The following is a 137,089-nucleotide window of genomic DNA, read 5'->3' on the forward strand; positions in this document are numbered from 1 at the left end:
ACTTTTAAAAGTTCCGATTTTGTGCTCTGTGGTTCTATCACTGCCAGAAGGGGCTGACGGGGGCCCCTCCCCCACCGTCTATCCTCCCGAATATCGCCTCGGATTCACTTCTCCGCATGTCCTACCTTCCAGAAAGTGGTCGCTTTTCTGATGAGAGAGTTGTTGCTCTTCTTTTCTTCGATCTCCTGTTGAGTTTGTAGGTGTTCCGAATGGTTTGATCCCTATCCAGCTGAATTCCTGAGAGGAGACGAAATCCAGGTCTCCTACTCCTCCGCCATCTTGCTCTGCCCCCTATTCGTTTGTTTTTTTACCTCCTTAATCCAAACCTTTCAAAAGGATGGGAATTTGTTATCACTTAGGATATGTGGGAAAATAGCAGTGATACAGGATCTGGGGGAAGTTATGAAATAGGACATTGTTAAATGCTTTCTTTAAAGGTGGCATTTGGGAACACATCTACAGCTTTCTAGACAACTACTCAGGGTTTAGTTCAATTCAACTAACTTTTATTGAGCATTTACCCTGGACCAGGCACTGTGAATGGGCCTGGGGATATAAAGATGAATGGGTTGTAGTTGTGGGCTTCAGATATTTATAGCAGAATGTGATATGAACAACACTGTGTATATATATCTAAGTTCCATTACAGAGGAGAGAATTAGTTCCATCTCTAGATATTAAGGAGTGACCTCTGGGCGTCTTACCAGGATAAATTGGTGTTCCTCAGCTGACAAGCTTGGGGGCAGCAAATGTCCAAGTACGGTATTAAGGAGCTAGGCACATTTGGGGAATTGGATGTGGCTTGGCATTACTGGAGCATAAAGTTTAAGGTAGAGAGATGAGAGGTAAGAGGGGTGAGCTAAGAAGGACTTGGCCCCTTGAGGACCTAGGGAGGATTGCCTCCTATTGTTCCCGTAACAAATCACCACAAATTTAGTGGCTGAAAGCAACAAATATATTCTCTTAGAGTCTGGGGGTCAGAAGTCTAAAATGGGTTGGCTGGCCACCACATTCCTTCTGGAGGCTCCAGGGAAGAATCTGTGTCCTTGCCTTTTCCAGCTTCTAGAAGCTGCCTGCACTCCTTGGCTTGTGCGCTGTCCTCAACCCTCATCATTCCAATGCCTGGTTCAGCTGTCCTGTTGTTACCTTCTCTGACTCTGAGCCTTCTGCTTCCCTCTTCTAATAACCCTTGTGATTACCTTGGGCTTACCTGGGTAATTCAGGATAATAATCTCCCCATCTCAAGATTCTTAACTTAATCGCATCTGCAAAGTCCCTTTTGCCTCGTGAAGTGACATATTCACAGGTATCAGAGACTGGGATGTGGGCATCTTTGGGAGGCTGCTCCTCAGCCTGCCACAAATAATATATCATAGTTTCTGGAAAACTGTCTGAAGATTGTGAACAGATGATATACTGATCTAAGTGATTTTCAAATTTTAGTGTTTATTAAAAATGTAGGTGATTCTGATTCAGTATCTCCGGGGTGGTCTGGCAGCTGCATTCCTAACAGGCATCCAGGTGATTCTGATGCAAATGGTTTCAGAATTACTCCTTGGGAGATGCTGTTCTGATGGCTGGTTGGATAATGGACTAGAGGGGAAAAGGACAACAAGACCTGCAGATAGACTACTGCAGTAGCACACAGTAGAAGGTGAATACATTGTTAATGATTAACAAAATCCTTTCCAAACCCCCAGGAGACAGTATAATATGTTCATTAAGGGCATATGTGATGGCGTCAGACAGATCGAGTTCTAGCACTTATACCCGTCACCTTGGCAAGTTGGTTCATTTCTTAAGTCTCAATTTCTTTACCTGAAAATGGAAATAATAATATCTTTCTTTATGGTGGTTTTGAGGATTAAATATGATGTGTCAGAAAAGCAGTCGGCATAGTGCCTGGCAAACAGTAAGCACTCACAAATAACGGCTATTGTTTTAAGGATCATTATATCTAAAGGACAGATGTTATTTTTTAGCAAAATGCTCAATTTAATTCTAAAGTGAATGTCGACTATCTATGGGTTATTCATCACCTTTACCTAAAGTTCTACGGAAAACAGAACAAAAACAATAACAAAAAACCGGGAAGAACCCCTCTGAACACAGAGTCAGCCCATCTTGCTTTTAAATTTATAAGCCATTCCTCAGGACATATTCCTCTCTGGTTCTGCAGATCCTGTTTTCTAGCACTTAGTGGGGCCAAAGGTGATGATCAGTCTAAAGGCAGAGGATGTAGAAACAGCAGAGGCAAAGCATCAAATGCAACAGAGATGGAGTAGCCCTTAGGAGAGACCACTCGTTAGAACACACGTGTGGAAATAATGGAAAATTCCACCTGCCAAAATACTGGAAACAAGGAAATTGGACAATATAGGACTCGGAGTTCAGACACTTCTCTCCTTACAAACTTGTAGAGAATTTTAGGAACTTTTGGAGAAATGAGAACACAATTTATCTCAGAAGAAAGATGTTCCAGCTTTGCCGGCTAGGTGATTTTACTGGTCACACTTAGGCATTACAAAAATGGGATGTAGAACGTTCCTCTGTGTTTATGAATAAATGGATTTAGGAGTAAGATTTTCAGCACTAATCTGTGATCAGCTAGAGGAGCTTCTGTTTTCCGATTCAAATGGAGTCCCTGATTTATTAATTAAGTGATGACAAATTGTCCGTAAGAGAGTTTTTGTATAATGAGGTAAACACATTTGCCTGCTAAAGAAGGCGGTTGGGGGCTCAGATTGTGTCAGGGAATGGAAGGGGAGATAGGAGCAAACTGAAGCCACTGGTGGCAGATGGTAAAACCCCTGTCCCTTCCTTCCTGCAGTCAACTCTACACATCATGCATATTGGGCATCACTGGGGCAGAATGGGTAAGAATGGGAGAATGTGCAAGAAAACCCTGTAGATGAATGCGCTTCGACTGGGCTAACGTTGGTAGCCCAGTTGGCAGAAAGTTATCTGTTAGAAGAACAAAGCGATCACCTATACCAAAGTCCAAGGGAATGTTTAATTTCCTTAAAATAAGAAATTGCTTTCAGGTGTGAACTATCTGCTACCATTTGAATAATTGCTATACATTGCCTATTGACAACCATGCTTCGCTATTCACTAAAGTTAGTCCTTAAAGGGCCAGCACTTGACAATTTTTGTTAATGCAGTTATGAGCCTGAATTTTGAACCATATTAAAACTGAATTTTGGGAAAATATCTCACGGTTCCATTTGAAATAATGTGATTGTATTGAATTATCCCATTTTATGGGTGAAAATGTTGAAGAACTGACAATTAACCTGCTCAAGATCCGATTTTAAGTTTGAGACTGGTAGTACCCTAGACAGGGAAAGGGAGACAATCCAAACAATGTGTTTTCTAGCAGTGAGAGTGTCAGAACTTCAGCAGGGAACGTGCATGAGTTAACCTCATTAAACCATAGCAGAAAAGTGACCATACCTGTCTTTAATTGACCAGTAAATGCGCCTCAAAGACTTTAAGATACATTTATGGTCTTGAGCGTAGGCAAGAAATCCAGAAAGAGAACATTCAGCAAGATGTGTCCTCAGTGAAAGGGGGGTACATGTCAGTTTGGCAAATCTGACCAACTGGCTCCTCGAGATTTCTGTCTCTGGTGAGTGGATTATCTCAGCCTTTAAGCAACCTCCTCTCTACTGCTACTCTTGCTTTTTGGTATTTCTCTGTTCATTTACACCCCACCACATGGCAGAGAAGGAAGGTAAGGTGGCAATCAGTACTGGTCATGGGTTAAACGTCTAATTGCAGCTCCTAGGGGGACTGGAGGAAGGAGGGTAAAACGAGGTGTGGGAGTTATCTGTTGCTCTGTGTCCCTGCCCCTGGCCCTCGTGCTATCCATCAAGTGTCCCTGGGTTGGCAAGGCCCCTGCAGGTGTAGCTGAGCTGATCTGAAATATAAGTCAGACGAAGAGGAGATGTCTCTCTTTAGCTCAAAAGTATTTTCCACTGGAAAACTGAATTCACATTGTAAGGGAAAAAAAATGTTTTAGACAGACGTAATAATATTGTTTTATCTTGGCAAATGTTCTTGTGCCTGTATATGTACACACTTGTAACATGTTCTCTAAATATATTTGTAGTGATTTATGGGAACAGATGGGAGGTGTGATCCACATAGTCTTTTGTTTGGATAAATTGGTGTTAAGACTTCAGTTTTGGCCATCACTGCCCAATGCTGCTTTTCTCCCTAATTAAGACAGAGATGGGAGTCAAGACGTAGATGAACAATATTCTTACTCCTAGAACTGGGAGATACCTGCTGATCTAGACTTTGGTAAAGTCTCGCCTGCCTGTATCATTTTCCGTGGACAGATGATGCTAAACGAAAGTAGTTAACAGTTTAAGTTGTTTGACAGTACTCTTTTGAGGGGTTTGTTGAGAAAAACGAGTTCCTGATCTGGAAAATAGCCCTCTCTTCTTTCCTTCTGCTGGTCCCTCCCTCTTCCCCTTCTTTCTTCCACAGACATTTGTTAAGTACCTACTAAATGCCAAACAGATGTACTATGCACTGATGATGCAGCAATAAATAAGATAAATACAATTTGCAGAAATTAATTATTTTAGGTATGTATGAGATTAGTTAAATGAAATTATGATATATGTTATCAGGAAAGTTTGGAATTCTGGGGGCAATATAAGACGGCAGAGCAGGGTCTCCTATCTGGTCTTGGGGAGTCCTAAGAGACTTAACGGTGTCACTAAGGAAGTGACATTTAAACTAGGTCTGAACGGAAGAGAAAGAACCTAGGTGAAGTGCTGGGTGGGTGGGCAGACAGGTTGTGTGCAAGGAAGAAAGAGGTCCATGGGTAAAGAATGGCACATGCAGTCTCTGAGGTGGGAGAAAGTTTGAGTCGTCCAAGGAATGGAAATGGCGCAAAGATAGCAAGTGGGAGAGGAGTGGCTGTATGGACTGGGTGGTCAGGGGGGCATGATCACCACGGCTCTCTGCTGGGGTCCGGTACGCAGGTGTGCGGTATCTCAGGAGCTTGGGGGAGTCATGGAGGCCTCACCCTTGACAGTGACAGGACCAGCTGGATATACCCTGGACTTGCTGCTCTGTGGGGAATGAATTAGGGGACAGGCAGAAGAGAATTTAGGGGACCAGACAGGAGGCTCTTTAATTGCAGAGGGTGAGAGGGCATTGGCCAACGAGGGTGATGGTGAAGGTGGATAAAAAGTGGGTGACTATATGCAAAATCCAGCTGGGCCCTGTGATTGCTCGGGTGGGTGGGCTAGGCACAGATTGTGTGCCCAGGACAACTCCGGCCTTTGTCCGGCATCCTGTCTTCGGACCTGAATGATCTCAGAGAACATCTGTGTCATTGTCTCCTGCCTTACCTTCCTCCTTCTTTGTGGAAATAAGGAGCGGGGCGCCTTAGAGTTCTTTGGACAACCCCCTGTTCTGGCCACCTTCCTTGCTTTGAGAGTGAGGGGACAGATGCCATCACGGCCTCTTCATCTGGGATTTCAAGCCATCCCTGGCCACCTTCCTTGGCATCAGCTCCTCTGTCACTTTCCCTTCTACCCTTTTGCCTGCTGTGTCCCCCTCTTCAGTCTGGAGGCATCTATTACTTAGCTCTTCAATTTGGGTCATTGAAGTTGTGAATCTTCCAGAGATCACACATGCCTATTTGAGCCCTTGCCTTGGGTCAGGCCCTTAGATTTCTTTCCTCCCCTTTCTCTGTGTCCTCCCCACAGGGACACATCTGATGCTTACAAAAGAGTGCGTGTGTGTATCCTACTTTAGGCCATGGTCACAGCCTCTCGGCAAAGCTGTGTGGAAAGTACTCTCGTCAATCAAATCTTTTAGAAATATCTATTTTTGAGGTATCCTTGTAAGGAATCATTTTGTAGAATGAATAATCCTTCTGCCCTAATTGTCGGATTTCCCACTCTACCCTGCCTCGCCTCTTCCTTTATCTCGATTGTGAAGGCTCCACGCTCCATGTTGGGCTGTGTGGAAGAATCGTTCACGGTCTGCGTCCACAAGAAGCTGAGGGCCTAGTGCTGGCTTTGGTAGGGCAGCCCCACCATGTCCTGCACCTCTGCGTTGGTAAGCGTGGCCCAGCGTCCGAGGCATCAGGATGGGACTGTCCCCAGCAGTTGCTGGTGGCATGCTCGTCAGCTTGGTGTTGGCGGAGAATAAAGATGGCCACAGAATGGGAGAGGGGGAGAATAGTGGATATCAGACTTGAGGATGCGAGACACATGCAGGGAAATCCCAGGACCATCGGGGGGGAATTTGAGGGGTAAGTGAGAGTGGGTGGGGGCCAGGTCAAAGAGATACCGTTTGCTGACTGATGCTACCCAATTGTACTGCCGGGCTGATGGGTCCAGGAAACGTGGTTTGTGGAAGACAAAATTAACAGTGGAAGAATAGGAAACACAGCTTAGATTATGCTCTAAACACTTTCCAGGGTGGCGTGTGTCCAGCGGGATTCTGTGCTAAGTGTGGGTTCTGACTCCGTTGAGCTGGTGGTGGTTGGGCAGGGGTGCTGCAATGTTGCGTTTCTGATGAGCTGCCAGATGATGTCAGTGCTGCTGGTCCTTAGGCCTCACTTTGAGTAGCAAGGCTCTAGTTAAAGAATATAAATGGCATGTAGGGAGATTTGGTGGAAATCTTTGATCGGAAGCCCGGGATAGTGGAAACATGAAGAGATTGTTTCTCATTTTGTAGTGCTGTAGGATACCCGACGTGTTTAACTTTGGAGTTAGTCTGAACTTCAGCTCTACCATTTAGTGGCTGTATGACCTTCGGGAGTTCTCTAACCCTGTCTGGCCTTGGTCTCATCCTCTGTAAAATGACAACCTCATAATACTTATCTCATAGGGGTTGCTAGTTATATTACTCAGTTTGAAGAATCTAGGTTAAATAAAGTGAAGTTGGTGTCTTTACTGCAGGACTTTTCAGGACCCTTAATTTGTAAAAGTGATGCTCCAAGAAGAAGATAGGATAAGTGACATTTCCTAAACTGATTTGACCACTGAATTTCTGATTTTCTTGGAGCATTTGGTGGGCCTCTGGGACCCCTGTTTTAGGAGAATTGATCTGGTGGCAGGCAGAAAGATGAGTTCATTTGGGGAAGGCTGTGGCTGGGGAAATTCTCCAGGACCCGAGTCTGGAGGGAAGGCGTGTGGCAAAATGTCCAGGTGTTGAGCCATTGAGGTGGTAGTGTGGGGTGGAGGGAAGAAGTGGTCAGGAAAAACCACTCTGAGGCTGAAGCAGGCTGGAGACTTGACAGAAATGAGGGCTAGGAAGAAGGAGGAGTCATGTAAGATTCTTTCCCACCTAGAGAGAAACAGAAGGCCAGGGGAGAGTGCCATGTGTTTAATTTTCCATCCTGATTTAAATTCGGCTGCTTGTTGCCCACAAACTGACAGCATGCCTCTTGAGTCTCTAGGGCATTTTACAGTAAAGCCACATATTTTCTGAAGCTGGGTCAAGATTGAGCATATGAAATTCCTCAAGTGTAAAATTCCACTTAACCCCATTAATGCTTATAACCCTGAGTAGGTATTGTTTATAATTCACTTCTAGTTAACCAGCAGATATTTACATTTGCCAAATCTCTTCAGTTCTATCTCAAACTAAGTTTATTTTAGGGGAGAAAATTAGCCTTCCTGTCAAAAAGCTGAGAAGAACCAGCCTCCCCCCAACCCACTCCTATGGTTTGCACATTTGGCTGTAACTCGTGTGTGTGTGTGTGTGTGTGTGTGAGAGAGAGAGAGATGGTATTCTGCATTTCATAATACTTAGGATAGTCAAACTTTCATTTATAAGAGCCTCTACAGTTTATCAAAGGTTTTGACATAATGATCTCATTTTATTCTGACAAACCATGAAATGGATATTATTTAGCACATCTGTTTTTTTCCCTTGCAAGGTGAAGAAAGTGGGGATGGTATATAGTTTCATAGGCCTATCGATAGATACTTTCCCTCCCCTGGGAATTTTCTACAACTTTTATACAGAGCTTTCATACCTGGTTGGTACTGAAAATACCAAAGCAATTATTTGAATTACAAGGATAAACCCATTTACGTGTAAGTGCAGTTACTGAACCATGCTCACAGTGTAAATGCAGCTAGAATCATGTTAGCCCCCTCAGTCCTGCTCCCAAATCAAACTGTTATACTGTAGCTTCATTTACAAACCTCCAACGCACACATACAAACACATGCTGATAATAAAGTCACACGAATCAGCATTCACTTTAGGGTTAAAAATTTTTTAATGGCCTTTGACTTTCTCTAAAGTAATTACCCTAGTTAATATTTTAGAATCACTTGATAAAAGTCCAAGATATAAATCTTTTTGAGTGGCCATTCAAGTGCACTCTAGGATGAATGTGAAGCTCTAAATTTGCTGCAGATAGGGGACTCTGTTCTGGCCACCACCTAGATTTTGATTAGTTAAAGTCTCCTATCCCACTCTACGACACTGGTTTAGAATTCAAGCTTTCAGATTCTGTTCAACAGTTAGCAGTAAAGGTTACCACTGGTGGCACATTGACTTTGTGTTGAATCTTCTGAACTCTTCTGTGAGGCCAAGATTTGTGTCCCATTTTCAGAAGAAGAAACGGTGGCTTGGAAAGACTAAGAGGAGGAGTTCATTTGCACCTACCCCACAGACTGCTTCTCCCACTCACTCGCCTGTGGGTCTGACAAATGCAGTTTGAGATCTTGTTTAGAGAGTTCATGTTACCTAGAAACTCGGAAATATTACAGAACATCCCATTGAACTTCCACTGTTTATAGTCTGTCTTTTGGTCTCATACAAAGGGAATGAGAAAAAAAAAATCAAGTGATGAATTATTAATGATAATTAAATCTTTTAGTTTTAATGAGGAAATTGGCTGTGGCTTTTGATCTGTAAACATAGTGGACGAATATTCACATTTAACAGCCAGGATGTGGAATTGAAGGAAACTGTCGCTGCTGAGGTGTCCTGCCCAGATCACCCCGGAGGCTGGTGAGCCCATCCTCCACTTTTGAGAATGGGCTTCTAATGCTTGCAGCATCCCCTTCCTGGGAGAAGTGCTGTCTACCTCACCCTGACGTCTCTCTCTCATCTCCGGGTTGGAGCCGATATTCAGTGTCTCGTAAGTGACGCAAATCCTTGTTTGCTCTGGACTGCCCCACTTTCTACATTTAATGCCAAATGTCCCGTGTCTCCGGAAACCCCTCAATCCAAGGCAAACCAGGGTGACCGGTCAGCCCCTTGTCCCAAGGGGCCCCCAACTCTGTGATATAGTGAGGGGGCCAGGGCCCAGCTGATCTCCAAGCATGACCCCTCACCCTCTCAGCCATGCGTGGGAAGTCACAATGAGAAGGTGGCTGCCTCTGAACCAGGAAGTGGCTTTCCACCACACGTCCCGTCTGCTGGCCTTGATCTGACACCTCCCGGCCTCCAGAAATGGGGGAAATAGATGTCTGTTGTTTAGAAGCCACCCAGCTTATGGTATTTTTGGTATTTTTGTTATGGCAGCCCAAACAAACATGCCAAACCAGTAACATTTTTATTTGAATTCTCTGCTGATGCTCAAGGGTGAAGTGAAAAATGGAGGTATGTGTCCATGTATTTTCAAACCTGGCTCGGTTTTATAATAATCTAATTAAACCATGGTTCCTGCTGAGGAGTATTCTGACTTGCAGAATATAATCTAAAATCTCTGCAGGTGGGTGCCTGGGTGGCTCAGTCGTTAAGTGTCTGCCTTCGGCTCAGGTCATGATCCCGGGGTCCTGGGATCGAGTCCCTGTCGGGCTCCCTGCTCAGCGGGGAGTCTGCTTCTCCCTCTCCCGCTCCCCCTGCTTGTGTTCCTGCTCTCACACTCTCTCTCTGTCAAATAAATATCTTTAAATATAAAATAAAAATCTTTAAATAAAATAAAATAAAATCTCTGCAGGTATGAGAGGGTGTGGCGTGTGTGTTTGGGTATGTGCTCTCACAGTTTGGCTCCTTTTGTCCTCCCCGTTCTGGAGATGAGCAGGGTAATTCTGGTAATGAGCTGGGGAGAACAAAGTGCCTGCAGCATTATGGAGGCAGCATGACAGGCTAACACCATGGCTGGGAATCATGTTTGCATTCAAACTCAGATCCTGGCTCTGCTGCATGATGATCCAGAGCTGCATGATCTTGGGGAAGTTGCTTAACTTTTTGGAACCTCTTGGCTCATCTGTAAAATGGGACTAAATGCAGTGTTTAGGTTTGTTGATAGTGAGTAACTCCATAAATATTTGCTGTGATGATTTTTCTCATGGTAGGATAGTTGACTGAATTAGTTTTAAGCCCAGTTTTGGAGTATTTTATGTAGATAACCTTACCAAGCACACCGCTACTTTCTCCACCTTATACTTACATAGGGCTTTTGTTTCTCATCAGGCTTTATATGAGGTATCTCATCTGAAGTTTATAGCCACTCTATAAAGTCATCAAAAAGGCATTTTAATCCCCTTGGTCAAGGCTACAGAGGTGACTTTCAGAAGTTCATATCTTCCACTCACTGGTGTTGCTTCCTAACATAAAATGGGCTTGTCTAATAGAAGGAATATTTCTTTTTCATCTGAGGACAATGAGTACAGCAATTTCTCAGGTTTTTCAGAACCTTCTGAACCCAAATTAATCCACACTATTCCTCTGAAAGGAACAAAGGCGAAAAATACATGCTCTCTTGTTCATAAGGATTGCCAGTGCTCTTTTTTTTTTTTAATTAAATGAGGATGGATACCTTCAGTCATCCACCCTCTTTTTAATTTCCTATGTTCAATTTGATTAAGATGTGTTTCTTGAAGATATGTGCTATCTGGTTCTTGTTGTATAAAAAGTTTAATATCTTTCCCCCTTTTATTGGACTAGTAAGGCATTTGACATTAAAAATAATAGCTTTGAATTTTCCTGTTGCTGTCTGCATTCAGTAGGGGGAATATTAAGAATAGATGGGAAAATTCCTTTTGTTCTTTTTCTGAAGGGTCCTTTCAAAGCATTATACTTAACATGATCTACTCTATAATCCACAGATGCATAGAATAAATAAAATAGAATGATAACATAAGTCCCTTAGTGTCTAATCCAGGAAATGAATGTCTGTTAAAGAAATATGGCTAGCAATCTTTTAAAAAGTCACTGAAAACTTATTTCTTCCCTTTGTGTTTAGCTGAAGTGAGCATGTGAATTTATTTTCAAGGAGGGGAATTGCAAGGGAACTTAAAAAAACAACATTCTGTTTTACTGTTTAAACCTCCCAAATTAGTACAATCTCTGAATTGTGTTTTATGCTCCAATACCAAGTCTTTGTCCAAGAACTTTGGACTTTGGACAAAGACTTGGTACTGGACAGAACTTCTACTATCTAGACACTGGGGGAAGGAAGAAGAATAAGCAAATAGGGTCCTGCACTAAAGTACACCAGGGTGCTGCTAAGAGTTCCAGCCATGCTGGAGTCAAATGCATTTGAGTAGAAACTCTCAGGTTGAGGCCAGTAGGTGGTGGGCTTTCAAACAAGAAGAGTGGTCCACTAAGTCTGCATGTTTTCATCCATATTGGCTCCATAATAGCTCCGTGGTTCTAAAGGACTTAGGGCTCCAAACAGAATAACAACCTCTGGGTTTAAATCTTGATTCCTTGGGGCACCTGGGTGGCTCAGTCGTGAAGTGTCTGCCTTCGGCTCAAGGTCCTGGGATCAAGCCCCACATTGGGCTCCCTGCTTAGCGGGGAGCCTGCTTCTCCCTCTCACACTCCCCCTGCTTGTGTTCCTCTCTTGCTGTGTCTCTCTCTGTCAAATAAATAAATAATATCTTTAAAAAAATAAATCTTGGTTTCTCTAGTACTAACTTTACCCTTTGTGCATCAATTTTTGTGATAGTCAGCTTCCGAGATCCCCTCCAAAGATTCCCACCTTCTCATACTGACACCCTCATGTAATCACCTCTCATATTTACCAGTTGGTCTGTGTCACTAATAAGCTATGACTAATAAAATATGCAGAGATGATTGTATGTCACTTCTGAGATTAGGTTATAGAATACCAAAACCTCCATCTTGGTGGCTCTTGCACTTTTAGAACACTTGTTCTGGGGGAAGCCAGCAGCTGTGTTGTGAGCTAACCTCACTCACATGGGAAAGACCTGAGGTCCTCTGCTTAAAGCCAAGTGAGTGAGCTTGGAAGTGGATCCTCTAGCCTCAGTCTTATTGGCAAGATGGGTATAATAGTAGTCCTAGTACCTGCCGAAGTACTAAGTGACACAGCATATATAAAAGGCCCAGAGTTAAATGTTCAATAAGTAGTGGTTGCTGTTATTACTAGCACCTTTGAGTTGACCAGTTGACTCTTCTCTCAGATCTAGAATAGCCTATATAACTGTTTAGTGCTGGGACTTTTGCTAGTGCCAATATTTGGACCTCCCTTTAGCAAATACTCGTCTTCTCTCTCTCAGCCAGCCCTGCCCTGCCTCATCACTGCTTCCAGGGGAAGGATAGGATTCAGCCAACTTATCAAATAGCGAGTGTTGAGTTGCTGCCTTGGTGTGTCCCAGACACTGGGTCCAATCAGCCTGGAAAATCAGAAAAAGAAGGATGCTTTGGAGTGAGAGTTTTGAAATTAACTTTTCTTTTTTCACAATTTTTTCCATTTTGACAGAAGACGGAGAATAAGTTGGACAATGGAAGGGATATGAGTGTTGAATGGAGTCGAGGAAGTGATTCTAAATTTATTTTTTAGTAAAAATGTAAGAAAGCTCTTTGACCCTTTTATACTTTATTTTAATTTGTTTTAGTGTGAGTTATCAGTATATAATTTATAATCCAGTGGTTATACAGTATTGATTTTCTTCTCCTAGAGAAGGAAAACGCAGCTACTCTCAAGTATTTATCAGAGAGGCACTCCTGCTCTTGTGGGAAAGTCTTCTTGGCTCTAACTTATCGCTCCAGGAATTGTATGAGAGGAAAGGGGCACCTACCTAGTTGGCCAGTATGGGAGAATCGATCTTGGCAATCAGTGGGAGAAACAGATGTCACATGTGGATGTCATAGACTCTTCTCACAGCCTGGTTCTTTTAGCATTCACAGCTGCGTATCCTATGGATGGGTCAATACCCTTTGATAGATGTGTTATTTTCCTCCATAGTTAAAGATTTTGGTCAAAAATGGTCTTTGCTATGAGGGATAGGGAAGATAAAATAACTTCTTTCATAGTGGGGTAAACTGATCCACTGAACAATTATGTTATTTATCTCAAGATAGATAAAACCAAAAGCCAAGTACTTAACTTCCACAGTAATCTACAAATTGATACTGTTTCATTGTTATCAGTGCTATTATTTTTAAATCAATGCAGCCAACATACAACAAATGCCATGGGTTGTGTAGATAGTAGATTTGTTTTTGTGAAGTGGCACCATTTTAAATTTATTTACTTCAATTAACTATATTCACATGAATCACTTAGATGTCTATGAATCTTTTTTTTTTTTTAAAGATTTTATTTATTTGACAGAGAGAGAGAGAGGGAACACAAGCAGGGGGAACAGCAGAGGGAGAGGGAGAAGCAGGCTCTCCGCTGAGCAAGGAGCCCGATGCGGGGCTTGATCCCAGGACCCCGGGATCATGACCTGAGCCGAAGGCAGACGCTTAACCGACTGAGCCACCCAGGCGCCCCTAGATGTCTATGAATCTTTTAATTCCCTTTAGTCACCAAATTTTTGGATACCAAAGGTTCACTGGAATTGTCTATAGGTAAAAGAGAGCAGCAGATTTATCAAGGCTAGACCTAGAGGGAAGAGATGTAAAATAGTAATCTGAGGAAGCAGGGTGGTTCTCTAACCTTTGTGTGGAACTGTTGATGAACCGAGGGCTTGATTGCTTGTTCTTGGCACAGTCTCAGCTATGTTTCAGTACAGCCTGAAGCCTCCTGTTTCCTTTCTCTTTTTCTGAGTCACTGCCCAGTTATTAGCAAGGAAATATTTGCCCTGGGGCCTTGGGCAAACAGGGATGAGTATGAACCTTTCACTTGTGTTAAGCAGAGAACTGTAAATTGTTCTTAAATCATGCTGTGCTATAGCATATTGATTTGCTAACTTTAAGTTGAACATTATTTGAGAAACGGTTCTTGTTCTGTTTCTATCAATATATTTCCAGGTTATTCTAATTAATCAATTCTTTCATTTAATGCAGTGGGCCACACTTTTCCAAGCATATTTGCATATAATGCTTGACTGAATCTCACATAACATCTCTGTCTATATAGGTATGCATGTACCTTAGGATATTTCTGAAAGGTCCTCTGTCATTGTGATGATGCATTTAAATTTCTTGTTGGGGACTTTCACGTGAAATGATCTGGCAAACAGGCTTGTATTCTCAAATAAATTGCCAAGACTGCTACCTCAAGTGGTTCCTAGACAGGGCAGCTATAGGGCAAATGTGCTTTATAGAATAACTAGCAACTTCTAGAAATAACTGATGAAATAACTGAAATAAAATCAGAAGTGGAAGAGAAGACATTGCAACTGACACCACAGAAATACGAAGGATCATAAGAGAGTATTATGAACAGTTATACACCAGCAAATTGGACAACCTGTAAGAAATGGATAGATTCCTAGGAACATACAACCTACCAAGACTGAATTATGAATAAATAGAAAATCTGAACAGACCAATGACTAGTAAGGAGCTTACATGAATAATCAAAACCGTCCCAACAAAGTCCAGAACCAAATGGCCTCATTGGCAAAATCTTACAAAATTTTAAAGAAGAATTATTTGCAATATTTCTCAAACTTCCAAAAAATAGAAGAGGAGGGAGTCCCAAACTCAATTTAGAAGGCCAGCATTACCTTGATATTGAAACCAGACAAAGGCACTACAAGAAAAAAAAAAATACAGGCCAATATCCGTGATGAACACAGATTCAAAAATCCTCAGCAAAATATTAGCAAACTGAACTCCACAATACATTAAAAGGATCACACATCATGATAAGTGGGATTTATTCCAGAGATGCAAAGATGGTCCAATATCCACAAATCAGTTAGTCTGGTACACCACATTAACAAAATGAAGGATAAAAATCATATGATTATGTCGATAGATGTAGAAAAGCATTGGACAAAAATCAACATCCTTTCATGATAAAAACCCTCATCATGATAAAAACTCTCAACAAAGTGGGTATAGAGAGAACATACCTCGACATAATAAAGGATGTAACATACTTTATTATGTATGTAACAAGCCCACAGCTAACATCATACTCAGTGGTGAAAAATTGAAAGCCTTTCCTCTAATATCAGGAGCAAGACAAGGTTGTCAACTCTTGCCACTTTTATTTAACATAGAACTGAAAATCCTAGCCAGAGCTATTAGACAAGAAATAGAGCATCCAGATTGGAAAAGAAGAAATAAAGTTGACTCTATTTGTAGATGGTACAATATTAAATATAGAAAACCTGAAGGACTCTGCCAAAAACAAAACAAAACAAAACAAAACTGTTAAGAACCAAACAAATGCAGTAAAGTTGCAGGATATGAAATCAGTACACAAATCAGTTGCATTTCCATACACTGACAACAAACTATAAAAAAGAGAAAGTAAGTAAATAATACCATTTACAATTGCATTAAAAAGAATAAAATACCTAGGAATAAATTTAACCAAGGAGATAACTGACCTGTATACTGAAAACTGAAAGACATTGATGAATGAAATTGAAGAAGACATGAATAAATGGAAAAATAATATGTGCTCATGGATTGGAATAATTAATATTGTTAAAGTGTCCATACTACTTAAAGCAACCTATAGATTTAATGCAATCCTTATTAAAATTCCAATGGCATTTTTCACAGTTCTAAAATATTTATGGAACCACAAAAGATCCCAAATAGCCAAAGCAATCTTGAGAACGAACAAAGCTGGAGGCATCACATGTCCTGATTTCAAACTATATTACAAAATTATGGTAATCAAAACAGTGTGGTACTGACATAAAAATAGACACTTAGATCAATGGAACAGAATAGAGAGCCCAGAAATAAACTCATGCATCTATGGTCAATTAATTTATTATCAAGGTGCCAAGAATATACAATGGGAAAAGGATAGTCTCTTCAATAAATGGAGTTGGGAAAACTGGACAGCCATATGCAAAAATATTGGACCACTATCTTATACTGTATACAAAAATCAACTCAAAATGGTTTACAGATTTGAAGATAAGACCTGAAATAATAGATCTCCTAGAAGAAAACATAGGGGTTAAGCTCCTTAGCATTGTCTGCTTTAAAAAAATTGATTAATAGAATCTCTTTAATTACTGTGGATATGAAACTTTTATTGGTTAAATGTGTTGCAAAAATCTCTTATTACTTGTCTATTCACTTTTGTAATGGTGTATTTGATAACAAAGTTCTTAATTTTAAGCGGTCAAATTTAACATTTTTTATGGTTAATGACTTTTGTATCTTACTTAAGGAGTATTTATCTACCTGAAGGTCATGGAGATATTCTTTACTTTTTCCTTCTATTATTTTGCCTTTTCATTTTTACCTCTATTATAAATCTAGAATTTTTTTTGTGTGTATGGTATATAGTAGGGCTTAAGTATTTCCAAAGTGGATTTTAGTTGACCCAGTGTAATTTACTAAAAAGAATATACTTATCCTACTGTGCCTTTGGTACCAAACTTGGTTGTAAATTAGGTGACCTTATATGTATGGTTAGATTTCTAGACTCTCTGTTCTGTTCCATTACTCTGTTTTTCTATTTTTGTGCCAATACCACACTGTCTTAGTGTAGCCTTAAGAATAAGTCCTGGTATCTGGGAGAACAGGTACTCCTAACTTTTCTTCTCTCCTTTTTTTTTTTTTTTTGAAGATTTCATTTAGTTATTTGACAGAGAGAGAGAAGGAGGACAAGCAGGGGGAGTGGCAGGCAGAGGCAGAGGGAGAAGCAGTCTTCCCGCTGAGCAAGGAGACCAATGCATAACTTGATCCCAGAACCCTAGGATCATGACCTGAGCTGAGGGCAGATGCTTAACCGACTGAGTCACCCAGGAGTCCCTTTACTGTCAGCTTTAATAAGATTAAGGAAGTTCCCTTCTTTGTCTAAGAATTTTTTTTAAAGATTTTATTTATTTGAGAGAGAGAGAGAGATTGAGAGAGCACGAGTTGAGGGAGGGAGGCAAAGGGAGAAGCAGACTCCCTGCTGAGCAGGGAGCCCGACATGGGACTTGATCCCAGGACCCTGAGATCATGACCTGAGCCAAAGGCACACCCAGCCACCCAGATGCCCCAAAGACCTATTTAAGAATAATTATGAATGGATGTTAAATTTTATAAAATATTTTTCTGCATCTATCAAGTAATCTTATAATTTTCTCCTTTATTTCATTAATTTGGTTAATCACATTATTTTACATATATTGTAAACAGCATATACTTAAAAAAAAATTTAGTCTGACTACTTTGTTCTTCAATTGGAACATTTAGTCCCTTAACATATGATGTAATTTTCCAATATACTAAATTTTCTTTCTTTTCTTTTTTAGAGAGAGAGAGAGCATACGTGCATGAGCAGGGGGAGGGGCAGAGGGAGAGGGAGAGAGAGAATCTTAAGCAGGCTCCATGGAGGAAAATATGACAATGCAAAATGTTCATCCCTGTGGTAATTTCCCCACTGGGGGCTGTGAGGAAAGCCATGAGAAATCTCTTAAAAAGGAATCTTGATATTGTTCCTGGGGGACATATATGTGTACATTGCATGTGGTCTAAACAAAAAGAAAATTGATTAGGTCACACACCTGGAAGTGGAGAGGTAGGGGAGGGATTTCAATGTTATTAATTGATGACCTGATAAAATCCATATTCTCTCTGCATCTCTGCTCTTTTGTCCTGTGCTGGCTTCACCCTGGGGCAGGAGCTCCTTGTGGTTACAGAACATAGTACTTGGGCTACACGCTTTGTCTTTCCCATCCGACTGTGTGTGTGTGTGTGTGTGTGTGAGAGAGAGAGAGAGAGAGAGAGAGAAAGGGAGAGAAAGAGCGCACCTCTTCTGCAGCCATTTAACAAAAGGCCTTTTCTTTCCTTTTAGTTGGGTTGGACTAAATTGAGTCACATGCCCATGTCTGAACCAATAATTCCCTCTGGCCTTTATTCAAATATCATCTTCTCCGTCAGACCTTCCCTGACCATTCTGTCTAAAAGCACAAACCAACTTTGCAGCTTCATCTCTGTCTAACTCACTTATTATCATCTAATAGCTATGCCTTTTACTTAGCTTTTCCTTTGTTTGCTTATTGTTCATAATCTCCATAAGTGCAGAGATTTTGTATATTCTATTTCCTGTGGTATCTCCTTTGTCTAGGATAGTATATGACTTAGAAATCATCTAATAAATATTTTTTGATTGAATTAGTAAATGAATGTGGCCAGGGGGATTTCAAAGGACTGTTGGCTTTGGCCTTTTTCTCTTTTTAACAGCTTAATTGAAATATGATTCCTGTATCATACAATTCACCCATCGGAAGGGAACAATTCAATGGCATTTAGTATATTCACAGAGTTGTGCATCCATCACCACAATCACTTTTGGAACATTTTCATTACCCCCCATAGAGACTCCTATTCCTTTAGCCATTATTCCCCACCTCCTTCATTCCCCTCAGTCCTAGGTAGCCACAAATCTACCCTGTCTCTCTAGATTTGCCTATTCTGGATATTTCATGTACATGGAATCATACAGTATGTGGTCCTCTGTGACCAGAGCCTTTCACTTAGCATGTTTTTAGATTTCATCCATGTTGTGGCCAATATCAGTATTTTTTTTCTTTTTGTTGCTGAATAACATTCCAGAGCATGGATATATTGCATTTTACTTATTCATCTATCAGTTGATGGACTAGCCTTGGTTCTTAAACCAGTCACTATGAAGGGGGATGGGTTTGCCGTGATTGATTTATGACAATCCCAGCCCCTCTTCCTTGTCTCAGTGCTTCCAACCAAAGCGCTGCCTCACATAAGGGGAGGGACATAATGGATGTTAGCGGTCAGCCATCAGCAGATCAGTATCGTGTCATAGAAAGGTTCTTCTTTTTTCCTTCTATCTTTGCATTGTCATATTTTCCTCCTTCCAGTCATTATTATTGTTTTATATTGGAGGGTCAATGGCTTGTGGCATCAAAACCATAATAAGACAAAAGGTAAGCTAGCAACAGAGTGAATCATATTAGCTCTGCCTTCAGTTTAATTTCTTCTTAAAAAAATCTCTCATTTTTCAATGGACACTGAGGTGTTACTCTGGAGGACTGCAATAAAAAATATCACCATTCACCTAGGATGTAAAATATTTTCCCAAGGCAGTCTCTTCTTAATTTCCTGTGTTCTGTCTGTTGGAAGGCTCACTGGTGCAAAGCCAATATGAGCTATGCTATATTTCAAACAAATGCCTTTTTGTTCTGGAGGACTGGGTATTCTTTTTTCTTTTCCAAGTAATTAACCCAGTCAGGAAAAATATCAAAAGTCATTTTGTCCATTTTTGTTTCCCTTTTCCTCTCTGGTCGAGGTTGGAACATTCTTCTCATCAAGAATATTTCCAAAGACAACTTTGTGTAGCCAGTGAGGACATTGTCCACACTTTTTAATTCAGTGGCAGAGGCTTTGGGAAAACAGCATGCTACTTGTAGTCCAAGCAAAAAGGTGTAAATGGTTTTATTGAAAATCAATATGCTCTTGTGAAGTGCTGCTCATTTCTGAGTTCTTCACCATTTGTCGTTTTGCACCGATGAGAGTTGGAAGGAGGTTTACAGCTGTGGGTCTCCGAGTTTGAGGTTTTATTTTTTTTCCCTGTGTTTTCTACCATGAACATAAGGTTAAAGGATCATTTAGTGTTTTATTTGTTTGCTCTTTGGAAGAAGAGATGTGTGGCTTTTTTTTCCTCTTTGATAACTGGTGTTGAATTCCCTCCCACTAAAGGATAGAGCTATCATTCACAATGTGGTCTCCTAAGTGAGGTCAAATTTGGGCAGACTTTGGAAGGGTGTTTGGGGTTTCTCAAAAATTCCCTCAGGATGCTGTAGAAACTCTCCTTAATCCCAGAGAATGAGAAGGTGAGACATCGGGGTGTTGAGTTCAGTCAGTGTAGGAAGGCAAATGTCTTGATACTCTGTAATGAGTGCTCAGTGCCTAAATTAGGTCTAGTTCTGACCATTATTGTAAGAACACAAATTGGTTTTAATTGGTCACAGTTTTGGTGAAAGATTAGCTGTGGGATTAGATTTATCAAAATTTATGTGCTAGGTGCTGTTAATATGGCAGCATCAGAGGAAGATCAGGGTCATTTGTAATGACTTCATTTGATTTGTACAGATTTCGAGGAATTACAACATTTTCCCTGTGCTGAGAAACTAGATATTTCCTCATAAATTTCCATCGACCCTTTAAAAAGTTTAACCTTCATTTTAAGCCTAGAGATAACATAAATCTGAACAGTGAGGTATGGGGTGATGGTAGCTGTGTCACAGCAAGGTCTTAATGAAATAGAGCCTAAGAGGGGGCCATAGGAGAGAGAGGACTGGGAAGTATGCCCTTGGAGAATTTCTTAATGAATCAATGTCTAAGGGTCACTTCATTTATTTATTTATTTGGCGCCTTGCAAATACATGGTATTCAATGCATTTTGTTGACCTGAACTGAATGGGATCTACAGAGAGAATGATAGGTGACCCCAAATAATTTTAACTCTTGATTGAGAACAAAGTGTTTTACTTTTTAGTGTTTTGAGCCAGGAAGGGGGGTGAGGACAAGCTCAGGGGTAGTTAAATAGTCTTATTTCTTAGCTTCACATTTTTTCCCTGTAAAATTCCTACCTACACCTAAGCAAATAATACTCATCTTTGGCCTCATTTACCACATCCTTTCCCCAGACTGGTGCCTTCGTTTCTTTTCAGTAACTTCTGATCCTGTCCTGAGACCTTTAAGCAATCCCAACAAGGCTTGATAAGTCCCTAGAGAGGGGCTCTTACGACAAAGTATTATTAATATTCCATACTGTAACTTAAACATTGCCTGCTGTACAATTTGATTACTAGTTAATTAGGATTCTGTTTAATTTGATCAGAACCTCTGGAATTAAATCACTTTATATTAAAAAAATTATAAAACTTGATTGTTCTACGAAAAGATTATTAGAATGCCAATCAGTTGGTTAGAAAAAATTGTCATCAAATAGTAAGACTAATTTTATAAACGAATTGGAAAACAGCCAGAAAAGCCAGCCTAAGCTTGTTCTCAAAGTGTGCCTCCAGGGAACTGAGAGCTGGCAAAAATCTTCCTAACAGCTCTATGGGTTGACCTCTTGTAGCTCAGATGTTTGTAATAAAACAGTGGCTACAAGTTTGTCATTGCATGGTTTGAAAAATTTACTTGTGATATTTAGTAAAAAGCCTAGGCGTCACCATCATTGTTTTGACTCATTCAATGATATTATTCATTTACTTACTTGTATGTGCTAACCTTTATTTATCTTTGATGATTCTTCAGGTGACATAAACGATATCACTCCTGAAAGGTGTTTGGGAATATATTGTGCAAAGTTGAATCATTTATCTGGTAGTATTTGGGCCACCAGATCATACATTTCTTTTCTTCTTGTATGTGCTACTGTTTGTCAGATTGTAGGTGAGAGTTGATGCCATTTATTTAAAGTGTATTGAGAGGAAATGGCCTTGCAGGCAACGGTTAGCAAGGTTTTAAAATAGTTTCCTGGGACATTGGACTCACCTCAGTCTGGCCTGACCAGGTTAGAAAAGGCAAAAGGATGGCTAGCACTGGCCAGCAGCTTTGCTTGCCCCAGGCACTCATAACTGGACGTCTCCATGTTGAGGTGACGTAATTGTGAATTAACCTTTTGTTTCCACAAGATATGATAATTTGGGGACATTTAAATACATAGTACATGCTATTAAATAAATGAGGAATACCATATGGAGTTTTAAAAAAATAATGAAGAAACTTCTAACTACTCAATAGTTTGAGCATGTGATCTAATATGCTATGTTCAGTTGCCTTATGGAATTTTACAGTTCGCCAGTTTTGCTTATTCTCTACTGTATTGTGTTTTTGTTTGTTTGATTGGTTAGTTGTTCTTATAAACAAACCTTTTATCTCAGATAAAGGCCCCTATTAATCTAACTTTCTTTCAGACAGATATTTTTATATTGCTTCAGTTCTCTCGGCAAAACCTGATAGGTTCCCCCCACCTCTCAAAAACGATGTTTTGTTTCCTTTGTTATTTTTTGCCAAAATTTCACTTAAGGAAAAGAAAAATGAAGTAGATATTTTTTCACAGATGTAAAACGAGATCTTGGAAATTCTATAGTTCATTATTCTTAAGAAATATCGTTACTAGAATGTGTAATATTATGGCTTTTGGGGAGATTGTATCTGTCCCACTGGTCAGGTCCTGGAGATTACAAGAAAAAACACTCACTTACTGCCTCAGTAGAGGAAGATTACTGGAAGGATATATCAAGAACTTGAGTATAAAAAAAGTTCTCTCCTGTATCAATTTTCCTGGACTCTGTAATATGCAGTTTCTTAAATAATAATAATATATCAGTAACAATGATAAAATGTTAATAGCTAACATTTATTGAAAAGTTACTAGGTGGCACAGACATTACAGGGATTACATAATTAAATCTTCAAAGTGGCTCTGTAAGTTAGGTATATTATCTTCATTTTACAGAGGAAATGGTGACTTGGAGAAGTTAAATAATTGTCTAAGGTCAAATTACTTTTAAGTGGGAATGGGACTCCAGATAGAATCCAGACCTTCAGCTATATTGTGTGTTGGGTACATATACATTTTTAAATGGTTAAAATCACATCTCCTGGCTCAAAAACCTACAAGTAAAGATCCCTTTTTCCATCCTTACCTCTTCTGTGACTCCCAACCCCTCCAAACTGGTTAAGTCCTCTTACTAGTTTCTTTATAGTCACCTGGAGTTTTCTTAATGCACATATGAACAAATATAGGAGTATATATTCCCTCACTCTTTAAAACACAAATTGTAGCACTTATATACACTAGACTGTGCGTGCTTGTCTGTATCTTGTAGAGCCTGGCCCTTAACTCCCTTATTCCACCTTTCATAGACCATCTTTGAACTGTTTAACTCTGTATAGACCAACCACCCTAGTTGGGTGGTTTAAGCACATTCAAAAGTGGAAAGCCTGGTAGGGCAGAGTTTATGCCAGCCTTCTCAAAAGTGGCTGCCCCTCCTAATGTCCAGTCCATATATGATTATCTTACAATGCATAAACTGAATCCTCCAATGAGGCTGAGTCTGGCTCCATCTAGCATGGGTGAGGAGCAGTGAGTTGGAAACGCTGCTCAAAAATTAAATGCAAATGAGGTAGGTGCAGACTTCCTTGGATATATCAAGAACTTGAGTATAAAAAAAGGTGTCCGTATGTCCTTTTAAGGATTTAAAGATATATATATTTTTTATACTAAAGATATATATATCTTTTTATACTAAAGATATATATATCTTTATGTATATATATGTGTATATATATATAAATCTATTTTTTAGAGAAGTTTTAAGTTCACAGAAAACATTGAGCAGAATGTCCTGAGGGTTCCTATAAACCCTCATCCCCATTGAAGCATAACGTCCCCCACTATCAACATCCTACACCACAGTGGTACATTTTTTACATTAAGTTTTTTTTTTTTTGCTTGCTTTTATAATATACTAACTCCAATGTAAGACTTATATTTAGTTGACAATATATTGAGAGCATCTAGTTTGCTCAGGGATCCACGTAGCCCAGGCTCAGTAGTGAGTGAGGGGAGGGTGAACGGAGGGCCTAAAGGCAAATAAAACGTGGTGTGGTTGCTCTCAGAAGCCCAAGTCCAGTTGGGAAATCAGACCACATACATAAACTGACTGGGGAATTCATTTCCTGAGAAATAATACACTAATCAGTGGAAAATAATACCCTCATAAAAGGCACATTTACTACTTCAGCAATATAGATCTTGAGGTCATGTGAGCAAGGATGGGGTTGAAATTTCTTTCTATGCCACTTCAGGTAAAAAGTAGCACCAAGGGTGTAAATCAGTTTATGGAGGCCACACTTAGTCTATTTAAGGCAGTGAATCATTTTCTAGTATTTCCCAAACCACTTTAGCATCAGCCACTTCAATGGCAACAATGTGCTAGTAATTATTATAAATGGTTCTTAGTCATTTATTAAAACAAATCCAACGAGAGCTTTACTTGACAATATTTGGACTTTATTCAACATTTTTTGAGTCACTTCTCTGTGACCACAAGAGGCAGCATTGTGCCATGAAAAGAGCCTGGGTTCTGGTGCCAGAGACTGGCATTTTGTGTGTGTGTGTGTGTGTGTGTGTGTGTGTACCTTAACCATATACTAGCCTGTGACCTTGACCACATGACTTTGCCTTTCAAAGCTTCAGCACTTTGTAATGGCGATGTGAGGATGGACGAGGCAACCCATTTCAAGTGCCCTGCATGGTGACCAGCACATGGTGGTTTCAGCATAAATATATAACCTCTTTGTTCAAAAAGTTGGAGAAACCAGGGCGCCTGGGTGGCTCAGTCATTGAGGGTCTGCCTTCGGCTCAGGTCATGATCCCGGGGTCCTGGGATCGAGTCCCGCATCGGGCTCCCTGCTTGGCGGGAGGCCTGCTTCTCCCTCTCCTACTCCCCCTGCTTATGTTCCTGCTCTCACTGTCTCTCTCTCTCTCTGTCAAATAAATAAACAAAATCTTAAAAAAAAAAAAAAAAGTTGGAGAAACCAGACTCTATTTATAGAGCAAGACTGCCAAATATAACAAAATGATTTTAAAAATATGCATATTATAATTGCTGTTGACCTACCCTCCAGTTCTTGTAAACCACTGAGATTTTACCGTGGAGTTGAGTTCAATGAGGTTGGTGGAAGGAGCAATTAACTAGTGAGTGTGACATGTGGCTGCATTTCAGGGTGTGTGGCCACTTAGAAAGACCCTGGGCTTGCAGGTAGGAAGGCCTTAAGAACCTACCACATTGCGAAGGCCTCAGATGGCTCCTCAGGTCCACATATTCCCCATTTAAACATGCTAAGCTGTTGTCACTGGCTTAGGCACTGTAGGCCTGCCACATAGCCGTCCTGGTTGGGAGGCAACCTGTGGGCCACCTGACTCTTGGATGGTGTGGGTGTCTTTCAGCAAACAGGCAGTGGGGCCACTTATTGATTACCCCCCTCCCCTCATGAAAGAAAGATATTTGTCCAGGAGGCAGTTGCCAAATTGCTAGCCAAGCTTATCTGTACTCTGGAACATTTTATCCACACGCTGCTTCCAATGTAGCCTATCTTCTAAAGAAGTTTCCATCATTAGTTTTGGAGAGAGGATTTCATTCTACCCTGTGGTCCCATTTTTTGACTGGTGGTCTTAAGTGGGTTATTACTTTGTTGGCTAAAGAGCACTAAAATTTTATGACATGCCATATGGAACTAAAGAATTAAGGAGGTGACCTCCTTTGTATGGTATTATTAATTCTGATTACCACCCATCTCCTGCCTTCAGCCATTGCTCTGGCCTCTGGATGAGGTCTGTACCAGTGGTCTGAAATAATACTGTTTTGGCTTCCAAGAGCTGTAATTTCCCTGAGATGGCAGTTGTGGTAGAGCACTTTGTCTCTCTTTCCAATTTCCTGGATACATCCACACATGGGATTGAAATGGCCTCTTTCTACCTGCTGTGTGCATAGGACCTCCACACCTGTTCAGCCATGAAACCACTAATGAGGCCTCTCCTGTCCTATTCAGGATTTTGACGGAATATGGAATCTCATCAGCCAGAGTCAACGAATGACATCTGTTCCCCATCCACCCTCCCGACACCATCATTTCAGCTGCTCCATGCTGTGAAAGACATGTGCACTCAGAGAGAGCAGTAGAGTCCAGAAAAGAAGGTGTTCCTCCTCTGCCTAGCAAGAGGGCAGATAGAACTTTCTAGTGTTCTGGTTCCTATTTAGACCTTCGTCCTGAAAGAATGAGCATAAAAGAAAATGTCATTATTACTGGCTTTCAAAAAAAATTCTGACTATTTGCTTCTGAAACAAATCAAAACCTGGCAACATGGGGTTTTCTTGATAAGAAGACAGGGAAACTCTTAAACTGAAAACATCCAGCTAAATGGGTAAATGATTAAATTGATTAAAGGTTAAGTCAATTTAAAATGGATATGAATACAAAGGTTATTGATATAGTTTGGCCTCTCTCAGATCCTTCTTTTGGGAAGAAGAGGGCTATAAATAAATATATATGAATATAAAAAGTAAATCTATACCATAAAATTTTTTATTTGGGGACTATTCATGCATAGTGACATATGTAATACAAAATCAGTATCAAATACTGTACAGTTAATTTATCCAAAACATTTCATTGTTTTCATTCATTATTTATTTGTGGAAATGGCCACTAAATAAGTATTTATTGAACATCTACTATGTGTCAGGCATTCTAATTGCTGCTTGGATACAAAGATGAATAAGAGCTCAATGTTAGAAAAGGAGACATGATAAAGTAAATCATAGGCTTTGTGGGGTGAGTCCTACAGCTGATGGATTGGAGGAGTAGGATCATTCCTCTCTGAGGCGTGAGGCCTAAGAGGGGTATGGAATTGCTAGCTGGGTATTGGGGTGGCCAGGAGGACACAGGCAGGAAGCCAGTCAAGGCAGAGGGAGCATGTGTATGTATGAAGGCAAGGAGGAAGGAAAAGGCATCTCAGGTTTGGAGTCTTACAAGTACCTCAACCTGTGGGAGAATATGCTCTGAGAAGAGAAATGGGATTGGACAGGTTCTTCTGGGTCTCATCTCGCAAGACCCTTTAGACCAGTAGAAAGTTTGGGCTTTTTGCTGCAAGAGGAATTTTGTTCTTCTTTGTCAGGAGTAGACTCTCAATAAAAGTTTATTGAGCAAAGCTGCATTGCACTGAAGATTTTTTAATTTTTTATTTGTTTTGCGAAACTGTTATGTGCACATGGTAACAACTGCACTGTAATTGATTGTTTTATCATGAAAACAAGCCTGCAATTCTACTCCTTCCCACCCAGATAAGGTCTCGCTCCCCAGAGGCAAGCTCGCTCTCTTCTCGTCCTCCCCCTCCTCCTTCAGGTGGTTTTTTTTGCCATACTTTAAATGTTTAGCTTTTATTTCTTGTATTATCAATCTTAGGTAACATTTAGTGACGCCAGAGGTAAAGGATGATGATTTAATTCACTTTTTTTCTGTCCCTTACTCCTTCCCTTCTTCTCTGAGCTAGATTCTCAAAGTTGTGATTATTGTTATTTCTTCCAGTAATTACCGTCGTAACTTTTAATAACATGCTTACATCTCTAGCTCTTGTTCAGGCAGATTTGGTGTGTCTTTTGATTCACCACGTTATACAATGTCTACCTTTCCCCTATGCTTTCCTCCCCGCTTCTTCCCACTTTGGCTCGGCCCATCTTTGTTAGCTGCTCCTCTTTTATGTTTGCTTTGTCAAGGTGGTCAAGGTTTATGTCTTGTACTGTGAGGACCTGCAAATGTTGGTCACGTTAGTCAATAATGACAGGTCACTGTGTGCTAGGACACTACTTTGATCTCTGCGAGCCCCGTGTTGTAAATTAAGCAGGCAAAGCAGACTATTCTTAGCGTTAAGATCAAAGGCAAATGGATTCTCTTGCTTTCATTCCATGAATTGCTTGTTGAAAATGATTCATTTTACTTCATAGTTGGAGTCTCACTTCTGTGTGCACTTTCTGTTGTTTTCCTGGCATTCTATTGGCTTTCCGTTGTTCTTGTACGATTTTCTCTGAAGATAGCTTCGATTTCTTCTTTAAATTCTTAACGTTGCCTTCTAACCTATTGAAGGCTCATTCTAATATTTCTGGACTCCTCCCTCCTACAAGTCTCCTCTGTTCTACTGGAGCCTGAAGAGGTAGCTTCCTGGGTGCCCTGCACAGCTGCCATGCTGGAAGCCCTCGGTATTGCTCTTCTGTGGTGCACCACTGTTTCCTGGTTCCTGTGTCATCCTTTTTTGTTTGTCTCCTTGCTTTGCTGGAGTCTCTCCTTAGGGAAATTCTCCCCCAAATAACCTTTCTCTTATTTTTCAAATCCCTTCAATCTTTATCCTCCAATCCCTTTCCGTTCCCTTTCTTCTACTAAGGCAACAATTTTAATGTACTCACGGTGCATCTTTTTTGCACGTATATGTTCTTGCAAAATGTTCTTTTGTTTGCATACATTTTTTTCATTCAAGTAAATGGAATTGTATTACTGTGCTGGTCATTGTTTCCTCTCCGATCCATTCCCTGAATTTTTCTTGCTGGGTTCTGTATCGCACACCAGGGCATGACCCGTGCAAAGTGCGTTTCCCACGCATCCCCCATCCCTGGCTTCTGGTTGGGTTTTGAAGAAAGCACTGGTGTGAGATCAGAGGAAAGGAGGAGGGGAGAGGATGGTGTTCCCCCCACCCCCCTGCCCCCAACTGCCCCGTGGTGACTTAGACAGCGGCTGCATCACCACTATGCTGCCAGGACCAACCAGGTGGCCCTGGCTTCTAAGCTCTAGTAACGTCCCCCTACCATCTTTTCCCTTTATGCCTCCAACACATGCATCTCTGTGGGGGAAATTTTGCCTCCAAGGAAGCTAAAATGGATCTTGGGGGAGGGGAATCTTACTTTTTTTACGTACAGTGCATAAAGATACACGGTGTATTATGGTGGGGGGATGATTAGGGAAAATCTACCTAAGAAGTCTTCTCAGAGGAATGGTAATGAAAAAGAAACACCACAGCAGTTGTTGATTTGTGCTTTTGCCTTATATTCCTCTGCCTTTTCTTTCAGCCCTTCTAAAATCTTTTTAGTTTTCCATATTAACTGCCCTCTATTTAACTCCCTGGCTTAAGTTCTGCTTTCTTGGAAGATCCTTACTGACATAATTACATATTTAGTTTTGTTCCTTACATTCCCCCCCACACACACTAAGCATTGTATTTGGTAGATCCATCTGTGTTGCTATGTACATCTAACCCATTGCTTCTGGCTGCTCTACAGTATTCTGTGGTGTACCTCTGCCGTAGTTAACATTATAAATGTACAGATTGCCTCCAATTCCCCACTCGACAGAAAAGCTGCACCAAGCATCTGCATATATGAACCCCTAAGGACCTGTGAGAACTACTTGGAGGTAAGGATGCATGAGGGGAACTGTTGAGTCATGAGTACAATCATTTTGATTGCCAGATTGTTTTCCAGACAGTCTGCATCATTGTATATTCTCACGCACTTTGTAATTCTTGCCAGTCTAATAGATATAAAATGGTATCGCCTTAGTATCTTAGTTTGAATTTCTCTGTTTGCTATTTTTTTTTTTTTAAAGATTTTATTTATTTGACACAGAGAGAGAAAGCACAAGTAGGCAGAGAGGCAGGCAGAGAGAGAGGGAGAAGCAGGCTCTCCACTGAGCAGGGAGCCGGACGTGGGGCTCGATCCCAGGACCCTGGGATCATGACCTGAGCCGAAGGCAGCCGCTTAACCGACTGAGCCACCGAGGCGCCCCTGTTTGCTATTTTTTAAAAAATAACTCTTCATATATTTGTTGCTCTTTTGGGTTCTCTCTTTTGCAAATTGCCTATTTGTATTTACCTATTTTTCTTACTGTATTTGTTGTTCTTTTCCGTATTGTTTTGTAGGTGTTCCTTAAATATTCTAAGTAGTGACTGGTTTAGACATAGATATGTATTCTCAATCTTTCATGTGTCTGTTGACTTTGTCAGTGGTTTCAAATGGTAAGTTGAACAGGGAGCAGGGAGCCCGACGCAGGGCTCGATCCCCCAGGACCCTGGGAACATGACCTGAGCCAAAGGCAGATGCTTAACTGACTGAGCCACCCAGGCACCCCTTTCTCTTTCATTTTTAAGCCTTTAATTCATCTGGAGCATATCTTTGTATGGAGTTTTAAGTAGGGACCAACAATTGTGTTTTGTATAATGCGGTCATTGCCCCAGCATCATCATAGATGTGTTCATGCTTCCTGTTGTGTTTAATTCACTTATTAGTCTCTTCTTACGTGAATACAACATGATTTTGATTATTATGATTTCATAGTATCCCTTAGGGAAACTTTCCCCTCTTTACGTCTCCTTTTGTTAAGGCTGATTTAGTTACTCATGGATGTTTATTCTTTCTTGTAAATGTTTGAGTGTATCTATCAAGTTCCTCATAAAAATCCAAATTGGCATTTTTATTGGAATTACATTGAAGAAAGATAAATTTTTAAGTCTTCTCATGCCTAAAATATCTTTACCTGCCCTCAAACTTAATTGATAATTTGGCTAGGTACAGAACTCTTGGTTGAAGATGATTGTCCCTGAGAACGTGGGAAGCATCAGTCCATTGGCTTCTAGTATCTGCTGTGTTGGTGAAAAGACATCCCTTGCAGGCAATTGGTTTTGCTCTCTGGAAGCTTTTAAAGTCTTTTTGTTATATTCAGGGTTTTGATATTTCACAATGATGTGTTTAGGCATAGGTTTTTTAAAAATTCATCATGCTAGGCATTTGGTTTGTACTTTTAATCTGGAAACACATGTCTTGCTTTAGCACTGGGAAATTTTCTTATATAATTTCTTCAGTAATTTCCTCCCTTTTAATTTTTTTGTTTTCTCATTAAGGAATGTTTATTAATTGGATGTTGGTACTCTGAAATATTTTTCATGTCTTTGTCCTTTTGCTTAAATTTTAGGAAATTTCTTTGACTTTATTTTCTAGTTTTCTTCTAATAATTTTATTTAAAGAATGATTTTAAATGTCCAATATCTTAAATTGTAGTTTTCACTACTTATTCCTTTGTCATAGCGCCCTGGTTTTGTTTTATGAGTGTGATAGCTTTTTTACTCTTTTTGTCTACAGTAGTTAGACTTTAAAAACTATCTTCTTTTCCCTGGCTTATTTTTGAGGTCAGTTTTTCTATTTCTCCTTCATACTTTTGCTTCTCCTCAGCCTCTGGTCATTAATGGTTATCTCTTCATCTATAAGAAAGTAAGATTGGACACTGGAATGGATTTCCTTTCCCATCGTAGAGGTAGGAGTATTTCCCCTAAGGTCTCTTCTCTGGATGGAAATTCTCAGAGAAGCTCAGTGTGGGCTGGGTAGGGCAGGTCATGTCATTATTTACTTCATGATGGACCAGGGGGAAGCACCTCAGAACAAAGGGCTCCCAAATGCCAGATAAGAAGGTCTTTTCTTGGGGAAATCAGAAGACATGCTGTAAGTATTTGCTAGTACCATCTGTTCACTTTCTTTAGAGAAGATCTATTGGCTTTTGATCTAGGAGTAAATGGTCTCTGCCTACATTCTTCCTTAGCCACGGAGGTGATAGCTTGTATTTTTATGGATAGAATTTGCCTTGTACATGGTTTTAGAAGCTCTCAGTCAAGAATGTGTGTCTGTCCATGTTCATGGGAAACAGATGGCACCCTCACTATAAAATAATTAGAGGAGGTTTACTTACCAAGGGACTGTATATGATGATATGGGTATAAGGAAACCATAAGAAAAGGTGCAATAACTTGGTGTCTTGGTAGCACTTGAGCAGTTCCCATGATGAGACCCAAAGGTACCAAGAAGTGGGGGAAGTTTTTGTAGAGTCAGCCTTGAATAGGGCAATGACTTTTGGTAGACAGACTCAACCATCTGTCAGAGACCCTGTAGGGAAAGATTCACCACCTTCCTCCTTTCCATCTCTTACAAGTGCTCTACATTAGCTCAACCCAGGTGAAAGCAAGAGGGCATGGGAACCAGTTGATATGTTCCGTCCAGATGTTCTCCCAGGGCTGAGAATAGGGTGAAGAAGGCCAGAGAAGGGTCTGGCAGGGCAAGTGAAAAATAGCATAATAGGTCTGCATTGTTCGAAGCTTACCTGTGGCTTCCATATATTTTGAGAAGGCTTAATACCTGAAGCTGCTTTTGTTTGTGTACTAGAGATAGAAATGAATTAAGGGGCCTGCTAGCTTTGAGTGAATTCAATGCCACTATTTATTAATATGCCACAGAGGTAATCTGTAGTGAGGGTTTACCAGGGTGAACCTAGTTGGACTTCAGATTTTAAGTCCTGAAGTTGAACAAATATAGTTACTTAACCTGGTGAGATACATGACAGAAGTAGGGGTGAGATATTTCTAGACACTAAAATGAAAATCGCTAGTGACTTTCTTTATTTAAGTAATCAGTAAGGAAATTTTAGGAAGTTGTGATGAGGAGAGACATGGGCATTTGAAACATTTTAGCATTTAGAGTTTTCCGAGTTCCTAAGTCCGGTTCTGCTTTGAGTTCTCTTGCCCAGAAAGCAGAGCTTTAATGGACCTCCTTCATCTCAGCCCTGGTCTTGGTGCAGAGTCTATGGATTTGGGGCCCAGAGGCTTTCTGGAGTTTGTCAGTTCAATGTTTGGAACTTTGTTGGTTCACTTCACTCTTCTGGGTGCAGGTGGCAACTTCTCAGATCAGTGGGAAGTGGGAAATGTTTTGTACCCTAATTCCTTGACCCTGGGAGTAACACAGGGCTGAGGATGGAATCCTTTTGAACCTGATTGTCCTGGTTTTCTTACACTCTAAAATGATGGAGTATGCAAAAACAAAAATCTAAACACATACTTCTGCCAGGATTTTTTTTCTCCACATCACTTAAAGGGCTTTGTTTAATAGAGTGCAATAAACCATTGCTACCTTTACCTCTTTTCAATACCTTAGACTTCCTACGTCATTTTCTTAGAGTTGTAATCTCCATGTGGCTATAAAGAGATATTGCTCTGGCTACTCTGCACGCTCAAAAGCAACCATGCTTTAGAAAGTCAGTGGCTTAGTTTTCATGTGGGTACAGACCCTCCATTTCTGAGCTTGACGTTAGCAGACTGTGGGGAAAAAATGAAGCACTTTCCTAATTTCTTTCAGGCCATCAGGGGTGCTCTGTTGGTAAGCCGTAGTGAGTTTTTTTTTCTCCTAGAAAATTATCCATTATGTGAAATTGGGAAAAAAAATAGTCTGTTATGATTCTTCAAATTTTCTTTGGATCTGAGGTATTTTTCTCCTTTTTTTTCTTATTTTGTATATTTATTTGCTTTTACTCTGTTTTCTTTCTTAGAATTGATATGATTTGTCTGCTTTTTGGTGTTTTTAACTAGTTTAACATTTTTTCCTCTTTAAATTCATTCATTTTTCCTTATTTTTATTCTTTATATTGTTCTGCTTTTTAAAGGCTTTTATTGCATTTTTAAAGTTGAAGGCATAATTTCCACATTTCCTTTTTTTCTTTTTGTATTCAGTGAAGTATTTGAGGCTGTTATTTTCCCTCTGAATTCTGTTTTAGCTATTTTCCATAGGTTATCATGTGTATTTTTATTATAGTTTCTAGACATTCTTGAGTTTCTGTTTGAATTTTCTCTAGCATCATCAAGAATACTTAAAAATTTTTTTTCTAATTTTTTTTTTTAAACTTATCTCTACATCCAGCGTGGGGCTTGAACTCACGACCCCAAGATCAAGAGTCACATGCTCTTCTGACTGAGTCAGCCAGGCACCCCAAGAATACTTTATTGAAAGATTGGAAAAGACAACATAAGGGAATTGTTTTAAATTATAATATTCTAAATAATCAAACTTAAGAAAATACAGTTCTTAGTGATGAAAGTCAATGGCATTGTGTGAAAGAGTGGAAGGGATTTCTCCAAATCAGTAGCAAACTGCCTTTCCATGTGGACTTAGAGCCAGCTAAGGCTGGAAGAATTTATTGGGACAACTAAAAGAAGAACCAGAGGGCAAGTTTAGGGAAAACTAAAGAGTAAAACCTTGTTGATGTGTCAGCACCTGAAGCACATTCACAAAGAGCACTATCCCATCTCCTCAAGCACTTAGTGATTTCTTAATGTCTGACCCACACAGTGCAGCTCTTGATTACATCGTGAGATTATAACTGCTCATGCATTGCACTGCAAATTCCCTGAGGCCAGAGACTGTCCGTTGCAGTAATAATCCCTAGTGTTCACTTGACTTAATTGTACTGTGGCTGATCATGGTTGGTGAGACCAAAGTTTTACCAACACTAAACAATTGAAATGTCATTAAATGCATTTTAAAAGTAAATAAAACTTATAGAAGGCATCTGTTTCGGATCTAACTTAGATTTGTTGGCGTACAAATCTGCTCTTTATCAATCACCGGTTTTAACTGTGGGAAATACTACTGCCCTGTTATATACGCTGATGCAGATTTTTCTCAAATGTCACAGTATTCAGAAAGTGAGTCTTTAAAAAGTTTTCAAAGTGTCCCTTACTTTGAAATTTTATGTCTTCTGCCCTTGTATATCCTTTGTTTGGTCTCAGCAGGTCTCAGCAAAATGCTTTTGTTATTGTCTGACCTTTTCACAAATTATGGCAGTGCTTAACGGTACACTTTTCTGGGCTCGTCTTCTCTCAATATATAGATATCTGTATCACAGCTCAGAATACTTCCTTGATCTGCCTGCTTGGGCTATAGAAGTAGGGTCAGTCATTGCTTTGGGTGTTTATTTTATTTTATTCATTTATTTGGGAGAGGGGAGGGGCAGAGGGAGAGGGAGAAGCAGACTCTCCACCAAGCAGGGAGCCCAATGTGGGGCTCGATCCCGAGACCCTGGGATCATGACCTGAGCCGAAGGCAGATGCTTAACCGACTGAGTGACCCATGTGTCCCTCCTCTGGGTGTTTAGAATGCAGTGCAAGTGCAGACTGAATGCACCACAAGCACATAAAAAGATAATTTATTGCAAATTCATTTATATGAAGACACAGGCATGATATTTAAAAATCCATAGTGGATAAAACCACTGTATTTAGTGATTATTGCATCTCTTCTCAATCAATAGTAATAATAATAATAATAATAATTAATAATAGCAACAACACAAAAAAATAAAAATAGCAGTTATTATATCGAGTACTTGCATCAGATATTGTTCTTAGCACTTTCTGTGGATTGACTCACTAAATCTTCACAATCATTGTATGACATAGCAACTATTACTTTCCTTGTTTTGCAGATAAGGGAACTGATAGAGAGAGGTTAAATTTCCCAGTTCCCTGAACCAGTAAGTGGCAACTATGGAATTTAGACCCCAAGCGGTACACTTTTATAGCCCTCAAATGTTATGGTTACATATTGCTGCTCTTTTTTGGGGGGAAAACTAATTTAATTTATTTCCACTATAGTTGACATAGAGTGTTATATTAGTTTCAGGTATACAATATAGTGATTCAACAATTCTATACATTATTCAATGCTCATCGTGACAAATGTACTCTTTTTTTAAATTTATTTTTTATTTATTTATTTTTTATTATGTTATGCTAATCACCATACATTACATCATTAGTTTTTGATGTAGTGTTCCATGATTCATTGTTTGCGTCTAACACCCAGTGCTCCATGCAGTACGTGCCCTCTTTAATACCCATCACCAGGCTAACCCAGCTCCCCAGCCCCCTCCCCTCTAGAACCCTCCGTTTGTTTCTCAGAGTCCATAGTCTCTTATGGTTCGTCTCCCCCTCTGATTCCCCCCCGTTCATTCTTCCCTTCCTGCTATCTTCTTCTTCTTCTTTTTTTTTAACATATAATGTATTATTTGTTTCAGAGGTACAGGTCTGTGATTCAACAGTCTTACACAATTCACAGCACTCACCATAGCACATACCCTCCCCAGTGTCTATCACCCAGCCACCCCATGCCTCCCACCCCCCACCACTCTAGCAACCCTCAGTTTGTTTCCTGAGATTAAGAATTCCTCATATCAGTGTCCACAATAGCCAAACTATGGAAAGAGCTAAGATGTCCATCGACAGATGAATGGATAAAGATGTGGTATATATATACAATGGAATATTATGCAGCCATCAAAAGGAATGAAATCTTGCCATTTGCAATGACGTGGATGGAACTGGAGGGTATTACGACAAGTGTACTCTTAATTCCCTTCACCTATTTCACCCAGCTCCTCTCTGTTAACCATCAGTTTGTTCCTTGTAGTTAAGAGTCTGGTTTTGGTTTGTCTCTGTTTTTCTTTATTCATTTGTTTTGTTTCTTAAATTCCACATATCAGTGATATCATATGGTATTTGTCTTTCTCTGACTGACTTACTTCACTTAGCACTATGCCCTCTAGATCCATCCATGTTGCTACAATGGTCAGATTTCATTCATTTTTTATGGTTCACTAATATTCCACCATATATATTAATATATATAGTAATATATAAATATGTAAATAGATATGTAAAATTAGAAGTAATACATATTTTTATAGCTAATATTCTACCATGTATATTAATATATACAGTAATATATATATTACATGTAATATATTCTCTATCCATTAATCTATCAGTGGACACTTAGGTTGCTTCCATATCTTGGCTATTGTGAATAATGCTGCAATAAATATAGGGATACATGTATCTTTTCGAATTAGTGTCTTTGTTTTCTTTGGGTATAAACTCAGTAGTGGAATTACTGGATCATATGGTAGTCCTCTTTTTAATTTTTTGAGGCAACTGGATGCTGTTTTTCACAGTGGGTGCACTAGTTTGCACTCCCACCAATAGTGCACAGGATTCCTTTTCCTTCACATCCCTGTCAACACTTGTTGTTTCTTGTCTTTTTGATTTTGGCCATCCGGACAAGTGTGAGGTGATATCTTATCATGATTTTGATTTGAATTTCCTTGATAATTAGTGATGTTGAGTATCATTTTATGTGTCTGTTGTCCATCTGTATGCCTTCTTTGGAGAAATGTCTGTTCATGTCTTCTGCCCATTTTTAAATTGGATTATTTGTTGTCTTGGTGTTGGGTTATAAATTATTTATATTTTGGATATTAACCCTTTATTGGACATGTCATTTGTAAATATCTCCTCCCATTCAATTGGTTGTCTTTTAGTTTTGCTGATTGTTTCCTTTGCTGTGCAGAAACTTTTTATTTTAATGTAGTTCTAATAGTTTAGTTTTGCTTTTGTGTTCTTTGCCTTAGGAGACATATCTAGAAACATGTTGCTATAGCTGATGTCAGAGAAATTATTGCCTATGCTTTTTTCTGGGATCTTTATGGTTTCAGGTCTTACATTTAGGTCTTTAATCCATTTTTAGCTTATTTTTGTGTAAGGTGTAAAAAAATGGTTCAGTTTCATTCTTTTGCATGTAGCTGACCAGTTTTCCCAACACCATTTGTTGAAGAGATTGTCTTTTTCCCATTTCATATTCTTGCCTCCTTTGTCAAAGATTAATTGACCATATAAGCATGGGTTTATTTCTGGGTTCTCTATTTGATTCCATTGATCTATGTGTTTATTTTTGGGCCAGTACCGTACTGTTCTGATTACTACAGCTTTGTTGTATATCTTGAAATCTGGGATTGTGATACCACCAGTTTTGTTCTTCTTTTTTAAAATTGCTTTGGCCATTTGAGGTCTTTTGTGGTTCCACACAAATTTTTGGATGGTTTGTTCTAGTCCTGTGAAAAATGCTAGTGGTATTTTGATAGGGATTGCATTAAATCTCTAGATTGCTTTGGGTAGTATGGACATTTTAATAATATTAGTTCTCCCAATCCATGAGCATAGAATATCTTTCTGTTTGTTTATGTCATCTTTAATTACTTTCATCACTGTTTTATAATTTTCAAAGTACAGGTCTTTTGCCTCCTTGAATAAGTTTATTCCTAGGTATTTTACTATTTTGGGTGTAATTATAAATGGGATTGTTTTCTTAATTTCTCTTTCTGCTTCATTATTAGTGTATAGAAATGGAACATATTTCTGTATATTGATTCTGTATCCTGTGACCTTACTGAATTGGTTTATCAGTTCTAGGATTTTTTTTTTTTTTTTTTGGTGGACTCTATGGTTTTCTATATTTAGTGTCATGTCATCTGCAAATAGTGAAAGTTTTACTTCTTCCTTACCAATTTGGATGCCTTTTATTTCTTTTTCTTGTCTGATTGCTGTGGCTAGGACTTTCTGTACTATATTGACTAAAAGTGATGAGAGTGGACATCCTTATCTTGTTCCTAACCTTAAGGAAAAAACTCTCAGTTTTTCCCCATTGAGTATGATGTTAGCTGTGGGTTTTTCATAAATGACCTTTATTATGTTGAGGTATAGTCCCTCTAAATCTACTTTGTTGAGGATTTTTATCATGAGTGGATGTTGGATTTGTTAAATGCTTTTTCTGCATCTATTGAAATGATCATATGGTTTTTATCCTTTCTCTTGTTGGTGTGATGTATCACATTGAGTGATTTGCATATATTGAACCACCCTTGTATCCCAGGAATAAATCCCATTTGATCATAGTGAATAATTTTTTTAATGTATTGTTGGATTCAGTTTGCTAATATTTTGTTGAGGGTTTTTGCCTCTATGCTTATCTATATATTGCTGCTTTTAACACAGAAGTGTTGGACTTTAAGTAAATACCTCTTTAGTGGCTTAGACATTACTAACAGTAACAACTTTCAGTGAAATAAAACAATAGGGGTCAACTATCTAGTCCAATATCTTTGGTTTTCAGATGAGAAATTCAAGGCCCAGAGAGTTGGAGGAGCAGAACCACAGAAGTAGAAATGGAGAGAGCCAGGTGGTGAATTCAGGTCTTCTGCCTCCCAGGGCAGATTGTCTTTTTAATGATGTTATGTTGTCTCTTGTTTTTTTTTTTTTTTTTTCCCCCACACATTACCTTATATTGAAAGTGTGAAATTTTGCTATTCTTATTTTTAATCTCTAGTTGTGCAAAAAAGGATTAGAGACATAGTATTTGTTGAGCACCTGTTATGTGCTGGCTCTGTAATAATTCTGGGATGCAGATGCTACTATTCTCTTTATCCAACTGAGGAAGCTGAGGCTCAGTGATGTTAAAAAACATGCCCCAAATCCTAGAAATAGTAAGTGCTATTTTGGATTCTTATTCATTTGGCTCTGAAACTGACAGTCTCTATGCTCACTAGGCTGCCCCCTGGTTAAGGACTTCAGAGTACAAAGACTTCATCAACTATGTATGTATTTTTAGCTCTAGCTATTTATCCCTTTTTTCCTGTTGCAAAGATCCTTGTGGCTTCTGGAGATGTACTCTTATCCAATTTTGCAAATATGCCTGCTTCAGCTATCAGTGATGTGGTGAAAGGAGAGGTTTATAGATCTCTCTGCCTTTTGGTGAAAAACTTTCTGACTGACGTGCCTCCTAAAAAAAATCCTCCACTAGTGAGAAGCCCTTTCATTTGTAATTGCTTCTTAGGTAAGACTATCAGAGATCTCTCCCTAGCTGCAATATCTGGGTTATAAATTGTCTGCACTTTGTCTTGCTGGGATTTTGTGGTTTAATTTTTCCATGCTACTTAACAGGAGGCTACATTTATAGGCACAAGAGCAGTTGACTAATGTTTAGCTGTCTTGCACCAGTTTGTGCTCTTGATTATCTAGTATCCCAGAAAAAGGGTTTATATCCAAGATAATTTTTCCTCTGGACTTGTTTTCTTTCTGTGTTTTGACGTCCCCTAAAGCAGGAGAGAATCACCTTACATCATAGAAAAAGCAGAAAAGGGGAAGGATTTTTGAATTGCCAGGTTGGATGGTATCTCTCCCTCAACATTTTTCCTGTTCTGCACAAGAATTCTTCTCACTACAATCTTTGTTGGTGGATCACAGACTTCAAATGCATGGGTTCTCATATCTGACAGTCTCAAAGTTAACCCAGTACATCAGATAGTTTAATAAAAATGAGGTAGAGGGGCTGTGAAATATCTGTAAAAGTTTGGTGAGAAATTTTGTTCTTTTTGTTGTAGTTGTTGCTCCAGCCATTAAAATTCCAGGTGGGGCTAATAGTGTTTGTTCTTCATCTTTACTGATACTGTATCTTTGACTCTTTATGAAACCTGTTCCAGAAATCTGATGCAAAAAAGCACAAGGACCTCCTTTTTAACTCTAATGGTTGTGGTGGCAGTGGTGAGCTTGAGTAGGGAATGCTTAACTGCTGAGGCAAGGGTGAAAGCGTAGACCGAGGCCATTGATTTCCTTGTTTCTCTCGTTTATCCATTATCCTTAAGGCCAGTGGTAGTCAATCAAGCAACAAGAGGGGGTCCCAGTCTCTTTTCTTGCCTTCCTCATAAAAGCAGTCGCAAGAGATGGGTAAGTAGCAGAGCTTATATGTTGTCCCTGGGTTCTATAGCCTCGGTCTGGCCTCAGCACCAAAAGACCATTTCCACCTGAAGGACCCAAGCAGTTGTTTACAACGTACCGTTATAGCAGAACTGCTTCCCTACTGCATGACAACCCAAATTAACATAATCATATCCTAATAGGCCATACCACTTTCAACTTGCCAGATATATTTAAAGTACATTTCTCAACAGCACTGTCATACCCAGTCAATCAAGTAATCCATTTACCCACTTGCTCCTGGCTGAAGGAAAGGTCATATGTCTGTCTTGTAAAGCAAGAGAGAATTGTTACAGGCTGAGGCCAGTTCTAGCATGTTTCAAATGCCTTTGGCTACTTGAGTAGCCTAAACTTGACTAATCTCATGGTAGGGGCAAGACTACAAAAAACAGACAAAACACAAACCAAAACCTTTCCACTCTTTGATGAAGGGCATTACTTCAGCTTTTGTTTAGAAAAAGAATGATTGTTATCCATGTTCAGGAAGTCTCTGTGAGTTGTTCAAATGTGACATGGCAATAATCAAGAATGCCAACATGAAGGAATATTGGAAAAGTAATTAGATTTTCCTCAGTTCATTGTCTAATTAGAGGGCAGGTTAAAGTCCAAAGTAATGAAATTAAAATCTAACCATGGTTAAGACTGATGTTTTTTGCTGAGTGCCACCAGAGTACTTGGCACCAGGATGTAGGAGGACTCATAGGCCCTGAGGCTGAGGAGTGTAAGGCTTTAGGTAGGATTTGACAGGGTTTGATTTGAAACAGAGAGGCTGAGAATGAATCTGCAAGATGCCAGAACATAAATATAAATCCTTTGTAGAAAAAAGAATATTAATGTATAGAAGTCTCAATTTGCTTAGCTTCCAGGTTATTCAAATCATGTTGATAGAACTAATGAATGGTTACTTTTCCTTTGTTAACATAGTTTTGTGGGAGATGGGCCCCTTCATGGGAAATATGAACTTGTTAGTCACAGCAGTAGCTATGGCACCATTGGCAAATAATGAAATGTGTGTATATTAGAGAAAAGCCACAGGGTCGGCACGACAACCCTCAGTAGTCCCTGGACTGAGTCCATTATGTTCTTAACAGGAGAAGAATAAACAACAGAAGAAATACACTCTCACACGCACACATGCACAGGCATGAACATACCATAGGATGGAGAGCCATAAATTATTGGCCTCCTTCCTGCCTGGATACAAAGAAATGGCACATTTAAAGAGCAAAGCCTCCGAGGCAACCTTCCCACTCTCCCCTGGGTGGGCTCCCTTGATCTGGCAGTGGCCAGCCAATGCTGGAGGCCCGAGAGAGCTCTTGTCTCCCTGGGAGGAAGTGGGCTTCAATATTTGGCTTCTTACCAGAGAAGAACTATATACAAAAGGAATAGCTACATTGTCCTGAGGGGGCCAAAGTAGACAGCACATAGTTTTATGTTTCCAATATGGTCTGGGGTTGTTTACTCAAGTGTCCACTTTTCCTTCTCCCATAGGTTTACCCTCTTATAAAGATACAGGAAGGAAGAGGGGTTGTTTCATACTTGCCCCCAAATTGCCCACCCCATCATCATGTACTCCTTCCATCCCTCCCAGGTCCCCAGGCCCACCCACTCCTGCAGTTCCCCTGCCTGAAATTCCTGCTCGTGGTGTCTCCGCCATGCCTCCCTCCACAAGATGTTAACTCCCTCGGCACAGACACCAGAAGAGTGAGTATGTGGCCAACCACACTTCCTTTGGCTGCCCATCTCTTGTTTCTGCAGGACCGTTTCACAGGGTTGTAAGGTTGATTAACTACAAGGAATTTTAAGGTAGGAGAGATATTTAAGCTGTGCCTATTTATGACTTTTCCATACCATATTTCATGGAAAACCCATCTTTAAATGGGAATTCTCCTGCTGATCCCCTTGTTATTAATTTTGCACTATTTCCAAGTCAGTCTTTCCAGCAAGAGCATGTTCTTTTCCCTAATCTCCACCACGTGACTCTCTATGCATCTTCCATCCACAGAGGTGGATCTTAATCTCCATCCTTAGTTCTTAAATGTGAGTAACTCAGTTTGGACTAATAGCCCCCAGAAAGACCCCTTGGCTGTCACCCACAGCTCTGTAACTATAGAACTCTGAGTCTGGGTAGACAATCCAGAGTAGACCTGAACACCCAACCTCGTCACCTCAGAGGCTGGTCCGTGGGTGGAGATGGAAACATATGTCTTTATTTTTCTCAAAATTCAAACTTGAGTAAACAACCCACAGTTGAAATGTGTGTACGTATAGACAGACAGACAGATACGCACACATACACACTTCCCAAGGACAACTATTGATTCTCAGAGACCGTATGGTTGAAACTCATAGCAAGAAACACTTTCCCACCTGCCCCAGTTTGCACCAACTAGTTGGGGTGTTTTGACGATGGTACCCCTTGCTTTTTTGTATGGCATAATGGGAGTTTAGCTCCTCTTCTTTTTTCTCTTCTCTCACATTCAAATTGTGTTTCTTTTGGTCCAAAAGAAATAGAAAAAGAGCCTGCCCTGAGCCACGTATGTCTTGTGGATGCTCGCTAGCTGCAGGTAGAGCAAGGACCCATCAGGAGCCTCCTAAGGGCTCATTAAATGCTTAGCCTAAGTCATCTCCCATCCCAGGCTCTGCCCAGGAGGTGGAGAAGGGGTGTGCTCACATGGAGATGTGCTCTTCCAGTTTCTTGAGTAAATGTTGACATCATTTCTTAAAGCATATGACACAAAGCATATCACATTTTAACCTCTGTCAGCTCACTTTCCATTTAAAGCACATTTTACAAGATCAGTGGCAAATCTGCTATTTTACTTGATTTTTTAAAATCTACTTCTTGGTTGGCTGACTTGCTTCTTCCCACACTTCCTGAGCTTAAATGTCACCTTTTCAGAGAGATCTTCTCTGACTGCACATCTGAAAGTAGTCCTGTGTGTACCTTCCACCATAGTACCCTGTTTATTTCTTTCATTGTCCTTGTATTTATGTATTTACCTGTTTGTTATTTGTTTATCCTTTCTGGAATGTAAATTCCTTCAGGACAGAGCAGTTTGATAATTTGAGAGAGCAGAACGGGATGGAGGTAAAGAGAATGTCTCCGAGACATGTTACCTGGGTATGAATCCTGGCTCTCCCCCTTCCTCGCTGCTTCTGGAAAGTCAGTGTCTAGTGGAGCCCCCAATTCATAGATCCTGTTTCTGGGGTACTTCTCTCTGCCTCAATTTTAATGAATTTCATTCATTAAACAGATAATAATAGTGCCCACATCAATGATGGAGCTATTGTAAGCAGTCAGTGAAACATGAAAGTACATGACAAGGGAAGCAGATTAAATACTATATGAGTTTGCTAGTATTTTATTTTTTTACTTTTTTATTGTTATGTTAATCACCACACATTACATCATTAGTTTTTGATGTAGTGTTCCACGATTCATTGTTTGCACACAACACCCAGTGCTCCATGCAGAACGTGCCCTCTTTAATACCCATCACCAGGCTAACCCATCCTCCCACCCAGTTTGCTAGTATTTTAAAATGATTTTATTTACATTGATCGAAAAGTGTATTGAATGTCCTGTATCTTATGCTAGTATAACCAATATGCCGAACAAGCATGTCTTATGAGATGTAATCAGTAGGCGCCTCTAGTTTTCCTGCTACTATTCCTTGAAATTTTTTAGATATGGATGTTGTTTTCCTGCTAATAAAAACTGGCAAACTCCATGACTTTTGTAATCTTAGTTCCATAACTAGAATGCTTGGTCCAATATAAAACCTACCTCAGTTTTGAATTAAACATTCTCCTTTGCCCCAGCTTCTGGTGGTTAGTGACTGCCTCGTTAAGAGCTACAGTATACTTCCTTCTTTTTCTTTTGTCTTTTTTTCCTTTCCCAGGTTGCTAGTTCGGGTTCTGGCCCTTTGCTCTTGGAGCACAAAGGGGCAGGTGGGAAAACTGAGAATGGAAAGTTCTTACTTGACTGGTACTATCATAAGATAGTCTTGCATTTTCTGGGCTCATTTTCTGGCTCAGCCATTCCAAGCTGAGTCCCTTGCACTGGTTTCCATGGATTTTTAGGAGCCTCTCTGCTGGGACCCTGGAAGTATAACCTTGAGAAGCACATTTTCTTCTGCTAGCCAATATCTCCTTTAGCCCCTAGTTTTCCAGGGGTTCAGTGTAGACAAGACTCTCTCTATTGGCATCCTTTACCCTTCCAGGTGGTCCTCTTGGGCAGCACTTAAACTTGCTCTAGGTTGTTTCCCCCCATGTGGGAGACACTCATGTATTCTTTGCCTTGCTGTTGGTGGGGATACAATCTCAAACACAGCTGTTTCCTGCACCGTAGGCTGATAAGCACAGCCTCTCATTTCCAGATTCTTCAGATATGCATCAAGACCAGTCTCCTGGGCCTCACACTGGAAATACAGGGTACACACATCAAGGCCTCCATCTTTCAATGGTTGAGTTAAAGCCCCTCTCACTAGGCTTGAGCTGAGAGGTTAGGCAGCCCCTCTATCACCTTTGGAGGCAGAGAGTATATCGCCTCCAGAGTTTTCCTAAAGAATACCTTCTCATACATCTTTTCATCTCCACTTTCTTAATGCATTGATATTCTCCTTGAGAGTTTTAGAGCCATCTAACTGGTTTTTGGCATGTGTTGTGGCCTGAATTGTGTCCTCTCCACTGCCCCAAATTCATGTTGAAGCCCTAACCCCCAAGGTGACTCTATTTGGAGATAGGGCCTTTAAGGAGATAATTAAGGTTAAATAAGGTCATAAGGATGGGGCCCTAATCCAACAGAACTGGTGTCCTTATGAAAAGAGAAAGAGATACCAGGACTCTTTCCCTCTTTCCTCATGTCCATAGAGGAAAGGCTTTGTGAGGACACAGTGAAAAGGTGGCCATCTACAGGACAGGAGGAGCGGTCTCACCAGAAACTAACGTGATGGCACCTTGATCTTGAACCTCTAGCCTCCAGAACTGTGAGAAAATAAATTTCTCTTGTTTAAGCCACCTAGTCTGTGGTATTTTGTTATGGCAGCTTGAGCCGATTAATACAGCACCGCTTTGAAATTTCTGTGAGCTGCTATCTCAGTTTGCAATCTTCCATCATATCATAGAACCTCAGTAAAAACTTCCAACTTAACAATTGCTACAGTAGGAGCTGGGAACACAAAGTAAGTTGCAGCCCAGGCCTTTGGAAAGCTTGTGGTCTAGTGGGACTTCCAACTCATGCGCACAGTTTCTGTCTGATATTCATCAGACATGATGGTCTCCCCAGCCTCTATATCTCTGATTATTGATGCACATTCATTTTATTTTTCCTTATGTCTTCTTCTCCATGCTACTCTTGTCTTCTCCTTTCTTTCATCTTTCTTTTTATTTTCCATCCTTTTCTTTCTCCCTTTCTTTCTCCCTCTTTTCTTTCCTTTCCTTCTTTCACACATGTGCCGTGTATATCATTACCAGGCTCAAAAATATCTCTGTTGATTTTATTACATTTGTCCTTCTTATTCTTCCTTCTCAGTTTCTAAACAGATGGGTTACTTTGTTTCTACAGCAATTTTATTTTCTATAATAATTATCTCTTGATTATTCCAGTCTGACTTTCATCCTCAATATTTGAAAGCTGCCTAATTCTTCAACCTCAACCTGCCTATTTTTTTTCAGCTCTGTAAATACCTACAGATAATTATTTGATGTCATAAAAACAAAGATCTGTACACTTTCCTTCTAGTTTATCTATTTCCCTTGGCTTTTCTTTGGTAGTTTTTGATGAATTTGGTTTTGGGGATGCCCCTCCTCAAGGGCAGAGGAACACTCGCTTATTTTTATATCCAACTTGAACATCACAACAAAGCACCTTATAAATATTTGGAATGGTTAAATAAATGGATGCAAAGCTCGCATTTGCACTATCTTTGTTATTCATTATTTATTAACTCTTCTCACCCATTTTATTGGGTTCTTACTATGTGCCAAATATTCTTCTGTGTAGTAGGGATCCAGAGTTGCTGTGCTTCTTGTTTTCATGGAGTGTATATTCTAATGGGGGGGTAGAGAATAGACAAATAATTAAAAAAATTCTAATTTCAGTTATAAATGTTATGAAGGAAAGAAAGTAGGAGGTTGTTACAGGGAGTGACCAAAAGAGATACGATTGGTAGGCTATTTTAGGTAGGTAGTCAGAGGAGTTACTCTGCAGTAGATTACACTTAACCCAAGATCCATTATGACCAGAGAAACCAGACATGGGAAGATTCAGAGAAAGAAAATTCTAGGTAGAATACATTGTGCAACATTTGAAGTGAGATAAAGCTCAGTGTATTCAAGGACTAGAAAAAGAGCCAGCATGACTGGATTGTAATGAGTGAGAGAGATAAGCTCATTCAAGTCAGGGGCCAGATCATGCAGGGCATTGAAGGCAGTGTAAGAAGTTTGGATATTGCTCTAAGAAGGATAGAGAACCATGGGAAAATTTCAGACAAGGGAGGAGCATGATCTGATTAATATTTTAAAAGATTTCCTTGGTAGCCAGAGAGAACAATTAGGAGGCTATTGTGTAAGGTCAGGTGAGAGATAAATGTGTCTTGGGCTAGGGTAGAGGGAATGGTAATGGAGATAAATGGATGCATTTGAGATATTCTATGGGATTAGATTGTTGGATTTGATAATTTGATATAAGAGGTGATGAGAGAAAGAGGTTAAGGATGAATTGTAGGTTTTGGCTTAGAAACTGGGTTCATGATAATGCCATTTCTGAAACAAGGAAGCCTGGAAGAGGAGCAAGTTTGGGGGACAAAATTGGAGCTTAGACACATTAAGTTTGAGATCTCTATTAGGCATTGATGTGGAAATGTCATCTAGGCCTTTGGATAGCTGCCTAGAGATTAAGGGAGATACTTGTACCAGAGATCTCCCTTGGAAGGCATCAGTATATGGATGGTATTTGGAGCCATAGGACTGGATGAGATCCCAAGGGAGTGAAGAAAGATAGAAAGGAGAGTCTGCACTCAGTATGGGACATGCCAGGGTTTAGAGAGAAGCAGAGGATGATGAATTGCAAATGAGACCAAGAAGGAGATACCTGTGTTTAGTAGGAGAACCAAGATACCATAATTTCATAAATGACAGAGAGTTTTTCTTTTTCTTTTTCTTTCTTTTAAAATTTCATTTATTTATTTGTCAGAGAGAGCACAAGCAGGGGGAGCGGCAGGCAGAGGGAGAAGCACGCTTCCTGCTGAGCAAGGAGCACAATGCGGGACTCAAACCCAGGACCCTGAGATCATGACCTAAGCCGAAGGCAGATGCTTAACGACTGAGCCACCCAGGCACCCCTAAGATTTTTATTTACTTGTCAGAGAGAGAGAGAGCACAAGCAGGGGGAACAGTAGAGGCCGAGGGAGAAGCAGGCTCCCTGCAGAGCAAGGGGCCCGATGCGGGACTCGATCCCAGGATCCTGGGATCAGGACCTGAGCCAAAGGCAGAAGCTTCACCGACTGAGCCACCCAGGTGCCCTGCCACAGGACTTTTCAAGGAAATATTTTCCTGCACTGTTGGTTCATTTCTTCATAGCCAGCTCTTGGGCCATGGAGCTTTGGACAGAAAGATGTGATTCCATGTCCTGTTGGGACTTAGTTTACATTTGAGGCTGGAAGAATATTTTGATAGTTGAATGCTGTTGGTTTCTGACCATAAAATCCTGCTGGGCTAGTCATTATTGTGTCCAGCAACTCTGGGTTACAAAAGGGGAGACCGTTGTATGATTTTTTTTTTTTAAATGTAGGGATGTGCAAAGAATGGAATGCAATGGTACGATTTTCACAGCATCCGTGGCTTGAGTGAGAGAAGTGTCTTAAAATTCTATTTTTTAAAAGAGGAACCTAATTTGAAGACGACTTAGGGTTGGTGAGTTTTTCATATATTTGGAATAAGAGAAATGTACTAATGGACTGGTGAGTAGTACCATGGTTTATCCTGAACAAGCCAAGGTGAACAGGTACTAATCTATTCTCTGCAGAGCTGGGTTTTGTGCAGCAAATTGGAATTACCCAGGTTCCTCTATACAGTCTGTGCAACATGAAAAGTCAGTATAGAAAATCCTTATTGACTTGATGATATGGCTATGTGATGAAAGCAGTAATCATGTTTAGAACAGCTATGAAACAAAATGCAATCCTCACGCTCGCTCACTGCCCGTGATAGGATTATATTCTGATTGACTGAAAATGTGGTCAGCAGGAGGATCATTTGGCAGCAGAAGAGGCCGATTTTTCTGATGATCCAGAAATCAGATTTTGATTCTGATGATTAGATATTTGGCTTATAGTCTTCTCACTCCTAAAAAATGCTGCCAAGGTCAGTCTGTCTTATATACTTTGGAGAATGAATGAATAATGGTTTATTATAACAACAAATAAGTCAACTTAAGCCTTGTGACTCACTGCTGTTATCCTTCACCAAGCAAATTCAGCCCTCCTGTCTGGATGGGTAGTGTGAGATTTACAGATGCTAGAGAACTGCTCTTTGGTTTTATTATTTGAGGAAAGAGTATAGACATTTATTCTGAGGGGAATTTAATTTGAGAATATGACAAATATTGAAGTACTCATGGAATAGTCTTTTAAAATCAATTTCTGATATGATTCTTTAACTTGAAATTTAAATTGAGAGTATTTTATTGTAAAAGTAATATGTTTAAGTTGAAGAAAATCAAACAGTATAGAAAAGTATAAAATAAAATCCCGTGTAAACTCCAAGCCCAGCCCCACTTCCCAGAGAGAACCACTGTGAATAGTTTCTTGGGCAAAGTGCTAACTATATGTTCAGGATTGTGCTAAGCAATTTACATGCCTATTTCTTTCTTTCTTTTTTTTTTTTTTAAAGATTTTATTTATTTATTTGACAGAGAGAGATACAGTGAGAGAGGGAACACAAGCAGGGGGAGTAGAAGAGGGAGAAGCAGGCTTCCTGCTGAGCAGTTTGCCCAATGTGGGGCTCGATCCCAGCACCCTGGGATCGTGACCTGAGCTGAAGGCAGACTCTTAACGACTGAGCCACCCAGGCGCCCCCATGCCTGTTTCAGTCTTCACAACAACCCTATAAAGTACATAGTGTTATTCCTATTTTAAGTATGTGGAAAGTGAGGTACAGAGTGGTTGAGTATTTCACTTAAGGTCATATAGTTCATTAGTTGGAAATCTGGTTGCAAATTAGGCAGTGTATTTTCAGATGTCATGCCTTTAATCAGGATTATACTATATATCCTGCTCTGAAATGAGCGGCCCCTGACCATTTAATATTTCTTAGTCATCTTTTTACACCTTGTTCCTTCTCACATTTGCATAATAGTCTATGGTATAGATGTGCTATAATGCATTTATCAGATTCTCTATTGAAGGTTGTTTTCAGTTTTTTGCTATTACAGATCCCTTCTACAGGTACCTTTACACATATCAACTATTTTTGTAGGATAAATCCCTATAGGTGAAATTCATCAGTGAAAGAGTAGAGCATTTTTTTTTTTTTAAGATTTTATTTATTTATTTGACAGAGAGAGACACAGCGAGAGAGGGAACACAAGCGGGGGGAGTGGGAAAGGGAGAAGCAGGCTTCCCGCCGAGCAGGGAGCCCGATATGGGGCTCTATCCCAGGACCCTGGGATCATGACCTGAGCTAAAGGCAGACGCTTAACGACTGAGCCACCCAGGTGCCCTGAGTAGAGCATTTCTAACTTGGATTAATATTGCCATAGTGGCCCCCAAAAAGTTTGTACTCATTTGTAATCTTTGTGCCAACAATGTATGAGATTCAAGAAAAAGTATTATAAAACTATTAAAATCATTGTTAATCTGTAAAATATGGTATCTCATTTTTGTTTTAATTTGCATTTATTAATTATTAGTGATATTGAACATCTTTTCATATATTTACTGACCATTTATATTTCTTTTAATATAAGTTGTTGACTTATGTCATTTCTCAAGTCTTCTGTTGGATTATTTTCTTTTTCATAGAATTAGTCTATTATATGTGTTACAATGTTTTTCCAAGTTTAAAGTTTTTATTTTAGCTTTTGTCAAAAAGAACTTTTCAGAATTTATGCATTCAAATTTTTGCAACATTTTATGGCTACTGGGTTTTATTTCATGTTTAGGGGATGGTCTTCCTTTTCTTGAATAATAATAAAAAAAGATTATTCATGTAGGTATTATCTTAATATTTTTGTGCTTTCTTATTTATATATTTGAGTTTTTGCTCCATCTGCAATTTATTTTTGTATAAGCAGCAGTTTAATTTTACAGTTGGTTATTCAACTGGTTCAATACTATTAAATATTTGCACGATATTTATTTATTCAGTTTATCCAATAAATATACTATTTAGTACACTATTATTTACCTTATAATATACCAAATATCTATATTTATTAGGTCTGATTATACTAGTGTCAATGGCAAACTTTAGTACACTATTATTTACCTTATAATATACCAAATATCTATATTTATTAGGTCTGATTATACTAGTGTCAATGGCAAACTTTCTACTTTACAATATATTTTCATATCTGATAAAGCTATAACTCCTCATTCTCTCCTGACTCTTCTCATATGTTTATTTTTGCACATGAACCTCTGTATCATTTTATCAACTTGAAAAAATATTTCTAGATTAATTAAAGGAGAACTGATATGTTGAATACTCTTTTCCTATCCAAGAATAATTTCTATTTATTCAAATCTTCTTTAAAGTCTCTCAGGAGTATTTTAAGGTTGCTTCAAACAGGTCCTGCTTATTTCATATTACTGGAATTCTAATTTTTTTTAAAAAGATTTTATTTATTTATTTGAGAGAGAGAGAGCCAGAGAGAGAGACCACAAGCAGGGGGACCAGGAGAGGAAGAAGCAGGCTCCCTGAGCAGGACTCTGGGGATCATGACCTGAGCCGAAGGCAGACGCTTTAACAGACTGAGCCACCCAGGCGCCCCTGGAATTCTAATTTTCTTTTAAATTTAATTATGTTATGTTAATCACCATGTATTACATCATTAGTTTTTGTGGAATTCTAATTTTTAATGACAGTCGTAATATGGATCTTGTGGCAATGATGCGTTTTGTTTCCCTTCGCTCTCCTGTGTTCTCCACCTCTCTTCTGTTTTCCCACTCTTCTGGCTCCTTATTTCTTGGTCTTCCTGTCTGCTCTTTCTATTGCTTGTTTAGCTCAGAAGGAGGACATATGCCATGGTAGAGAGGCAGAAATAGACATTGATAGTTTGTTTTTCTCTGACCGTTGGCTTCCTATGAAAGAATGAAACTATTCCTTTCTATGTTTCCTTTCCTTACTCTTTCAAATATGCAGAAGAATAAGAAATTGTTTTTACCAGTGTTGAGGGAAATTTGGGATATGGGATATTTTGCTAAGTGCGGTCCAGGAAACTCCAGAATAAAAATGACCAGAGATGCTTGGTAAAATATCTCTCCCTGAGTCCATCCTCAGACCTGCAGAATCAGAATCTTTAGATGCAATGCCTAGAAATTTGCATCTTAAAAAAATACCTCAAGTTGGGCGTCTTAAACTGTAATGTGCACATGAATCACATGGGTATCATGTTACAATGCAGATGCTGATTCAGTAGGGTTGGGGTAGAGCTGAAATTCTGCATTTCTGACCAGCTCTCAGGTGCAACTGGTCTGGCCATAACTTGAGTAGCAAGGCTATAGAAATTTTTTGCTCCCTAAATGTGAGAACCATTGAACTACCTGGAATAGGGTGCTAAGGAAAGAAAGAAGCCTTTCTTTTTTAAAAAAAGGCCTTTAGAATGTGCATTCCCCTGTGTTGAATGTAGAACCCTGCCCCTGCTACTCCTTTCTTTGCTTCATGAAGTTTAACCTATTCGTCGTGTCCACATTGCTTAGTCTACCCTGATTCTTGAGCAAGTTCTGACAAAGGCAAGGGCTGGAGTAAAAGCCTCTTCCAAGCCCTTCCTGGGAAGGGCCAGCCATGACTCGTGGCATGATGGACTTCAGCAGTGCCCTTTTACTGAAGTGTAATCCGAGGTTTGCAAAACACAAAAGACTCCTTCATAGGATATCGGTGATGGTGGAAGTTCTGGTGCCCATTTCTCTTCCATCTGGATAGACTGAGCTGGTGTGGTACATGCAGTGTGATTAGAGGGGCCCCTGGCATTGGGATATGACTAGAATGTTATATAGACTACTCCCAATAAGCAGAATCACTGAATGAAGACTAAGATTCTCTTTTCACCTCTACTACTGACCATGAGGATAAGAAACTGAATGACCCATGAAACTTTCTCTGCTCATGGCTTTTGCCAACCTTCAACGCTCCTCATCCTCCCACAGGCCTTGCCAGCACTGTTTTGCTAATGTGATGACTGGCCCATAATGAGATGGCTGGCCCATCCTACTGGGTTAGTAAATCTACATATATATTTTAAAGATTTATTTATTTTAGAGAAAGAGAGAGAGAGAGAGCATGAGCAGGGGTAAGAGTAGAGGGAGAGAGAGAACCTGAAACAGACTCCATGATGAGCAGGGAGCCCAACGCGGGGCTCGATCCCAGGACCCTGAGATCATGACCTGAGCCAAAGGCAGCTGCTTAACCCACTGAGCCACCCAGGCACCCCTATAACTTTTTGTTCTTTTACACCACATTGGTTTGTTTGGAGACCACGTTCGCCACTTTGCCCTCCATAAACTGTATGCTAACGTTGCTAAGTAAACAAGCCAGTCATGCTCTCTTCAGCATTAAATCCATACTGGGTATCAGCAGGGCTGCTGAATATGACTATGTATTGTGCAACTCCAGAGGATGTGATTCACATTTGCAAATGGCACTCCTGAGCTTCTGCAGTGTGGTGGCTCTGATTCTAAGACACTTGTAAAAATCATGGAATTGGGAAGCTAATCTTGGTAGCAGGGGAATATTGGTCAGAGGAAGGACAATGGGAAGGAAAGGAACATACTGAGGCTACTCAAGTTTTTGTGCAAAAGAGAGTGTGTCCTCCCTTACAAATGGCCAAAGAATTGAGAACAAATGATAAGATTGTATTAGGACTCTTACACAAACAACAGAAACTTACATCAAGCCAATTTAGATAAAAGGGGAATTTACTGGCCTCTATAATCCAAGAAGGGATTGAGCAATGAAACAGTGATACAGCTAGACCCAGAAACTACTAGAACCAGGGATTCAAGTGCTTTCAGCATTCTTCTTTTGTCTCTGAATGTTGGCTTCATTCTCTCTCAGCAGGCTGCCTTCTGTGGGGTAGAAAACACGGCCTGCTGATAGCTCCTGAGTTTTATGTTTTCAATCTTCCATTCCTAGACACTGGTTCTCTTTCTTCGTTTCAGTGTGCAAAATCCCAAGGGAAGGCTCTGGTTGGCCTGGCTTGGACCAATTGGCTGTGGCCAGATAGGCAGGCTCATGGAGAAAAATGGTAGCTCTCCCATAAGAATCATGTAGTTAAAATGGAGTTAGGTTTGGAAAAATCCCGAGAAGAAGGAAAATCTGCCGGGCAGGCCAAATAGTACATGTCCACTCTGAAGCTCATTTGCGCTTCTATATACACTGTAATCTCAGGGGATTGCTGTAGACCCCATGAAATCCCATCCATATTCAGCGAGAATGCGGCCCTCTTCCGGCCTGTGGTGCCACTAAAGGCTTTACCCTAACGTTGTTAGAAGGGGCAGCTGTATCTCAGCAATAGTTGCTTATTTATTCATTGTAGTGACGGTTACATTTCATGGAGCAGCTGTTGAAGCCAAAAATGTTCAGCAAGGGCAAAATGTGATAGAAGCTCAATGCAATTTGCTTGTGCATTATTAAGTTTTAATTTTTGGTTCAGGAATAAATTTTGTTTTCTGTAGCTATTTTCAACTTGTTTGTGCAGTTGAAAAAGAAATGAATTACTCCCATTCCACCAATTAAGCTAGCTAGAAAACCCTCTTGGATTTAAGACCTGAATTAACTTTGAGTTGAAACACAGGCAGAGTAGAGTTTATTTGGGGGTAGAAGTAGGCTCCCACTTGTGCTAGGCAATGAGTTTGCAATGGAGTTCACTCTTCTGCATTACTATTTCTTTACCTGTAAGATGAGAATAGAATTAACACTTTGCTATGTGGATCAAATGAATTAATGGACGGCACTTTGGATGTGTAGCCTTAAATGTTAGCTAATGTTACTATACTGTTAATGCAATATTTTATGTTAAATGAGCAATTTTTTTGGTTAATAATTTTACTTACAAATTTAAAAAGTAGGGTTTATCATAAAGCTACATTAGACAATGTCATGGGCAAAAAGGGCCCAAGATTAAGTATAGGCAAGCCTCAAATAGACAGGAGTCAGGAATGGAGATCATCTCTCTTTCCCCAGGTCTATATGCTTTCTCACCCCCATTCTCTATGTTTCTTTCCCATTCTCTTCTCCTCAGATCACCTTCTCTCTATTCATACTTGCTGCTCTCATGGCCCATAGTAGAACTTACTCATGGCTTTGGTTTGGCACGAACTCCAACCTCATGCCTACATGGTTCTTAGTTCCAGAGCCCATCACAACTTGATGCATTTTCAGAGTCTTAGTTGGATTCTTGTTAGAAAATAACTGGCCAGCATGTGGCCTTGGATGAAATGTTCCATCCTGGGATATCCCCTGAGCTGTGATCAAAGGGCAGAGGTGTTGAGTAAAACTACCTGGGCCTGCCCCTTCAGCAAGGCAATTGCCAGAGAGAAGACTGTGGGCAAGAAAGATGTCTGAGACCATGTACACTACAAATGGTCATGGGTGAAATGATGAGTTCCTAAGGTCCTTTTGATGATAAATCTTAAGGATGGGATCGTTGAGTGCCCCGGGGCTACCATGCTGGCAGGACACCAAACACAGTGGTCTAGAGGTTGGTACCAAGCCAGTTTCTAGACATCAACAACCTAGGGTAGTTAAATTAAAAGATGATCGTTCAGGAGAACAGCTCTTTAACTATGTTTGAGCCTCAGTTTCTTCTATAAGAAGGTGACAATGTCTACCTTATAGGGTATTAGGATTAAGTGAGGACAGACATCTTGTATCTAATCCAGGACACTTGGCACCTAGTAGGTGCTCAGTAAATGTTATCGCCTTCTTTTTTCTTTCCTTCCTGCTTATGCATTGCCCACTGTGGAAATACATCCATCTAAAAGAGGCAATTGAAATGATTTTCCTATTTTGTTGTACTTGAAAATAAATTTAATTATTTGCAGGTAATTGATTTAAGTAATGTCTATCCAAACAGCTTACTAGATTTTTCCTGTTTCTGATGGTAAAAGGAAAATCAGAGCCACTTAATAGTTCTTATTGATTTCTTGAGATACATGCTGGTGTGACTTTGCAAATGCTGTTTGTGTATTGAATTTGTAATAACAGACTATTTCAGGATTCTCTCCTGGTATGCAGCTCTCTCTTCATAAGACAGTGGTGATGTCTCTCAGATGCAGCCCACCTGGAGGGGCAAACGTTTCCTAGGGCTGCTTCCTGACCTCATTCAATATTTAGATAAAAGCACCTAGTTCTTATACCTTTCTAGCCCCCTGACAATGCACTGTCTGCTGGGCAAAGCATTCTAACTTTTCTCTTCAAGGCTCATGTGTGCAACTCTCCTCTTAATCCTCTCTTCTCTTTCCTCTGTGCCCTTTCCTCTTCTGAATTTAAGCCATGAAGCACTTAAACTTGCCCTCATCTTAGGAAAATCTCTCAAACCTGCTTCCTTTTCCAGCTACCCCCATTTCTTTCCTTCTCTGCCAGACTTCCACAAAGCATGGTATGGGTTGATTTTCCTTACTTTCTCATGCCTCGGGCACTCTCGAACTGACTGAGCACAATTTTCTATCCCATCCACTCTACAGATTCTGCTTTCCAAAGCCATTAATGGCCATCTAGTGCTAACTCATATAACCTTCTAATGTCTGATACTGGTTACCATCTCTTTCGTGCTGAGATTTGCCACTTCCTTGGATTCTATGACACAAGACTTCACTGCTTATTTTCCTACCACTAAGTAGACCTCTTTTCTTCCTTGCCACCTCATATTCTATCTATTGATATTTCTTCTAGAACTTGACATAATTATTTATTTTTATTTTTTTTAAAGATTTTATTTATTTATTTGACAGAGAGACAGCGAGTGCAGGAACACAAACGGGGGAGTGGGAGAGGCAGAAGCAGGCTTCCCGTGGAGCAGGGAGCCAGATGCGGGGCTCAATCCCAGGACCCTGGGATCATGACCTGAGCTGAAGGTAGATGCTTAACCGACTGAGCCACCCAGGTGCCCCTGACATAATTTTTTACCTTATTTAGCCAGTGTGTGTCTCCACTGGACTACAAGCTGCAGGAAGGCAAGGCCCATGGCTATCTTGTTCACCACTGCAACCCACTGATACTACCTTTCTCCTGTTCTCTGAAAATATGTTTGTGTCCTCTCCCTTGCCCCCTCTGTCTAATGAGGCACAGAGGCCAATTTTACCTCCAAGGTATCTCTCAGCTTGATCTGTACATTCCCATTTGTACCACACAGCTTGAAGCCCTCATGATGGCTCAGCAGAGGTGGCTCAGGGATGAGCTGACAAGTTGATATCCCTGCTTCCAGCCTGTCCCCATGCCACTCTGTCCCTTGCACTGCTATCAAATTGACCTTCCTAACACATAGCTTGGGTCACCTCACACCCTGCTGTGGACTTCCAATTCTTCATAATCGGTTACTGAATCAAGTCTGTATTCCCTTCCTTTCTTAGGCTGCTCCCAGTTTGCCTTTGATGCTTCTCTCCTGCTGCTTCCCATCCTGCTGACTTGTGTGCACATGAGAAACTGGGCTGCTGTGAGGCTGCCAGGGAGGGGTGATGGAGCCACCCTGTTTCTCTGCACTGACATCTGTGCCCCTCTAGAGCTCCAGGCTGCACCTACTCAGTTGGGAAGGTGAGACAAACTTAAACAATAATATCTGTAGGACAAACTAGAGAAAAACAGTAGCTAAGCACAGCAATATACTGTTTTACTCAACTTGACTCTGGTGGCAGGATTAAACCTAAATGTGTCAAGATGGAAAGAGACAGTAAAGAACAGTGGCTGAGCACGTGGACTCTGAGCAAGACACTTAAGCCATCTGTGACTCAGTTTCCCCATCTATTATATGGGGATGATGGAATTGTGAAAATTACATGAGTGAATACCTGTAAGACGTTTAGAAGACTGTCTGACACACAGAGGCCTTTTTAACTTTTAGGTATTAGTGGTGTTGTTTCAACAAATATTCATCAAATATATATGATGGACAAGGCATTATATAACTAACTATTGGTTAAGGTATGAGGAAGAATAGGGAGAAGGAGAAAGTGAAAGTGGCAAAAAAAAAGTCTACAGGACAGTTCTCATTTTCCTGGCTTGCATGGACACTCAGCGAAATGGATACCATTCACTAAGGGAAACATAGAAAGAGTTGCTGAGAGTGGAACCCTATGCGCTCGAGCTTTATGTTACAATTTCATTGGTTTATTCTTAGACCTTTTCAACTAGCCATTACTTTTCCAAATGGGGAACATACAAATGTATATTATTTTAAAATAGCTTTAAGGACCAAGAAGAGCATATCTTTAGGTAGATTAGAAAAAGTTCAGAAATGGGAAGAAGAAAAGGCTTGGGGCCCATATTCCTATCCTAAACAATCCCTAAGAGAAATCTTTGGTGAGATCAGAAAATGCTGCCAGAAGAGGATGTGATAATGGGTCGCTCACTCTACTTCCTAGAAGTAAGGTACGGATGTGAGTACCCGCTTTCCCCATTTTCCCACCAGCCTAACCAGGTCACGGTCTAGGTCTGAGCTGCCCAGTCTTTGCTTTTCTAAGTTAAGGCAGCTGGTGTTTAAAGAACATTGATACAACAATAGCAACAGACATGGGAAGTTTATATTGTTATCCATAATGAGAACCATCACTTCCTCAGCACTTATGTGCAAGATATTGTACTAAGTACATGTGTTAGTTAAGTAGGTGGAATTTCATGTATTCATAGAATATCAGCGCAAGTTGGGGCCTCCCCTCTCATTTTACAAGTCAGCAAACTGGGGCCACCGAAGAGATGCGGTAGCTCGCCTAAGATCTCACAGAGCGGCATTGTGACTAACAGGTTGGCAGTGTGACAAGGCTGACGAATATCCGACTGGACACTACGAAATCACTCCGATTCCTCACTCTTTCTTCAGATACCGACAGAAACAAGTAATTTCTACGCCATGTGTCTTTGCCTCACAACTTCACTAACTCTGTACCTGACAATCTTTTAAAAAGACAAAGTATAATTTTCAGAAACAGTAGCGTGTCCTTTTGAACCCAACCCATTTAGGTTTTTGAAACACGTGAACATTGCATTGTGCTGAATTATTCCTTTTTTTTTTTTCATTTGATCCTCACTTATGTCTCTTTTTAATACCCTCTTTAAAATAATTCAGATAGGAAGATTTTGAGAGCATTTTCTCTGTGTGTGTGTGTGTGTGTGTGTGTGTTGAAGAAAGGAATTTACCTAAAATTTCTCCCTCCTGAAATAATCCACTTACTGTGCTCTGTGAGCCCACACCTTTCCTTCCCACTAAAGTTAAAGAAAGAAGAATCCCACGGCTCGGGGCTTATTCTCCCGCTGGCTAAAATGGCCTGGTAAATACCCTGAGCAATCTCTCTCCTCTGTGCTCTCTGGGTCCTCTCACATGCTCTGCGCTCTGCGTTCTTGAAAACCCAGATGCTCTGGGCTCCGGCTTGGTCTCTGCCTAACATCTGATTTGAAACACTGCACTGAAGCCATCTGCTGTATTTGGGGAATAAAGGCGCGGGAGCAAGTGATGCTTTTTACAAATGTGTCCAAATAGGGCAATCAGGAGAAGGATAATAAGACGGGGATGCCTGTTTGGTGCCGAGCCCTGCGATCGGCTCCCCGGCGACTTCTCACGGTATTTGTGTTCTCTGCCTCACACCAAGCTCACCCCGGCTTGTGCCTCTTCCCGCTCCTTGGCAGTAAGAGATCTGTTATACCCTCTGACAAAACTGAACATTTTTAATGGCGCAGTGAGAATTCTGAAGTTCAGAAACAGACTGTGATGGATTGGAAAGTTGCTATTCTTGAAGGATGCGCTTGAGCGCCTCAGCATCCTTTGTGACACGCATATCTGGAACAGCTATGATTCTCGTTTCCTTCCCTCACTGTGGACCCATTTCCAACCGAGCTGGACGCGTGCCCTTTCCAGCTCTGTGCAGGGATTTTGGTGGGCTGTTTGCAGGTTTTATTGAACATCTGGAAATCCTCAGCTCAGGTATGCTTCCAGCTACTCCTTTAATCTGTTCCTGGGATACGGCGCTCTAGGTTTTTAGCGAGGGGGGCTGGGGAGACATCTGTTCTCTGCTGCGAGTAGAAGATCGAATGGTGAACTCCGTTTCCCATGTGCTAGGGAGCATGATGAGGAGCCCCGATGAGACCTCAGTTACCTTCTTTAGCGCAATATGCTCTCTTTTTCCAGAGAAGTGAAATCTTGGAGAATCATATTCTTGAAGTTATCGCACATGAAGCACACAGGGCTGCATGGGGCAGGGAAACCATACATAGATTTTTTTCAAAGATTCTTTCTGAGAGAGGAGTTGGAGGGGAGGGAGGCATCCGTGGGGCCCACGCAGACACCCAGTGGAGACATGGCGAGTGAGTAGAGAGAGAATGGGAAGGCGGCTGGCACGGACCTGGGGCGGAGGAGAGTGCAGGCGGATTGGGGCAGGTGGGCGCAACAGGAAACCACGCCAAGCAACATCTGTGCTGTGCTCTCCGTGCCAACCCTTGGTGCTCGCCTCCTTCGTGGAGGCTGGGTCTGTGTGCAGCCAAGACCTGTTGAATTGCTGGCTTGTGTGTCAATTTTCCAAGGCTTTGGCTCACGTATTCTTCAGCCTCTCCAAGGAGCACACTGGTTCCACTCACAAGAAAAGCGACTCACTCAGAACCTGCTCTCCCAGCGTTTCTCCTGGAAGCTGGCTGTGTCTCTGGACTGTGGCGGGTGTGTTGATTTCAACCCAACGTTTCAGCACGTTTCTGTCAGTCTGTGGGGAGCACATTTTTGCTGAGGTTTTTTTTTTTTTTTTTTTTTAAACCATTCTACAGACATGTGAAATACTCCCACAGTTTTTCACGCAATCTGGGAAGTTCAAATATTCTTCTCTAATCTTTGAAGACATCGATAGTCAATTTAGAACTTTAAAATCCCCAAATCACAAGTCAAGAAAAAAGTTTTTCTTCTAAAAAAAAACCTGTTAATCAAACTCTTAGGACATTTAAGCCTTCCCACCTCCCTCCATCCGCTAAGAAAGGACACCACAAGAGTAAACTGGAGCTACTTTGTGCCAACCCTGGAGTTTTCTTGCTATCGTCTGAATAGTTTAAGAATGCATATGTTAATGGTTTTACATTGAGGGCTTCCTCCTCTGGTTGGAGTGCCCTGAGGAATTGTCCTTTTTTTGTAAGTGGAAAAAAATCATTCCTCTCCTTCCAAGATTCCTACAGCGATGGTTCAACTTAAATGAAAATAATAACACTAATGCATATCATTTACTGACTACCACTGTGGGCCAGACCCTTTATGAATGCTGCCTTCAGTCCCACAGCATCCCTTCAAGCCATCAGTATCATCCCCATTTTGAAAAATAGAAACTTGAGGCTCCAGGTTACGTGAATTGATTAAGCTCATACAGCTGATGCGTGATGGGGTTGGAATTTGAATTCAGCTCTCTCTGAATCCCAAACTCATGATCTTTATTAATGTCTTTCTCTAGCATTAATTACGTTCTCTGCAAGGACTAAGAATGCCAAGGAAATTGTAGTTGGGAGACATCAGTAATTAAGGCAATAGAGGTAGTAATCACAACATTTGCTTATTAATTACGGAACAGCGGCTCACTAATAGCAAGAGCCATTACATGCATTATCATACTTAGTTCTCATGACGGCTCTAGAGCCTGTCTTCCTCGACCTTTAAGTCACCCTAGCACAGTGATACACCTTGGAGTCCCTGATAAGTATCAGGACAAAGCACAATCATCTATCATTGTTGCCCAAGACCCAGGTAGCAGGACACACCTCCTTCCTGCCTGACCTGTTTCTGCTTGGTTCTAGTCGCTCAGTCTCAGCTCCAGAGAATATCCTTTTTCACTTTCAATCCTGCTTTCGTCTTTTTGATTTATTAACTGCTATTGTTTGTCTCAGCTGGACCCCCAACACCAAAGACTTTGGTTGCCACTCACTCTGATGTTATTTGATGGATCTGCTAGGACAGCCCACCCAGAATCAAATTAAATTGGAAGGTCAGCTCAGCTGGGAAGTTGTCAGGGAGGAGGCCCTACCCAGACTCAGCTTAAATTGGGAGGTCACCTGGGTCATTTCCTACATTGTCAATAATTTAGAGCACTAGAATATCCTTGGGGTCTGAACTATCCCTGGAAATTTGAAAAGATGGAGAAAAATGATATTTCTGGAACTCCTCTCAGGGACAGTACTGTATATATTGTAAGAAAAACACAGAGAAGCTGCTTTGGAGGGAAGGTGATAAGACACCCAAGGTAAATTCTTGAGTAGTAATAGTGGGCAAGATAGAATTTGATAGATAGAAGTTGTTCTTTCTCATCTTAGCCCCCAACATCTCCTGTAGATAATGTTGAAAGATATTAAAAAAAAAATAACAATACCTAGCTTGCTAGGTATCCAGTATGTCTTGGTCTGAGGCTGACCCTACCAGTCCCAGAACCTAGGTGGTAGAACTAGGCTCCTTGGCTAGTACTCAAGTTCCAGCTCCTTTCTACTCTTGTGAAGTAGATTTAGACTGGATGTAGGCATCATCATCATCATCATCATCACATTTTCAGGTGAGGGATTCTGAAAAGTTGAGTAAAATACTCAAGGTTTTTCATCCAGGAAAAAGTGATGGCTTCTAAAACTAACTTCTAAGGCAAACTAACACTATTCCAAAACTCAAACATTGGTCATGGAGGATTGGAACTGGTCTTACATGTTTCCTATGAAATGAACTACTTCTGCAACTCTCCTACTATATTTGGAATGCTTATTTCTTGAAAGCATCCTAATTTTTGCCCAGGGAAAGTGAATTATATTACTGCTTGTTCTAGAACATGTTCTCAAGGAACAATAATAAGCACATATGTATCTATAGTGACCACATTTAAAGGGTGTTTTTATATTCTTTCTCAATAGGCCACTGCCATCATGCTTCCATCTGGGTTCCCTTGGTTCAGGAGCATTTCCTTTAAAGTATCTGCAGAGTTCTTTCGTTTAGGACTAAACAGTTGAGGGGGGAGGAAATCAAGATACCCTAGGAAATAAGGCATACCTATTACGTCAAGAGTGAACTTAAGTTCAAATGTATTTTAAAAATTCAAACCATATACAGGCATCCCTGCAGTATGAGATTTCTGATGCATTCTCACAAGAGCATTCTTGAAGCTCTAAATCGGAGGTGGTTTGGGGGTGGTGATGCCCTTCTTCAGCCACTTCTTTCTTTTCCCTCCATGGCTATGTCTAATTCATGACACACTCAATGGCTGCGTGGGCTGGAGGCAGCATCCTGGGACCTCCTCTGGGAGTGCTGCTCCTGGTTGTTAGCTGAGTTCTGCCCCCCGAAATAATTATGGGAGAAGTCTATGGTCCACATGGACTGTGGAGCTGGTTGCAGAGTCACAGACCCACTGAGGCAATGTAACTCATAGCTTGTCTTTCTTTACCCAGAAAGTAAAGCGTGTTTGGATCTGGTAGAACTGGAGGTGATGGGTGTCTCTCATTGTTCTACTTGTTTAAAATGAACAAACAATAATAATCTGGGGGAAGACTCTTGAAAAAAATAAAAGAAAGAAAAAGAAAAAGAAGAAAAAAGTCAGTAGGAAGCTGAGAACACAGACCCAGACCTTTGACCCTTGTTTCATCCAGATGTGCTCTGTCGCTATCTCGTTTTATGTACTGAAGTTCTTCTGAATAAGATTTTGATTGAAAAAAGGAGTTATGACAAAGATAAAAAAATTAAAAAACCATTCATCTCGTTCAGTCCCTTCATTACACAGATGAGTAAATGTGCAATAAGCAGGTTGTAGTAACTAGGAAATATCAGAAATACCACGTATTGTCTTTTCTTTTTTTGGATTAGTAAAATATATTGCGGGTTATAATGATGACCTGTTATGACTAGCTACATTAAGGTTAGATACAACCTGTATCCATACAGTCTTTCCAGAAAATATTACTCCCATCCTGTGGCAGGAGTGCCCAATTCCCTTGTGCGGGTGAGAAAAATTTCTTGGGAATAATAATATCTTCTCCCTTAGAAGTGTTTCCTGTATTGCAAAGTTGCTGCCATATGGTTCCTATAAAGGTTCTGCCAAAATTCCCGTGGTTCTCACAAGAGCTTCTACCTCCTCTGTTCTTTTAATCTCCTGCTGCGGGCGGCAGACGTGGGAGAGACAGACGAGCTGCAAAGAGAAGTCGATGAAATGAAATTAAAGCCCTACAACTGTGTTTGTGTCCATGTAGATGGGGCTCCCCCCCTCCTTGGTTTGCTCACAGAGGTGGGTGTGAGAACCTATAGGAGTGTCTGGAAGAGATCCTGTGGAAGTCATTTTGCCCAGAGCTGGAGGAGAAGCAAAAGGCAAGTGTCAAGTCTCTGGAAGGCCTGGGTGGGGAGATGGGGGTGTGGAAGTTGGGGGTGGCATTTCAAGGGAGAGAAGCTTCCTGGAATTTTTACTTTCTAGAGGAAAGAGAACGGTAGCTGGAGGCTGGTCTGCATTTGTAAAACAACATAACAACATAGAGAAAGACTACCATTCCTGACTCTGTTCTGGCAGACACGGGAGAAACAGGCTTGATGCCCATGTGGGGACTGGTTTTTTCCTCCTTACGTGATTGCTCTGAGTCCCTTCTGTTTCTTGGTGAGCTGTATTATGCTCGATAAGTTGGGTGTGGATTCATTTGTATACCCGTGTGTGCATTGGTTTTCTTTTTTTTCTCTTTAATAATAACTTAGGTGGATCACCTGTTTCTGTTTTGCTATCACTGTTCAAAGTAGGCGAGATAAAAACGGAATTTTGGTATCTCCAACTCATTCCGAAAATTATACTAAAGCAACAAAATCTCTAGTCCAGGCTGGCTGAGCCCAGCAAGCCCAATGGGGCTTATGTCTCGGACCTAATGTCACTTCTTTCCCAGTTGTGTTGTGGACTCATCAAGAGAAGGTTTGCCACACATGTTGGGGAGCAGAGAGGTGAAACAAAGATCACCGTGGAATAGTGTGCGTGCGGGTCTTCCGTTCTAGCCAGAGGTCCGGGTGCGTAAGTCCCGTGGGTGATCCTCCCTTGCCTTGGCGGGTGTTTTCCACTGCGCTCGTTTCCATGGACCCCGTTCGGGCACCGGCTCCGAGTGGTGTGCCTGTGATGTTGCTGGTGGGCCCGGGGCTTCTGCTGGGCTTGACTGAGAAGGCGACTGGCTCTCACTCCCCCTGTCTTCCTCTCCCCTATTTGAATGGTCTCCGCGTGCTTGAAGATGAGGTAATTAAATACATCCTTGAAGGGTACAGAAAGCAATAACACTCCTCTCCTTGCCTGATTCTGGGGGAGCGCAATCCCTTAAACGACCAGGTTGGCTTGTCAAATGAGTTATTGTTTTTCAAAATATAGCCTGAACGGCGTCCTTTATAATTAAGGCTTCTGGCTTTCAGTTTAAAGTGATATTTGCCAGTAAAAGCCTGCCAAAAAATAAATAAATAAAAGCAGGCTTACCGTTAAATATTGATTTAAGCTCGGAAACTGGCTCCAAATTTTGTTATACCAGTCTTGATCTCCGTGGCCTCTGGGCATCTGTTTCAATTTGGTCAAATTGAAATGGGGAGGGACAGTGCCAGGCTAACAGCAAGGTGATCCAATATAGTAGGATGAGTTGTATTTGATGAAAAAGAGCCAAGCAGAGTCTTCTGCAAGATCCTGGGGACAGGTGAACTGAGCTCAGATAAAATAAGAGCTGATGGGCATCTTAACTCATCCCATGGGCTAACCTGAGCCAGTGATGAATTTTCTGAAATGTAAAAAATGTGGAGTACCCTTTGGTCAGGGAGGAGCAGTATGTGTTTTTTTTGTTTTTTGGTGTTGTTTTGCCTGTCTGCATATCCTGCTAAACGCAGGCTTCTCCTCCAACTGGGCACTTTCCTCATGATCCTTTCATGTCACTGGCAGGGATGTTCAAAAGCCCAAACACAAAACTTTTTCCTCTGAACTGAATTTCTCACTCCCTAACTGGGTTTTTTTTCTCCTATCCAGGAAAAAGGTAAGGTTCTCAGAAGAATCTTTTCCTCAGGAATGTATTTACTCAAGATTTGTTATTATCCACCTCCGTCTCTGAAAAGTGAAGGCAAACAGGAAACAAACTGAGGGTTGCTGGAGTGGGGGGTGGGGTGGGAGGGATGGGGTGACTGGGTGATAGACACTGGGGAGGGTATGTGCTCTGGTAAGCGCTGTGAATTGTGCAAGACTGTTGAATCTCAGATCTGTACCTCTGAAACAAATAATGCAATATATGTTAAGAAAAAAAAGAAGAAGAAGAAGAAGAAGGTAGCAGGAGGGGAAGAATGAAGGGGGGGAAATCGGAGGGGTAGACGAACCATGAGAGACGATGGACTCGGAAAAACAAACTGAGGGTTCTAGAGGGGAGGGGGGTGGGAGGATGGGTTAACCTGGTGAGGGGTATTGAGGAGGGCACGTTCTGCATGGAGCACTGGGTGTTATGCACAAACAATGAATCATGGAACACGACATCTAAAACTAATGATGTAATGTATGGGGATTAACATAACAATAGAAAAAAAATTCCTGAAAAAAGGGACTTTTGATGAAACTGAGCTCCATGGGTGCAAAGTGCCTGAGATCCATTCGTTTTGACAACCTCGGTTATCCTGGTGCCTCTCATCATCTGTGAAGTTAACAAGGGCTGATAAGACATGATGAGGCAGGGTACTGGTTTGTATTTCCAGCCTCATAAATATTTCACAATACCATTTTCTTACAATCAGATACATTAGTTTGCCAAGTGTGGATGCTGCTGGATGTTCACTCAGCGCCAGTGTTGAACAAAAGCCTCGCTTTGAAACCAGCACATCTAGGGCCTTGAGTGCACAGCGCTTGCCACTGTACCTGGCTTTCAAATGCGTGTTCTAATTCGGGTGAGACAGTTGGTATTTGACCTCTGGAAACTGCTGCTGTCTACCTTGAAAAATATATTGTTATGCTCTACAGGCAAAAAATCATCCATCTTAGCCAGTTTCTCATATTCTTTCTCCTTCTCCAGCCCTGAGATGCCCTTGCGTTTCTTTGTACTTCACACTGTGGACAGTAGAATCAGGAGCCAAAGGGTGAATTTAATTTGGAACAGACCTCTGTCTTGATAGAACCGCCTTTACTCAGGCTCCAGCACAGCAACCTGCAATTTCCTGAGGCCGAGCCTCAGCCGGGGCTCTCACAGGCTCTCAAAATTAAGTCCAGACTCAGCACCTCTCAGAGCTCACCCAACTCCCACCAACAACACCGAGTGAGTGGCGTGGACGCCCGAGTCAGCCGAGTAGCAACGGTTTTCTCCCTGATGTAATCAAACGGAGTGCACGGATATCACTTGATTAACAGCTGCGGTATTAATTTCCCTTTTTGGTTGCTTGACTCACAGCGAGAATCATGTCAAGGCAGCAGAGAAGCAATTAAATTGATTTTAATCTTTGTCAGAGAAGATAACATGCCTCTTTCTCTTCTCATTTAAATAATTAAAGTTTCAGTAGGTATTATTTCTGGCTTTAAAGAAATTGGTATCTTAATGTAATAGAATCCTTGTAATTATATACTTAATGGTTCTTAATAAGTTAATCATGGTTTTTCATTTAAAATGTATTTTTTACTTATTAAATTTTTTGTTATAGTATCTTTGCTTTTAAGGAGAGGGGGGAAACACAAAGAGCGATAGATATAAAACAGTTCTGTCATTTCTCATTATTAATTCTTTCAACAGCTATCTCCTCCTCCTTTTGTGGTGTGTTGGACTTAAGTTTGAAGTAATATTTTTACATTTCAGTGCATTTAAAAGAAGCCCACTTCTTTTAATGACAACATATTTAATTTTAATGACGATGGAGTTTTTGGCTTCTGTGAAAATTTCCTTATAGGAGATCCTATGTATTTCAATTGTGTGGAGCGCCTTGAAACTTAAAATTTCATTAAGGTCTTAGAGAAATGTTGAAAAAATATTGCAAGTGGTTTCATTCCTCTTTAGTATTCAGTCAAACATTATACGGTTACTTTATTCCTCACCCCAATATTGTGAAATGTAAATGTTTCAGAGCAAAGAAAATAGGGGTAGAATTCACAGATCGAGTGGCCCTCCTAATTAGATGCTACGTTTTAGCTGTAATGCATGTGTAGCCCCCAGGATATTGAGCATTACATAATTTAACTGTCATCAACCCCCATCACTACCACTGGGATGAGTGACTTCTGAAACAGAGGAAGTGTTATCCCAGAGAGAGAAGAGTTCTCAGTTCAGACCCCAATCAAGAAATGAACGTTTCACCAAAAGGTTAAAGAAATGCCTCCTCTTTCAGGATGGTGAACACTGATCAAGAAGAGAGAGACCATGGGCCCTGGACCAGAAGCATCGAGTTTAGGGAGAGGCAAAGACAGCATCCTAGAGCTGGCCCCTTTACCCAGAGTTTTGGAGGGATGCATTCTTCTGTAGAAATTAACTGATGAAGACTGAGTTCTTCACTTGGTATTTTGAAAGAGAGCTTCTACAAGCTTATATACTATAAATTGCCAAATGTTGCTGCTTCTAGGGGGACAGAGTACAAAAGGTACCTCTTCTTCCTGGTATGGCTAGCACAGAACAGTCTGGATTTCAGCCCTTACTCCTACCACTCCCCCACTCCCACCAAGCTGGGTGCTTCTTTGCAGTGCACAATCTGCACAACTGTACTTGCTTTGAAAACATGCATAAGCAACACCTAACAGCTTCTGAAACAAACTCTAAAGCAAGGAGTGAATATATTAATGCCGATGGCAAAGAAGATGAGCAGTATGGGCAGACAGAAGTATCACAGAGACTGCAAAAAGAATGCTCTAGACCAGCTCATAGTAGACATTTCTTGGTCATGCTGATTAAGAATTATCACTAGTTTCTTAGGACTTGGAAACTTGGAAACGCACTGAATGTCCTTTCTAGTTTGTTATAGCGTGTATGTATGTGGTTCCTGTTACAGAGTATATCTTCAGTCATTCCTATTTAATCTTGAAGCTGTTAATCCCTATATGACTGTTACATTGAAGATTCTAAAGCTCAGAATATTCAAAACCAGCATTCCTTAGAGTGAAAGGGTGTTTATGCAAACATTGACACATGGAAGGGAGTTAGGGGGGAAAGGGAAGGCAAGTGTCATTCCAGGCAGAAGAAATCAGTTAGGCAAGAGTATGGAGGTGCATTAAGAGTATGGATTCTTTCAGGAAGTGTTTTGCACCTGATTAAATCTGGGTGTCCCTAGAGATACTGAGTTGATTACAGCACATTCCCTGCCCCGGAGGAGCTAGAAGTATTTTGACATCTACCCTATTTGATCCTCACACAAATTCCATAAATTGAGTAGCAAAGATTTTATCAACTGAAAATCACTGGGGAAGAAATTGGAGCCTAAAAAAGTACACAACACTTAAGGTTACACAGCTAATTCTAGGTAAGCTGGGACTGAAACCCAGCCTCCCAGTGGCCAGTGTGGGTCTTTCAACTAGATCATAAGAGGGGGATAGCTTTTTCCTCCCTCCTTCGGGTAGGGCAGCAGACGTTTTCTAAAAAGCATTGTGATTATGATTATCATTATGATTTATCAGTTAGACGTGGAGGAAGAGAGTATAATCAGGTCTATTCACTTCTCTTTGCTAGTAGTGATAAACGTAAAAAAAAATCTCAATAAGGTGAGTTAGCAAGAATGAAATGCAATGAAAAGTGTATTTGTGAACAGAATAAAGTTGACTAAAGGAATCCTGAATATTGCATATCTTTGAGGCAGTTCATTTAAAAGTAAAGAGTTAAAAATTAACTGTACACTGACATGTTGAGCACTGAATAATGTATAGAATTGTTGAATCAATATATTGTACACCTGGTACTAATATAACACTGTATGTTAACTATACTGGAATTAAAATGAAGAAATTGGGTGCCTGGGTGGCTCAGTCGGTTAAGCGCCTGCCTTTGGCTTGGGTCATGATCCCAGGGTCCTGGGATCGAGTCCCACATCAGGCTCCCTGCTCAGCGGGGAGTCTGCTTCTCCCTCTCTCTCTGCCTCCCCCCCCTTGTGTTCTCTCTCTCTCTCTCTCTCAAATAAGTAAATAAAATATTTAAAAAAACTTAATAACGAAAAAATGAATTCATCCTGCCAAATGAATCTCCTACAAACAAACATATCTCCTCCAGGAACAGTGACCACAAGGGATATTTTTAATGGGACACTACCCTTGTTCAGGGATCTGTCTTATTTACTCTTTTGCCCCCAGTCCCTAGCATAATGTCTGGGCTAGAGAATTCATTCATTCATTCAACAGATATTTATTGAGCACCTACTATATGGCATGTTCCTATTCTAGGAACTTGGGATACAGCAGTGAACAAAATAGATAACTAATGGATACACTAATAGAGCTTTTATTCCAGTGCAATAATTTAGTATTTATACAAGTAAATAAACAACCAAGATGTGTTATGAGGAAAATCAAACAAGTAATGTGATAATGACTAGATGTGATTCAGATGGGTGTCAGGGGGGCCTCTTTGAGGAAGTAATATTTGAACTGATATCTGAATATCAAGATTCAAATCTAAGAAAAGGCTTAATGTGTCTACGAGATGGAAGGAAGGACAGTGTGACTTGAGGCGAATGGGCAAGAAGAGGGAAGGGCTGTGGGGATGAACAGGAGGAATTCAGAGGTGGTCATGTCAAAGAGGGGGCTGAGGGAGGTCGGCAATGTCAAAAGCTGATCCATGCTGCTGAGTTGTTGAAAACACCGTGCTACAAAGTTTCTTTAAAACTTCATCAACATTAAAAATGTTTGTGATCCAAAGGACAACATCAAGAAAGTGAAAAGAGAGTCTAATGGGAAAAACTATTGGCAAATCATATATCCAATAAGGGACTTATATCCAGAGTATATAAAGAATGCTTACAACTCAATGATAAAAGGACAAATAACCCAATTAAAAAATAGGCAAAGGATCTCTATAGGCATTTCTCCAAGAAAAATATACAAATGACCAATAAGCAAGTGAAAAGATGGTTGGCATCATTAATCATCAGAGAAATGTAAATCAGAATCGTGAAATAGCCCTTCATATCTATTAGGATGGCTCAAATAAAAAAAGTCAGATAATAACAAGTGTCTGCAAGAATGTTGAAAAAATCGGTATCCTCATAAACTTCTGAGAATGTAAGTGGGAACATTAAATGGTACAGCCACTTTGATAAACAGTCTGGCAGTTCTTCAAATGATGAAACCTAGAGTTACCATATAGCTTAACAATTTTATTCCTAGGTATATAGCCAAAAGAAATGAAAGCATATGTCCACATAAAAACTTGCACACAAATGATTATGGTGGCTTTATTTATAATAGCCAAAAGGTAGAAACAACTCAAATGTACAGTTTATCCAACTGACAAATGAATAAACAAAATGTGGTATATTCATACAATGGAATTTAATTTCGCCATAAAAAAGAACAACGCACTGACATGCTACAACATGAATGAACCTTGAAAATATGATAAGTGAAAGACGACAGTCATGAAAGACCACAGAGTATATGATTCTATTCATATTAAATTTCCAGAACAGGGAAGTCTGTAGAAACTGAAAGTAGATAAGTAGTTGCCTAGAGGACGGGAGAATGGGAAGATACAAGAGTGATAGCTAAAGGGTACAGGATTTCTTTTTGAGGTGATGCAAGTGTTCTAAAACTCACAGTGGTGATGGCTGCACTTATCTGTGAATATACTAAAAACCATTGAATTATGGGCACTTGAAGTGGGTGAAAAACAAACAACAACCCAAAGGCCTAATGATACACTTCACACTCACTGAAAGTTTCAGGCTCTTCAGATAAAATTTACTAGTCCAGATTAGAATATTTTTGTGCCCAGGGGAGAATTATCAATGAAGCTATTCTTAGAACACAAAGCTTTCCTTCCTAAAATACTGGAAAGGAGCAACACCTTGAACACCACAGGAAACCCATAAATATCCAATTTGCACCACGGCATGATTAAAGCAGCTTGCTTCTTCCACTCATTAGCAACACTCAAAAATATATTCTAGCTTTTTGCCTGCTAAAAGGATATTTACATTTCCTCTTTGCATGGACTACATAAACCCTGTTTATTCCCACAGTTTCTCTGCAGCTCTGGTCCACTTGAACTGTGCTTGGAAAGCAAGCAGAGAGAACTGTTCTGGGACGAACATAGTGGTGGAAAGTGCAAGTGCTGTATGAGAATTCATTTAAATTAATGTGTTTGGAATCATGGATTTCTAAGTGAGTTGGATTTGGAAGCTATTGCAGTTTTCTAGAGGATAGGAAATCAGCCATTGTATTCTACCATGAGTAGCATACCCTTTATCCTGCAGGTGATAATTGCTTGCAGTGGCAAATTTTAGGACCTTTAAGATAGGAAAAATTTAGTCATTTTTGTACTCTCTACAAGTTGGTGCTTTTGTACATGATATGTGTTCAGTAAAATTTTTAATTGAATTTGAATGAATGGATCACTAGGGTTTGAAAATAAGATTAGGAAATTTTTTCAGTGATTGAAACTATTAAACATACGATGGATGGTTTAGCCATAGTAGGTCTGACTCACCCTGGGAGCTAGCTTATAAATATAATGCTATTGGAGCCAGGGAATATCCAACTGCTAATCAGGAAGCCACGGTAGTGATGGTGCTATAAAAGGAAATGGAAAGTGAAATGGAAATTTAACCCAGCCTAGGACAGTAAGATGCTGCATCTGGTAGACACAAGCATTCAGTTCAATGGACTGAGACTCTCTGTGGCAAAAGAGTTCACCAGGCTTTGCCACAGTTTACATGAGTTATCTAATTTTCTCTTTTATTATGAGACAAGGTTCTCAGGAATTGGAGTACATGGGATTGTGTATTTGCCAGTCAGAGGAATCAAACTTGCCTCTCCCCTTTCTCTTGCCTCAGTGTTGGCCAATAACAAGGCACTGCCCGTGTATGTGAAGCCGAGTCTGAAAAAACCTTTTGGCTTCCCTTTGGAAAAAAAAATATAATAGCAATTCCCATCAGTTTCTCCCTAACCTTCTCTCTTTTCTGCTATCTAGCAGAGCAGGGCCTGTTTTCTCATCTTCCCTCTGTCAATTCAGGTTATTTGGATGACTCTGAACTACCCAAATATCCTAAATGCGTTTCTGAATATAGGAGATGTGGTTTGAAATCCTAGGTGTAGGATACTGACGCCATCTTTACCCACATATGGCTCTTAGCACTTTACAGCTCAATTTTCCACTTAAAAGGGTGCCACTTTTAAACTAGCAAATACAGCAAGTGACTAATTAGCCAAATTAATGAGGGCTTGTTTACTTGAAGTCCCCAGTGCCCTCGGAACTTGGGATGTTTCATTATTACAATCTGCAAGTGGTTTCCTCCAATTAATTTTTAACATACGGCTCTTGCCTCTTCTCAGTAATATGTAATATCCTAATACTTCAGAGGGGCTTGCAAGCATTAACTCATTATTCCTCATAGGGGACTACTGGAAAACTGAGACAAAAAGGAATCACAGTTCTTTTTTGTCAACACTGCTTTTTGGCATACTTTATTACAAATTCTAGTCTATAGGTCTAAAGCAAAATTGGTAAAGAGCAATTATTAAGGCCCATTCTGAGAAAAGGATAGAAAGGAAGAAACATATGTAAATATGAAAGAAATTTCTCTTTGCCATAGAATAAATATATATAACCTAAGAAAAGTCATTCCTCTTACAGTCCCTTGTCTTCTAATTGGAGATAAACTCAAATTTAATTGGGCACATGGAAGTATGTATCTGGATGCACATTCAAAAGTGATGTATACATCTAGTACTATACAGAAAGAAATGAGATAAACATCTAGAGCACATTCAGAAGTAAGTTGTGCATCTAGAGTATTTACAGAAGTGAGGTCTGCACCTAGAAGACATTCAGAAGTAAGATGCATGAATGATGTAACAGAAACAGTGAAGTAGGAAGCTCTAAGAATTGGTCCCTCCACTGAAGCAGCCATTAAGCTGGTAAAAAACAGATAGAATTATGTTTTTCAGAACTCCAGAATCTAATAAAAAAAAAAAAAAAAAACCTTACAACAACTGGGGGAAAGCTTAAAGAAGAAAGAGATTGCTAAATTTCAGCATTTAGGGAAATCTCTGTCAGATCACTGACTGCTGACAATGAAAGACTTTAGGGAATCGCACATAACAAAGAATACAGTCTTTGCAAAAAAAAAAAAAAAAAAGTTTGGGAAAAGTCACTTAGCAAATGGATGACTGAAACCCTCAACAATCAATAACAGCAAACCCCAAAGGGGGAGTGAATCTGATTTCCATAGTTACCACATTGTAATGTCAAAATGTCAACAAAATCTTCAACAAAAATTACAAGGCATACAAAGACACAGGACCGTATAGCTATTAACAGGAAAAAATAAATTGACAGAAGACAGCTCTGAGCCAGCTCAGACATTAGACTTACTAGACAAAATCTAAACATCTAAATGAAATTATGGATAAAGAACTAAAGGAAACTAACAAAACAATGAAAAAATAAAGAATATCAATGAAGACATAGACATTATAAAAAGAAACCAAATAGAAATTCTGAAGCTGAAAAGTACAAGAGCTGAAATGTAAAATTTTCTAGAGAGATTCAGCAGTAGATCTGAGCAGGCAAAAGAAGAAGCAACAAACGTAAGGATAGGATAATTGAAATTGAGTCTTAGGGCAGAAAGAGAAAAAAGAATGGTGGAAAATGAACACAACCTAAAGGATTTGTGGGACTCTATCAGCTCTACTAACATAAACATTATGGGAATTGCAGAGAGTGAAGAGAGAGAGAAAGGGGCAGAAGTAATATTGAAGAAATAATGGCTGAAAACTTCCCAAATTAGATGAAAGACATGAATCTACACATCCAAGAATTTCAATAAACCTCAAGTAAGATGAACTCCAAAGAAATCCACATGAAGACATCTTATTACCAAACTATCAAAAGCTAAACACAGAGAATCTTGAGAGCAGCAAGATAAAAGCAATTCATCACACACAAATGATAACTTAATAAAGTTAACAGCTGACTTCACATCAGAAGAACATGGAGGGCAGAAGGCTGTGAGTGACATGTTTAAAGTGCTGATAACAACAACAACAAAAAGCCAACCAAGAATTCTATATCAGGAAAAACTGCTCCTCAAAATTGAAAAAGAAATTAAGACATTTCCCAATAAACAAAAGCTGAAAGAGCTCATTGCTAATGGCATACACTGTAAGAAATGCTAAGCAGGGTCCTTCAGGCTGAATGAAAGGGAACTACACAGTGAGTTGAAGCCATGCGAAGAAATGAAAAACTTTGGTAAAAGTAACTCATATAGGTAAATATAAAAGCCAGTATTATATTTTTGTCTTGTAACTTTCAATTTTCCCATATGATTTAAGATGTTCATTATAAATCTATGTTAATGGACACACAGTATATAAATATTTCATTTGTGACAATAAGAGCATAAGGGGAGAGAAATAAAGGAGCAGAGTTTTTGTATGCTATTAAAGCTTAGTTGGTATCCATCTAAACTAGGTTGTTATAGATTTAGTCTGTTAATTATAATCCCCATGATAATCACTAAAAAATAACTTAAAAGTATACAGGAGAGGAAATGAGTAGGGAATCCAAATGGCACACTCGAAGAAAAAATGAATCAACCACAAAAGAAGGCAGTGTCAGAGGAACTAAAGAACAAAAAGGATATAACACATAAAGCAAACAAATGGCAAAATAGCAGAAGTAGTCCTTTCTTCTCAGCAATCACTTTAACGTAAATGGATTAAATTTACCAGTTAAAAGACAGACTATCAGAATAGATTAAAAATTGTTCAACTATATTCTGCCTACAACAAAAGGTAGTAGTGAGGTGTGCATCTAAAGCACATTCAGAAGTGAGGTGCACATGTAGAACATGTATAGAACGAAGGTCGATCTTTAGAGCCTGTGCAGAAGTGAAGTGAGGATCTCCAGCCCATTCAGAAGGGAGATATTGATGTCATTGATTAAATTCTAATTTATTCAAGATTATATTTCCATTTTTACTTAAAACTTAAAAAAATTGATTCTGTCTTTGTATTTTGACAAATGACACCTCATATATTTTGGTATTGAGTTTGGAGTGAGTTTTTTAAAAAGAAAAGGGAAAGAGTTTTTTTTTTTTAATCACCAAACTACAAGGTAGTAGTTCTAAAACATGGCAACAACAAGGTTAGGATAATTTGCATTTGAGTCAATGGCGATTTCATGAAAAGGAAGATATGGCATCTTAAAATTTGTGAAAACACTCAGAGCAGGAGAAAAAAATCAGCATCTGTACAAACCAGTTACTCACTTAGAATGTAGAGACAATGAGTTTTGAGGTTGTGTTTGATGAAAGAGAGCCTGGTTGGTTGACTTGGTGAGGAGAAAGAGAATATTCCAGGTGCAGGGAGGAGGTAAAATGAGTGTTGAACAGAAAGTGGCTTTGGAGGCTAGGAAAACAAAGGAAACAATAGAGTCCAGTCCTTCCTTGTAGCAAGTGATAAATGCAGGTTCTTAGGAAAAGAAACAATAATTTCACCCTTAAATGTGTGGAGTTATACTTGACACTGAGGAAGATAATAATGGATTGTTAGTGGCCTCACACCTTTCTCTCCTTCAACCACTGGATGTATTATTTTCTTAAGATGTTTTCTTCTCAAAACACTCTGATGACTGACTTTCCATTGATAAGAATATAAAATTCAAACTTCTTGGCTTGTATTCAAGGCCTCCCACAATCTGGTTCTTATCCGCCTTTTCACCCTTCTATTTTTTTAGTCTTCCAACTTCTCAGGTGGTAGGTTGGCTAGAAGACCAGCTTATACCTATTTTTGATAAATTCACTTTTCTAAAAGACTAGGTATTTGGATATTATGATTATTTGAAGACAGAGATAACCTAAGACTATTCTGAGCCTTTCCCATCCCCTCATCTATAAAGAAAGGGTTTTGGCTTTGCCTGTAGTTTCTTTGCCTTTCTTGCCTCCTGAGGCATGTTCTGCTATCGCCAGGCCAGATTTATGGGGATTCATGATGCAAAATGAGAAAGGTTGGAAAGGTAGAACAACCAGAGCGTTCAGACTAGATGTGGAGGAGGAGGTATTTTTAGAGAGTGTTGAGGAGAGTGGCACGAGAAGTGTTCCAGGGTATGAAAAAAAATAAATGGGAGAAGAAATTAAAGTTTTAAGGAACACAACTATGAATTGTAATTCTTCAAATGTAATCCAAAGAGACTGAGTGATTTCAAAATCACTGTTGTTGAACAGTGTTTTGCTGAGTGTGTACTGTTGAGACTGAATCACATTGCTCCTGACTTCAATAGGCTTACATGTATGACAGTCAAGTTCTGGAAACTAAGCGGATATTAGGTGGAATTTGGATTAAAGGCACTAGTCTTTTTCCAGTCCTATTTCTGAGACTCAGATTTTTGTTTCATTTACAGTTCTTTTGAAGTCATCTTTCTTTTTTTTTTTTTTTAAAGATTTTATTTATTTATTCATGAGAGACAGAGAGAGAGAAGCAGAGGGAGAAGCAGGCTCCCAAGGAGCAGGGAGCCCGATGTGGGACTCGATCCCAGGACCCTGGGATCATGACCTGAGCCGAAGGCAGACGCTTAACCATCTGAGCCGCCCAGGTGCCCGAAGTCATCTTTCAAGACTTAGCTCTAACATGACCTTCTTTGTGAAAGCTTTTCCTGATATACTTCATTTCCCTAATGGGATGGACTCTATCCTTCGGGTCTTACTTCTCCTTTGGATAGATTTCTCTCATTTCACCTATGACACTAAATTTATTTGTCTGTCTTGCCAGCTGACTGTGAGTTCTTTGAGGGCAGACACTATCTTTGTATCTCTCGAGCCTGGCACTTCACCTAGTGCACAGTAGACATTTAGTGCACACTTGTTGACTAAACAGCTTATTTACCTTTGTTCCTGCTTATCGTTTGTCCCAATTTCCATGCCTACATACCACTGACTGGTGAATATTCCTGAAGAACAAAAAATACACAATGACTCCACACTGTCTATCAAAATGACCGTTCAAATTCATTAGTGCAGTATTCAGAATTCTTGATAATCTGACTTTAAATTATTTTTTAGGCTTCCTCTCCCTTTAAAACCTCTTTGTTCTATCCAAATTGGATAGCTTCTGTAGTTGTTGTTGTTTTTTTTTTTTTCTTAAAGTGGTTCTTTGTAATGTGAAGGAAGAACTTTATAAAATATCCCAGCATATTCTCTGCCAGCCTCAGAATTAGCACTTAACAGTTGTTATAGTAAGGAGAGCTGGGACAAAGGGACAGGAAACAAAAGATCACACAGGAGAATGTAAGTTCTTGTGAATGTTCCAATTTCTATGTTAGGCAATAGGATCACTGGTGTTTATTATATTTTAAATAAGCAAGCAAACAAATAGCCAAAAGCTGCATGGACCAATGATGAAAGTGTGCCATAAAAATCAAGGGTATGATGAATCCAATTCCATGAACTTGAAATAAACAGAAGGGTAGCTGGGATTTGTAGGGTAATGGGGAAGAAGACTGCAAATAACATACCTAAAGCCGTTTGTCCCCTCTCCTGCATGTCTGAGACCCTTTTTGCTTTCTCCCTACCACCTTTATTTGTGACACGGTCACAAATAATAGTGGACAATTTTTAAAAAAATTTTTATGTCTATCTATGTAGAAAAGATATTTAAATTTTATGTTGAGGATTTCTTAATAATGCCTTTTTGTAGGTAGTCCACAAGCTTTAGTGTGCCTAAGAATAACCTGGGTTTTTTTTTCTTAATTTGACATTTTGAATTTCTGCACCAGCCTCCTAGAGGTTCTGATTCATTAGGTTTGGTTGTATGATCCAAGAATATGATTTTAAGTAATTACTCTTGGGGCATTTTGATGTAGGTGATCCAAGAAAATTATGTAATTATATGACTCTGGTCAGGCTTTTTTTTTTTTTTTTTGAATATCAGGTTGAGCCACAGACTTCTCAGTGGTGTAGAAATGTACAAAGACCCTGAAGAAAGTCAAGAAGAACATCGGAAATGGTTAGAGTAATAGAAGGATTGATTTGAGGCATTTATCAGGTTTAAAGGATCTAAATGTGTCTAATCTTTAAAGCCTAGCTCAGTAACAACTAATGGGAGATGTGATAATGCTCTACAAATATTTGGATGATGTAAACATCAAAGATGGAGAGAAATTACTTAGCTTATTAGAAGACAGTATGATTTTTTTTTAAAGATTTTATTTATTTATTTGAGAGAGAGAGAATGAGAGACAGAGAGCACGAGAGGGAAGAGGGCAGAGGGAGAAGCAGACCCCCTGCTGAGCAGGGAGCCCGATGTGGGACTCGATCCCGGGACTCCAGGATCATGACCTGAGGCGAAGGCAGTCGCTTAACCAACTGAGCCACCCAGGCGCCCAGAAGACAGTATGATTAAGAGTAACTAAAAATGACCTCTGGGTTGAATCTAGGATTAGCTTTATAGAAGTAAAGTGATTAGATTTCAGGGTAGACTCTTAACAAAAGTGACAAATCAATAGAGATAAATGTGAAGAAAAATTGATCTGCAAATGAGTTGATCTCACTTTTATTTAAAAGCTGGGAATGAGAGCTCCCAAATTTCCTCTAGTGTCCATTTCTTTCTTAATAGCCACCTGTCCCCCTCTCCCATCTGCTTTCATGCTTGGCCTTGGTAAATTTTGAGTGGTCCTTTTTCTTATCTCTGGGGACATCACAATGATAGCCAGCCTTGATTTCCTAAACCCACAGTGCTGTGTCCCTTTCTTGTAATAAATATTCATTTGTTTGTTTGTTTTTTGTTTAGAGGTGGGGAGGGGCAGAGAGAGAGGGAGAAAGACAAACTTAAGCGCGCTCAATGCCCAGCATGGAGCCAGATGCAGGGCTCGATCTCACAACCCTCAGATCATGGCCTGAGCCAAAATCAAGAGTCAGACACTTAACTGACTGAACCACCCAGGCACCCCACAATAAATATTTATTAATCATTTACTATAAGTCTAGGCACTAGGTAACAAGAAAAACAGAGGCTCTGTCTTTAAGGAGCTTATATCCTAGACAATTACTGATTATTATGTACTGAATGTTTTTGTCTCCCCAAAATGCATACGTTGACATCGTAACCCCCAAAGGGATGGTATTAAAATATGGGGCCTTTGGGAGGTGATTAGGTCATAAAGATGGGGCCCTCATGAATGGGATTAGTGCCCTTATATGAAAGACCCCAGAGAGTTCTCTAGTCCTCTTTCTGCCTACCATTTGAGGACACAGTGAGAAGTTGGCAGTCTCCAACCAGAAAGCAGACTTTTACCCACCAAATCTACTGGTGCCTTGATCTCAGACTTCCAGGCTCCAACATGGTGAGAAATAAACGTCTGTTTTTTGAGCCAACCAGTCCATGAGATTTTTGTTATAACAGCCTGAGCTAAGACACTGATGGTGCCTGACTTGCCATGTTTCTAGCTGGAAGTGGTTGAATGCTTTCTCCATCTCTGTTACATGGGGAGACCACAGTAGCTCTTGGTTGCGAGCTAACCCTATGAGACAGGTAGCAGAGAGGAAAACCATTATGTCAGAATGAAGTATGAGCCTTGTCCTAATCTTCTATTTCTTTTTAAAAAAATGATATATTTTTTAAATATTTAAACAGCAACAACACAAATAAAACGCCATATCTGTTCACACATTTCTACCACCCCCATTCCCCCATCTATTGCAACCACCAATCTGTTCTCTGTTATCTGTGATCTTGAATTTTTTTTTTTTTTAAGATTTCACATATAATAGAGATGAAATGGTATCTATCTTTCTTTATTGGGCTTATTTTGCTTAGTATAATGTCCTTGAGGTCCATCAATGTTGTTGCAGATGGCAAGATTTCATCCTTCTTACGGCTGAATAATATTCCAATGTATATATACCACAATTTATTTATCCATTCATCCATCCATGGATACTTAGGCTGTTTCCATATCTTGGCTATTATAAATAATTCTGCAGTGAACACGGGGGTGCATACGTCTTTCTGAATTAGTGTTTTTGTTTTCTTTGAATAAATACCTGGAAGTGAAATTGCTAGATCTTATGGTACTTCTATTTTTAATTTTTTGAGAAACCTCCATACTGTTTTCCATAGTGATTGCACCAATTTACATTTCCATCATAGTGCACAGGGTTCCCTTTTCTCCACTTTCTTGCAATTGTTTGTTATTTCTTGACTTTTTCATGCTAGCTAATCTAACAGGTGTGAGATGGATATTTCATTGTGGTTTTGATTTATATTTCCTTGGTGATTAATGATGTTGAGCATCTTTTCATATATTTGTTGTCCATCTGTATGTCTTCTTCAGAAAAATTTTGATTCAGATCTTTTATTTTTTAATGAATTATTTGTTTGTTTGTTTTTTTGCTATTAAATTGTATGAGTTCTTTGTATATTTTAGATATTGGCCCCTTATCAGATATATGATTTGCATTATTTTCTTCCATCTAGTAGGTTGTCTTTTCATTTTGTTGATGGTTTCCTTTGCTGTGCAGAAGCTTTTTAATTTGATGTAATCCCACTTGTTTGCTTTTGTTGGTTTTGCTTTTGATGTCAGAATAAAAAAATCACACCAAAACCTATGTCAAGGAGCCCACTGCTTATGTTTTCTTCTAGGAGTTTTATATTTTCAGGTCTTATGTTCAAGTCTTTAATCGCTTTTTGGTTAATTTTTGTGTGTGGTGTAAGATAGTGGTCCAGTTTCATTATTTTACATGTGGCTGTCCAATTATCCCATCACCATTTATTAAAGAGACTGTCCTTTCCCCACTGTACATTCTTGGCTCCTTGGTCATAAATTAATTGACCACATATGTGTGGGTTTATTTCTGGGCTCTCTCTTCTGTTCTATTGATCTATGTGTCTGCTTTTATGCCAGTACCATACAGTTTTGATTACTAGAGCCTTGTAATATAGTTTGAAATCAGGGAGTGTAATGCCTCCAGCTTTGTTCTTCTTTCTCAAGATTGCTTGGGCTATTTGGGATCTTTTGTGGATCCATACAAATTTTAGGATTGTTCTATTTTTGTGAGAAAAAATGCCATTGGAATTCTGATAGGGATTGCATTAATCTATATATTGCTTTGAGTAATATGGACATTTTAACAATACTACTTCTTCCAATCCATGAGTATAGAATATCTTCCCATTTCATTATGTCTTCTTTGATTTCTTTCACTTAATGTTTTATGGTTTCCAATATACACAGGTCTTTCACCTCCTTGGTTAAGTTTATTTCTAGGTATTTTATTCTTTTTGCTATTGTAAATGGGACTGGTTTCTTAATTTTTCTTTCTGTAGCTTGCTATTTGTGTATAGAAATGCAACAGATTTTTGTGTATTGATTTTGTGTCCTGTAACTATACTGAGTTCATTTATCAGTTTTAACAGTGTTCTGATGGGGTCTTCAGGGTCTTCTATACATAATGTCATGTCATTTGCAAATAGTGAGAGTTTTACTTCTTCCTTTCCAGTACGAATGCCTATTATTTCTTTTTCTTGCCTAATTGCTCTGACTAGACATGGAGTAAGAGACAACTCTAAGGTACAATGGTGAACTTAGTACCACTTCCCATCCCTCCTCCCCCCCAAAAAGGGACTGTTCTTTCCTCTTCCAGACTTCCTCTCCTTTCCATCTTAGACTGAAGTTGCTCTTTTGTGATTTGCTCTTTTAAGGTTGGTATTCATTTAAAACCAAAACACAAACTTTTACTTAATTTTATCTATTTTCAAATGTTTTGGGGGAGGGATAGGACAGACAGATTAGGGATTCAGGTAGGGGTTGGTTGTGGACTAGACCACACATATCCATATTCAGAAATGTCCTGTGACTTAACCCAGGCAGCCACTCCCTTAGGTCCCATTTGGATTCTTCCAGTATCATGGCTTCTGTCCTGTTATCCTGGACCCAGTGAGACTTAGAGCTTTGGGGCAGAGACAGAGCCTTCTCTTTCTTTGGTAATTCCTTGCTAGGTCAATATTTGCAGGCCCTGATGCTTTTCACACATTATTCCCTTTAATTTACACTACAATTCCATGCAGCACCTACCTCCCACAGCTGGGTGAGAACACTTATTACCTTGTCATCTCTGATTTCTGAGTTTTCTTCCTTCGTTATAGGCAGATATAGTAACCAAGGTTTAGTTATTGGACCCCAGGATTTTTAAAGAAATTTTTAAAAATATGTTTTCTGAGTTGAATTTAGAACTGTGATCATCTTGATTGAATGACAATACTCAGCAGTCCTTTGTGAAGAGGACACATGCAGATATTTCAGAGTGATTAATGAATCATGGAGAGCCTCCCATGGGTCATCTTCTCTGAATATTTTTAGTAACTGCTAGCAGAGATTAACTATTGTCCTTTTCTAGGGTAAAGTCTAGAACTGTGCTGTTGATTATGGTAGCCACTAGCTATATGTAGCTATTGAGCACTTGAAATTCATCTAGTCTGAATTTGAGATGTACACTAAGTATGAAATACCAGATTTAGAAAACTTAGTAGGAAAAAAGAATGTAATGTATTTCATTAATAAATTCTTAAATTAATTTCATGTTGAAATGATATTTTGGATACATTGGGTTAAAATATATTAAAATTAAACTTGCTTGTTTCTTTTTACTTTTTAAAAATGTAGCTCCCAGAAAATTTAAAATCACATATGTGCTTGCATATATTTCTGTTGGACAGCTCTGATCTAGAAGAAAGATATCTAGAAATATGTGCTTCTAATTAAGCACACCTTACATTTTTGCACCTTTTTTTCTGCTGGGACTGCTTATATCTACCATTTAAACTAGCTTAGAATTAAAGTGCCACCTTTGCTTTAAAAACATCTGGCATGTAACGCCCAGGCACAATTATTTTTCTGCTGCAGCCATGTTGCCATAGGAGCAAAGTTATGGTGTAATAAAGAACAACTTGAGCTAATAACTTGTATATGAAAATAGTTACATCTTCATTGTGGGAACCACGAGGCACCCATACCCTTTCATTGCACACACAAATCCCTTTTATAATGATGCTTTTTCATTCATTTGGCATGCTTTTATTATTATTAATACAACAGTGAGAACTCTATGTATATCAGGGTAAAAGCATCTATTTTGGATAATCAAACCTATAAATCTTGTGGCTGCTCAGATATAGCCAATTAACTCCCCTTCCTCAGAACTGCAGGATACCAGATGGTGCAAAAAGGGTGGCCACATACTTTTTGCAGTGCTTCTGACGGAGTGACATAGTCACAAAAGCTATGGAAACTAGTGGGCAGGGACATGTTTGTCAGTTGCCAAAAATGCTCATTTTAAGCTCTGATAAAAAAATGTTTCTATTTCTTTCTTTTTTTTTTATTTTTTTTTATTCTTGTTAATCCCCATACATTACATCATTAGTTTTTGATACAGTGTTCCATGATTCATTGTTTGCACATAACACCCAGAGCTCCACTCAATACGTGCCCTCCTTAATACCCATCACGAGGCCAACCCATCCCCCCATCCCCCTCCCTTCTAGAACCCTCAGTTTGTTTTTCAGAGTCCATCGTCTCTCATGGTTCGTCTACCCCTCCGATAAATGTTTCTATTTCTTAAAATGTTGACATCTTCATTAGCTAAGTACATTAACAGAATCCTTCATGTTACACTATCAGGGCCTTTCTTTATACCTCTCATACCCTATTATTTGATAACAGATTTTTAAAAAATAAATAAACCAGTGGTAATACTTTATAAAGAACTTCAGTCACATTTCATACCTATTCTGTGATATTGCTTTGTTTCTTTGCCTATAGCACCAAGTGATGTTGTTGTTTTATTTTTGGGGGGGTGGTGAGAAAGACTAGTCTGTATATAAAATGTAATGTAGTCAGTAGGCAAAGTGGGATTGCCACTGGTGATGCTCTTTTATTTTCATGAACAGTTTTTTTAATATTTATATAAAAATGCCTGGTTACCATGTTTAAATGGTTTGATCGATACTACCTAAATATTTATTGAATTAACTAGTTATATCACCAAGGTAAAATACACACTTTGAAATTTCAAAGATCAGGAAATGATACTTCATGATCACATGAATTTTGACTTGTGGTCCGTGTGTGTGTCTCCTGGGTACAATCTCTTTAGGACATCTAGATGTTGGTTTTATTGAATTAAAATTTGCCCCATGATTCTAATGTTTTTTTCTTAAGCTGTGTTTTTAGATAGTGGCTGCTTCTGAATTCTTTGGAGCTTATAATGGCAGACTTTTGAAAGGCTTAGATACTGTTTAAAAACCTGAATAAAAATAAACTGAGAAAACTTTCATATTTGTACACTTCTCATTCAATATTGTTTCTTGCCTCCAAATCTCCTTCAAAAATATTTCAGATTTCAATTTCTGTTTGAGTTGTTCATCATTCGTACAAACTATATAACTGACCTTTTCATAAATTTGATTTTGGATAAAAATGATGACTTAGAAGATATTTCACCAAGAAAAACTCTGCCAAAACCTGATAAGTGGGTTCAAAAAATCCAATCCTATAAAATGAAGGTTCAAGATATTGGGAGGTTAATGAAATGAAGGGGGCAAGCCATTTGACTGGCTGCCATGAAGTTCCTGGGGTTTTGGGCTGTCTGCATCCCAGTGGCAGTGTAATACCACCTAGCGATGGCTGCCCTCTGACTTACGTGTCATTGGCATTGATCCAGCATCCTCTCCAAGGCTGGGAGTTCAAGGACAGCAGCAGCAATTCCAGGAATCTCCTGGTTAATTGGTGCGCATTTCATTGGCCTCATCTGTGGTGACTGAGCCAGAAGAACCCGGAACCAGAGACCCACTCACCTCCTCCCGACTTCCCAAGAAGAGGCTGCCTGACACTTTCAAGAAAACTCCCCTTCTCTTTTACGTTCCTGCTCCATTCCTTCCCTCTCCATGTAAGAACTGTAACCCACCTACCAGATCTGAGAAGAGGATTAGGCAGAGAGAAGGAGTCAATTACCCAAATCTTTGTTGTTGCTGGACCTGTTCGTGTGGGGTTTGCTGCAATTTTGTTACTTTCGATGGGATATCATTAGGAATGAATTTGACAAAAACTGTACCTTCCACTTACATGAGCAGTTTTAGATTTTAGTTCCCATATATTTTTAGCTCCTGCCTCTAGATGATTCTTTTTTTTTTTTAATTTTATTTATTTATTTGACAGAGAGAGAGCATGAACACAAGCAGGGGAAGCAGGCAGAGGGAGAGGGAGAAGCAGGCTCCCCGCTGAGCAAGGAGCCTGATGCAGGGCCCGATCCCAGGACTCTGGGACAATGACCTGAGCCAAAGGCAGACACTTAACCGACTGAGCCACCCAGGCACCCCAGATTTTACTTATTTTAAAATTCTGGTTATTTAGCTGAGGAATGTTACCTTCATTAGGATATGCAGATGGTATTTTACTAAATTTTCATTTTGTCCCCAAAATCGACTGCTTGAAAAGCCCTTCTGCTTTCCTAAATACCTACAACATTTGATTCGAAACAATTGTACTACATTTGGAGAAAAAAAAAACTGTCCTGCATTTGAGTCTTATCTCCCCTGCTAGAATATAAAAAATTATTAATGACCAGATCCAATTCATCTTTACATAGCTCACATTGCACACAGTAGGCCTTTAATAAATATTTTAAAAAGTAAAGAGCATGCACATACACATGTACTTGTAAAATGTTCTTCAAAAAACAAACACGAAAGACAAGGCATTAGCCCTGATCACTGCTTTTCAATGTCCTTCAGCCTGAGTGTATAAACAACTGGGGATGAAGGTTGCTCAAACGTTATGTAATCACGCATGGCACACATGCCGCACAGAGAGCCAAAATGTTTTTTAACCTCCTTTGTCACTTAACTTATTTGAATATCTGATCTAGGCATTGGAGATTGAAATCAGCTGATTTCTTGGTGCTGTAAAAGAAATTGAGCTGTAGCCACATCCTTAATAAGCTTTCATTCCAGCTGAATGATCCTATCCAGAGAGAAAGCTTTTTTTTTTTTTTTGAAGGGAAGTTTACCCAATTTTCAGTAATTAAAACCTCCTATACTCCAGCCAAAACTTTGGAAAGTTCTCAAAGAAATTCAAACACTTTGAGGCGCGGTGGGAAGGTCACCTTATATAGCAAACCATTTAAGGTATGTGGGTTCTTGTTGCACAGAGAGGAACAAAAGGTGGTGATTTTGCTTAGTATCTTCCTCCAAGAAGATTTAGGCTTCAGTCACACAGTGCTCAACAAGGCAGAATCTTTTCTTAGAGCTAATGAAATTGTCTTTCCGAGTCCCAATTGTATAATCATCATGAATTTAATTTTATGCCTGGATCCTTAGCTTGAGAGTAATGGAGAGAATATGCTGCTGGCTTATGGGTGTGGAGGAGGGTGCTTTAGGAGTTGAAATGGAAATGTGGACTCCAGGCCTGGGTCCAGAGATGGACTGCAGAAGAACACTGAATCCTCCATATCTTACGCAGGATTATTTGTGGATGTGCATTGATGCATTTTTGGGGTGGATGCACAGCTTTTATCAGATTCTCAAAGGAGTTCAAGGCTCCCCAAAGAATTAGAACTGCTAATTCAAGGGACTCAGCTTAGTAGGTACATTCTAATGGTTTGACAAATTTAAGAAGTCATGTCCCCAGGATTCCTGGGTGATTATAACAAACTCCATGTGGATATTTTGACTAATCTGGAAAACAGGTAACATCAGGGCCTTCATGTATTGTCGTGCTCATTTAGAATAGTGCTCAGATCATGACTGTCATGAACAGAGAACCTTTTTAGGGGGCAGACATCCAGGGGAATAAAGTTGGGTGGGAAGAGACAAAATTTATGTGGAAGGTCAACAAAATGGAATCCAGTCAGAGAATAGCATCTAGGGTGGTAGAGGGTCTAGAAATTATGGAGTAGGATAAACACAACGGAGCAGAGAACACTTAGAGACAAGAAAGCTTTGCCTGAGGAGGGGAAACATGATAGCCGTCTTCGAATGTCTTATGCAAGAGAAGCTGGACTGTTTTTATTCTGGGTGTCTGAGAAGGGAAGAATGTGGGCAAGAGTGGGATTTGTAGGTTTGGAATTAGCATAAAAAACTCTCCTATTAGAACCATTTAACTGAGATGCCCTGCGGGAGTGAGTGTGCAAGAGGAGGTTGGGCAGTCATCCACAGGCACTGTGTAGAAGGGACTCTTGGATTCAGGAGACTTGCACTGGATGATTTCCAGATTCATTAGTCCACTGCCAAGTCCTCATCTCTAGTTGGATGTCCAGAGGCACCTTAAACTCATTATATTGACATCAAATTTATGCATTTCCTCTTCAAACCTGACCTTCTCTAATTCTCTCTCTCTCTTTTTTCATTTTATGGAGATTTATTTTGTTTTGTTTTTGTTTTCTAATTAAAAAATTAAATTTTAATTAATTCCAGTATAGTTAACAAACAATGTTATTATATTAGGGTCAGGTGTATAATATGGTGATTCAACAATTCTATACATTACTCAGTGTTCATCATGATAAGTGTACTCTTAGTCCCCTTTACCTATTTCACTCATCCCCTCACCTACCTCCCCTCTGGTAACCATCAGTTTGTTCTATATAGCTAAGAGTCTGTTTTGGGGTTTGTCTCTTTTTCTTTCGTTTGTTTGTTTGTTTTGTTTGTTTCTTCAATTCCACGTATGAGTGAAATCATATGGTATTTGTCTTTAACTCTGATTGATTTATTTACTTAATACTATACCCTCTAGATTCATCCATCTTGTTGCAAATGGCAAGATTTCATTCTTTTTATGCCGAATAATATTCTTTTATATACATATACACCACATCTTCTCTATCCGTTCATCTATAAATGGACACTTGGGCTGTTCCATATCTTGACGATTGTACATAATGCTGCAGCAAACATAGGGGTGCATATATCTTTTCAAATTAGTGTTTTTGTACTCCTTGGGTAAATACCCAGTAGTGGAATTACTGGATCATATGGTAATTCTATTTTTAATTCTTTGAGAAACCGCCATACTGTTTTCACAGTGGAGTAGCTCCACCAGTTTGCATTCCCACCAACAGTGCACAAAGATTCCTTTTTCTCCACATCCTCACCAGCTCTTGTTGTTTCTTGTGGTTGATTTGCATTTCCCTGATGATGAGTGATGTTGAGCATCTTTTCATTCTAGTTCTCTGTCTTAATGAATGGTACCACCGTCCACTCAGTTATGCATGCTAGAAACTTTTTTATTGTCTCTCCTCCAATCCTCACTTCTGACCCATCACCAAATCCCATTGATTTACCTCCTTAATCTATCTCAAAACTGGTCCCTTTGCTCTATTCCTATTGCCACTCCTGTATCATGCCACTAACATCTCTTCCAGGCGACTCTTCTTACCCATTGCTTTGTCTGCATCCCTCCTTGCTCTTTCCAGCCATTTTTCATACTTAGCCAGAATGATATTATAAACACAAATCTGATTAAGTTCCTTCTCCATCCAGCTCTCTCCTCCATCTGGTTACTTCTTAACAGTTCAGTGACTTCCCACTGTTCTCTTTCTGCCACAGGACCTTTATACATGCAATTTCTTCTGCCTGGGATGCTCTTCTCCATCCCTGTGCCCCATCCTGCCCCTACTCCTTTACTACTTAATATTTACTTTTCTTTCAGAATTCAGTTCACCCATCACCTGTTCAGTTCATTTTTCTGAACTTCCTGTTAGGCAATGCTGAGTCTCTTGAATGGTGTTCCCCTAAATGCAGACCTGGAGACAATGGTTCAAGTCAAGTAATTCATTTAGGAGGCCATCTTAGGACATGCCATGAGGCAAGAAAGAAAAGTGAAGAAAGAGTCATTACTGTGGACAGCAGGGACTCAATCCCACCGGGGAGCCCTGAGAGACTGTAGACCGTCCTGTAACCTCTGACTCCTGCCCCTCAGCGGCTGAACCTCCCCCCCTCCTCCCCACTGGCACGCCCAAGCTTACTTGCCTTTTGCTTATTTGTGTCTCTACAGGGCAGGAGAACTGTCACCCTGCAACTAACAGAGGTGGGATGCATCACTGGGATGTCGTAAACTAGGCCCATGATTCGGACGTCAGACTCTGTGGCAGGGACAGTGACTGAGGGAGCAGAAGGTGGGAGGACAGATTGGGTTGAAGCGATGTTCTCAGATCATGCTAAAGCAAAGGCCATGAATGGAGATGGAGGTTCGTCTCTCCAGCTTACTGTCATCACACTGCTCCCGGGCACCAACGAGGGGCTCGTGGCCTGGGGCTAACTCCCTGTTAACAGGGCTCCCTTCCACACATCCCCCTCAGGGTGTACTTTTTGTGACATTGCTCTTTATGGCCATGGTGTTCCCTTTAACTACATTCCCAGAACTACCAGGGAGAGAGGGAACAAAGAGTGAGTGATAAGGGTAGACTCTGTTTTGTGCTTTACCACAGGCCTGTGTCTGCCCTGCTGGGCCTGGTCCTGCCTGTGCGGTGCTCTCGGAGTTGACCTAATTGCATTTTATCCAGGGAGTTCCAGGCAAGAAAACAGGCATTTGCTCAGCTGGATTCTGGCTTACCCATGTAGCAGGTCAGCTCACAGAATTTATTCAAACTCCTTAATAAATTTGTACTAACAACTACTGCCCCCTAAAATTTGGATGAGGAATCAAACCAGGTTCAGGTGGGCCTTGTCAGCAATGTTCATTTTTGTTGTTGTTGTGGGTCAAGTGTACAAGGTGAATCAAGGGAGAGGAACCAACGATGCTAGTTTTTCATCTGAACCACCGTTTATACTTTCTTCCCTCCCCCCTCATGACTTGCCTCTCTCTTCATGTACATCCCTTCACTCCATTCTTCATTTAGTGATCACCCTTCACTCTATTCTTCATTTAGTGATCATTTCAAAGAAAATATTGCAAAAAAGTGCTGACACATAAAGCTGGAATTGCACATTGCTTCTCTCCCCCTACCCACCAAAAATTAGACTGCTGAAGTCATTTAAAATATAACTAATAGCACGTCAGCCCTCGGACAGAAGAATATAAAAATCTTTCTCAACCCAGCTTTCATTCAGGTGCATAACATACAGTGGAATGATCTTGAAAATTGGACGAGAATTTGAGTCATAAAAGCCAACCATGACTTTGCTTGTGTATTTTGCCTTCTATATTTCAGCTCTCTGACTGGCTTCATTTTAAGTAGCTGAGAAAAATGGAATCTGCCAAAGATGGTTTCCCATGTTCAAAGTCGACTGAGACTGAGCTGGTGTTCAGTAATTACAGCCTCGCAATTTCTAGGAGATTCCGTCCCCACCAGACCTGCCATCTCGTGTCCCCATTTGTAACATTGTTCATTATATTCAACCTGCTGCCATCACTCTAGAGCTTTCAAAGGTATTCTGGGGGCTATCTTGCTGTAGGACACGGATAATGAAATAGTTAGATGTGACTTGTATTATAATCGCCTCACCTCACCCCCATTTAGCTTGAAAAGTAGACTTAATAAAAGCAGGAGTGAAAGGCACTTTATGTTTTTAATAAGGAGTCTCATATGGTATTACCTGCTGTTTTTCATTGTGTGTCTCGTCTCATGGTTTTCCTTTGAGATACATGACAGAAGAAAGCCAAGCACATCTCTTAATCTTAAAGCACTTTAAGAATCTATTGCAGTAATCTACCAAAATCGATCAATAACTTCGAGCTAACAGGGCTGATTTCTAAAGTACATATGTGTACTTATAGAGACAGGCACATTCATTCGCTAGCAAGGAAGGGCCATCTTCTGTCCAAGAAACGAGAGGATTCCACTGTATAATAATTTAATGTTCTGTTTGCAAAAGGTAATTATAAAACTCTCATTCCATCTCCTGCTCTGATGGGCTCAGGATGAATTTAAAATGGATTAAAAGGAAATGGATAAGACGTTCTGTATTGCTGAACTCTGCCTGGTGTCATGATATGCAAACAGTGAGCAGAGCGCGGAAACTCTAAATACACAACTGAAGAGATGACAGGCTCAAATGCGAGAACGCCTGGATCTGCCGGAGGAAAGGGTTCCTAAGAATAGTGCTCATGGTTTACAGAAGAGAAAATCTAACTGTGGTGTAAAAATCTTTGAAGGCAGAGCTGCTTGGAGCTGGATGCTATAAACATATTCATGATGTTATGTTTGGAGAGACGTCTATTTTCTATGCATTAATCTCAGATGAGAAAGGGTAACAGCATCTATGGCCCTGGAGTATGTGCTGGGTAAAGAATCGGGCTGAGAGCAGAGGGCCTGATTTCCAAACGAGTCTTTACCACTCATGAGCTCTGTGACATTCAGCAAGGTGCAATACCTCTTTAGGCCTTATCTATAAAATGGGTCTGTTAAATTGATCCCTGTGGTTGCCGCGTGCTAAACGATGTGGGCAGACTGAATATTCAGGAGTTTCCCTAATTCTAGTCTAATTATACGATGCAGAATGGATTGTTAATACTTAGGGACCACGTTTCTCTAAAGCTGTTTGGCACCTCCCTTTTTCTTTTATGTCATTATGTGTTTTTAAATCAAAAAGTAATGTGTGCTCTTTGTAATAGGCCAATAATATAGAGATGCAGAAAGAGAAGGATTCAAACTAAGTGTCCCTCCCAAACCTTCCTCTAGAACCACACTCTTTCACCCCACCTAAGGTGATTAGTGATAACAGCTTAATATGCATTATTCCACTGTTTTCACCATGCTTTTAATATATGCTTATATATAGGTTGTTCTTTAAATACTCTCTTTGATTAAAATGACATCATTTTTCTTTTTTTAAAGATTTATTTATTTATTTGAGAGAGAGAGAGAGAGCGTGCGTGTGTGAGTGGGGGTAGGGGTAATGGGAGAAGGAGAGAGAGAATCCTCAAGCAGACTCTGCTTGGAGCCTGGAGCCCAGTGCGGGGTTTGATCCCAGGACCCTGAGATCATGCCCTGAGCTGAAATCAAGAGTAGGACGCTTAACTGACGGAGCAATCTAGTCGCCCCTCATTTTTCTTTTAGTAATGTATCATGGACATTCTTCTAGGTTAAGGGTAGGAAAACTATGGTGCTCAGGACAAATCTGGCCATACTCAATGTATTGTCTGTGATTATTTTGCACTATGAAGGCAGAATTGAGTAGCTGTGGCAGAGACCTTTAGGTGGCAGAGCCAAAAATATTTACTATTTAGCCCTTTAAAGAAAAAGTTTGCCAACTTTTTTCAATATATGTAGTTCTATCTCCTTGCTTTTGAAAAGTTGCATAATATTCCCTAGAATGGATATGCATCATCGATTCAATTTGGCTCAGGTAGTAGACAAGTGCAGAGGAATATAGGCTTCAGGTACTGTTAGATCCAGGGACTGAAATAATGTATTCAGGAGTCTGTTCCCTCTGGTTCATATTTCAGCTTTCTTCTCTGTAAGCTCAACACCCAGGCAGTCTTTTCTCTTTTAATTTTGACAAAATGGACATCATAAGTTCCAGTCTTAAATCTCATTCTATGGTGCTAAGAGAGCTTTTCATTCCTGGTAGTTTTATTAGAAATCCTGGGTAGGACTTTCATCGGCCTGGTTGCTCAGCCCTGAACCAGTCTCTATGGCCAGGGGCCCGTATTCTATAGGCCAAGCATAGAGCACATGCTCTCCTCTGGGTCCTGGAGTGTGAGGCCAGCCTTACCAAAACATATGGAGTGAAAATGACCGAAGTGTGATTGCCCAAAGGGTAACAGGGGTGCAGTTGTTGAAAGAAGGGAGTGAATACCAGGAGTTTGAGACAACAGATGCCCACTATAAGCACAGATTTCCCAAAGTGCTTTGCTGGGTTGGATATTTGTACTTTTAAAATTTTAGTGACCATTGCTGGAGTAGTTTCCAGAAAGTTTGTTGTAGTTAATCATGGTCTCACCAGAATCCTTAGAGTATTGAGTTTTCTGTATTGCTACTCACACTGGTTATTATAACAAAAAGATTTTTTTTACTGATGTTTGGAAATGGCATCTCATCATTTAAATTTCCATTCTAGTAACTACTAGTGAGATTGGGTATCTTTTTATAACCATATTATTGGTAATATGTGTTTAATTTTATGTGAAATATTACTTCGCCCATTTTCCCATTGTTACCTATCTTCTTAACATATATGTAGATGCTCTGAGTATATTAGGGATATGAACCTTTTGTCCATCATATATGTTTGAAAAAATTTTTTTTATCAGTTATCTCTTGACCTGATTTATGGCATCATTTACTATATTAAAAAAAAGTGTATGTTAAGTTCTGTGAAGGAGTCTTTACAAATGTAGAAATCAATCTCAGTCTCACTGACCTGAGAGAGTTGAATGAAAGTATTATTCAAAGTTATGTTCATCTCTATAAATATATTTAAAATGCTCATTCTCAGAAGTTACATGATTTAGGGTGCAGAAATGGAGCGCCATCCAGCTTGCTCTATTGCTGTGTGATGTTCAGAAAGAGATCTGGGCTCAGATACTCAGTCCCCTTCATCCATAAGGGGTCATCTGTGCCTGGCCTGGCTCATCCCTACCTTGGTCAACTAACAGAAGCCCAGGAATGTTTTTGGTTAAAATTAAAGACACTGGATACTTCAGCTCTCATTCAGATCTTCAGTCTAAAGAAATTACTTCTAATTATATAACATTTTTTGCTTAATCATACTATAAGACACTCTTCTTAAACTTATTTTTTCATATAATTGTGAATGAAAAACTGTAATAGAAAAGTGTATTTGTGTGTTTGTGTATCTGCATAGAAAGTTTTGAATCATTACTGTAAAGGTACAAATAGAGCGTTTCTGTGTGCAGAGTAGGTGTGCAATCATACATGATACACGTACTTTAACTCTGGACTGAACAACTGACAGCACGCTGACAGACAACAGGAATGTGGATCATGTTATTTTTCTATTCTTAATGACGTAAACTTCAAGAGTCTTAGAGTAGCTTTAATTATCCAACATTGTCCTACCATTTCATTTTAGATTACAATCTTCAGGAGGTGACACAGGAACTTACTGAAGGATTTTTTTTACCTAAGCAGTGCCAACCCATAGCTTATAAATAGATACATCAAAAGATTTAGTTTCCCTCCCAACAGAAGAAGCCCTCTTTTATATTGGGTATTATTTTCCTTGACCAGTTTTCTCAGTTGGTTAAGTAACCTGGTCAAAATTGTGGGTGGGCATTTCCTCTACTGACAGAGGACACTGTTTTGCCATCAATCACAAACTAGCAAAGGGGAATGCGCAGGGTTGTTGACCAAAGGCCAGGTCTCTGTAGCTGTAGTCAGCCATTGGTTAATTAATTAATTAAGTGATACATAGTATGTATTCACTGATCTCTATTATGTATTATGACCAGAAATTAATGTTCTTGTCAATAGAATATCATAGAAAGAAAGAATTATTGTAGAAGACAATCGTAGGCCACCAGTTGGAAAGAATTAGGTAACTAAATTCTAAATACGTGATAAATGTGAATACATTGTGCTTGATTCATAGCTGAGGGTCTCATGGTGTCTATCTCAGAGTCCTCATCAGCATAAACATCTGCATTTAGTGTACTTGCTGCAAGTGTGGTCAAGAGAAAATTCTGAATATTAGGATGTTGAAGCTAAATATGTTAATTTTCACTCAAATTACATTCCTCCAATGCACGTGCCTTCTGATTGAGGAATAGTAATAATAAATGTATGAGTACACATACCCACAATTAAGCTCATTAATCCTCTCAACAATTCCATAAGGGAAACACTGTGATTTCCCCCTTTTTACGGACAAGGAAATGGAAGAGCAGACAGGTGGAGTCGCTTGTCTAAGGACACCATGCGAGTATGGAAGAGCCTGGATTCAAACCCAGGCAGCCTAGCCCCAGGCAATTTTAATTCCTAATCAGGATTGCTACACAGGTCGTTGTAATGGTCTGGGTTGGAGACTTATGCTTGGTGCTGTTAGGAATATTGTCTCCCTCCCTCCAACACATACTCAATTTGTTTTTGCTTCTGGTGGTGATGACACATTTACCTCTACCACTGCCCTACTTTACAGATTGTGTGGATTGAAATATCACAACTGGTTGCTATACACACTGCTGCTCCTGACTTGCTAAACTGTTGGCAGCCTTAACCTTCATATTTAGTTCAACCTGTTTTCTCTTATTCTGTTCACAGTGGGAATGAAAAGCAGCCGAGTTTCTATTTTTGTCTATTAATCGGTCCCATTACTTGGAAGCCATTTTTAAATAGACCTCCCTCCTTTTCCAAGTTCAGCAATCTGTTCATTTCTGTCCTGGTCCAACCCTTTAATCATCGTGAGGGCTCACCTCCCAACTCCCTCCAACATCCCTATATTCCTGTGGAGCCCAGGATGGAACAAATATTCCAATAAGTCCTGATCATAGAGAACGGGACAGCACTTCTGGCCCTCACGAACTATGTGATTCTTTGTGGTATCCAGGTTTCCAGTTTGCATTCTTCTCTTGTCTCTGTCTTCTGTATCTATGGCATTCTTATTCAACAGCAGTCCTTTAACAATGAAATTATGCAAGGTTCACTGCATGGGACAGAAGTTGCTCTGCTCCTTAATTCCCTACACATACCAGGTATAAACAGTGCCCACATTAGATCTTGATTTTTGCTAAAGAGGTTATCAGCAGAACACATTTCAAAATAATAACTGGAACCACAACTATTCTTTTTTAAAATTTTTTAATTTTTTGAGAGAGAGAGAGAAAGAGAGTGCAAGCGGGTGGGGTAGGGGAAGGGACAGAGGGAGAGGAAGAGAGAGGATCTTAAGCAGGCTCCACTCCCAGTGTAGAGCCCAACATGGGGCTTGATCTCATAACCCTGAGATCATGACCTGAGCTAAAATCAAGAGTCGGATGTTTAACCGACTGAGCCACCCAGGTGCTCCATGAACCACAGCTATTCTAAAGTCACAGTTGGGATGTTCATGAATTCACAGTCTCTGTTAGGATTTTTTAAGATTTTAAAATTTGAAATAGTTAATTTGAAAAAAAAAGTGGCTAGATACATGTGATTTATTTTTGCTTACATTATTTAGTTTGATAGCTAATAATTATTTAAAAGGACAAAAGTTTAAACTCTTATTTTGTGATTATGAGATTTTGCTATGGTTACTTAGTTAAGTTTTGGGTTTTTGTGGAGAGGATGGTCCATCATTGGTGAAATCAATAAAACACTAGGATCTATCTTTGTATAAACTAGGACAAAATAATTAACTTCAAATCCTGTCAGAAAAGTGTTCAATGTAAATGTTCAATGTAATGAAGGAGGTTTTTAATACTAGAGAAATTTGAGTGGGGCACCTTAGAAATTAATGAGGGCTGCTGGTGAGGAGTGGGGTGGAGGGGTGGGGTAACTGGGTGATGGACATTGGGGAGGATATGTGTTGTAATGAGCACTGGGTATTACATAAGAATGATGAATCACAGACCTGTACCCCTGAAACAAATAATATATTATATGTTAATTAATTGAATTTTTTTTTAAGATTTTATTTATTTATTTGAAAGAAAGAGACACAGCAAGAGAGGGAACACAAGCAGGGGGAGTGGGAGAGGGAGAAGCAGGCTTCCTGTGGAGCAGGGAGCCCGATGTGGGGCTCGATCCCAGAACCCTGGGATCATGACCTGAGCTGAAGGCAGACACTTAATGACTGAGCCACCCAGGTGCCCCAATTAATTGAATTTAAATTAGAAAAAGAGATAGTATGTAAAATGCTATGCCACAAGCTGGGTCTATACCTATAGATAGCAGAATCTTTAGTACAGAACTAAAGAAACCAAACAGATGAAGGGATGATCATCAATCCACATAATTTAATATGATTCCCCATATATTGTCCCTAATTTTTATTAATTGTCCTGTATTTCATTTGAGAAATGAGAATATATATTTTCCTTCTCCTTACATTCACATCATTCTTGGTTGAAGGATCTGGAATTTACAACATCAAGTACTTACAGATTAATGAGCAGTGCAAGATATATGGATCCTTTAAAATATCAAAGATAATCTCTTGATAATTATATTGGTTATTTGCCAGCTACCTTATAGATGACAGAATAGATTGTGAATTTTTACGGAGTAAAATAACTCAGCATTAAGGATAACTGTAATGTTTGATATCTTTAGAGCACTATTTATTTTGAAGACTTTGCCTGCACAGTATAAAGCTACAATTAATCAGTTGTGTTAGCTTATCTGTGTTGGTTTAATTTAAAAATAGTTCATTGAAACAAAATAAAATAACACATAGGTATAATTAAGTAAAAAAAAGAAGAAATTCTGCCCTTACTCTTTTAATTTTAATTGCCAAAATGAAAAAACCCAGGAAAAGCAGATTAATAATGTCCACTGTAAAAGATATACAGAAAAGGACTGTGCATGGTGGCTGTATAAACTGATGAAAAAAATTTTGGAGACGGATTTGGCAAAAAAAAAAAAAAAAGTCAAATTTTATAGGTATGTACCGTTTGACCCAGAAATTTCATCTTAGTGATGTATCTTACAGAAAATTTCAAGGATGTTCATTATAGCATTATTTGTGATAGAAAAAAGAGAGGCATAACTGAAATATCTATCATGGATGGATGTTACATGAATTAGAAAACATTCTGAGAAAGATATATGACTTTAAAATACGTGGTAGGTCTCCATATACGGATGTGATGAAACATCAAAAGAAAAAAACAGTACCTCATTCATGGAGTATGCTATAATTATTTTTTCGTTCTTGCACGACTTTTTGTTTTTCTCTTAGGTTAATAATTATCTGGCTTTTTTATTTTCTTGGTTTTCAGTGTACTTACCCCTTATTCAGTTTTAATGTCTCCCTCAATTGTCTTAATCTCCTCTGATGATACACATCAGATAGTGAATCAGTTTCATGTTCTTGGGGACATCTTCCCTGGGGCTTAATGGCTTCCTCAACTCTCAGCTGGCTGAGGTCTAGTTTTCATCTTATCTCCATTTGCCATCATTCCAGGGGGAGCCCTTCACCTTTCTCTGGAGTTGCATCCCCTGTTCCCTGCATTTTGATGAAGCATCTGCTTCTGTAACTTCCTGACTGTAACAAATGTTGTTGGTGCCCTCCCCAGATTCCTCTGATATTCAGAATTCTGTATCCGTTGCTGGATATGACTACAAGCACCTCTGACTCTCCATCTGAGGGTTTCTCTTGGTTTATACACTAGAGAATCTCTCAGCCAGTGAGGCAATTTGGTGCCCCTTCTACCTGTCTCTTGAAGTTCCTCAAAGGGATTGAGTCTCAGTAGTCCATTAGAGATGACCTATTCAATAAAGCATTATTTTTTTGCTTCTTTCCCTTCTTTGTACCAGTGCTCCCTGGGACCACTTCTCAAATAAACTATTTGTACTAAAATCCTTGTCTCAGAGGTTGTTTCTGAGGAAACCCAAATTAGAGATATTTTGCATATTGGAAAAAATCTTTAGGGTTGACAATCATGCCTACTTGTTAATTTAGCTTGATACAGAAATCTAGGTTGTAAGCCATTTTCTGAACGTTGAAATCATTGCTTCCTTATATTTCAGCTTCCATTATTCTTGAAAAACTGAACACCATTCTGATTCCTGATCCTTTGCATATATAACTTGATTTTTTTTCTTTCTGGAACTTGTAGATCTTTCTCTTTGTTTCTAGTGTTCCAAAATTTCATAATAATATGCTGTAGTGTTAAGTCCACTTTTTTTTATGGTAGTAGGCACTGGATGAACTCTTTCAATTCTTGAAACTCCTACCTTGCAAGTCTGGGATATTTTTCTGATTTATTTATTTTATTAATAATATTCCTCATTCCATTTTCTCTGGGGTGTCTATCTGGAACTTTTATTATCTGATGTTGAAGTTCCCGACCTATCCTCTAATTTTCTTAATATTTTCTACTTCTTTTTCATCTCTATTTTTTTTCTTTGCTTTTTTGGAGATTTTCTTATTCCAACTATTCTATTGAGTTTGTTATTTCTTCTACTTGAGATTTAAGTTCAAAATTTTTTGAACTCTGAGTTTTTTCCTTTAAAAATTCTCAAATAATATTTGTTCTTATTTTGTGGATGTTTTTATCTTTCCATATCTAAGGTTATGCATGATAGCTTTTATTTGAAACTTCTTCCATAGCCTCTTTCCTCCAATCAGTTTTTTTCCCTGTCTTCGTTTTGAGTTATGCATTTTATGTTAAAACATTTTCTCAGCTATCTAATAGTCCTCAGTTGTCTCCTTAGGGACACTTGAGTGTGACTGAAGGCTCTGTGAGCATGAATGGAGTTTTCACCTGTGTGTTTTGCTGTAGTATCACATGGTCAGGCCACTGTATAATCTTTATGTTTACTTCCTTTTTAAAAAAAGATTTTATTTATTTATTTGACAGAGAGAGAGTGAGAGAACACAAGCAGGGGGAGCACGAGAGGGAGAAGGAGAAGCAGGCTCCCCGCTGATCAGGGAACCTGACAGGGTTCTTGATCCCAGGACCCCGGGATCATGACCTGAGTGAAAGGCAGAGGCTTAACCGACTGAGCCACCCAGGCGCCCGCCCACTCCCCCTTTTTAAAAGATTTTATTTATTTATTTGACAGAGAGTATGTTTACTACTTTTGATGACTGAAAAATCTTTCATAAATATAACATAATTAATGATTGATATTGAGCTACTGATTGATGTTGAGTATGCAATTAAAGTTGTTACTAGAAATAATTCTCAGATGGACATCTTTTTACGTGTATTGAATTATTTCCTCAGAAGAGAGTTTATTTTCCTCGTTTGTCATGAAGATGCAGCAGAGCAGGAAAGGCTCCACTCAGGCTCCATGATGGCAACATTGTGTAGGGTTATTGCATCTCCTCAGGATAAATATTCTTATGAGCCCAGGTCAGAGGGTGAATGAATCCAAGTCTCTTACTTTTTCATATGCAAAGCCCAAATTCATCTTAATCTGATGCATTGCATTATCATCCTGTTGTTCAGTTTTAGAGAGGAAGATATTTTGCTACTTTTTTAGAATGCCTAGGAATGTAAGTGATAGAGAAATTTTAATGTAGAATTCAATAGTTTCACATTATTGGACTTTAAACACTTGGTGAGTTGTAATGGTCATAAATGACATAGCATGTAGGTATTATTTTCCCTAGTCAGCTTTACTGAGGCAATAATGGGTGTGTCTACAAGAAAATTACCTGTTAAGATTTTTGTCCTTAAGGAACTGGACTGGCATTACCAACTCACTCCTCTCAGCAACTGAACTCCATGGTGATGTATCTCTGATTTGTCTGTTTTATCTTGTTAACCTGAGGAGAGTGAATAGCAGATAACAGGTAAATGGATGGGACTTGAAGCCATTCATTTACTCTCCCAAAAAGATTATTCTAACTATTGTTATGGATTGAATTATGTCTCCCCAAAAAAGAAATGTTAGAGTTCTAGCCCCTGGTACCTTAATATGTGACCTTATTTGGAGATAAGGTCTTTATAGAAGTAATCAAGTCATAATAAGTCATTATGTGGGCCTTAATCTAATAAGGATGGAGACATTCATAGAGAGAAGATGATGTGGAGAGATGCTCATCTGTAGGCAAGGAGAGAAGCCCTCAGAAGGAACCAATCTCACTGACATCCTGATTTTGGACTATTAACTTTCATAACTGCAAAATGATAAATTTCTGTTGTTTGACCCATCTTATTTGTGGTGTTTAGTTATGGCAGCCCAAGCAAACTAAAACAACCATTTATTCCATTCCAATTTGTTAATCCTGCTCTTTGTGCCATAGCCTCTGGGCACATTTTCACCAAAGAAAATCTGAGTTTTAGGAGAGTGTCAAGTTCACTTATGCTAAACAGATAATAGTTTTCTAACCTCCTAATACTAAATATTAAGATATTTTGAAATGTAACTTGCTTTTTTTCTCCCCTTATTTCTGAATTTAGAAAAAATAATCTCCTTAGAAATGTTGCTTTCAAATATGTTAGCAAGTCAGTTAAAATACAGGCTTCTGGGTTTTGCCTGGACTGTAATGATAAAGCTAACTATTTCCTCTTCTCAAATCAAGCCGGCAGTTCCGTGATTGTAAAAGCTGTGAATGGTCATTACCAGCGTGGGATGAAATCATTGATGAATGTTTGACAGTTCATAAGGCAGAGTACTGTTACTCAGATGTTTTGTTTTCTCCTTGTGACATGAGCGAGAACATAATTACAGCATATTTCACATCATTGCTTACAGGGAAATGACTCACTCCATTATATGGTACTATGTTGGGGCCCCAGCCATGGATATAGACAAATATCCTTCTGTTTATGGTTTTCCCCGAGATATGAGAAAAACCAAACAGAGGCTTATGTTCTCTGGAAATCTTACAGTATATTTTTCCTTTTAATGAGATGCCTGGTTAAATTCAAAACTAATATTTTACACTGATGCTTGGTATGCACTGACATGTCATCTGCCACACAAGTGCTAGTCAGGACTTATAAACCTACAACACCCGAGCAGTGCCAGAGTCTCCAGATAGCTCTGGAATAAGCATTATGCATGAATAGGTGGAAACTCTTTGCTTGTGCTCTTGACATTTTTTACTGACCTTGTTTGGAGCTGAACACTGCTGCAGGCACCCTTAAATTGATGCCTTATGACAGGTTCTCAGTTGGGTAGTCAAACAGCCAAATTTACTGTAAGTTCTTTTTTTCTACTCTTTCTGGCCCATTTGCCCAACTAATAATAGTTACTGTTATTCTTTCACTCTACAGTGACTGAACAGTCACTTTTTATCTAGTTTTTTTTTTTATTCAATAAAAAACTGCCCAATTTATGGGAAAACTGATTGCATGAGGAAAGGAACTAAAATTTGATATTTTTATTATTCATTATGGTCAAAGACCTATCATCATTTATGTCCTTATTAAGTGTTATTTATGATGGTACTGAAACTTACTATTCTCTGGGGCTGGTCTGCTGTTAGAGTTTTCATGTTGGTCTTCTATCAACTTCTCACTTTTTAATTCTTTTAACACATAGATACATGTCAAGCACCCCCAATTTTTTTGTCTTTTGGTAGGTCTCCAGCCTCTTCAGAGGCTAGAGTGGCTCCCATCACAATCATCCTCATCCACCCAGCAATACCTTAGATACAGAGTTCCCCAAGGTGTCCTCTTTCTCTTCTTGTCTTTCCATTTGTTCTCTCAGGGAAATCACACAGTATATCATGCCCTCCTTTAAAAAAACATTTCAAAGGCCCTCCACAGATTTTGGGATAAAAACTCCACTGCAGTTGGCTCCTCCCCTTTCCCCAGGTGTGTGTTCCTCAGCTCTCCTTCTGGCCTTCCCTCCTCCACGCTTTGGCCATACTGGACTTCTTCCCATTTCTTTAGCGTCCTACACTGTCTCTTACTTGCAAGTCTTCATATAGGTGGGTCCTTTTCCCTAGAGCCACCTTCCCTTTCCTTGTCATCTGGCTTGCTCCTTTTGAGCTTTTAGATCCCATCTAAAGGCAACTTCCTCTGGGCAGTATTCCTCCTTGTCCTTCGACCACATTCAGTGCCCTTGCTATGTTCTGGTGTAGCTTTCCCCTGTCAGAACACATGTCACAAGTGACTGCAATTACTTGTTTAATCAATTATCTCATGTTTCCCCAGCTGGAATGTGAGGTAAGGAAGGAGAGCTGTATATCCTGAGCCTGGCACAGTACCTGGCAGGTAGTAGGTGTTTGATAAATACTTACTAGCCTTGTAGTGAGACCAATACACAGAGCACTTTAGGAAAATGCCTACACAAAACTGATGTTGAGACAACGAGTAAGGAATTGATATTCTCCTCCTTGAAATATCTTTCCTTCCCTTCCCTGTGTGGTAAATAATCCTTGAAGAATCTGCTCAAAAGTCATGTTTTGTTTTCTAGCCTTGCCAGATCCCTTCATCTTCTCCGCATTTATACCCTTCCCTACATGCAAATTAACTCCTTCTTGGCATGAATGTTTCTGGTAGCATAAACGTTTATAATAAAACTATTAAGTTTACCATATTGGGATCATTTGTTTATGTGAACCCTACAAAAAGATGAGATCTAAGATTAGTGATCAAAATTCATTTATTGGTTTCCAAGCATCTGGCTAGCAGAGTTCCTAGCTCATAATACTTACTGAAGACACGAATGAATGAATGAATCAATGAATGAATGAATGAATAAAGAAGGATGAGTGAATTAACATCCATGCCTGAACTCCCTTGTCTGGTTTTTGCATCCCCCTTTCAATTACCTTTTCTTGCCCCTCTCAAGTATTTCTATTCTTAGTTGTTTGCTCCAACAAAAAAATCAAATGTGGCTTTGCTCGTGTGGCCTGTTTATTTCCTCCTCTGCACCTTTACACACACCCTTTCACACTCCCTCCTATTCCCCCTGCCTCCTGGACACTTCATGTTGAAATTCCCGCCTATATTTAATCACCAAGTTATTCGTTTATTCAGCGATTGCTTTGCTCTTTTGTCTTCTGTTTACATAATCTAAAATTTCCATTTATACTTAGTACTTTTCAAACTTTTTTTTCTTGGTGTGCTTTGTAAAGTGCTTTGTAAAGTTTTAAAATCTCTTCAGAGATCTAAAGTGTCAGAGAAAGTTGCATCAGTCAGGATACAGTCCCCTAGACTCAGTGGCTTCAAGCAAAAGGTTGTTTTTGTTTTTGTTTTTAATCATTGGTACTGTGTATCTGTTGTAGGTCATTTAGGACTTTTCCCCACTAGGTGTTGCTTTAAGACCCAAGCTGACAGAGCAGCTACTATTTGGATCCCTGCTGATCAGCACCACAGAGGGGAGGGGAGGACTGAAATCACATACTGGCTCTTCACACCTTACCTGGAAGTGACACTGCTTATTTGTGAGGCAAGCCATTTTACCATGCCTCACTCCCCTCACTCCAAGGGGTGGATAGATGCAATGTTACCGTATACCTGGAAACAGTAGAAGTCTTTGATGAACAGCACTAATGTTCATGTAAGATTTTTTCCTATTCCTTTTGAAGGTTGATGTAGGTTCTAGTACTGAGCTTTGAACATAGAGGAGATCAGTAGATGCTGACTAACTCTTTGCTTGACCTAAGGTGTGTGTTCATTCCACAGTTCTGCCTTGACTTGATTTTGAGTGGTGGTTCTCTTGGAGATGAAAGCTCTGCAAAAGCGAGAAAATGAACTGCACCCAAAATACAAAGGCAAAAACCCACCATTCTAAATGCTTTAGCACTTTCTGAACTTGGCAGTGATAAAGACCTCACTAATAGTGTAGATGAACTTGATATTGTGGCCCTATTTAAAAAGCACTAAATCCTCCCAGCTGGAGATAATTGATGAAATGGCTATATCTCAAAGTTTCTCTGGCTGCCACTAACAATGTTAAATTAGATAACTAGCAGCAGCATTTTGAGGAGATGGAAGCCATCTGATACCAGAGAATAGAAAATAGAAACAGATAAAAGCATCAGAATCCTGAAAGCTATTGTGTGAGTTTTCTGAAGTTCAAGCTGTACTACTTTAAGAAGTTGAGTTGTAAAGATAATGAACATGGAAAAGGTGATATATATTGTATAGTCCTTTAATTGTGCTCCATGTGGGAGGATAAACATGGTGTGAATAGAAATCCCCAAAGATGTCTATCATGTTTTGTTCCCTGATGTGTCCATTAATAGCCAGTAAGTTGTGGTGAGAAAAATTGGGGCAGTGTGGACAATATAGTGTTCTGTAGGGTTAAAACCCTCAATTCCATCATTTGTAAAATGGAAATGTACCTTGGGAAAGTATCTACCTCACAGGGGTGTTGTGATGATTAAATAAGATGATGAATGTAAAGAATGTAGTTCTACGCCCAACACTCATTAAATGTTAGCTGTTATGATTACTGTACAATTATTTTCTTATGCTGGTTATTGGTGTTGGATTTTTTTTTAGATAGTGGCATTTTTTTCTATTTCAGAGACAGAAGAGATAAACATTTTACCTTTGATAGGAAAAAAAAAAAGAATAAGGCAATTCCATATTGCCACTCAAAGATCAGTGTTTTTCAAACTGTCATTTGTGACCAGTTAGTGGGTCTTGAAGTTAGTTTAATAAGTTATGGCCAGTATTTAAAACAGGAAATAGACTAGGGATGCCTGGGTAGCTCAGTCAGTTAAGTGTCTGACTCCTGATTTCAGCTCAGATCATGATGTCAGGGTTGTGAGATTGAGTCCCATGTTGGGCTCCGCGCTGGGCACTGAGCCTGCTTAAGATTCTCTCTTCTCTCCCTCTCTCTCTCTCTCTCTCTGCCCCTCTCCACCTCTCCCTGTCTCTCTGTCTCTCTACCTAAAAAAAAATACAAAACAGGAAGTAGATTAGAAACAGGAGAGTGCATTTGACATCCATGAACAATATTTTTTAATGAATATTTTATTTCATGTGTGGAGTATATGGCTTTGTTAATGTGTATATATACTGGGTTAAAATGTAAAATGTACTTATAGTTCTGGGATGTGGTCATAAAGTCTAAAAGTCATAATTCTAAATAAATGTACATAGCTTTCAGCTTCTGAAAGATCCCATACCCCAAAGCTAATTTTCTAAAAATGTTCTTATAAACCACATTTGACTTGTATAAGTGTAAAATACTAAAAATGATGACAAATAGTTTTATAAGGTTTCTGGGGGAAAAAGTTGAGGAATTTTCTCCCTGTCCCCTTTCACATCCCCCAATCCAGAGAGATTTCTTTTATAACAATGCAAACTGTAACACATTTCAAATCTAAGAATATGAGCATCATTCTGAAATCCTGAAGAAGTCTGCCTGGTTTAAACCCTCGTCCAGCAAGCTGGTCTAGTCAGCTTTCCTCACTGGGATGGCCTAATCACTGCCTGAGCCCCATGCCTCCATTTTAACAAGTGCTCCCCAAATACAAAACACAAGCAAATGAAATAAAAAAGTGATGTGTTGTAACTGGCCCCTGAATTGCCAAGATCTTTCACTGGGCTTGCAAGACTGGATGTTCAGGCTTCAAATTTTCCATGGCTCCTCTTCCTCAGAGTATGAAGAGCAGGAGAAAAGGAGTCTCAAATGGTTTGGGGGTCTTTTAGCACGTTTGAATGCATGCTCAGTCATGGAAAGCATCATGAAACACCATTTAGTGGAGGCATCGCGCCAACTCCTGAAAGGCTATTCATGCAGAGAGAACACAATAGTCCGTCATTAACAAATCCGGTATATTTTCCTGGTATTTCCCAGAAGACGCTGCTTCCTCTGCAGCTCTATCTTTTGGTGTCTATATTCTCTCACACAGCTTTCCTACCTCCTTGTATTTTCATTGCTGTTTGCAAATCATTCTTACCCTTCGGGGAAAGAAATCTCTGAATCCCGTGTCATCAGACTCTACCCTCTGCCCTCACGTCTCCCTGTGTGGTTATCTCCTGAGCCCTGGGTCCTTGTGTCTTTAGTTCCTGACTCCCTGTCAGTCTGCCAGCACCGCTCCTGCCTTCCATCCTAGCAAATGGATCATTTGCAATCGAATCTTCCCTGTCAACTGGCCTCTTAGTTACTGGACTGCTCTTGTCCAACCATCTAGTCCTCGGTGTCATCCTGGCCACTCACTCCATGACCACATCCTAGCCCTCGTCTTTACTGTGACCCTCCATCATCAGCCCCCTCACCCTGGCTTTATTGCGGTATAACTGACAAGTAAAAGTTGTGTGTATTTAAAGAGTACAACATGACAGTTTGTATACGTATACATTGTGCAATGACTACCACAACCAAATTTATTGACACATCAGTCATCTCACATAGTTGCCCTTTTTTTTGGTGTGTGTGGTGAGAACACTCAAGATCTGCTCTCTCAGCAATGTTCCAGCATCACGGTTTTAAAGGGCCCACTTGCTGACTCACACTTTTGATACCTGCTTCATGATATTCATGTTTAAATAATCACAGTTTGATAAAGGGTATTTGTTTCACATATCTATCAAACATGGGTTTTCATATTTACATAATCAGACTTTTTCTCTTGCTCTTCTTTGGCTGTGTTTAACAGATACTGTAATATCTCGTGATTAAACTACAGAAGCCTTTCTCCAGCCCACTGCCTATTCGGTTTGTGGATTCACAAACCATGCCCCTCATTTTATACAGTTTTTTTCTCCCACTACCTGAAGTTTTACCTCCATGAATTGGAGACTAAAGTACCCCTGTAGCCGTTGCTATGTTTGAATATGTATTTGTTTTGGTTGATTTATGGGATTTGGGTTTATCACATTAATGGTTTGCTGCAGCGTACCCATGTAAACCTCACCTGATAAATGCTTCTTCTTTTGTAGCAAATTAGGAAATTACCAAATCATTGTATCATTAAGCATTTCCTGCATGTTTTTGTTCTCTTAAGAAAAATGAGAGAATGCTTGTTTTGCAGTCTTTACCATTGCTTTTGCATTCAATAATAAAACAAATATTGAAATTCACTAACTCAGCTCTTATTTGGAATAACCAATTATGGGTTCATTGTATTGTAGTTATTTTAATAAAAATATAATCAGTTCAAAAATACTTGGCTTGATCTTTTCATTGAGGAAAGAGGTTATTTTTCACTCTGGTAGCTGCATTAATTTGCCTTTGCTACTAGAATATAATTAAGTAAATTAATTCCTTCGAGTTTTTCTCAAACACCTCGTGTGCAAGTGAAGATGCTAAGAAAGCAAAGATGTTTAAGCCCTGTTTCCTGTCCTAAGCTACTTGTAAGCTGAATGAAGAGGTAGAACTGAGCCAGTGGTTAACTTCCCTGCAAATGTTTCATATTTTTGTCCTTAAAACTTTAAATAGCATGCTAATTGTGACACACTGGCTAGCTGTCCACCAAACCAGTTTCCCCCGTCCTTGTCGGCAATTAGCTAGATTGTATTTTTCAGTTTCCCTTTACAATAAATGTAAACATATGACTATGTCCAGGCCAATGGAATGTAGGTGGAAGTGATGAACCCCATTTTTATATCTGTCCCATAAGACCTCCATACAATCCTTTATTCTCTCTTATACTATCTGCTGGCTGGATGTCTACACCTGAGGCTACCTGAAAGTCAAGTATTGAGTGAAGATGGTAGAACCTGTTAGCTTAGGTCCCTGAATGAAGCTGAAATGTCTACGTCACCACTCCCTACTGAGCGAGCCATAAATCTGTGATAGGCCAATGAGAGTACGGGGTTTTATTTATTATAAATTCTAGGGTTATAACAACTAATATGCTAATGGACTTAAAGAGGTGATCCTGCTCATCAGAGTCAAGAGTGTACTTTTATTTTGTGAGAAAATGAGGCTCAAAATATATTTGAGATACATCATTATGGAAGCTAAGTATGGGCTCGGTTGTACAATTGAAGACTGCCATGAAATCTAGGGATCACAGATTATTTGTTATCATTTACTAGAGACTGTGAAAAAAAGGAAAAGGGAGTGAAGTCATGGAAGAGTGTTGGGAGTGAATGGGAATGTTTGAGATGTAGTCATTTACTTCTGTAATAATGTTTCTGTATGTTCAAATACCCATAGTTGGGGCTCCCTTGTGGCTTGGGTCTACTCTTGGCTGTCCTTATTCATTGCAAGAGAGGGTGGAATTAATGAGCTTTAAAACCTTTAATCAATAACTCAAAGGATGCTTAATTAAACAAATGTCATTGCTAGGCCCCAGCTGACTCTCTTTCCCAGTTCTGATATCTGGACTTCTGGATTACTTTTATATTATTAAGATTTCAAAACATTTACCTTCTGGTCTCTAACTATAATTAAATTTTCTATGTGCCATATATAAGTCGATTCAAAAGCTGAATACCCTTAAGTAGCATTCACAATTTTATTATGATGTACATATTATTCACTGAAGAACTATGTAGTTTGATTGTATCCCAAACGAAGAAAATGTAATCCCTTGTATGAAGCATGTGCATTTAATGGCAGATGCCCCAAGCAGAAAGGAAAAGTGGCATCTCTTTTCTTGAGCTCAGGCAATAACTCAAAATCATGCTACATTATAATTTTATTCATACTTGAGTGACTTTCAGATAAAGCATTTTGTTTCCCTTTCTAACTATTCTCCTTTTTTTTGGTCATTGACAGAAGAGGCATATGCTTTTAGTGTGGCGTATTTTTACAGAAATACATATGCAAGTATTTTTTTTTTTTTAAGAGTGTATGTGGGTGGTAAGCTTTTTAATTTCTTGCATGTCAGAAAATGTCTTGGTTTTGCCATTACACTTGATTGATAAATAGCTAGTTATAGAAATATAGGTTCAAAATAATTTTCCCTAGGAATCTCAACGGAATTGTGACATTGTTTTGAGCATTCAGAGTTCATATGTGCCCAAAACTGCTCCCACGCCAATTCCCAAATTTTAGATTTTCTATTTGTATTTGTATTTATGAATATTTATCAGAGTACTTCTTTTTTTTTTTTAAAGATTTTATTTATTTATTTGAGAGAGAGAGTGAGAGAGAGAAAGAGCACAAGAGGGGGGAGCGGGAGAGGGAGAAGCAGACTCCCCGCCGAGCAGGGAGCCCGATGCGGGACTCGATCCCAGGACTCCAGGATCATGACCCGAGCCAAAGGCAGTCGCCTAACCAACTGAGCCACCCAGGCGCCCCAGAGTATTTCTAATTATGGATCTTTACTCTTGCTTGGTACTCAGATGACAGTTTTAATATGAAAACTTAAGTGTGTGTATGTGTATATGTGTGTGTGTGTGTGTGTTTAAACTCAGAGATATTACCTTATTTCAGTGCCCTTTCCCCCCCTATTCATCTATTGCTTTGGTTTGCTCTTTTTGTAACTGCTCTTAAATATCTATTGGGTTTTCTGGGTTTGTTGTCCATATTTCTTAACTTATTTATTATCATATTTTTTCATCTCGTCTTCTTGCTTCATGTTCTGGGAGATTTCCTTGTCTTTATCTGCTGTCACTCATAATGATTCTATTAAGCCCTTCTTTTTTAACTTTTAATTTCAGCAAACCTCTCTAATGTCTGAACCCTCTTTCTTGTTTTTGGATTTCTCCTTTTTCATAGTAGCCTATTCTTGTTTTATTAATGCCAGGTCTTCTTGAATGTCTCTGAGATTAAAATGACCCTAAAATTTTCTTCTATTATTATATCATTTTGGTTTCACAAAGGACTGGTCGTTATGTTTATTCATCTGGAATTTTTTTTCTTTCATGCTCTTGGTTTTCAACAAAAACTAGCATTTTTTGGTTCCGTATATATATAAAGGGCTGTTTTGATTTTAATAAAGATATTTGACATACTTCCTGTGTTTGGTTTTAGTCTGTTCGCTCAAAGTCCTCTCTGGTGAGTGGAGGGACTGATGTAGACTTTGTACGGGAGGTGGAGTGAGTTAGAAGATAGTAGAGGATGGAGAACATGTTGAAATACTAGAAACTCCCACAATAGCAAAAGAAGACTTTATTCTGGGGGGGGGGAGGTGCATTTATGCATTTCACTCCTGAGTAATGTGACCATACTTCTCAATGTATGCCTATTGTTGTATCATAATTACTCATAGTGCCCCGCTTCTGTACTGATTTGGATGATAACTTATACAGTTACCCTGTCCCTGAGTGGAATGGTCTTCTTTTTCCCCTGTTCCCAGTCTCTGATGGGGTCTGGAGTTACCACAGGCTTTGCTGCTATGTATCTTTCCCTATTTCTAGTGCATCATCTTGGACCCTTCCTAAACAAAATCCACGCTGTCAAAAAAAACTACTTCTGAGGGTTTAGCTGGTCACAATGCTGCTACTAGCTGCCTTACATACACAGAGGAAGGGGAGGGAACCCCTGGCCCAGCTTTCTCATCGGCATCTCTCTGTCGCTGCTCCTGATTTCAGGCCCACAGCTCTCTCCTCGTCTATATATCTATTGATTTCAAATTTGGAGCCTCTCTGAGACTTTTCCAGGGTAACAGTTTCCTATCTCTTTGCAGTCATCTTCAGTGCCTGTTCTGGGTCTTGCCTGCCATTATTCTGTTTTTCAGCAATATGATTGACCACAGGCTGTGTTCCTGTATTAGTTTTCTGTGGCTGCCTAATAGATTACCAAAATGTTAATATCTTAAAATAACATTCACTTATTAGCTCAGTTTTTTGTGGATCCAAAGTCTGGACTCTGGGCTAAAATCAAGAGTAAATTAAGGTATTATTTAGGTTGTGTTCACTCTGGAAGCTTGATTAAGGAAGAATCTATTTCTGAGCTCATTTAGGTTGTTAGCTGAATTCAGTTCCTAGTGGCTATAGGACAGGGGTCCCTGCTTTCTTCCTGGTTGTTGGCTGAGATTTGTTCTTGGCTTAGGGGCTGCCTTCAGGTCTTAGCCACATGAATCTGCAACAGCATGGCAGCTATCTTCTTCAAAGCAAGCATGAGGCACCCTAATGTTCATAGTAGCAATGTCCACAATAAGCCAAATTGTGGAAAGAGCCGGGAGGTTCTTCAACAGACGAATGGATAAAGAAGATGTGGTTCATATATACAATGGAATATTACTCAGCCATCAGAAAGGATGAATACCCACCATTTGCATCGACATGGATGGAACTGGAGGAGATTATGCTAAGTGAAATAAGTCAAGCAGAGAAAGACAATTATCATAAGGTTTCACTCATATGTGGGACATAAGGAATAGTGTGGAGGACCACAGGGAAAGGGAAGGACAACTAAATGGGAAGAAATCAGAGAGAGAGACAAACCATGAGAGACTCTGGACTCTGGGAAACAAACTGAGGGTTACAGAAGGGATGGGGGTGGAGGATGGGGTAACTGGGTAATGGGTATTAAGGAGGGCACATGTTGGGACGAGGACAGGGTATTATATGCAACTAATGAATTGTTGATTAAACAAAACTAATGATGTACTATATGCTGGCTAACTGAACATAAAAACAAACAAACAAACAAAAAACCCAAAGCGAGCATGAGAACATCACTTTCAAGGACTCACCTGATTAAGTCAGGCCCACCCAATCTTCCTTCTTTTTAATTCAGAGGGAATTGACTAGTGATCTTAATTATATATGAAAAAATCCTTTATCTTTACCATACAGTGTGACCTAATCATGACAGTGATGTCCCATCACATTTACAAGTTCTTTCAGCACTCAGGAGGGGATTACACAAGGTATGTACCCTAGGTGGCAGAAACCTTGGGGGGGCATCTTAGAATTCTTCCTACTTTCTAGATTGCTAGAAAGTAGACTCTGAAAAAAGAATAAAAGAAAAGAAGAGAAGAGAAAAGAAAAAAAAGAAAAGAGAACTAGGCTCTGGGACAGAAATTCCCATGCAGGAAGTTCACTTCCAAGTGCCATAAAGATGAACATCTGTGGAGCATTGAGTGAAGGGAGAAGTTGGCTATGTTATAGTCATAAGACCTTGGCCAACAGCATGCAGGGTTCATAAGCTGGGATGGCCCTTTAGATTTGTACTGAGGTGGGGGAAAGTCTGTGTTTTTATACCCTGTCCTTGGCTAGTCACTGGATCCAAGCTGTCCTGTCCTGATCATGTATATTTGAGAGTGGAGTGTACAAGTTTTACAATATGAATAAGGTTTCAGTCCTAACAGGGTGCTGTGGTCTGAATGTGTCCCTCAAAGTTTGTAGGTTGAAATTCTAATCCCCATTGTGATGGTCTTAGGAGGTGGGGCCTTTGGGAGGTGACTGGGTCATGAAGGCATTAAATAAGATGAATGTTCTTACAGAAGAGGTCCAAGGGAGCTCCCTTGCCCCTTCTGCCATGTGAGGATACAAGAAGTCTGCATGCTGGAGGAGGGGCCTGATCTGACCATGCTGGCACATTGATCTTGGACTTCCGGCCCCAGAACTATGAGAATAAATCTCTCTTGTTTATAAGCTACCTAGTCTGTAGAATTTTGTTCCAGCAGCCTGAATGGACTCAGATGCAGGGGGATCTGGGCTGTGCTGTACAGGATTCATAGCTTAATCTCACCTGTTTTATTGTCTTCATGGCAATTATCTTGTGATCTTATCTAGTTTATTCATTTATTTACTTCTTTATTTAATTCCTGCCACCTTCACTAAAATATAACCTTCATGAGAACAGGATTCTTATCTGTCGTACTCAAATCCTAGAATATAGTCTGGCACTTAGTAGATGTTCAATAAATATTTGTTGATTGCACAAATGAATTGGCTTCCTATAGTTCAGTTCAGAATTTATTAGAAATCTCTGGTTTTTGGGTTTCTTCTTTTAACATATCTTTTCTTTCATTTCATGGAACATAAGAGTACAGGAAAATATTGAGTCCGCTATCTTAGCCCCTGGCATCTCTTTCCAGATCTCTGTGATGCTGCCACCAGCCTGTTCAGTGTCTCTGACTTCCACGGACTGGGTTCCTCCTGCTTCCCATCACCTGTAGCTGAATCCAACCTCAAGAACTGGATTCTCCCCAGCATGCTCATTTGGTTTATAGACCCAGGCTCCTCCTAATCATACCTGCTTAGATCTTATCACAACATCATGATTTTGTACCTTAATTTCTAGAAATGAATCCCCCTTCCTTTTTTTTTTTTTTTTTTTTGCCTGGGCCTGAGGAATCATTTGGAAAACCTGCCTGAGGTTCCAAAATACTAAATAGCACGGCCGTACTTGTTATCACTTATTGAGAGCTATCTGTAGAATTTGTTTTGTGGTAAATTGTTCCATAAATCATTTCTAGTTTTACAACAACTTCTCAAAGAAGGGCTCATGAGGAAATGGAGGCTTGGAAGCTTTTTGTAAAGTTTAATATGACTTCCCCAAGTTAAACAGGTAAAAAGTGTTGATGCTTCAAACTTCAGTTTAACTGACTCTCATACCAATAGTCTTACTCACTATACTGTTTCTGCTTTGTGGTTCTCCCAGACTCTGCTGCTCACTACCCGCCGTGAAACACGTTCTTACGATTTCATGCTTATCAGCGATCAAATGCTCAGATAGAGCTGAGCACTGTTCCTCCTCTGTGGAGGAAGAGAGCGTGGATCTGGTTAATGACACCAACCCCTCCAGTCCCGTGCAAGAACTGTTGTTTATGAATGCCATCATTATGAAATGAGCTAAAGTTCCTTTTTGAGGGGTCCTAAGTGGCTGAAAGTTCAGGAACCTTTTTTCCATATATATATATATATATATATATATATATATATATATATATATATATATATATGCTTTTGCTGAGCCAGTATTACTAACTCCTAATACTTAACATTTGAGCGTATCACACTGCTTTGTATCCAGGTGCCTATTTGCAGTGTAAATCCAAGATCTCAGACATTTGATAGAAGCTTCGCCAATTACTCCGTTGAAACAAACAGTAGAGTTGCTCAGCAATAGATGTTAGTAGGACTTTTTATGAGAGCAGAGGTTTAACCTATAAATTGTACCATGGAAAACTAATTGTTTAGATAATAAAGACAAATGGAGACTAATTTCTGAATAGCCTCCCTTCCTTGCTCCACCCCCTGTCATAGAAACACACATTAGTAAGACCGTCTATTTGTCAAATTTGCTGGCGTCTTGCTTCAGAGCTACAACAGTATTACCAACATTCTGAAGAAGCTCATCGATCTAAATTGGTTTAATCTCTTAGTTTTCTTTCTTTCAGAGGGAGAGGGAGAAGCAGACCTCCTGAGGGGCAGGGAGCCCGATCTGAGCAAAAGGCAGCCGCTTAACCGACTGAGCCACCCAGGCGCCCCCTAATCTCTTAGTTTTCTTTATCACAAATCGTTCTAAAGCAGTGACATTATATTTTCCTGAGCTGAGGGATAGCTGAGTAAGTTCAATAGAATCAGGAGCCAGTGGATTTAATGTGACCCAATAATTATTTTATTTATGAAAATCTCAGCTATTTTAAAAATTAGCATTGCTTTACATTTCTTCAAAAATTAAATATTCTGGGGCGCCTGGGTGGCTCAGTTGGTTAAGCGTCTACCTTTGGCTCAGGTCATGATCCCAGGGTCCTGGATCGAGTCCCACATCGGGCTCCCTGCTCAGCGGGGAGCCTGCTTCTCCCTCTCCCTCTGCCTGCCGCTCCTCCTGCTTGTGCTCTCTCTTTCCCTCTCTCTCTCTGTCAAATCAATAAATAAAATCTTAAAAAAATTAAATATTCTATGAGAGGTTATAAAGAATGTAATGTAAAACACTTAAATACAATTTTGTGATTTCCTTTTCAGCATACTTACACATTGGAGCTAAGTATTTGACAGGAGAAATGACTACCATAAACTGAAAAACACATTTTAAGGGGAAATTTTTGACTCTATAGTAAATTAATGTGATCTCTGTGGGAAAACGGCCAGTGTCCCTCTCTGTAGTTTTACATGAAAAAATGATTAAGGGGACACTGAACTTGTAAGTAAATATGATCAGCTATTCAGATGCCAGCAGCCTTTTATTCCTAAAACGCTTGTCACAATGTAGAACATGATGTGCCATTTTTTTTTCTTGAAAGTGCAAGACTTCTCTCACCTATTTACCTAACACCACTACGTATAGAGTAATTCTCGTCAAATAATAAAAACTCATTTTGGAATCAAATACAAAATAAAAAGATCTGAGAAAGCATTAGCAATTAGCCAGAAAATAGAAGATGTAAATGAGTGCGTGCCTGGAACGTTGAAGTTGGTAGTTTCAATCTGTACTGTGAGCCATCTTACTTATATGATGAAAACATTGATTCATGAGGTGGTTTTGGCAAGTACTCAAGCTGATACAAACTGCTCCAGAATGTAGTCAAAGTTGAAAAGGCAGTTTGAGGAAATACACAGGAAACCTTGAATTCTCTATTGGCAGTATAATCTGGAAAAAACCCAGGAACCTGAACACATATTTACACATTCTTGGATTAGGAATTTAAGAAGGTGTTCAGCGTAACTCTTTTCAAATGTTGGGCTTGCATTGTAATTGGCAGTCTAGTCTTGCTGTATTTCCACATTAGTCAATAAGTAAAAACCTCCAATTTTTCTAAAAAAAATGTTCTGAAGAATGAAATATTTACTGTTTTCTCTTTTGGTTTCTGGCATTCAGATTTTTATTATATGCCCAGCTCATTTCTTTGGATAGCATGCAAGTATGTGAAGGCCCAAGAGGAAGGTCATAGTAAGACCATGCAGCGCCTTGACCCGGAAGTGAAATGCACAAATTGTAACCACCTGAGCAGCTACAGGGGGGAGAGCATTTTACAGTGGATTGCACGTTTATTTCAATTATGGTTTTTATTGAGTGTTTATTACAGAATTTAGTGATTCCAGTTTCTACCCAAACTTTGTTACAAACCTATAAACTTTATGGACTTGCTACTGAATCTGGACTTACTATGGAGGTCAGTTCTCATGGTTCTTCATGTGTACCCTGGACTGGGAAAGAGGTCAGTGCTTGGATTCCTTTAAGAGAGCATCAGCCCAAATGGCCGACTTCCGTCTGTCTCTGGGAGTCCACAAAGCAATTGTTTCTGACAACCGTATACGAGTTTACGCCACATCTGTGACCAACTCTCTACTCTCTGGATTTAAGCAACATTTTCTAGTCACGAATGTTTCTGTCAATATAACTTACCATTTAACTGACATCTGCATGTTGGTTCATCCACCAAGGTGTGACCACTGGAAGCACATACTCTTGTTTTTCCACAGGACTACGATGGGCCCTGCTCAGCCACAGCGCATGGGGAGAGAGTAAACCTGGTAGATGTGATGACTGCTAATGCTTGGTCTTCTAGCAACAGCTTCGTTCTTCATTAATGATTGCTTTGGTGTAAATGGTTGAAGGAACCCCAGTGTCTCATGTGATGTGTCTCACTCTCGGAAGGCAAAGTGTGGTAAACCTAAGCAATCTGCTCACTTGGAACTTTGACTTGTATTTGTGCAACTCATCCAATGTTCTTGTGAAGAAATAAGCCTTAAAAGTTTTTTAAAAGTAACAAAGTAAAGTCTGATTTCTAAATCTATGTTGCTGGCTCAGACTTTGTTGACAAGTAAAATTAATTTTTTGAGGAGAAAGTAGCTAAAAGACTATTTGTGGTTATTAAAAATTAAATTATATATGAAGTGATTCACCTTGGAATCAAACTTTATTCCCAGGTCATCCAAACAGCTCTCTAAAATTGCCAAAGGAACATGATAATACAAGTTCTTGGAGAGTGTCATTTGGCAAGCTGACCAATAAATGAAATGAAATGTCAGGACTTTAGAGCAGTAATAAGGATATCAATATATTTCAGATTGTATAAAAACTCGCTAGGAACCTTCACTGGACAGAAGCCAAAGCTAAGGAAGAACCCTGATATTAGGCAGCACAATGTCTTATAAAGGACTTACTGACAAGAAAGCAAGACCTGTAGAAAGAAGTTTCAAATGTCCTCCAAAACCTCAATAGCTTTAATATAGAAGTATTTTCAGGACTTAAGGCAAGCATAGGGTCTGTAAAGCATTTTTTTATGATTTCTTATAGGACACTGAGTTCTGTACCAATTACATTTCCATTCGCTCACTTATTTCTTCAGTTATTAAATTTTTATTATGTTTTGGCGACTGTGACAAGCATTAGTGATACATAGTCCTGGCAATCAAGGGGTTCACAATGCTGTGCAGAAGACATATGAACTATATTTTTATGTGATTTTTGAAGTATAATTTACATAAAATGAAATTCACCATTTTTTGAGTGTAGTTGACACCAATGTTGCATTATTTTCAAGCGTACAACATCGTGATTTGACAAGTTTATACATTTTGCTATGTTCACAAAGTACAGCTGCCACCTGTACCCATACATGAAATTCACCAATTTTAAATGTACAATATAAGCTAACAAATGTATACAGCTGTGTACCATCACTACAGTCATGATATTAGTCACATTTTTATCACCCTGCAAGTTCTCTGGCTCCTCCTCATAGTCAACCCTATCCCATCCACTCTATGCCTGTGGAAATCACTGTTCGGCTTTTTCTCACAATAGTTTTGATTTTTTTCTTGAATTTTATATAAAGGGAATCATATAGTACATAGTCTTTCATGTCTGGTTTTTGCACTTAACATAATGTTTTTGAGATTCATCCATTTTATTGCAAATATCAGTTAATATTTTTATTTACTGATGAGCAGTATTATTTAAATGGATGGGCCACAATTTGTTGATAGACAATTAAGTTGTTTCCAGTTGTGGGCTATTATGAATGAAGTTGTTATAAACATTCACTTATGAGTCTTTGTGTGAACATATGTTTTCATTTCTTTTGGGCAAATACCTAGGAGTAATCGTTTCTGGGAATTATTTTTGTATGGAGTTGTTGGAGTTTATTGTAACGTCTCCCAAGTTTCTTTTAATCCCCATTTAATATCCACGTCTTACACTCAACCTTCCTCACATTCACCACATCTGTGCGTCAGGCCTCTTTAGACCTCTGCAGGGTAGGTCAGCTCCCTACGTACCTGTAATTCCCTCTGTGCCTACCCTGTAATGTGACTCCCTTGGTCCCTTTTTCTCAGGGATCAATTCTCTGTACCCTTTCCATGTTCATATCCAGGGATTAGTTGGAGTCTCTTGACTATCAATTATTCCTTTCCCACGCTCATGAAAAACTCAACTCAAATGGCCTTCTCTGAGTACCTTATCCAATATTAAACTTTCCTAGTCATTGACATGTTGTACATCTCTCAAGATACTTGTAACTCTTGAGATGGTTTTATTCGTTCACTCATGTCTCATCTATCTCTCCCACCAGAATGTAAGCTTCATGAGGGCAGGGACTTTATCATGTTCACTTTATGATTCTAGCACTTAGCACTATCCCTAGCACATAGTAAACACTGCATTGATATTTCTGATGAATCAGGGATGCATGAATCGTCAACCTGACAGTAAGAAGGCATCATAATCTGATGTCCCTTAATTTCTCTAGTGTGAATCCCTGGATTCCCTTCAAGCTTATATTCTTATTGGATTTTGCTAGGAATCATGATTTCAAGACTTGTATATGTTCTTTGCTTTTCTTTCTCCATACTGATATTATACTTATCCTTCAAGGCCTGATTCAAGTCTTCTGCATAAAGTTTTCCATGAAGGTAATAACATCGCTTTTCTTCTTCCTGTGAATGTTGACTGCATCGATGGTCTAAGTAACAGTTTCATGGTTTACTTTATATTTCTTTATTCTCTAATTAGCTCATGGTTTAGTTTTGCCTTCCTAACAGGATTATAAGCTCCTCAAAGCCAGGATCCCTTTTTATATCTGCTAAAAAGCGTTGGTCTAAATTAGGCATTTAAGAAAACTTAGGATGCTCAGTATCTATGTAGATATATGAAGATTATGGATTACTCTCTCTAGGTATATCTATACACATAGGAGTCTACTTTAACAGCATCCTCCATCCATCCATTCCATAAATATGTATTCAGTGCCTTCTATGTTCCAGGTAGTGCTTTACATTTTGAGGATACGTAAGTGAATAAAAACCAATAAAAACAAAAATCCCTGACCTGTTTGAGCTTATATGTTTTGAGGGTTGACAGACAAAAACAATTTAATAAATGAAATATATTATATGTTAAGTAGCCATATGTAAAACAGGACCTTCAAATTTAAAGGAGAAAGGAACTCAATAACTTAATTAAAATGTAATCATTAGGCCCTCAAAATCTTATAAAAGACATTTGCTTTATCATCTATTTAGAACTGGATTCTCTGTTCTATTTTAAAACAATGAAGAATAACTATGTGGGGTCAAAAGGGAAAGAATGTTACTGCATTTGCTTCAATGTGGAGTAATTTGCAAACAATGAGTATAGTCTTCTAACTTGATCTGAATTATCTCTGCTTCATTGTGGGCCACAAAAGTTGATTTAATGTAACCCTGAAAACTGCTAAAGTGGAAATTTCATTTTTGACTCTAAATCAACACATCATCAGGAGAGAAAGTTTGTACCTTGAATTGCTTGGGGTATGTCGGTTTAGGTTATTGCTTTCTGTGTCCCCAGCCCATTCTCTCCTAAATCCCTTAATTCTAAAATCTCAAAATAATCTTCTTACTGTCTTTTTTTCCAAAATTCCACTCAGAGTGGGGCATATGAGTGAACTTCCTTGTGGAATTCTATGTCAGTCTCTTCTTGGGACCTCTGTCCATTAAGGCCTTTTAACAGGCATGTAGCCAGTAGGTGTGCAGGTAAAACTTTTGGTCTAGCAGCAATGTTTATATAATTACACACTTCTTATCATTTACAATGCTTAAATATCCTCTGGCTTCTCTAATCCTACCCTCTCAATAGCTTGCTCTTATTTCCTAGAGTATAATATCTACTTTCAAAAAGTGGCCCGTGGAAGAAGGTTAAAAATGGAGTATTAAAATTTTTTTATAGTATAGGCAAAGAATGAAAATGAGTATTATTGGATTAGCAAATATATTGGTTGCAGAAATATTAATGACTATCAAAAATAAACATCCATTGATATAAAAATTCTAAATTATGAAATAGTAATGGATTTTAAAGCTAAACATTATATGAACTTTTTAAATGTGTGATGTAAATATAGTCCAATAACATTTACAGGATTCATATTTTAAAGATGGGATTAATTTCTATTTGTTTTTAATTTTTATAAATGTCAAGCATAATGTATTATGAACAATGCAGAGAATAGAATTTTTGAAATTTCCTAGGGCATTCATAATTTATCAGGGCTGTCTGTCTTCTCCCAAAACACCTTGGTATTTTTGAAACAAAATTATAATATAGATTGTATTCAAGATCTAGGTAAAAGGTTACCTGGGATAAGGAAGAGAGATTTGAAGGCTATATACTGTATCTCCCTGACGTTTTTCATTTCATGTTTTTTTTTTTTTTTTTAAAAACTTGTTTATTTATTTTTTTAAGTAGGCTCCACACCCAACGCAGAGCCCAATGCGGGGCTTAAACTCACGACTCAGAGATCAAGACCTGAGCTGAGATCAAGAGTCGGACACTTAACTGACTGAGCCACCTAGGAGCCCCTTTATTTCATGTTTTTAACATGATTGCATATCCATTTATTCATTCAGCAGATATTTCCTGGTCTGTTATATGCCAGACATCATTCTAAGGGATGAAGATATAGTAATGGAAAAAATATTCCTGTTCTCACAGAGTTTATACAGTCCAGCAGGGGAGATATACAATGGAACAAAAATGTAAAACCTAGGATATGTTACATAGCAATATGTACTGAGGTTGTAGGACAAATAAAGCAGGAAAGTGGGTTGAACTTTTAGTTAGGCTGCCCGGGGAAGGCTTCACTGAGAAAGTGACTTGAAATACTTGAAGGAGTTATCACATTATCTGGAGAAAGAGTGTTCGCGGTGAGGAAACAACAAATGTAAAAATCTTAGGTGGAAACATGCTTGGTGTGTGGACAAGCAGAAGGAGGCCAGTGTGACTGGGATAGAGTGTGTCAGTGAAGCCACTGATCTTTCTCCTCTGCCTGTATGACTGTAGGAATATGGGCAGTCTAACAAGTAATATTTTCCTACCATTCATTAGTGGTTCCAGGTCTAGGACAATTGAAAACAATGCGTGATCCGGGGTGCCTGGGTGGCTCAGTCGGTTAAGCATCTGCCTTTGGCTCAGGTCATGATCCCAGGGTCCTGGGATCGAGCCCCGCATCAGGCTCCCTGCTCAGCAGGAAGCCTGCTTCTCCCTCTGCCTGCCACTATTGTTTGTGCTCTCTCCAAGTTAAATAAATAAAATCTTAAAAACAAAAAAAGAGAAGACAAGTGCAGGTCAGTGCTAACTTTTTATGTATTTATTTTTAAATACTTAATTTTTGACATTAGTTTTAGGTTTAAAATAGCATTGAGAGGGAAGTCAAGGGATTTCCTATTTACCCCACACCTGCATAGCCTCCCTTGTTACCAACATCATGGCCAAAATGGATTTTTTTTTTTTTAAGATTTTATTTATTTGACACAGAGAGACATAGCAAGAGGGGGAACACAAGCAGGGGGAGTGGGAGAGGGAGAAGCAGGCTTCCCGCTGAGCAGGGAGCCTGATGCGGGGTTCGATCCCAGGATCCTGGGATCGTGATCTGAGCTGAAGGCAGATGCTTAACGACTGAGCCACCCAGGCACCCCTGGAATTTTTTTTTTTAACCAGGGATGAACCTACAGTGACGTGTCATAAACACTCAAATTCCGTATTTACCTTAGGGTTCACTCTTAGTGTTGTACATCTCTGAGTTTAGACAAATGTGAAATAACATATATCCATCATTGCAATATCATAGAGCATTTTCACTGCCCTAAAAATCTTCCATGCTCCATCTATTCATCTCCCCTCCTCCCTGCTACAAGCATTGATTTATTTACTGTGTCCATAGTTTTACCTTTTCCAGAATGTCATATAGTTGGAATCAAACAGTATGTAGTCTTTTTAGACTGGCTTCTTTCACTTACTAATATGCACTTAAGGTTCCTCTGTGTCCTTTTATGTCTTGATAGCTCATTTATTTTTAGTGCTGAATAATACTCCATTGTCTGGATATACCACAGTTTATTTATCCATTCACCTAACTGAAGGACATCTTGGTTGCTTCCAAGTTTTGGCAATTATGAGTAAAGCTGCTATAAACATCCTTGTGCAGGTTTTTGTGTGAACATAAATTTTCAGCTCTTTTGGGTAAATATCAGAGTGTGATTGCTGCATCATATGGTAAGAATATGTTTCGTTTTCTAAGAAACCGCCAAACTGTCTTCCAGAGTGGCTGCACCATTTCACAATTCCACCAGCAATGTATGAGAGTTCCTATTGCTCCACACCCTTGCCAGCATTTGGTGTTGCTTACTTACTTTTCATTTCTAGGAGAAGTAAGTGTTGCTTCTGACATGAATTAGAATAAAATTAATTTGTCAGTCTATTCCTTGGCTTTGATCAAAGAAAGGATTCGGGGAAATGAAAAGCTCTCATGTCTTCGTTAAATTAATTGAAATATGTAAAAATTTAAAAAGAAAAACTGAAAAAAAATTTAATTGACATCTTGCCAACTCCAATTTAACTCAACAGACATTTATTGAGATCCTCTCATGTAAAAAGTTTGCTGCTTGTTCCTTTGGGGGATATGATTAGCAAAAAGCCACGGACTACAACTTTCTCAGTCACAGGGCTCTTTAGCAAAAGAACCTAATAATCTGTTCTAATAATACTGTTCCATTTATCTGTCACTTTGCTCTGAGGGTCTTGCTCAACTTGCTTGCAAGCTGTGTTTTCTTAATATAGAAGCTTACTATGCCTCTGTGAAGTAGATATTAAATAATACTCTGTTTTTGTTTTTTTTTTTCAGAATAGTAGAAAAATTTCCAGTGTTTGTCCTTAGATGCCTGTGAACTCCCGTTTGTTCTGTGTCTTGGAGTGGATGCTTATAGACAGCCACTTTGCACCTGCAGCATTGGGCAAACATGCATAACTCCCACATAACTTCAGAATGTGGCTCCTCTTCAGAACATGGTTCCTCTATCCCACAAGTACTTTAGTGGTAAGCAGATGAGCTTTTTCAGAAGGAATTTTCTGTATTCACCGTCAGAGCTAACAGATATCTGTGACAGATCTTTCCCTGACTACACTGGATACTGTGGATCTTTTCCTTTTTCACTCAGGTATATTTAGATTTCACTTCCTACCCTTCACTTTTCTCCCTCTTCCTCTCATTCAGGTTTTGTGATTTCCATCTCATGGCCTTATGCCTGGCTTCCTTCTATTTTGACAGAAAGTTTTATTTCTTGCAGTGGATTGGTAGATTATTTGCTACACTGTGTTTGGAAAAGATTCTGAGACTGAGTGCAAGTTCAGGAGGAGAGAGTGTTGGGATTAATTAGCAGCAAGAGAGTATGAGGAAATGGTAGTTGTGTCAGGACCTCACTGGACTGTTGGCTTGCATGGATGGTGCAATCCCCTTGTACCAGACATACCATTCTAATCACCCTCCTTCATCCCACAGATTTCAATATAGGTCATATCATGCACAGTCCAGGTTCTTGAACTACCGTATCTCAGCAACTGTTTGATATTTGGAAGGAACTAGTTGCTCACTTTGTGTATAGAAGATACTCAAGATATGCAGATTTGTGATACATGAATTTTAATGGGATGAAGGTTTTAATAGTTAAAATCACTTAGGATGATCTGTTTCAGACCTTCTGCTTGATGGATTATCTATGGTCAATGGTACCAGCAAGCAGGTTGGGTATCTAAAAGACTCCATCAGGTTGCAGGTCCCTGAAAACTTTGGGGTTTATTTCCCATTTTCTGGAATGCGTGTTATAAGGCATTTAAAGTTCCTGCTAGTTTTTGTTCATAAGGCCCAATAAGCATGATATCACCAAGGTAATTGACATGATATTCCGTGAAATTCCAAGATGATCAAGATTTTTGGGTGCTAGATTATGTCAGGCAGTGGAACAGTCGATTTAGCTCTGAAGCAAGAGGGTGAATGTGTGTTGCTGTCCCTGCTAAGTGAGAACAAACTGCTTCTGATGGGACTTGCAATTTGTTACAGACAAAAAGGCATTTGCTGCATCAATAGCTGCATACCAGGATCCAGAGGTTGTATGAATTTGCCCCTTTAAAAAATCCTATATCTGGAGTAGCTGCTGCAATTGGAATAATGACCTGCATAACTTTATAACAACCAATGATCCATCTGCCTTTTTCATAGGTCAAAAAGGAGAATTACATTGGAATGTGATAGGAGTTATCATCCTTTCACCTTTCAAATTTCTGATGAAGCCAATGATCTCTGTAATTCCATCAGGGGTCAGTTGTGACTTACTACTGTGGTTGAGAGAGAAAGTTTCAGAGGCTACTACCTCATCATTATACCATTACAGCCTTATCTCCAGAGGTAAGAGAGGTCGTAGGTGATTCTGTAAGTTTTCAAGCATGACTATTCAAATTATATATGCAAGGTCTGGGGATATAGCTAGAGGCCCCAAAATCCACTTTATCAGTTGACCTCCATAAGTCCCACATTGACTGGTGGGCCATGGTGGCATTACAACATCAACAGAGCTAGAATCTAGTAATCTCAGGATAGGCCTGGCTGTTATCTTTTCCCACAGTGTGATCACCCTATATGTCAGCATCTTGTAGAAGCCTTAGGAAATCTTTCAGAAGATAATGATGATGATGCTGAATGAGCCCCCTGCACTCTGAGCCTATGAGCTTGCTTAAGGCTGCACTGGGTGAGAAGATGTGCTTCACTGTTGTGGTGATCCAAGTCAGATTTCTGCTCACTTGGCCTAGAATTTTTTAATTGTAATTATGTTACATATATAATTATTTAGTAGGCTGCCTATTTGTTTTATTGAAACACTGTGATCAATTAGCCTTACTGCAGATACCTGTAGGTCAGACATCATTGATTGTGGTAATTATGCATACCTTGTCTTTAGAGGTTAAGTTGGCCCCTATCATTCCAGAATTTCACTATCTACTTTAAAATAAGGAAACCCATTTCAGTGGTGGCATTTCTCATCATCATTCTTAGCTTATGAAAGACAGCCACCCACCATAAACCTCTTCTGAGCATATAGTGACCTCATCATTGATGTATTTCTCAATGCTTTAGTGAAGAGAGAGTACTCTGGACTCTCGAGGGACATATTTATATGGATATTCAGGTTTACTCCAACATTCCTATTTTTCTAAGCCTTTTGGTCCTTTCTTATATTTTATGCCAAAGAAATTCTGGCATCTCATCCTGATTGAATTAGGTCACGTTGGTGTCCTTCTTTCAGTAATCATCCAAGCAAACTGTTGGAACTCCTCACAGTTACCTAATTCTCTGTTAAGTTAAATCGTAATAATATATTTGGCTTCATTCAGTGTTGCATTTTACCCTTCTTGGTCTAATATCCATAGAATGTATGCCCCTATCTAGTCTCCAAGTTTCTGCCAATGTATATTTGCAAAATCTTGCTATTCTTTTGGAATATGAACTCTTTTCTCCTAAATGTGACTTGGCACTTACCTCCCTGGAGTGTGTTGAGATACAACTCTAGTTGCAGGTCTTGAAGCAATGAGAGATCCTGAGGAGAATAGACATCCTTTTTGAAGGCATCAGCCTTAGAGGAGGTTATAGGGTCTTCAAGTAAGAGTCCTCAAAATGTAAGGAGCTGCTTCTGCTGGCAAGTAAGGCTCAGAGATATTAGATTAAAAATACTCAACTTTGTCTAAGTTGAACAAAATTTCTTCCTTCCAAGCTCAGGCATCCATTCCTTCCGAACAATTCCTACACTTTTACATAAGAAGCTCTGTCTGTAAACTCATCTTGTATTGTAATTATGTAACTCACAAAAATATTTTGATTAGTTGTACCTGCCTTATGACTCCAAGAAATAAGAGTTTTTTTTATAATTACCAAAGATACTCTCTTGATGTCAGAGAAAGCTCATTCCCAGTTCTAATACTTATTACTGTAACTGTCAAGTACTTCAGCCACTTTGTTACTCAAAGCCTTGCCTTCCACAGGAAATTCATCCCAAGCAGCCACAGGTAATCATTTAAGTCATTTTGCTCCTGTTGCCTGTTACAGATTACCAGTATCCCATTTGTCATTGGCCAGGAGATTATTACTGTTCAAAGTTAAAGAAGTAAGTAACCCAATTACAGAATCCTATCTTTGAGGGTCAGTTTCCTGGGTCCAGTCATGTTGCCAAGTCTTCTATCAGTCAAGATCCAGCAATAAACCATGATACATATTTCAAATGGAGAACTTTAATATAAAGAATTGGTTACTTGGATTTTTAATTATCTGTTGTAACTAATAACCAATTACCTCAAAATTTAGTAGCTCGAAACAACATACATTTAGTATCTCACACAGTTTCTGAGGTTCAGGAGTCCAGGAGAAGCTTAGGATCTCCTATGAGATTGCAGTGAAACTGTCGCATGGGATTGCAGTTATCTGAAGGCTTGGCTGAAGAAGGAGGATCTGCTTCCAAGATGGCGCACTTACATAGCTATTGGCAGGAGGCCTCAGCTTCTCTCTGGTAGTTGGCAAAAATTTCAGTTTCTCACCACATGGGCCTCCCCACAAGGCTGTTTGAGTGTCCTCATGACATAGCAGTTAGCTTCGCTCAGAGAGAGTGATCTAAGACAGAGAGCAGGATGAAGCTGTGATGCCTTTTATGACCTAGCCACACACTATTACGTGTGTTATATTCTACTCATTTGAAGTAAGTCACTAAGTCCAGCCCACAATCAAGGGGAGATGAATCAGGGTCCACCTTTTAGAGAGAAGAGTGTGGAAGAATTTGTGACATATTCTAAAACCATCACACACCAGGATTAGAAGCCTGAAAGAACAGAAAAGGAACGCCAAGCTAAGTCCAATATTAGTATGTGTGAATGCAGCTACTACTCTTGGTGTTGAAGGACAAAAGGACACTGGTTCTGGTTATATGTAGTGACTCAGAAGACTGGTCTGTGGCTGGTGCTTTGAGTGATGAATACCATGTGGGTGTTGTGTGGCTCTCCGAGAAGCTACCACTTGGCTATTGTTCAGCTCTTGGGGAAGAGATGCTTTGGGACTAGTGCTCTCTGAAAAGTGCATGGTGTCGCTGGTACTCTGTCACTGAAGGGGCAGAGCCAGCCCCAAGGGGCCGAAGCATTGTTGGTATGGTATTTGTTTTCTGCTGCTGGAGGAAAACTTATAGGAACTGTAAATAGAAAAAGAGTTCATTCTTCCCTCCTCCTGTCTTTCAATTTCACACTAGTCTCTTTCCCTGACAGAAACTAACAAGAATCCATCTGGCAAGGGAATATTGAAAATATAGTGCAAAGAAGCAGAGTGGGGCTGGGTTGACTTGGCACTGAGAGATAATAGGTAACTAACTGGCATAGCTTGATTCAGGCTTACGTTTTTCTTGCATGTACAAGCTCTCAAATCACCCTTCTTAATTCCTCACATTGAACTATGAAGGCCATCATACCTGGTCCAGATCCCCGTCTAACCTCTTCCCAGTAAGTGGCTGGTGGCTGTATGAGTTGGATATTCTGTATTTTAAAGTACTTAAGCAGATTTGTGGTAGATGGATTTTAATAGGAAAGGGCTTGAAGAGTTGAAATCATTTGAGATCACCATTATTTCAGACCTCCAGTAGCCAGTTGCAAGTGGAGGCTGGCTATACATAGCTTGGATACCTAGAAGTCTCCATCAGGCCACCAATAATGGTCCAGTCTCTCTTTCTTTCCCTCTTACATGTTCCCTGGCAAATATGGTAAATATGCCAGAGTTTATAGTTCTCCTATAAGGTTTGCTCTGGGCCAGAGCTGACAAGTGACCTCCTGAAGGTTTGCAGCTTTGGAGAAGATTGTGAATTGGGCACTGTTTTAGATCTCTGCAAAAGAATATTGTCATTACATGAGTAGTTCAGAGCCTTGCCCCTTTCCAGGTATTCTTTGAACAAGGTGCCCCAAATGGACAAATTCTTCCCACTCACTTTGCCAAGCACCCATCTAATCCCAGCTGCTTTTCCTACCCTGAACAGGGAGTTTCTGCAGTCCATGTGGGTAGAACAGTTTAAATAGATTCGTGCTGTCTTAGCTCGCACCATTCTCTACATTCTCATTACACAACCCTTAGTTTAGTAGACACAATCAGGAACTTGATGGAAAAATGAACATTAGAAACTAGCAACTGAATAACATTTTGCAATTTCTCTTCTGGTTTTTGAGCTTTCATTTGTTCTGGCCACCCACTTCCTGGCCAAACAATGAGGAAGGCAAAATTTGTCATAGTCTCAGTCTTTCTTTGCCCTTTAGGGTTCTCCTCCTTCATCCCTCCCAGGTGCTACTTTATGTCCCACTCTGATGGTGTCTTTGTGATTGGATGACCTGATATAATTCCTAACTTCCCTGTATATATATTTTCTCATCTGATTATTTGACCTAGTCAACTCCTCTCTTTGGATGTCCACTAGGTACTTTACACTTAAAATGCCCCAACTAGCTCCTGATCATAGCAAACTATGATCACACTAAACACTATCCTCCTCATCATCAAGATCCACTATCTTTCCACATCAGTTGATGAAAACACCATCCTTCCAGTTAGTTGCTCAGGCCAAAAAACCTCAGTTATCCTTGTCTGCTTTCTTTCTCGAATTCCTCATAATCAATATGTTAGCAAATCCTATTGGCTCTACTATCAAAAGGTATCCAGAATCTGTCCACTTCTCACCATCCACTACCACTACCACTGGTCCACACTGCTGTCACCTCTCACCCTGATCAGTGCAACGACCTCCCACCTGGTTTGTCTGATCCTGTCCTTGGCCCAATTCAGTCTCTTCTCAACACAGCAGCAGCATGGTCCTTTACAAGTGTAAAGAGCAGGTCACTCTTCAGCTCAAACCTTCCAGTTGCTTCTCATCTCGCTCAGCCTAAACCTGTCTTTAAAATGTCCACCAGGGTTCTGTGATGACTGGGCCCCTCACTAATCCTCTGACCTCATCTTCTACTTCTCTTCCCTTTGTTCCCTCCAGACGAAACACACTTTGTTCTTTTTCGTCTTATTCTTTTAACAAATCATATAAATTCCTCCATCATGATGTTTGGACTAGCTTTTCCCTCTGCCAGGAAACCCCTCTTGCTCTGATATTTGTATTGTTTGCTCCAGCCCTCCACCAGTCTTCTCTCAAATGTCACCTTCTCAAGGATGACTTCCCCAGTCACTGAATTTGAATTGGAAGCCACCTCAAATTTCTGCCTGGAATGTTCTCTCCCTCCTCTCCTATTTTATTTTTATTCACTAATCGCTGTTTGGCAAACCCAAGCAGCCAAGAAAAAATACATTTTACTGATGTATCGTTGATTGTCTATCTCTCCCTAATATAATATAAGCCATATGAGGTCTTGGATTTTTGTCTGTTTTGTTCATTCCTGTGTCCTGAGTTTCTAGAGGAGGACTTGGCACATAGTAGGCCTTCAGCAAATATTGGTTGAATGAATAAATGTATAAGCATATGCATGAAAAGATAAATCTCTTAAATAGAATATAGGGGGGACTAGATGATCTTTAAAGCCCTTTTATTTCTAAATCTACAAAAATGAAGCTCAGCATGGGGTTCCTTCTGGGCTGCAGTATAGGCCTATACATTTAACAGCTGGTAATATATTAGCACTGAATAATCAAAACCATTGCCAGCCACAACCAACCATCCTGGCCTTATTGATCATGCATATAGGCTAGATACCAACCTTGCTTCTACCCAGGAGTATCTGCATTTTAAAAGGATTCTTTTAAAGATTGAGAAGCCAAAGGTTATCATTTTGTAATAGAAATTTCAGCATTCTAGCATGCCAGTAGTAGTAAATATTTGACAGTTCATCACACCTCTAGAAAGTATGTCTATTCTGAACACTCATAATGTTAACCCTGAATTTTTATGTAAATCTCAAGATCTAAACATACCAGGAATAGAATTTGTGTGATGTTTTCTCCCTAGGTTAGTCGAATTTTTCCTGCCTTGGTTTAGTTGTTGTTCAGGAGCTGAGTGGAAAAACAAAGCAGTTTTTTTGAGCCCTTAGGAGTATATTTGAGGAGGTTGACACTAAGAAGGAAGCCCCCAAGGCATTTTCAGTAATGAAACAATTAGCCAGCAAGGTCATCTCCAATCTGTGTCAGCATTTGATAGTGGCATAATGTACACTGCTTCAGCCTACTGCGGACATTGTCATATTAGAGAAAAAATATACATGGAGAAGGATGACATAAAAAACAGTGACCAGATCTCCAGTTCAATGACAAAATAGGAAAGGATTTGTTCCTTCCTTCCTTCATTCATCCAACAAATATTTATTGAATACCTACTATATGCAAGTCACTTTTTTAGGCTTTTGTGACATTCTTTTTGGTAGAATGGGTTGCATATTTTATTCATCCATTCACACAACATCAATTGAGTGCCAAACATGTGTCAGATACTGTGCTGGGTTGTGGGTGTACAAAGTAAGCCGATATGGACCTTGTCAATGGGAGCTTTCTTTCCCGGAGAAGGGAGACATATTTTAGATATCTGGGCAAAGTGCAGGGGGAGGGCATAAAGGAAGGGATGGTCAATTCTGTCTCAAAGTTCTGGTAAGATAAATAAAAAATTCCTAGAGAAGGGAGTGTCTGGAATGAGTCTTGGCAACAAGGAGGTGTTTGTTTGGACAGGAGGTTGAAGACAGGGGGCAGGCTTTTCAGGCAAAAGGATTCAGTACCAGCAAAGGCAGGGAGTTAGGAAACCACATAGAAGAGTCAGAGTTATAAGAATCGTGAGGTCAAGACAACTGCGAGGACAGATAATTTAGGGTCTTCTATGTCATTTTAAGAATTTTGCTCTTTGTTCTGTAAACTATGGAGAGCCTTTGAAGGATTTTAAGAAAGGGGGTTACATGATCTTTCTTAGCTTTTAAAGATCACTATCACTTTGGTAGCATTTGGAGAATGAATTATAGGCAGTGAGATTAGACATAGGGAGACAGTTAGGGGGCTATTTCCAGACTGAGATAAAGGGTGATGCCGCTGAACTCTGGCCATCAAAGGAGGAAGGAGAGGAGGATATCGGTATGAAAAATGGTAAGGACACAGGATTGACAGGGTTAGTCAATGGAGCAGAGGGAGGTGGCATAAAGGGAGAAGAAAAGAAGAAATTCTTGCTTTCTTGCTTGAGTAAGGGAATAAGCGGTGGTATCTTCTACAGAGACAAGAAACTCGGGAGGAAAGCCATTCTCAGTCTCGACAGGAAGTCTGGTTTTGGAGTTGCCTGCGTGGTCTGGCTAGAGATCCACACATAGCACCCACCAGTAGGCATTGGTAAGCTCATGCAGGACATGTTTGCAGGTGATACAAGTTTGGGGATCCTCAGCAATATGAGGGTAGGCTGGGGAAGAGTCTGCTCAACACCATCCCTGCAGGACTTCCCAAACCTCTAAACCAGATATAGGTTCAGCGTCTGATGTGGATATTTTTCAGTTAATTGATACAAGATCCAAAAAATGTAGCTCAATACGTGGTGTAAAATTGGGGCGCCTGGGTGGCTCAGTCGGTTAAGGGGCTGCCTTCGGCACAGGCCATAATCTCGGGGTCCTGGGATTGAGCCCCACATCGGGTTCCCTGCTCCACAGGGAGTCTGCTTCTTGCTCTCTCTCTGTCCCTGTGCCCCCCACCCCTGTTCGTGCTCTCTCTCTCAAATAAATAAATAAAATCTTTAAAAAATAAATAAATAAAATGACTTAAGATGGTTCTAACCATTCAAATCCATGGTTAAAAGCAGGGCGTCTGCTTTAACTGCACTGATCGTGTCCGTGTGACTTGGAGGCCCTGGGCAGGAGCTGACTAGGCCCTGGTGGTCCTTTTCCACCTCTTCTCATTGCTGGTTGAGACTTAAAATTGAAGTATTAGAATTCTATTCCTTGAGTTTCAGACTAACTATAGTTAAAATCTATCCTCCCCTGCTAAGTGATAGGGCTTAACATTTGCCCATTATATATATGCACTTTAATAACAATAAAGTTTCCATGACTTGCCTCCAGAATACTTAATTGCTTCCATAGCTGTGGCCCCATAACACTAATACTCTATTATGGTTCTAATCTTATGCTATTAATATTACGCTTTCCGTGACATTCTCTGTTAGACTGTGTCTCCAAATTCAGGGGACTCACCACATTCATCAGTGTATCCATCAATTACAGTAGGTATTCAGTTACATTTTTGTGTGAATGAACAACCATTTATAGAAATAGCACCTTATCGGTCCCCTGAAGTTTCAAAGCACTTTAATTCATTTATTTTGTAACTGTAACGTGTGTACATGGGAAGGAAGTGATTTTACTATCTCTATTTTACATCCAAAGTATGGTGCTGAAGAGGTTAAGTGGCTTGAACAAGGTTGTCCAGTCAGGAAGAGATGGGACCCGAACCTGGGCTTTCTTTCTCATCCCATCTCCTTCCTTTTACTCACTGCATTGCTGTGCCTGTCCAAAAAGAGGTTTTAAAAGAGCACTGGGCCCTTCAGAGGAGTATGGGGTAAATGAGATTTTGTCTCAGAACATGGAAGCTGGGAATAGAGGTGAAAAACTACATCTACTGCCAATTTTGTCTAGAGTAGCCTTGAAAGCTAACATTTTATAAAGACACCACTGAGCTCAGATTTCCACAGAGGGCAGGTCAGCAGTAATCCTGGCATTATGTGCTCTCAGGCCTGTGACCACAACATAATGCTAGGGAAAGAAATCTTACAGTCAGTTTGTGAACTCCGTTTGAAAAAGCAGGTGTGGTTGTAAAGAGCCAGGAATACAGGGAGTGTGAGTTACAGGGCAGATGTTAAATATTCATCTCCAGAAAGGATCATTGGGGTTTATAATAGTATTGACTGCACTCTAGTTGTATTTTCTTGGTTCAGAAACAGGCTTCTGTTGCTGCAGACTCCAAATGCAAGATTTAAAAATTCTGTGTTAAAGGGAAATAAACATTATTCATGTGGCAGAATTCAGTACACTTAAGTGCTGTGATGGTTAAATTAGTCTAAAAGGGGACGTGCCCTCTACCATTTTTAGGACAAGAGCTCTTTCGCTTAGGCTCTGTGGGGTGATGCATAATGGTCAGGTTTAAAAAAGAAGGGAGGGAGGAAGGAAGGAAGGAGAGGAGAATGTAGTGGGAACTAGGCTTCTGCTACCCATTATATGTATAGAACTTTAGCTCCCCCACCCTGTCCCATTCTCCCCCTAAGGTAATATTGATTGAGTGCCTTTGGATTGTTCCCCTTCAGGCCCTGTAGTGGGATGGCATACATTGTATATTACAGGAAGGGTTTAAAGATGGCGGGGAGTAAATGTTAATGCCTGTTTTCTTACAACTTCTAAAGAATTGGAATTTGCCACTCTGCTTCCTAGTGTTTACACTTGCATGGGGGTCTCTGACAGGGTCTCTGTGATTTCTCTATCTGTAAGAAGGCAATTTGTTACAAAAACCTTGCATTCAGTTCTTTAGTTACATCTCCCAGTACAGACATTTTCTTTCAAAGATCTTTGGGAAAGGGAATGCCACTATGTGCAGTCATTAATCTCATAAAAGAAGTCACCGAATGGTGTCACCTCATTTCTTCTTCCTGCCTTCTTTGCTTCATCTCCCCGACTACAGTTTCTAAGCACACACCTCGGCTCTGTTCTTTCTTTTATTGCTCTTCCCTTCGCCACTCAGTCACTCATCAACAAGAAACAAAAACAAAAAAACCTGCATACCTGGCCACATGACCTTTCCACCATCTTATCGTTTTGTCTGATTCCCTTTTGTGATGACAGAATGGGAAATCCTTGAGGGCAGGTGCCATACTTACCCACAATTTATATTCAAGACCGGGCATCTTTTGGATATTTATTAAATTTTATATACAAAGCATTATACAACTTTGATGGAACAACCCCAGAAATACTTTATTCTCTCTTTTCATTTTATTACTGTTTTTCTTTTTCAGTGGCTGGTGAAAATAGGAAAAGGTGGGGGTAGTCATTTAGATGGGGAGAGACATTTCTCTAAATGTCAATACTTATGAAACACCATTTTAAACCTTTATAAATGATTATCTTCCTCAGTACTGATGAGGCTGCTTCACATTGCTGCTCAATTTATTTACTCAGGAGACCAATTTATTCCACTACCTCTGTACTAACTGTTTGCACTGACATCTAGGTCTGCTTTGAGCAAGCAACTGTGACAAGTTGTTTATTGAACTGTAAACAGGTATTGTCTGAATCTAAACAATGGCTTTATCTAATTAGGAGACCCTGGGCATCATCTTAGCCCCATGTGGCTATTCTAACCCAGTCTAGCGTTTCCTGCAGAGTTCCCATGCCTTTTAAAATCCTCACGCTCACATTAAAACCCTTCACCACAAAGTGAAGAATAATCCTTATTTTGTCCTATAACTTTACATACTGGTGCTTTGTGCAAAAAAGGCCCGACTATAATAAGCCAAACAAGGATGGCCCAATTTAGAATGGTTGAATAAGAAAAGGAAGACATGAATGAGACATAAAAAGAAAAAAAAAAAGGATGAATAAAGATGAACTGGGTCTGTTACTTAGGCTGTAAAAATATCTCGTAGAAATTAGAAAACATTTTCCTACCAAAAGGGGACTCACTGAAATGATGGCTATCCGAGTGTTCAGACAAAAATACAGGTATGATTCTGGAAAGCACGGTGGGACAGCCGAGGGGGAAAAGTTAATTTTCCTGGGCTCAGACTGAAATAGAACACTGTTCGGAAAGCACTCGGGGACCCTCATCTTACCCGCCATTGCTTTGTGCCTGAAGATGCTAATTGGGTGCAGCAATCAATGTCTTTTGTTTTCAGCTGTCAGCACTTTTCTGAAAGGCTTTGCCCAATAGTGGAGAGAGGAGTTCTTAACGAAGCTTCCCTTTTTGGTTGCTATGATTATTACAGTTTCCTCTTGGAAGGGGAGAATTAATTGCAATTTTGAAAAAAAAAAATGTCACTACGGTGAAGTTTTCAACTGTGAGGCCAAACATAGATATCTTTCTAAAAAAAATTGACAGGGGGATGCCCCACTAGCACGCATTAAAAAGAAAAAGCTGTATCAAAGCGAGCAGGGAGAGGAGATTTCCTTTTCAGTCACTGTATAGATACTCTGTGTATTTTACCATAAAGCCAGACTTTCACGTTCTTTTTGTCTCCTCCCAAGCATCGAGAGTTGCTTTCTTGGTCGCTTCCTTAACGATTTGTGTAATTGGTTTCACTCACTGAGGCCCAATTGGTGGGTTCATTGTGAGTGCCTCATGAAATATGAATCTATTTAAAAATTAATCATAAATCAATATTAATTCAATAAAATCTTTTAATCTGAGGCATGAATATTTTATACTTTCACCGAGACATGCAGATTTCAAAAGCCGTTTTCATGTTTCTGACAGGCTGTCCAGTTTTGCCAGGACGAACGATGAAATATTCCTCCTTGCACTGAGCGGGCTGGGTTCCCTCCGCCAGAGCCACCCGGGTCAGCGGTTGTGTTTATTCAAATGCAGATGAAATGCCGGCTGCAGAGGGACGCAGGGAAGTTTACCCTGTTTGAGTGTCTCTGGTACCTGCCTGCTGTACCCTGCGAGGGAGTCTGGTGCAGCCCTA

General features: G+C 39.6%; 1 long non-coding RNA gene across 1 annotated transcript; it reads left to right on the top strand.

Moving 5' to 3' along the window:
- Positions 1-9,386: 9,386 nt before the first annotated feature.
- LOC145721325 (uncharacterized) lies at positions 9,387-69,768 on the top strand. Its single transcript, XR_014145004.1, has 4 exons — positions 9,387-9,600; positions 41,916-42,130; positions 63,938-64,052; positions 66,737-69,768. It is a non-coding gene; the product is annotated as an uncharacterized LOC145721325 (long non-coding RNA).
- Positions 69,769-137,089: the final 67,321 nt, after the last annotated feature.

The sequence above is a fragment of the Leptonychotes weddellii genome, chromosome 4 (assembly GCF_054177405.1).
Source record: "Leptonychotes weddellii isolate Sample4059 chromosome 4, ASM5417740v2, whole genome shotgun sequence".
Taxonomy (NCBI): domain Eukaryota; kingdom Metazoa; phylum Chordata; class Mammalia; order Carnivora; family Phocidae; genus Leptonychotes; species Leptonychotes weddellii.